This window comes from Gastrolobium bilobum, unplaced genomic scaffold, assembly GCF_033153095.1.
Source record: "Gastrolobium bilobum isolate Gb01-03AN ecotype WA unplaced genomic scaffold, APGP_CSIRO_Gbil_v1 utg14970, whole genome shotgun sequence".
NCBI lineage: Eukaryota > Viridiplantae > Streptophyta > Magnoliopsida > Fabales > Fabaceae > Gastrolobium > Gastrolobium bilobum.
In genome coordinates, this window is record NW_026899194.1 from 458,018 (window position 1) to 602,196 (window position 144,179).

General features: G+C 35.4%; 7 protein-coding genes across 9 annotated transcripts; 2 read left to right on the forward strand and 5 right to left on the reverse strand.

The window, feature by feature from the left end:
• Positions 1 to 3,253: 3,253 nt before the first annotated feature.
• Positions 3,254 to 10,091, reverse strand: LOC133288117 (autophagy-related protein 18f). The gene is given in 9 exon segments (XM_061485815.1): positions 3,254 to 3,511; positions 3,832 to 4,186; positions 4,437 to 4,600; positions 4,698 to 5,528; positions 5,644 to 5,877; positions 6,291 to 6,710; positions 6,789 to 7,253; positions 9,114 to 9,350; positions 9,352 to 10,091. Coding segments are annotated over 8 exon segments (2,724 nt in total). The 5' UTR covers positions 9,397 to 10,091; the 3' UTR covers positions 3,254 to 3,511; positions 3,832 to 3,858.
• A 26,850-nt stretch (positions 10,092 to 36,941) lies between these two features.
• LOC133288116 (uncharacterized) lies at positions 36,942 to 46,128 on the forward strand. 3 transcript variants are annotated; one of them, XM_061485813.1, is made up of 20 exons: positions 36,942 to 37,126; positions 37,213 to 37,301; positions 37,399 to 37,508; positions 37,596 to 37,650; positions 37,964 to 38,052; positions 38,336 to 38,402; positions 38,486 to 38,548; positions 38,767 to 38,937; positions 39,035 to 39,128; positions 39,208 to 39,287; positions 39,407 to 39,482; positions 39,624 to 39,667; positions 40,527 to 40,594; positions 41,027 to 41,112; positions 41,209 to 41,366; positions 41,458 to 42,812; positions 42,949 to 43,222; positions 44,458 to 44,664; positions 44,748 to 44,904; positions 45,636 to 46,128. In XM_061485813.1, exons 1-20 carry the CDS (start codon positions 37,015 to 37,017, stop codon positions 45,932 to 45,934), a joined length of 3,654 nt encoding a protein of 1,217 aa, XP_061341797.1. In that variant the 5' UTR covers positions 36,942 to 37,014; the 3' UTR covers positions 45,935 to 46,128. The 3 variants fall into 3 exon arrangements, with proteins under 3 accessions (XP_061341797.1, XP_061341796.1, XP_061341798.1); XM_061485812.1 differs by having other exon boundaries at positions 41,458 to 42,796; positions 42,936 to 43,222; XM_061485814.1 differs by lacking the exons at positions 36,942 to 37,126; positions 37,213 to 37,301; positions 37,399 to 37,508; positions 37,596 to 37,650 and having other exon boundaries at positions 37,666 to 38,052; positions 41,458 to 42,796; positions 42,936 to 43,222.
• Positions 46,129 to 46,288: 160 nt separating this feature from the next.
• Positions 46,289 to 50,100, reverse strand: LOC133288109 (polycomb group protein FIE1). Its single transcript, XM_061485804.1, has 13 exons — positions 49,889 to 50,100; positions 49,695 to 49,760; positions 49,466 to 49,588; positions 49,139 to 49,219; positions 48,967 to 49,059; positions 48,768 to 48,843; positions 48,231 to 48,310; positions 48,098 to 48,169; positions 47,357 to 47,416; positions 47,172 to 47,268; positions 46,888 to 46,951; positions 46,735 to 46,794; positions 46,289 to 46,628 (listed from the first exon to the last, which is right to left on the reverse strand). The coding sequence occupies exons 1-13, from the start codon at positions 50,066 to 50,068 to the stop codon at positions 46,559 to 46,561; spliced, it is 1,122 nt and encodes a 373-aa protein (XP_061341788.1). The 5' UTR covers positions 50,069 to 50,100; the 3' UTR covers positions 46,289 to 46,558.
• Positions 50,101 to 50,767: 667 nt separating this feature from the next.
• LOC133288127 (protein CHLORORESPIRATORY REDUCTION 41, chloroplastic) lies at positions 50,768 to 51,655 on the forward strand. The gene has a single exon (XM_061485826.1). It carries the CDS (start codon positions 50,803 to 50,805, stop codon positions 51,502 to 51,504), a length of 702 nt encoding a protein of 233 aa, XP_061341810.1. The 5' UTR covers positions 50,768 to 50,802; the 3' UTR covers positions 51,505 to 51,655.
• Positions 51,656 to 53,965: 2,310 nt separating this feature from the next.
• On the reverse strand, positions 53,966 to 76,293 carry LOC133288123 (pentatricopeptide repeat-containing protein At4g21880, mitochondrial-like). Its single transcript, XM_061485821.1, has 13 exons — positions 75,715 to 76,293; positions 74,982 to 75,152; positions 74,569 to 74,633; positions 73,647 to 73,754; positions 72,323 to 72,436; positions 71,111 to 71,206; positions 70,931 to 71,029; positions 64,174 to 64,293; positions 60,788 to 60,892; positions 59,652 to 59,816; positions 59,445 to 59,572; positions 54,518 to 54,596; positions 53,966 to 54,275 (listed from the first exon to the last, which is right to left on the reverse strand). Exons 1-13 carry the CDS (start codon positions 76,133 to 76,135, stop codon positions 54,114 to 54,116), a joined length of 1,833 nt encoding a protein of 610 aa, XP_061341805.1. The 5' UTR covers positions 76,136 to 76,293; the 3' UTR covers positions 53,966 to 54,113.
• A 6,979-nt stretch (positions 76,294 to 83,272) lies between these two features.
• On the reverse strand, positions 83,273 to 84,296 carry LOC133288125 (protein NDR1-like). The gene has a single exon (XM_061485824.1). It carries the CDS (start codon positions 84,141 to 84,143, stop codon positions 83,502 to 83,504), a length of 642 nt encoding a protein of 213 aa, XP_061341808.1. The 5' UTR covers positions 84,144 to 84,296; the 3' UTR covers positions 83,273 to 83,501.
• A 26,694-nt stretch (positions 84,297 to 110,990) lies between these two features.
• LOC133288130 (gibberellin 2-beta-dioxygenase 8-like) lies at positions 110,991 to 115,021 on the reverse strand. The gene is made up of 3 exons (XM_061485830.1): positions 114,565 to 115,021; positions 112,781 to 113,102; positions 110,991 to 111,542 (listed from the first exon to the last, which is right to left on the reverse strand). Exons 1-3 carry the CDS (start codon positions 115,017 to 115,019, stop codon positions 111,312 to 111,314), a joined length of 1,008 nt encoding a protein of 335 aa, XP_061341814.1. The 5' UTR covers positions 115,020 to 115,021; the 3' UTR covers positions 110,991 to 111,311.
• Between the last annotated feature and the right edge of the window lie 29,158 nt (positions 115,022 to 144,179).

Here is a 144,179-nt window from a genome sequence, read left to right on the forward strand (position 1 = left end):
AATATTATAAATGACAGATAGTACAAAAAAAATCAATAAATATGCATTAAAACACAATCATTTTATTTAAAATAATATAAAATTGTTATTTAAAATAATAAATATTTTTGTCAATATGGTTTACACTTTAATCCTATTTACTAATATAAGAATTGAGATATTATATGGGATAGGATCCGTTTACAAACTTTTTTTGTAATTACACTAATGTAGGATCGATCGTACACTGTGTGATTAATGTAGAACCGGTCCTACATAGTGTAGTTTGTAAGAGTTTGTAAACAAAAAAGTTTGTAAATATAACCTCCCCTATATTATATATTGTATGAAAAGCATTGTTGTATAAGAAATCAAATGCTGATTGACATTAATACGTTAACTTCAATGTGATGTGCTCAGTGCTCACTGATAATTGGCAATAACTGATAAATATGGATGGCTACTGACAAAAAGAAAATTACATCGAGAAAATGAAAATCCAATTTACAAGATACTTCATTATTGGTGTCAGAAGTGTTCGCGGTCTGGATTGGATCGGTTTTGAAAGCAAAAATTATCTGATGATCCAATCCCTTCGATTTGATCATGTAATCATCCATTTGTTTGAATTTTTTTTCAAATATGATCCAATCCAAATTTTTTCGGTTTGGATTGAATCGATTTTCGATTTTTTGAAAATCCAAAAATTTATTTAATGATTATTGTGCAAATAACATTTTTTGTATATATTGACTTTGTAAAAAAAAATTGAAATACAAAAGTATCAGTAAATGATAATATAGTTTTTTTTTTTTGGGACAATGAGATATGCAACTTTACATCGATGAAATTTTGTTGATCAGATGTAGTTAGACTTTTTATTGGGTTTAGTTGATGGGTTAATGGGTCTTGGGTTTAAAAAAATTTGAGCTATGATTAGGGAAAGACCCAAGTAAGTAAAGGGAAATTAATATATTGGATTAGTTTGGATTGGATCGGTTTTCATCAACCAATCCGAAAACTGATCCAATCCAATTAAAATTTGGATTTTTTTCGGTTTTCGATTTTTGATTTATTCCGTTAGCGATTTTTCAGTTTGGTCACCACGAATTGAATCGGTTTGGATCGGTTGATGAAGATCCCTAGATGTTACTTACACCCCTATAAATTAGCTTAATATATTTGGGATGTGATAAGTAGCCCTAGATCTATTTCTTGTCTATCTTTCATGTCGTGATTATGTTCCTACATACAAGTTTAGCATTTTTTCTTTTTTTGAAAAATTATTCTGATGTAATATAAGAATAGTTTTATCTCCAATAGACTCATCGAAAATTGTGATTTTTTCTTTTCTTTTTTTATAGATAGTGGGTCTCATCACATGTGTGTCTATAATATGAGAGATCTTTTATCATATAATAATAATATGAGATTAGATGATTTTTTTTTTTTTAAGGGGAAAAATAAGCAAAATGTAACATGGAACAATTGATGTATGACATGTAGCTAGACAAACGTATGAACATATATATAAATCAAAATTGATAAGCTACCCATGTAATGGATTAAAAAGTTGATAATCTTCAGTCACATAAAACACAGTTAAAAAGTTATTTCCTCATAGGCTTCGTATCCTATAATTTAAAATCGAGTCAAATTAAAAAATAAACAAGCAATATTTGAGGGTATTGTGAATTTATTAAGAAGCACATTTTAGGTGCAACGGAAGTAGGTACATCCTTACTAAAAATAAAATAAAAAAAAGATATAAAAAAAATAACCATAAAAATAAGAATAATATAAATATGTTATTTTTTTCATATTTGATAAATTATTTACCAAATCATACCAAAAATATTTTCTTTATTAAAGCCTTTGGACCTTATTATAATAGTTGGTTAACCTAAACAGGTAATGTGATATCAGTACATAGATGAGGCCTAGTCTACTGTGACTATTATTATAAGTCTGGTATATTGTTAGACTCAACAATAATAGTTTACTTGGTGTAATGGAGCTTAGTGATATGATATGGGGAAGAATTTCAATTCAATCCCCACCAAATACAATCTTGGGGAGAAGCATAAAATTTTAATTCTAGATTCCGAACTCTAAATTAGTCTAATAAATAACTCAAAAAATTGAATTCGTGAGAATACTAAAAGTTTCGATTCGCCTCAAAGAAAAGAAGCTAGCATTTTTTTTTATTATATCTGAAAGGAAAGGTTGAAGAGGGACACGCCACTATTTGAGGAGATACCTGAAGAATGACTTGCATTGGACGAAATACCAAGTTTAGGGTCTCTAGATTCATTTGAACACGACCAACAGTAGATTCATTGAAAACGTAGTACATGACAAAAATGACAAGAATAGTAATTCTTGTATTGCAGTAGATTCTTATTTAATTTTTTGTGTTGAAATTGAAACCACCATTACTTACAAGTTACTTTTTATTTTAAAAATAAACAAATTTATCTTCAGTTATTTCACAACTTTCATTTCATGTCTACTTTTAATGCATCAAAGATAATGCATGCTGACGCAACCAAGCACTTTTGTAGAAATTTAGAATGGTCATTATTCCTTCCATTTGTCTCTTCTTATTTTCTACCCTTGTCAACTTGAGTTATATTCTATTTATGCTCTTAAACTACGTTTTTATTTTCTATATTATTTTCATATCAGCTACTTTGAACTATCTTGATTGGTCACACTCACATCACACCTCATATTTTGCGTGACCCATTCATTGCCTTGTCAACTATCGATCTTCTTGTCCCCAATGATACACCTATTCAAAATTAAATACTATTTTAAAGGTTTGATATTCTTATTAAATTTGGGTGAAATGAGATTTAAGACAATGGGATATAATACTATGTTTTGTTAGGCACTTTTCAATTTACCAAATAAATAATCTCTAGTAGCATTGATTGGGACTTCAACTTTGCTTCTTTCTTTTCATATTCCATTTTTTAAATTACAAAAGTTTTGTCCTTCTTCATTGTTAAAGTATAGCAAAAGTTAGATGTTTTACCTTTGCACAAGTTGCAGGCAGCACACATTTTAGAAGAACCTATTGACTGAAATAATGAGTTTATAGAATTACAAGAATTTAGTACTTATGTTACATCTTTCTTTATTAATATACATTTTAATCTTTTGTCTTCCTACAAACTACTTTATCCAATCTACAAAACAATAATAACAGTAGTAATAATAACACATATAATAATAGTAGTAATAACAATACAGGAGGATGATACGGAAATCAATTTTAATTAATAGAATAAAAAAGGAAAGGAGAAGATACAAGGTGATGCTATTATTTACACATTAAAAACTAATTATTGATATACAAGTGTCTGTTATTTACATTGTCAACAGAAAAAGAAACCCAACGTAGTAGTATCCACAATTTTTTATGGGAGTCAAGCCCCTACTCCTCAAGCTTCTCTACCTCTCCAACCATATTATATTAACAGAGTTAATTAAGCCTCCAGTGCGAAATGAAAGAATATTTCCATGCCTGAATAAAAAAGAAAATCAAACACAAATACAAACATAGGCCAATTAGGAAGATTGATCAGTAAATATACATCAGAAAGTTTCACATACATGATTGATTGAGTAAAAAAAAAATAAGGGTTCAATTTTTCTGCAGCTGCGGCAGGAAAATTTATCTGCCACAGTCGTCGGATCCTGGTTTTTTTTTTTTAAATCCTGGTAAATATGTGTCTGTGACAAATAAATCTTTTTGTCGCAGCGGCTGAAATACTTTTGCCATAAAATAATTATCTCAAGAGACTTAACATTTGACAATTTCTAAATCAGAAATGAATATATTACCTTCAATCAAATTCATCTCCATTTCCTTCAAAATGATTCTTCATTGTCAGGCCTTGTGTCACTATTTACAAACATGAGTTGAGCCTCCTCCAAGTTTGAGTGCTCCCTCGTATTATTTACAATCTCAAGCTGAGTATTTGGTTTAAGGGTGTCATTGTTATTTACAAAGCCCATCATTTCAGAAGGCACCAAATGATTATCCCACTCAGTTCCTTCAATCCCACTTTTAAAATCAGTAACAGCATCACCAGAATTAGTCACACACTCAGGAGATCCAAGAACAATCCTGGGTGAAACCCTGCCATTACTGTGATGCAACAGTTGTTCATTTATCTTGCTATCCACCGTAGGAGTTCTGTAAGACAACCATAATTTTTATTTATCATGAATAAAACAAGCTATCTCCATGCATATAAGGGGAAAATTCAAGAGTATGAACAAGCTATTTCTTCATCAAACAAGGTAACCAACCCCATCAACTTTAGTATTCTCCAGCATTCATAAATTGAGGTGATGTTATTAATACAACATTAAGAAGCACAACACCCAATACCAAAGTCTATTAAGCTATCTAATATAGTTATCAAATTAATTTGTCATCAAACCTTTGTTGTAATTTTGGGGCCTGAGTATAGTCAAAAATTGGAACCAAGTGTTTTGGCCTAGCTTCAATCATGCGAGTTGGAATCCTTTCAATCTCAAATTCCCCTCCTGAAGCAGCTTCTTCATCCATTATGGTAGACTCTTTCAACATTGGATGAAAATATATCTGGTAGGGCAACATAATTATTATGTATTTAAATGTCAAACCAAAGGGCATAATATTGAATACTAAAAGCACAATTTCAAATTATAAGATAATGTACCTCTGGCTTTGCCCACAATGGAACCTGAGCTTGATGCATTTGCAGTTCAGCTTCTGAAATATACAAATGATGCTCTTCCTCAAGACTGGGATTCCCTTTCATGACTCCATTCTTGATTTTAGGGCTAACGATGTTCTCCTCCTGCACTTCTTCCGGATATATCTTATTGCTGTCTGAAATTCCATTCTCACCATATATGTCAACGTTATCTTCTCGCTCTCTCCGGCTATGACTCTGACATATATTCCATTTATGAATAGCCTCAACTACTAATCTTGTATCAGCCTGCGGAGCCGATTCATAAGCAGGAGTTAATCCAGAAACAACAGCTGAATCTTGACCAGTTAATGTCCGCAGTGCATATTGTATCATGGAACCAGTGGGTGAAAAGACCAATAAGTGATACTTTGGCTTTGAATAGTTCCCTTCAACATACAAGGCACCATTGCCTTTACAGTTACGGAAAGATGAAGCAATAGCCCCATAAAGAGAACCCTTCCTACCAGTCGCGGCCGCAGCAGCACCACTTACAGTGCCTCTCCAGCCATTAGTTCCATTCCTAATTCTGCTTACTACAGAAAGTGTGATTGGAGGGCCAGCGGCAAACAGGCTTTGTTGTTTAGGCATTTGTATGGCTGAACTATGAGACCAGCGAACTGGCTGATTAGCCGTAACGCCCAATCCGCTATTTTTTGCCGTAAAACTATCATCATTAGACTGAATATTTACATACCCTCCTTGAGGGTTTATGGCAAATAGATGGCTAGTGCCCCTTGAGGAACTAATCATTATCCATTTGCTGTCATCACTAAAACTGATATCTTGTATAACCTGAAAAGTCCAATACAGATTTATAAAGGTCCCACTTGCTTGTAGATATACATTGTGAAAAAGAAAATGATTTTGTATTAACCCAAAGGACAAGTGGGAATGAACTTGAACTTACCGCATTTGTAAAACCACGTTGCAGCCTGTACAAATGAACATAAGAAGGACCAGCATCAGATGCTGACAAATTCTCACGTCCAGGCATTATTTTAAAAACATTTATATTATGACCCTGAACAGAAGCAGTCACTAATATGGTTCCACTAGGATCAAAGCATAAGGCTGAAATGGGACTCTTGTGGGCCCGGAATTGGGCAACAACGTTTTTAGTGACGATATCTTTAACAATGACCTGAAAGAGAACAATAACTAAGTTATCCTACGTAAAATCATGGTATGAAATGCAACAATACCAGTTGCCTTTTTGTAGAAGTAGGGTAACATAGACCAAAATATATGAACATGATGATACTTGCAACCTGAGATAAAACAAATTGTAAGCCTCATGAGCAATTGCAAAATGGTAACAAACTTTTATGTCCAGAAAGATACTACTCTGTTCAAAACAAGATTTGAACCAACATGCAAGAAGACACTGGATGCAATTTTTGTAATGATATAATACTAAGTATTATCTCAAACCAGCCAAGTACAACCTAAGACAGGAACAATGTTATCATATCTACTTGAGCCAAAAAAATATTTAAGCACAATATATACAGATCTCAATATAAATAACACGAAATCAAGAAGAACAATATTCACCATTCCAATGTTATCTGCATCTGTGGAATGGCCATTAATAGTTCCATTGCCCTTTGCGCCAGAATTTACAGATTGTAATGAACCATTGCTATCAGAGTAGTATCGGGATAGTTTCTTATACCCCATATCTCCAAGGGTCACAATCCCAGAAGCAAGATGCTTGCTGGACTCTTTGGCATAGTGTGCAATAAAGCTTCCATTTGAAGAAAAACCAGGAAAGCTTGCAGAAGGTGTCAAATGTTGCGGGATGACATGTCCAGAAGTGGAGACTGCAACTGGACTTCCACTATAAGCCAGCCATCTTGGACCAACAGCAAGTGGTCCATAACCTATGCCTCCAGAACCAGGACAACTCATTACTATAGGATTGGTAAGTAAAGTATATTCCCTCTCTAATGTGGTAGCACCAAAACAGTGTATCTGCAAAAAAATGACTCACATTAAAATTCGAAAAAAGAAGGTACTAAAGGTGATTGGTATAGATATTACAAAGTATACCTGAGTGGATTGAGAAACAGCAATTATTCGAGAACTGCACCTTACAGAATAAACAACTGATCTAAACTTCAGTACATGAACGTATGATTGGGATTTCATAGAATAAAACTGAACAGTAGTTGGCAGATAGTTGCCATTCATTTGGTCATGGGAGTTTGAAGTGCTGCCATTGCAAGGGGCAATCAATCCATCCTGAACATTGCTGCCTCCTGCAAAGAACCCATCAGCACAAACTACCAACAATGGGCGACTGTTTGCAAACTTGTCTTCGGATGTATTTGATGCAATTGGATTTGGTATCATTTGCATAAAAGAAACAGGACCATCATGTCTGGAAACCAGGTCCCGGACATTATTTGATTCATCAACATGCCAAACCTGGAAGCCAGATCGATAGCCTAGAAGAAGTACTTGCTGAACAACTTCACCCTCACCCTCTAACTTGTCAAACCCAGCCCAGATAACCTATACAAAGTTAGAATTGATATAAGTCATCATTCCTAACAAAAAATTGGAAAGTATAAATTATTCAGTACGAAAAAAATGAAGTAACAAGAAAATCAGATCCAACTTTGCAAAGAAAAAGTTATATCAAGAACTTCATGCCTATGTAACTAATGAAAGCAATTCTCTACACACTCAAATGATGGCTCAAACTATCCAGATTTACAGTGCCTTTCCAAAAAATAACCCACTCCTTGATAGACAAATTCATCAAACAGACCGATTAACTCCAATAGCATAGTGAATTGCATTACCTAAACCTATTATTTATAAGTTTACACAAAAAAATCAGGATGTAATTTCACTATACTGTATATGCAAGTCTGCAAAAAAAAGAACCAACGCCACATCACATTTAATTTAATATATCACTTTTAATTACATTAACGTGAAAAAGAAACATAAAACACTCCAGCCTTCCAAATGGTTGTGACAATCAACTTTTAGCTTCATAGCAATTAAACGTAACCATCAAAATCACAAATGCAAATCTCTTTATCCCTCATTGTTCATATGAATTCCTGGTAAATTAAATGCATATGCACAACCTATACCAACCTGCAACACATGAGATGTTTGCAACCAAATATAGAAAAACATATGTTTCCATAAAAGACTTCATATACTTCTTTGACTACTTAACAAACACATGATTAATATTTCTGGCAAGAAACAAGAGAGCTAAACAAATTAAGTTAATGAAAATTAATAGGGACATCCATAATCATGTACAAGTAAAGTATAGCAATTTGGTGACCTTGAAGATATTTCGAACATTGTAAAACCCTATAATCTAGTGTGGACAAGCCAGATACAGATCCGACAAAATACGTTAGCTGTCCAACCAACAAAACCACACGTTCCTAATAGCTAAAAAGACAAAAAATATAAACATAAAAAACTTCTGACCAATATTCAACCCATAGCTTTAGACCATGTGGTAGACCCTGCTTGTATCCAACAAAAGTCATTATTCCTTAATACACGGCGTGCTCAAACCCAAGTAAGTCCATGTTTCTATCCAAAAGAATAAAATCTTAACGACAGCTAAAAACTTCCAAAAACATTAAACCATCAAAGAGAAGTAGACAAGTGGCAAAGAGATTTGCAGAAAATCATATTAAAAACCAAAAATAAACCACAACCACCAAATTTTCTAATATTGAAGTTGTCAATCAAGACACCTGTATATCCAAATTGCAAGAACGGATTACACTACTTTATCAAATACAGCCTGCATCTTAATGTTAGCATTTTCAAAGAATTCCGTTCCGCAAACCATCGTTGCATAATATACAAGTATGCTCAAGAACTTCACAAACTGGTAGCTGCAAACGTCACCCAGCAAGTGAGCTTTGCAGGCCAACTTGGCCAAACATTAACCCCAAAATAAATTGCACATAATATACTACAAATTGCATTAAAAAAAAATGCATCATACCTCCTTAATCTAAAACTTGCATGTAACAAATTCAAGCATAGAAAATACTGCTAAATTACCAATACCTAAAAGAACTGGAAAAACCAAAAACAGTAACCATGCCTCAAATACTGAGTATGAACTAACAGAGCAACAACAACTACACCGAATTTGACTTCTACAAACTATCCTCTAAAATAAGAAGAAGCCTAAACTGTTCAGTTGGATACGTAATCAGAGTTCATCTCTGTCATAAAAGCAAACAGTTAATTATACTTAAACCAGAAATAAACACCCAATGAATCTAAACCACTTAAGATCTTCAAAATCCAAATCAACATACATCACAAGTTTATCATGATGATCAAGCAAGCAACATAGGTAAAACTACTCACACATACCTGATCATGGTCAGCATCATCGTCCCTATCCACAATCGATGAAGCAACCGATGCAGCAGAGCGTGCAACGGTGGAAGCACCGGATGAAACGATCCTCAGGTAGCTGGATAGAGCCCTAAAGGAGCTCGGAATGAAGCCGTTAGTTTTGCCACCACCACCAACACCTTGATGAAGAAGCTGTTGTTTCTGTCCATCATTCCTCATCCCCATCACCAAAGAGACCAAAATAGCAACTACCCCACAATACAACGATCAACGATTCTTCAAATTCACCCTCAATCATAACCCCCCAAGTTCTCTTCACCCTCTTCCACTATGAACAACAACACCAACAACAACCTCAACCTCACACAAGTGTCTCCATCTCCAAATTGGCCTAGCCCAAAAGCTTCCAAATTTCAATCACACCCACCAAAAACACAACCACCCCAAATCGAAATTTTTCCTCTTTTTTTACAAATTTTCGTTTCAAAACACTAAAAAACAAAGAAAAACACCAAACGACAACAAAGAGGGGAAAAAACGTTTGGGATTTTTCTCCAAACAACAATCAATTAAATTTTTTTTTTTCCTCCTCTATCTTAACAATGATTCTGCTACTAATCACAAATGAAATAATAATGATTCAACTAATTACAAAAAAAAAAAAAAAAATTGAAACTTTATGTTTTTTAAATGTTATACATATTATGTACGATGAAGATATGAAAGAACAGAGAGGATTGGTAAACTGGGTATTATGGTTTTAGGGTTGAGGAACCAAAAACCGCTGAGGAATCGCCGGAGAACCGTGGGAGATGATCTGAGGAGAGAGAAAAAGTTAGAGAGAGAAAACAGTAAGAGGGAAGAGAGAGAAAGAAAGAGATTGGCTTTGATGATTAGATAACGAAGGAAGAAGAAAAATAAAATGGGAAAATAAAAAAGAGTTTTTTTTTATTTAAAAGTGTTTTTTTTTATTTTTTTTTGGGAGGGGTTTAGGTTTGGTTTGGTTTGAGATTGAGATTGAGATTGAGATTGTGTTTGTGTTGTTGTGTGTTGGAATTTCAAAGTTGTTCCTTCCAGTTCAACTAAAAACTAACCTCGTTCCCCTTAATCTCTCTCTCTCTCTCTGTTTAACTACACGTCTTGTCCATTGTCAAACACGGTCAAAACAGTTTTTTTTTTTTTTCTTTTATTTTTTCACCTCCTTCTCTCTCTCCCTCCTCCACTTTCTCTCTCTTTCTATGAAGCACATAGCATCACTTTTTATCTGACTAATAAATTATGTGGTTAGATTTTACATATCATTGATCAATTAAATTTGGACTGTTCCTGTCCTCATTACCTATACTCTGCATTTTGCAAGTTGTCTACTTCATTTTTGGAAAAATTATGATATTAAATAAGAATATAAATTTTATTTTAATCTAACGATAAGAAATTAATGTAACTGGTTGTAATAAAAAATATATAAATATAATGTATCTCTATACATACTCTACCAAAAAATTGCAAATAAATATATGTACACCTAATGTATAAGAAACTTTATCATTTATGTGATCAAATAATATATAAGTTAAACTTAAAAAAATCACCTACCATTGAACTTAATTATATGAATTCATCAATTCATTAAATTGGATAATTGAATGAAATTTGAGGAATCTAATAATTAAACTTGAAGGGGGGGGGATTTAAGGATGATTATTAAGAGGGGCAATGAGAAAAAAGGAAAAAAATATAATGTTTTTACAATTTTGTGTTAATCCTATAAGTTACATGTTAAAGAATGAAAATTATATTTGTTACTTATTTTTAATTATTTTGAAAAAAAAATAAAAACTTTTTAAATTCTTAAATACTGTATATTTTTATTCATTTTTAATTTCTTAACAGGTACATTTAATATGCATTTAAATTATTTTATTTTTAAGAAATATTTACTTTTATCTATTTTTTTTAAAAACTTTAAACAAATATTTTTTTTACAATTAAATTGAACTAAGCATACAATAAAAGCACACATTAACCAGACTCATGTTTTTATATTATTTTCCATTTTACTTTTAATTAAGTGGATAATATTTTTTCTATATACATATATATATTTTATTTTTCAGCTTCTCTTTAAACTTTCACATTAATTATGGGTACTTTTAGTTTACTAGTTTGCACTATGTTTTTTTTTTTAAAAAAAACAACGCTAATGTATTCTCTAATTATCTCCTCTTTGAATAATAAATAAGTGAAAAACAACTATGCTTAACCTTCTGGGATGGGATGTTTCCTGAAAAATAATAATAATGATAAATGCATTAGTTAAAAGGGGAAAGATCTGTTTACAAATTTTTTTGAAATTTTTTTACAAATTACATTATATTCTCCCAGTAGAAGATAGTGTAATTAGTGTTCTCCGAAAAAAAAAATAGTGTAATTTGTAAGAATTTGTAAACAAAAAAAATTTATAAATATAACATACACCTACTTGAAATTAGACAAACATGTGGTTTGGTCAAAAAAAAAAATTGAATGAAACACGTGAATTGAAGCAATGATCAACTATATATACGGGATCCTGTTACACGACTCGTACGTGTATGACTTTGCATCGTTAATTTACAAAGCAATAAATCTTCAACTATGCTATCAACATACATTGCACTTTTCCAACTACCTTAGTCCCCCTTTAAGCTCTTTTCTTCCTTTTAAGGATTGAAACAGATTAGTCAGCAACAAAGAAAATAAGCTAGGAATTTAACATACCCAAAATGGCAGAGAAAAATCTTCCATATGTTAGCATATTAGTTATGATATTTTATTATGAATATGTGTTATATATTAGTATGTTTTCCTTCCATGTTGTTTATCTAAACTTAGTTATTTCTTAATAAATATGTTCTCCTAAGTAAAATTAATCATCAAAAATTTCATTTCCCGTCCCCTAGAAAGGTGGGGGGGACCAAAAATTTTAGGCCACCCAATTAAGGGAATGGCCCATCACCTATATTGATCATAGGATATTCTATTAGTATCATACTGTTGTGATCCGTTTCCCAGCTCACATATGTGATACAAAGGTCAAAACAAAAACACACCTCTCGAATTTTCCATTCTTAGTGTTTTCAACTTTCATATAATGTGTAGCTATGCTTCCATCACTTGCCAAACATTCTATAGGTCACTTTTTTTATAAGGGCAGTTACAAATTAATCCATGTATATGCTTAATAAATAAATTCAAATGTACAACAGAACTTAGAAATTTTATTTATTTTGGAAGGAGAGAATGTTGGTTCAAAGTTCAAACCCACACACACATTGTCAACGGTTTGTTTCACAAGGCCCTGGTAAAGCTAACCTAAAGAAACAAGAAACCCCAAAGCCAACTTCACTTTAATTTTCTTGGGGTCAATGAATGTAATAAGAATGAATCATTTTGTGTAAAATTTTCACATCACTTTCATGTGAGGATAAATATATTATAAATACCAAAATCATAAAATATGGTCTCAAAATTTTTAACAAAATCTTATATATTTATGGGTAAAGTGTGTGTCATTTTAAAGGATATAAAGTTGTGTCATTTTAAGAGAGAGAAAGAGATAGATAAAAAAGGAAAGAGAGTTGACAAAAAACATAAAGGTGTGGGTCTCACCTCTTTGTCAGAGTGAAAAAATATAAGTTGTGTCATTTAAAAAGATAAACATTTTTTCCTATATTTATTGTCTTTATATACATTTTACATTTTATAAACTAAAAGAGCGAAAGTATCTACCGCATACCAAGTTTATCAGTTAAAAATATATAAAGAATAAATTGAATTTATTTATGGATTTGATTTCTCTTGTAGAAATAAAATTATCTTTGTACACACATAAAAATTTATGAAACCTATACAGGGTCATATGAAGAGAATGGAGAAAAAAAATATAGGTTCCACACATTTTTATGTGTGTAAGAAATAATTTTATCTTTTATATCTTAACATAGGAAAGGATCCGTTTATAATTTTTTTTACAAATTATACTATGTATGACCGGTCATACTTCAAGAGTGTATGACCGGTCATACTTAATGTAATTTATAAGAGTTTGTAAATAAAAAGTTTGTAAATATAATATTCCCCGTAACATATGAAGCACTAATTATTTATTCATGTACTTAGAATGAGTAAGATTTGACAAGCCTTATAAACTTCAACAAATAACAGCATTATCGGTCAACATAATACACATCCAAGATGACACACAAACCCCGGCCAACGTACTCACACCATATATAGTTGGAGAAGTAACAGACCATTTTGTGACTCCAAAAGGGTAAAGGCATGATTTGGTTATAGGTTCATGCCATTGATGACAAAGAAATATTCGTTAAGAGTAATCAAAGACATGAGCATTATTATTATTATAAAGAATAAAAAAGCATTAGAGTTCAATTAATATACAGTCTCATTTTAAAGGAAGTTTACATTAAAATATATTTTGACATGACATTCATTTTATTCTCTCGATAATTTAAATGAAGATAATAAACAATGATATATTAAAATATTAATGGATCTTTGTATGTATAACTTATCCTAGCACTGCATTATATATAATTATATTCAAAACATTAAAACCTTATAGTTTTCAAATTTTTATATTTATTCTTTATAACCACAAATATGAAATAATAGTTTAAATTCGATCAATGAAAATATCTTATGCTATAACTAAATACAAATTATCACATCATTATAATAATTAAACTCTAATATTATAGTAGAGACTTTTAAAAAATAAATATTATATTATCGACTGATTATAATAATATAAATTTCTTTTACGGGAAATTATTGAGATATATAGTCTCACATTGATTGGATAGGCAACTAATATGGCCTTTATAAGGCCTTGGGCACTCTCACCCCTTGAGCTAGCTTTTGGGGTGGTGTATCCCAAGGTTCTTAACATGGTATCAGAGCCTCACCGTCCCCCGCTTTAAAAAGTGGAATTAAAAAAAAAAAAGCACAAAAAAGGTAAACCAAAATTGAGCCTGTGCAATTTCCACGCTTCTAGCCTAAAGGGCTCTTGCGTGAGGGGGCGTGTTGAGATATATAGTCCCACATTGATTGGATGAACAACTAATATGGCCTTTATAAGGTCTTAAGCACTCTCACTCCTTGAGCTAGCTTTTGAAATGGTGTATCTCAAGATTCTTAACAGAAATATTTTTGTCTTCCCCTAGTAATCTCTCGGTATAAGTTTTTTCGAGTACAATTGTACAATATTTCAAAAGTTAACTCTCATACTTATTCAAAACAAAAGAAAATATGAGATGAAAAAGGAAATATGCTGGCTTGGAGTACAAGAAAGGAAGAGTTATTAAACAAGGTGACTTTTCGTTTCCGTTTTTAATTGCTTCTTTCTATAGGTTTCAAAATAGTTTTGAATGAGATCCAATCAAACTCCGCACTAACCATGAAGTCATTCTGCAATTTTAAGCCTCCAAAATATACATTTATTAATTTTCTCCCCTACAAAAAAATAATAATAATAAAAAATATTATTTTTTAATTAGCTTTCAGCAGGTGTTTTATCCTTATTAGTTTAGTTCTTTGATTACGCTTTGTCCTTCAAGTTTACATTAAAACAGAAACCAAACACTTACGTACAGAAAATGAAAATGCGAGTCCTAAATTAACGGATAGATAGATGCTTGAAGAGTACGAGTCGGCACCGTTCTTGTGCAGCTACACTTGTATTTTTTGCTTTTCTTTCCATCTTCATATTCGTCAGCGCCAGCTGTCCCTTCAATCTTGCAAAACAACGTATATATGCTTCTCATCAAATCCCAAATTTGTCTCCTGAATTGTTTCCTTTTCATATGTATTTTTTATACATCCTTTTCATATTTTCTTAACTACACTATGGTCATGGTATTGTTAAAGAAAATAAATATTGATAGCATAGACTATATATATGAACTTAGTCATATAAAACTCAAATACCATTATTGTAATTCATTAAAAAAAAATTTAATATAAAAGTTTAAGTGAGATTAGACATCGATATCCCACTAGGGTCAGAGAAGACCCCAAACCTTTTCAAGAATTTTCAAGAGGAATATTATAACTCATTAATAAATAACGGTTAATCAACACAAAACAATAATGACAGTGATAATATGTTCATTTTCAATTATTATTCTGAATCTTATTTTTGTTAATAAATTAATAAGTTTGATTACATTAATAATTGAATAGAATGTTAACTTTATTACATAATATTATTAAATGTAAGTTAACAATTTTTTCACTTTAGCATTGAATTAAAATTAAATTTTATTTATAGTTTTATTTAAACCGGATAATTTTAGGTGGAAAATCTAAGATTTTGATATTATATGAGCTATATTCCCTCCTATTATGTCCTATGGACAGAGATGTCTACTCAAGAGACTAGCAGATCACTGTGTATTAATAATAACGGTGATAGCCACAGAGGTGGTGTGTGCGCATAGTGACAGCAAAATAATAGAGAGAGAATATGTCATACATGCAGGTTTTATCTCTTATTTATAGAGTTTACTTGTGGGTAGTAGAATTTTAGATCTTGGGTAACTCTTATGAGGGGCCATGTCCAAGTTTGTTGCTGTCATATTAGGATTAGCATTCTTGATTGATGCTTTCATTTATTTGTATTAGTTTTCTCTTTGTGTTGATATACATTGGGCTTTCTAGAATAAGGGCCCTTTATATGGGTCTATAACAATTGTCCCCAAGCATGTAGTCTGGATGTCCGGACTTTCGAAGTGAGTGCATATTATGTTGTATTTGAAACCATGAAACTGGCTTTAGGATCCCGAATTAAATTGCACGTTATAGCTTGGACTAGCCAAGCATCCGTGTTTTGATTGCCTGCACTATGACATCACCTTTTTCATTTGGGCTCGGCCAATAATGGTGCTATATCGACCCTGTTGATTGTACTGTCAAGTGTTGGTTTTGGAAAATAACTTATTTGCCCCCCAACCTGGTGGTTTAGGAGTCTGAGCTGTTGGGATGAATATAATTGATATTTATTACGGATCTAATCTCCGTATTTCGAGCCAAGTGTCGTATTCTATCTTTTGCTAATCAAGATGGGCAAGTCTTTACTACAACTTATCGTCGCTTGCTCTTAGCCGAGCTTTGAACTCATTGCTTGAGGTTTGAAACTCAGCCATGTGCTTTACCTTGGATCATGATTCTATGTATTTCTCTTTGAAGCCATCTCAATTCCAAATTATAGATCCAAGGTCATGGTGTTATGCCTTTGCATTTTTGATGGACGATTGTTTCATTACATGTGTTTTGTTTTAGTTGGCAAGGTGTGCCTCGATATGCGGATATTGCCTTCGCGTTGTGTGCATAATGATGTCCTACTGCAACTGTCCTTTCAACTGCCTTGCCCCCACTTAAAAAAATCGTTCTATCCTTGACCTTTTGAGCTCCTGTGATGACTCATATTCGCTCCTAAATAGTTTATACGTTCATTTTTCACATTTCTCTCATTTCTTCTTCAAATCGTGATTATCTTTCACCAAGCGCCTCAATCTTTGGGTTTATGTATTCTCAAAGTTCACACATTTCTCACCAATATTTGCTTACAGAGCACTTTCCCTTCACCATTCTTCTACAAAGCTTTGCTGATTTTGCATGAAAGTTCCTATTGTTCGTTCTTTCTTCGAAGGTCTCAAATTCCTCATTCATCTTCACCAAGGTATCCTTCTGCAAACTTTTCTCTGCTTTACTTTGTGATACTTGATTTTTCCTTTCAGGTGACTGAAATTATGGCATTTTCTCTTGCTTGTTTGAGTAATCTCCGTGTGCCTTAGCATAACTTCGTATTTATGGGTAATGCTTCTTAGGTAACTTTTACCTTTCTAGGTAGTTACGTTATACAATTCTTTCCCAAAAAATTTCATACACGAGAGTGTTAGAGAGGATGAGTGGGAGAGGTCGAGGTGTCTCGATGTGCCCAAAGGGATTTGGCCGATGTGACGAGATAGAGGATGAGGATGCCAAGTTCCTACAGAACCTTTCTACTAGGCCAAAATATTGGTTCTGGGGGATTGATCGAATCGAAGAAGAGAAGCAGACATTAATGCTTCGAAGTTATCATGGCGGAGGTGGCAAGAAGAAGTCTGGTTCTCGTCCTCTAGCAAACCGCGAGGGAGGTCATTCTCGACCGTTTGGCCGGGGTAGAAATCATGCAAGTTCTTCATGAGCACATATTATGCGCCCTACAGATTCGATTGCCCAAATTTAATCGAAGTTAAACACGTCAAATATTTTTGAAGGGACGTCTTCTATTGCTCCTAATCCGAGATCTTCTGATTCAGATAAAGGGACCGAGATTGGACCTTGCTTTACTTGCATTTTTCTGAGTTCTAAGCTCGTTGAGCACGGTTTGGATTCTTCAACTAAATCTACTATGACTTGTTGCCCTCATCAAAAAGGTCTCCCGAAGCCAAATTTGGTTCCTGGAGACGTGATTCATCCTACTGCGATCTCGAACGAGATATCAAGCTCGTCCAACAGTAGTTCTTTTGATTCAGGTATGTTTGTCATTTTCTTTTATCTTAGCTTTCTTTGTTCTAGGTATTTATAGCATCACCTTCTACAGAGGTAGAAGCTGAAACTGCCTCTGTTGAGTCAGGGTATGAACCTCCTTGTGACAAAAAGTATCTCGATATCCCTGGGTTACTCATGAAGTTTTGAAAATTATGTCGGACATGAGTCCCGAAGACATAGCTGGGCTCCCCGTTGGTAATCCTGTCGATTATGATGTCTTTCTTCCTGCTGATGATGAGCCTGTATGCTTAAGGAAGAACCTCATTTCTTCTTCTTCTTTTTTTGTGATTTAATTACAAAGGTCGATCTTCGATTTTCATTTACCGAATTCTAAATAGACCTGTTAAACCATCTTCACCTAGCCCCATCCCATATTAATCTAAATGGTTGGGCCTATGTGAAGGGTTTGAAAGAGTTGTGCATGTTCCTGACATTACACAGTACGGTGCCACTCTTTCTTCACTTTTTTAGTGTATATACATCTCATACTGGGTTCGAACCACCTGAAAAGAAAGGTTGGAAAAATATTTGGGGTCGTTATAAAAGGTGACTTTTCACCATGTTTGCTGATTCCTTCAAAAAGTTTAAAAGATGACTTTTCACCATGTTTACTGATTCCTTTAAAAGTGACTTTTCAAGGTTGTTGCCAAAGTCGGATAAATACCCTGGTTCTTGTCATCCGAGGATGGGCTAGAGGGGAAATTCCCCCTTTACTAGTCCGAAGATCTTCACCAATTGTAATCATCTGATTTCCGCAAACTTTTTGCCGAGGAACGATCCACCTCTAAAGCGCTATTAGCTTATAAAAAATGGAGGTGGTGAAGTTGAGGAAGGAGGCCCGAGATCGAAGAATAGCCAAAGAAAAGCAGAAAACAAATCAAAATAAGTAGCCAACCTAGATGAATCTGGTCGAGAAGGCTTCAACTGGGATTATCCGAGGCAAGTACTGCCTGTTTCGGAACTCCCGCCGCACGGGAGTGGTGCCCCTATACGGCAGCTGCCGATACCGACGCTGGCTCCATACTCCCAAAGGGAGATTGGGAATGTGGTAAGTCACTGACTGTCATGCGATATCAATCAATATGGCCACATCCCTCACGACATGAGATTGAAAGATCCAAACCTTCCTCTTCGGAACGGAAATGGACGTGGCCAAAACATATAAAGATCGGCTCGCTCATAGGGATTTTTTTGGAGATTGAATGCAGTTACTAATTCATGATCTGACATGTACAGAATGAAAACTTCATTCTCGATTCTACGAGAATTTTGATGAGCCTCGAGACAGGAGATGACATAGTAATCATAAATGGGAAAGAAATTAGGAAAGGGATTCGTCAGGGAAGCCGGCTCATTGCATACAACAATTTCTTGTTTACTATAAAGCGGTAAAGCCCTGGTTTGCTCAATCGGATTAGCCAGAGGCAGGGGTTTCTCGGGAATTCTCCTTGTCACTATTGGGCACAAGCACAACAAAACTCAGGCCATTTTTCTATGGACTGCCTTACTAAGCAAGATGACTCCATCTTTTAAACTTTTAAAGGGCAGCTAATTTCCAAGCAACATTCCCTTTGTTCTTAACCATATCAGGTCAGTTTTCACTCTAATTCGTAGCTTTAAAGTCAAAGTATTTATAAGAGATAAAGATAAGACAGATGTTTTCCAAGGAGTTAGAGGCTTGAGGCCCTCGCCCCCGGGGGTTGTGTTGTGTGTCTTAAGGTGCCCGGGGGCTCGTATCTCATTACATACCTTAACTCAGAGGTATGGTTTTATCGGCTCATACGACAAAATATAGAGTATGGAATTTCTTCAATTGTTGATAGGTCCTGCGCAATAAATAGGTATAATACTATACCTATTTAAAGCGCAAGAGATAAAAAAGGCCTCACAGTCTTTCCTTTATGTGATTGCACTGCTCTTGCAGGTTTTTGAATGATCTCTTTCTCTGTGTTTTCTTCCTTCCTCTTGTGCTATTGTAAGTGGTGCATGCATTGGTGTCTGCAAGCGCTCGTTCTCGCGCTGCTACAGACAATAAAGAGAAACCCTTCTCTTTCACGCCACGAGTTAGGTAGGTCTCCCCCTATACTCTAAGGGTTGACTTTGCATGATTACAAATGGCCTATAATCCCGGGATTTCCTAAAACCATAGGCATCTGCTCCACGATTGTGTTAGTATAACATCTCGTATTTCTAAAATATATATTTATATATTAAATGTGAATTTAAGGGTAGGATTAGTGAAAATTCTGAAATTAGGGTTAAAATACAAAGGAAAGGTAAAACGGTAACTCATCAAACACGTAACCCTAGGAAAGTAAAATTGAGTAGGAGGTCTCAAATGGGAAAACTAACCCTGAAAATGGATTCAGAACGGAAAATTGAGTGGTTAGGCAAGTTTCTAAAAATTTGTAGAATAGTGTTTTTATCGGGTAAAAATACCGCAGTACAGTTGCACCGTAAAACGTGCCGAATAAATTTTGAGCTCTAGGTTTGGATATAAGTTATAAATGGTATATAGGCTTAGGAAATATGATTTCTGGTGAAAATTGATGGAAATTAGAGTGTTTGGGGAAGCGTGCCCACAGCGCGCATAACAGCTTAAAACTGCGATTTCTCTGAACTACCGAAAAACTCCGGATCCATCTGATCAAGGGCAATTAAAGGACAATGGTTAATGTTAAAAATTAGAGTTTCTAAATAGTTTAGAAAATTATGGACGTTTAAAGGAATAGGCGGGAGATTTGAATTAATTTGAATCGCGTGAGGTGGCGGTGGGACCCATCCCACTTAAGTGGCGGTGGAACCCACCCTACTTAAGTGGCCTTTAAACACATGTGCTGACACTATTCATCATCACTTCCATTCTCTTCTCTCTCTCTCCAAAACTGTGGGTTGCTCAAAGAAAGGGTGGAAGACTTGGTTTGATTCTTGATGATTTAGCCACCAAATCCATGAAAATTAGTCATCAAACTTCATGTAAACGACCATCCGGACACAACTGTACCATCCACAAGCCTTGAAACTCACTAAATTTGGAGAAATTCCCCATATTCAGCCGCGACCTAGGTGGAAGATGTAGAGTTTGAGTTGTGTGTTCAAGTCATTGCTTGGATATCACTTGGAGGAGTCTTGGGCCTAGCTTGTGGGTAAGTTTCTACACATTTTATTGGTTGAATCATGAATTTGTATTTTGGTGACCTAGAGCTAAATTGCATGGATTGATGTAGTTAGAGAGCTCAAATTGAAATTGTGTATTAGATGAAAGTGACTTAGAATGATATTTTAGAGTGATTGAAGTCATAAAAATTATTGATGAATTATTTAGTAACTTAGGCAATTTTGAGGTTGATGATTCATGACTTTGTAAATGACTTGGTTGTAGGATTGTGTAATTGAATAGTGGAGTATTTGTATGAGTTAATAATAGGATTGTATGATGTGTGAAAGTGTTAAATTGAATTGGATACCCTTTGGTTGGTGGGCTTGAATATTTCGACCATTGTAGGGTGTGTAGGGTGTGATGGTGTAAAAATTGTATAATTGATGTTGTGTGGTTGTGTATGGTAATTAAATGAGTTGGATGTCGGTTGGATGCAAGAGATTTGGGGGTGGAACCATTGGATAGGCATAAGTGTAGAAATTGGCCTAAAAGAGGATAATTGGAAAAATGGTGTTGTGATGGAGTTGGATGGAAAATGGGACTTGAAATGGTGTTGTGGTAACCTTAGAATGCTAATGAAAAATTAAAATAAAATTTAGAAAATTGTTTGGTAATTTAGGCCTTAGTGGCTGAAGCTATGCTTGTGGGAGGGGATGTTTTGGTGCTTTGTAATTTTGGTTAATTGCACCGTGTGTTGATGATGCTCGTGTGATCACTGTAGGTTGCCTCCCACGGAAGTGAACTTGGAGCTTTGAGCCTGGTGGGTTGCCTTTGGTCCTTGACCGAAGGAATTTTGGTAAGTTGTCATAATTATATGCATGGATATTAATTATAGGGAATCTTAGATTTATGCGGAAGTGGTTTAGGACCTAGTACATTGGTATGCTTACCGAATCATCCTTGTTTCACAATTACCTCTCGGTGCGCAGGTCTCGTGTAGAATCTTCCCTTGTAAGATTCCTCTTCACGAACAGCTCACCTCAGCGCTGCAGCACGAACAACCTCCTTGAAGCTGGATTGTGGCAGATCTTCCAAACTATCTCTCGAGGAGGAAGGGGAAGTGTGTGGGCACTGATTAGATTCTGAGCTTGCCTCTTTCTCACAAAAAAGACCTTCGAGGCTGATGACTTAAGAGGTACTATTTATATGGATTCCAAGAAACCCTAGCTCATTGGGCTCTAGGTTCCTTGGGCTCTTCTCATACTAATCACCCATTTGGGCTTTAGTAAAAGAGCAAACCCAACAATCTCCCACTTGCTCTTTTGGATACAAACTTGAGTCGTAAAACCCAAGATCATGTAACCCATAAGTCATCATCTATCCGAAAAATACCCCATCCCTTGTCTCAAGCTAGCTTGGGGATCTACCATCTGTTATTAATCAAGGCTCCTGATAATCAACGAATGATTATCTAATTCGGTGCTACTCCACTAAAAGCCCGAACTTGAACTCCAAGATTAACAACACTTATAACATGAATATGCATCGCCCCTTTGTAGAATGTCTATAATTGATTGACAAGTTTTCTGTAACTCAATCAATTATTTATTCCCTTGACTATGATAGTTTCTCTAATGGATTACATGCACTGGCCAGTGTCTTTAATATCCAAATACCGAAACATATCAAGGGGACATATCCTATAAATTCCATGTTGTTTATCTCATAAATACCAATAATCAAATAATCTCACTCCCAAAATACCGAGTTATTGGCCGTCAATAGATCGAACCTCACCCGTTGGTAAATCAAAGAATGAAAACTATTTGATTACCTATTTATAATAAACTCAGGATTAAGAGCAATCACATAACTATAGTTAACTGGAGATTTGATACCTTATGACAGAAAAACAACCTTAATCAAATCTCTCCTTGATCCTTTCAATGTGAATGTCAATTCACACCAATATTTTACAATGATTCGGACAAAATCATTTCATAAAATATTGCAGCCTGAATAAAGTGCCCAACTTTATTTAACGACTGTGATTCCATTCATCAATTGTGAGAACCTATGATCATGTCCTCCATGAACGTATCCATATGATCATATACTTCACAATTTGATCTGGACCTTGATGTTTGTAAATAGTGCGCAAAATAAATAAATAAAATCTTATTTATGAAATTCAGAAAATTATTTTATTGTTTCATCGTCTTACTCCAGGAGCACAATGAAACCAATAACTCTCACTTGCTTAATGCAAGTCTGGGATCCTCCTAAGACCCAAAGAAGTAACATGCCTCTCGAACACAAGTTCAGGCAAACTCTTAGTAACTGGGTCTGCAAGATCCACCTCTAATGCTATCTGAGTTTAGTGAAAAACTCATAGCTCGAGGTTGATTTTCTTGAGTCAATATCCACTTGAAATAACTGAATTTTTGAAAACTCAGCTTTTCAAGACTCCCACTAGAATATACCAGCATATAATCTCTCGTTCTCCAAAGATACTTGAGTACATGCTTAACAATAATCTAGTATTCCTCTAGGTTCAAAATGGTACTATCTCACTACTCCCACTGCGTGACAGATGTCTGGTTTAACGCCCAACATGATATGCGTGAGTCTACCTTTGCCAAAGCATAAGATAACTTGCTCATGCATTCTTCCTTCTTAGAAGTCTTTGGTCACTCCTTAGGAAGATGAATTCCACATCTGAGAATTATAATTCTTCTCTTAGATTTCTCATGTTGAATTTTGGCAAGAGTTTTGTCAATGTAAGTAGCCTGAGGTGATGCCAACAACTTATTCTTCCGGCCTCATAAGAGTTTTATACCAAGAATATAATTGGCTTCCCTAGTACTTCCATACCAAAACACTAACTTAGTCAACTCTTTATGCTTGATATTACCTCCACATTGTTTCTAATAAGGAGCATATCATCTACATAAAGTACCAGAAAAGCTACTGTCTTCCGTTGTATCCTTTACATACAAATACACATCATTCATCAAGGTTCTCTCAAAATCAAAATTTTGATAACCTGATCAAAACTGATGTTTCAAGACCTGGATGCTTGCTTAAGTCTATGAAATAGACTTTCACAACTTGCATACCGTGTGTTCCTACCCATTTGCTATAAACCATTTTGGTTGTTGTATGTAGATATCCTAACATTCAACTCCCAAAATGAAATCTCATAATTGAGACTTATAGCAACTAAGAGAATCTGGATAGACTCAAGCATGGCGTCTGGCAAAAATTGCCTCCAAGCTAGCTTTAAAGGTTTTCACCTTCCTGTCCATCCTCTCTTTGCCTTTTATGTCCACATGCACCTTGTGGGTTTTACCCCTCTTGGTGTCTTTACTAGGACCGAACAGAGTTGAAATACAAGTATTTCATCTCATTGTTCATAGCCTGAGCAACACTTGATCACCAACATCTTCTAGTGCATTATCGTAACTAGTAGGATCAATAACACTCAACAAGAGACAACTTGAGAGTTAACAAGGTTCTCTCCCACTACGAATGTACTGCACTAGACCTTGTGTATTTATAGGTAAAATAAGGAGTGGGTGAAATGATGGATCTTCAATTTCTTGAGGATCCGCTTATCCTTGATATTGTTCCTTTACATGTGATACTAATATTTCTACTAGTTTCACTTATATATTATCATGTTGAATTTCCAATCATGGTTCTCTTGTTTGTTCACTTAGAGATATATCTATCCCCTCTTGAACAATCAAGGGAACAGTGGATGAAGCTTCTAGAGATTCTTAAAATTCTTGATCTGAGATAAATCTCATCAAGAATAACCTAACTTAAGAGCTTATAATTTCTTATCTAGTCCTCCTTTAAGAAAATCATGTGAGTGCTCACTTAGATTATCTTGTCCTTAAGACTAAATAAGAAATCATCCCTAGTTCTCTTAGGGTAGCCAAAAGATATGCACTCTTCCATACAAGATTCCATCTCATTTGACTGCTGTTGTAGGACGTGTGTCGTAGCACCCTAAATCCAAATATGGTTTGATCTGGGCTTGCACCCTTTCCATAATTCTTTAGGTGTCTTTACAACAAACTTTGACGGAATCAAGTTAAGAAGGTACATTTCCTTCTCTTAGGCATCTCCCTTGAACAACATTGACAAAGATGAATAACTGAACATGATCTTCACCAAGTCTAGAAATGTTTGATTTTCACATACTGCAACTTCATTCAACTAACGCATTCTTAGAGTTGACAGTTACAAAAACTATCCCCTCTTAAATCAGGTAAGACCTGAACTTACCAGACAGGTAGCCAACACTTTAGTCAGACCAAAGTGTTTTTGATTTGAACACCTACATGCTTTTCTGCCTTAGACTTAAACCTCTTGGAAATTTCCAGAAGCTTTAGACTTATAGCGCACTTGGTTCATCTGTCCAAATCCAGAGTAAACATTCATATAATGAAGGACTCATCACCTCTTCTGTTCTGAACGCTAATTGGTCCACATACATTAGTATGTACCAGTTCTAGTTGAATAGTTGCGCAAACCTTTTTGGCCCTTGTAGGATTGCTGGGCCACTTTAACTTCCAAATAGGACTAACATGTAGCTGTTAGTTAAAAGATTCTTGAACTTTCAGTCTCTCTTTTAACTAAAACATATTCTCTACTTGAGATAATGTGACTCAATCACAAAAGCCAAAGTTATGTTTCATTTGAAACTTTTATTTCTTTGGTGAAAATCCTTGTTCATCATCCTTTCCATTCAACACAAAAATTTAGGGGGGTATAGGACAAAGGTAATAAAGACTATTTAAACAATGTACCAGAACAAGCAAGACGAAGATGAACTTCGAAATGTAACTGAGGAATCAATTGCATTGTCAACCATGTTTTAACCAAAACAACTAACAAAATTGAATTCCTCTTGAAATCCGGAACAAATAAACAGTCACTCAAAACCATAGTCGTATAAATAAATTGTCCTACTGCAAATGCATACACAAGTTTCCATTTTCAAGCTTAAAATATCTATGTCCATTGCTGACAGGTATGCCATGTTTGAACTACTACAAAGAGTAACAAACATAATCAGTGATTCCTGAATCAATAATTCATTCACTGATCAGGCCTTGATATGCCCATGTCTGGTTCTTTTCATCACCTCTGGGCAATTTTTCTGTCAGTGTCCCTTTAGTCTGCACTTGAAGAACTTGCCTTGCGGCTTCTTCATAGCAACTGGTTTGACAACTGATAGACAAGTCATTTTGTTCTTGTTACCACCCTTGGGTTTCCCTTTGGATTTAACAAGACTCTTAGCAAAACCTGCACCGACTGCATTCTGTCTAGCAGAGCTGCTAGACGCAGCAAATATGTCATTAAAAGTCTGAAGCATTTCTACTCCACTCTTAATCATGTACACTTGCTTCTGCAAGTATTTGGAAAGACTGACAATAATATAGCAGCGAACTACCATATTTGCCATTTCCTAATCTGAGAAATGCATCTTAGTTTCCTTAGACGCATCCTCTGCAGGTTGCTATGACCCTCGCATTGTCAGGACAAATTTTAGCTTCCACGTTTTAGAACAATATCAAAAAAAAAATTTGTTTTTCACTTATTCATAGTTGGTACCATCTAGAGGTTTTTGACTCAAAATCATTTCTAAGATATTTTCTGAAAAACATATAAAGCACACAATTACAAACAAATAATGCAATAAACAAACGAAGTGCGAGTAGATTCTCATAACTACTCTTGTTTATTGTTAACAATCCTTCAGTTTATCTTTACAAGGCTTACGATGGGCAAGTCACTTGTAAAAACCAAAATTGTTATTTGGACCTTCAGTGCTATTGCCAGAGCCTCGATGGGAGGGTTAACAATTTTACCAAAGTTGAATGTAATTAACCATTGTTTAATTCCAAAATTATCCTCAGTGTCTAAGCATTGCCGACGATGGGCCGTACAATACTTTACTAAAATTTTGAAATTATTAAGATTTAATCTAGTAAAATCTGATTATCCTTATCCGATGGGGCTTCAGCGATAACCATTTCACTAATAAACCCACAAATGGAGCCCGCAGGTTTTAAAATTAATTAATTTTTAAAACCTTCATCCATTCAACATTTTTGTTTGAGAATTTTCATAAGCCCAGTTGAATTCATTGTTTAATTTCAAAATTATCTTTAATAATTTAGTATTATCGACGATGGGTCGTACAATACTTTATTAAAATTTTGAAATTATTAAGGCCCAATAAAATCCATTCATGCTTATCCGTTGGGGCCTCACATGATTATTTTATTGATAGGCCCACAATGCGTCTGGAGGTTAAATTAATTTCTTAATTTAAATCTCCTCTCATAGATATTTAAGTCCAATCTAATAAAATCCAATCATGCTTATTCGATGGGACTTCACATGATTATTTTATTAATGGTCCTATAATGCGCTTGAAGGTTAAATTAATCTCTTAATTTAAATCTCCTTCCATTCAACATAAGCAACATTTTCTAATTCTCTTAGTAAATTTTCTCTAATTATTTTTCTAGATTTAAATCATCCAAATAGCTGACTTAATTATTAATCTAGATTGCAACAATCATAATAATTATCATTTATGAGGAAAATTTGAAATCAAAATAATTTCCATAACGATTATTTGTCTTGATGTTAATTATCCAAAATTAATTAATTCAATTATTAATCTAGATTTTTAATAAAAATCATAATAATTATTAATTAATTTCTTAGGATGATTTAAAATCAAAATAATCCCATAAATCATACTAGTCGCTGAAGACATAATAGCTATTATGCTCATGCAATCATACAAGTTATGTAACAATATGGCACCACCTATTCTATATGGCATGTTATCGCAATAAAGCATGTTATCAATCATATAATTTATACCAATCAATAAAAGCATTAAATAATAAATCATAATTACTTTAATCCATGGCCTTCCTATTTTAAAGAAAATAAAACAAATGTTACAACTTTGGAATTCAACTTTCGCCTAGCCCATAGTATCTGTCTCAAGCCCCTTTAGGGTTTCCATGGGCCCAAAAGCCCAAAGACCCAAAGACCCAATCCTTTGGCGAGAAACCCTAGGACGCGAAAGAGAAACCCTAGCCGTCAGGTCTGCCGCGCCGTCACCCGAAGTCAAATCAGGCTGAAACTCCAGGGGAAGGACCACCACGTAGAGACGAGAGCACCGCCGCCGGAACCACCCAAAAAGGTGGCCGGACGCTCCCTCACTCTCCCATTATTTTCCGGAGAGTGGCGGCCACTCTCAGCCTCTTGTGGAGGCGCGTGGAGGAGCGTGAAGGCTCCAATGGCGGCGATTCACCCACCGTTGCGTTCGTCTTTCCGTCCTCTTTCCAAACATATATAGATCGCCCCATTCCGAGATCGGTAAGTCCTCGAAAAGTCTCCGACAGTGCTGACTGCGCATCTTCCTCGCGATTTCTCGATCTTGAACTTTTACAAAATATTGAAAAAAATACACAGAAATTCCAAAAATAAACAAAAACAGCAAGGAGGAAACCTAATCATATGGGATTAGCCTCCTTCTTACAAATCGAGAAATACACGAGAGACCGTAACCATGGATTAAAGCATTTTTACCGATTAAAATTTAAACTTTTATGAAAATGAATTATAAAATACACATACTAGATTCATACCATAATCCTAGAACCCTAGGTGCCACATTTCAAGAAGCAAAACTAATTACATGAATAGTGAAACTAGATTCACATACCAATGTACAGCCAAGGCTCTGATACCAATTGAAGGAAATCTTAGATTTATGCGGAAGCGGTTTAGGACCTAGTACATTGGTATGCTTACCGAATCATCCTTGTTTCACAATTACCTCTCGGTGCGCAGGTCTCGTGTAGAATCTTCCCTTGTAGGATTCCTCTTCACGAACAGCTCACCTCAGCGCTGCAGCACGAACAACCTCCTTGAAGCTGGACTGTGGCAGATCTTCCAAACTATCTCTCGAGGAGGAAGGGGAAGTGTGTGAGCACTGATTAGATTCTGAGCTTGCCTCTTTCTCACAAAAAAGACCTTTGAGGCTGATGACTTAAGAGGTACTATTTATATGGGTTCCAAGAAACCCTAGCTCATTGGGCTCTAGGTTCCTTGGGCTCTTCTCATACTAATCACCCATTTGGGCTTTAGTAAAAGAGCAAACCCAACAATATTTAATGAGCATGTATATGTTATTGGTTGGTTAAAATTGTAATGGGAAGTTCCTATGTGTAAGCATTTCTTGTGGTACCAAGCTCGGTGACGAATTAAATTGGAATTATCAAGTGAAGGAGATTAATCAGGTAATCCCTTGGTACTGGGATTTGATCCCCGCGTGTGCTCCACCATGCCCCTTGAGGGTAGTGGTTGGAGGTGTATGTTGGTAATATAGTATAATATGTTCATGCATTATTGTATGTTTAGTGGTACATAGGATGTACCGTGTCTCTGGCCAGTAGACTGTTGCCTTCGGACGTTTACGGACTTCCACTGGATAGGTTTTCATGAGGGAGTTCCAGTTGACCTGGGATCATGGTGTGTCATCCGTTGAAGAGCACACTAGGAAAGTCTCGAGTGTATATGGATGGAGTGTACCTTGGTTGATGTTCTGGGAACACTTCCTTGGATGAGAACCTGTAGGCTATATGCCGAGGTCAATAGGCCGGATGTTGCATTGTATTGGCATCGACCATTCCAGCTTCATCGTATTTTATTCCCTGTACTTTCCTATTTCACTAAATCCTTTGCTTTATCCCGTTTTTGAATGTTGTAGTATATTATTAATATGCATCTGTGTGAGCCATTGGGCGGAGTAATCTCCAAAATCTCTGGGTTACTGAGATATATTCGTATATCTCACCCTGTTTTGGGGACTTTATTTCAGGTAGTGGCAGTGATACCGAAGTGGCGGGCAAGAGGCCCGTAGGATGAGCTTGGACATAGAGTCTATTTTGCATTTTGTGGCCATTGGGCCTAGACTAGACTTAGGACATGAGCATTGCATGTGATCTAGGATTTATTATTTTCATCTTTGTTCATGTCTCATTTTTCCTAAGTTTAGTCATTATTGCTCATGATTTATTTTGAGGACTCATTATGTATATTTGAAGGATTATTGTCATTGTTGTAAAGAAGCATTGTAATTTGTATATTGAGACCTTGTGTAATATTTAAGCATGCTATATGATGAAAGGGCAATAGGTCTATTCTAGGATATGATTTATGTTTTATGTCAAAAGAATGCATGCAAAGGAATTAATGTGATTGAAATGGTTTAAGATTTGATAATTAAATTGATGAGTTGTAAAGTAAGCTATTTGATATAAATTGTGAAGGGTTGTAAGAGCATCAAGGCATTGCTGGTCCTTGAGTGCCACCCATGTTTATTAGGTACCATTTGAGGTTAGGTAACACACTTTGAAAAGTGGGATATGTTGGAAAAACAAAGGAGACTCTAGCAAATTTTTTATAAAATGACAGATTTTGAGTGAATTTTGAGATTATGCTCCCTTCACAAAAGTCCAATAGGAACGTTCCATACACCATTGTAAAGCTTGAGATGTTAACTACCTTGTTTCAAAATTTGAGAATCATAGGAGTAGCACGCTGCCCTGTAGAAGCCGTGGAACACAGACTGCCCAAAATCCCCTGCACTTGGGGGCTGTCACTGTCGGTTTTTAGGAAAATTATTTCCGCTTCATGTCTTGGTCAAATAAGGTGTATGATATGTCAAATTGAATCTTGAGGTGTCTAGTTTTCTGTATAAAAATTTGAGAGAAATTGGTGGAGTGATTTGTCCGGAATCGTTCAAAGAGTGAGGGCTATTTGGAGCCCTGTTTGAGGTTAGCTGGCAGATTTGCTTGTCCAACTTCAAACGTGATATCCGGAGAAAACGAGAACTTTTTGGAGTTTGTGATAGCTTGTTGAAAAGATAATTAAGTCTAGAATAACATACTAAAAGATGAGAGGTTCGCGACATGCAGATTTTCTGCAGTAATTAAAATACCAAATCATGTTCGGATAGGTAAAAATCGTAAAAGTGAGAATTATGCTAAGTGGATTTATGGGAACCCCTTAGTGACTTGAGAGAAGCAGTTTAAGATATTTAGGCACTTGTTTTAATTATTCCGCAATTAGTTTCAGTTACGGTCACAACTTTTATTTATTACGCTTTATTATTGTTTTAAATTCTCGCGTAATAAAAAGAAAAAAGTTTACTCACATCTTTATAAATGAATTGCTGTGATTGTAACTGAACTTAATATCATAATCAATGTTAACAATACCGGTGTACAACTTGGCCTCGCTTGCGCTTAAATCTCCAGCCGAGTTAGATGAAGAATTGAGTATGCTCTTCACGTTTGCCCTTTGAATTGAGATTTGGAATTTAAGGTAGATGACCTCTATTTATTTTTTACTACGTTTTCTAACTTTTTCTCTTAGTCTTTTGTAGCTCCACAAATGACTGGTCTGAGCTATTTGACGGCGTTAAACAAAGGTAAGTCAGCTTCGGGTTCTGACCCTAAGACTAAGAAACGCAAAGTTTCAGATCCCAAAGCCAGTGCGCAGGGTTCCGTCGAGGCAAAATCTAAAAGAACATTTGCTCTTCAACTCGACGCTACCATTCAAGGTGGGACTTATGTGGATTCAGCCATCATCCTAGATAAAAGGACCTTGTCCCAATTCGAGCTCCCTTCCGGTCTCAAAAAGGGCGCTCTTTGGGAGGCTAGGGTGTCGAATAATCTCCGAGGCACATTCGACTTCCTCACCAATTTTCTAAACCCAAACCTCTTTCGACAGCCGAGATAAAAGATCTCCATGACATATAATTAAATTCTTTTGAAAGCTTCTTCCTTGCTTAAAACTTGATTATGCCAAATTACATTCTAAATATACGAGTCGAGGGGGAGTTGAAAAAAGCTGCTGCCAACTTAGAGTCGATTACGAATTTGCTGGCTTGCAAGGAGGATTAGGAGTCCTAAGGACATAGATGTCCAATCAAGAGACTAGTATGTTTATCTTGGATCTAAGTACTCTCTCAGATATCTATAGATTATATATATTTGAGTATAACAGATTATTGTGCATTGATAACATAACAATAGAAAAAGAATATGTGACAAGATACATGTAGGCTTTACCTTTTATTTATAGAGTTTACCTGTGACTAGTATAATTCTAAATCTGGGATAACTATTCTAAGGGTCCATGTCCAGATTTGTTGCTATCCAATTAAAATTAACATCCTTGATTGACACTTTTCTTTATGAGAAAAATGTTTATCCTTTTAAATGACACAATTTATATCTTTTCACTCTCACAAAGAAGTGAGACCCACACTTTTATATTTTTTTATCCACTCTTTCTCCTCCTTTATCTATCTCTTTCTCTCACTTAAAATGACACAACTTTTTTTTTTTGAAATATAAGGAAAAAACTAAATACGATTACACATTCTTGGGTAAGCTAAAATGACACAACTTCACATCCTTCCCTTTTTTTTATTTATATTAATTTTCTCTTTGTGTTACTGGATCTTGTAAAATAAGAGCCCCTTGTAAGATCCATAACACCTCCCATTGTTTTGTGGAAAACACGGAAGTAGAACAACTGGCAATTTTGGAAACAAATTTGAAACCTCAATTTCCGCATTAAAGTAAGAAATTGACAAGAAAAAAGAGGAATATATATTTAGACCTACATTTTTCTTGTCAATCTGTCACTTCTCACTTCTCACTTCGTCCCATTTAGCTGTATATCATTTGGAAAGGGAATAAAGTAGCAAAGTTGTCTAGGATATGGTTTAAAAGGAAAACAAAGAAAAATATTTGTGGGCCATTAACCTAAAAAAATACGAGCTATTTAGGGGGCGTTTGGTTGAGGAGAAATTTTTTGAATACTAGGGAAATGTAATTGATAGGGAAATGGTTGGAAAGTGAGTTTGGTAGGAAAATGTAAAAAAAGTTGTTTGGTTGGACAAAATTTAACCGGGCAAATTAGGTAAGATTTATAAAGTCTATGTTTGGTTTGAGGTAAAATATAAATGGGAAAATAAGTGGCAATTACGAAAATGTCCCTGTTTTTAAAATAACTGTAAATTACGGTCCTTAACGCACTGGCTTGAGGTTTTCAATTTCCAGCTTAACGTACTGGCTCTGGAAGCATCATTTGTGGCCTTTGCTCCTCCTAGAAATGAATTCATTCCCAAGTATTTAATACATTTACAATGTGTAAGGTTTTAGGAAGCATCATTACTTGGATAGAGTTATTTATTTCTTTTCCCCTATAAATATTTATGACTTATTGTTGGAAATAAATGTGTTTCAAATATTTAGCCGTGTCGTGGCAGGAAGAAGATGCTGATATAGACGAAGCACGGCGATCGTAGTGCTTTATCTATCTTAACTTCAATGTTCTACTTGAGTTAGAACCTCATTTATTTGTGAATTGTGACTCATTGCCATGTTATATTTGAAATGTAACCGTGAAGATTAATGGTTGGTTTTCCGTACTGAAAATGTATTCATGAACCCACTGGCCACTGCCCTCAAAAATAAAAGAAAGAAAAGGTGGGTATCGTATTCGATAATAAGGTTGGAAATCACCAGCAAAAAGAAATTAAATATAACAAACATATCGAACTAGATTAATTGATATATTTGCATTCACTCCAATCCTTTATTGCCTTCTGCACTATCTGAATTTCACTCGTAGTCGTGGTGCACCACAATAACGTACTGGCCACATTTGTTGTCCTTTGGAGTATATGTTGGAAGACAATAATCAGCAACTTTTGGCAGCAATATTGTCAAACATTCCAACCTGATGCAACGATCATTACCCATGACTTCGAATCTGAATAAATACTGTCAAACAATCGAATCTGAAGCAAGTTAAATTCTTCCCCATATGGCAGTAGACAATGTAATAATGAAGACCATGGTGACAGAATAAATACTGAACATGATAACTATAGGAACAAATGAGTACATTCCAATTCATATTCAGTAAAACAAGCAACGATACAATCATACCAATCATTATCTTCATATCATCGATCAAAACTCATTTAAATAATTATATGAGGATGCATAAAAGGCATATATGATCAATGCTAGTACTCATACAATTTTTTTTTTTTGTAACCTGTATCGGTTAAGGCTCATACAAAAAATCAGATTTCAGAGTCAGTATACGTATTTGCTAGCACAAAATGGGATAGAAAACAGAATAAAATAAATTATTATCTTATTGGTAATGCGTGCATGCTTATGAATTTTGGGTATAACCAAAGCTTAACTCTCTGTCATAAATACAAGATGGCCAACCATATTATAGGATGTTACTTTCCATGTCCACACTTACAGAAAATATAATTCATGTATCACAAAAAGGAATAGCAACTGAAATGTCATGAAGAACGCATAATTGTATACACATGGAGAGAAAAGAACCATGATACGAAGCTTTTGCTAAATTAATTGGCAGAAGTTAATTCCAATCTACATCTTTAAGAAAATGTGCGATCAAGCAAATTTAAAGGTTCTCAAACTTCATAGACCAAGCTTTGACAAAACAGGGGCTACCAATAACAACAATGGGCATCAAATCTACTTTGTATAACCCTTTAAGGAATTGAACCAATTGAGTATTTGTTATTGTGTGTACAATACTAGAACAAATACAACTAAATTTCTAATTCGAAAGACAAGAACAATTTCAAAAGTTTGCAAATATTTCTTCAAAAGGATAATCTAAACATAAAATTTGAGATAGAAACCTTTAAAAAATTTCAATACAACTTAGTAGCTTATTCAACACTAATATTTCAAGCCAAAAAATTATGCTAAAGCTAACATTTTTCCATAAAGACTCCATCCATTGCTTAAACTGGAACTATATAACATTAATATACTGGAGGAATTAGAACAAATGACCAAAGAATGGATAAAAATTTTACCTTCTTGAATGAAAACGGACAAGCCAAAATCTGTTGCCTTCAGAAGTGCATTTTCGTCCTTACTAGATAACAAGAAATTCTCTGGCTTCAGATCCCTATGCATCACACCCATGAAATGGCAGATATGAACAACATTGACAATTTGTCTGCATATTGATGCAGCAACCCTTTCACTGTAATGACCCTTGGCAATAATCCTATCAAAAAGTTCACCACCAGCAATATCATACTCATCTTTAAACCAAACAAATATTATATAAACGTCCTCCCAGCTGAAGCCAACTTGTATGTTATATTTTAACTAAACCAAAAAGTACGTCTTTGCTAAAAATTATTAGTTAATCCGTGAGTTTGTTTTGCCACAAGGCTATCTCCGAATTGCCACAAACCCCAAAATGTTACCTTTTTCTGAAACCCCACGAATCACCAATATTTCTCAACCTCTTCTCGACCACTTCAGATCAACAACCATCATTCACCATATCCTACCTCACAAACAATTGTGGTTTGTCACTTGAAACTGCTCTCAAAGCATACAAGCGCGTTCGTTTCGACACATCCCTGAAGCCCGATTCAGTCATCGCCTTCTTCACAAACCATGATTTCTCCATCTCCCAAATACACAACATCATTGGTAGGGTACCTGAGCTACTTGCATGCGACCCCAACAAAAGGGTTTTGCCCAAGTTTGAATTTTTAGCCTCTTCTTCCTCTGACATCGTTCTCATGGTCACTAATAATTAAAATATAAACTTTGTGTGGACAAAACCCAAAAACATAGACGAAAATAAACTTTGTTCCACCGAGAAACCTCCCAAAGTAGCCAACCTTCATGAATCCGTGTTCGTCTGTGCAAGTCTATGGTCGAAAGTGACAACTAACAACTCTGCAATTTGGTACGACATTTTTCAGTTTCGCGCGCTTAATAGAGGGTACGCTGGTCATCTGCAAGAAAGACAATGTGAGCAAATGGATAGCAAAGACGTAATACCACATCTGAAGTGGGATTATTTGGCCGGCTAAATCGATTTGGATACATATGCAAATGGCTTACCTATCATTCGAATTTACCCAGACAAGTTTGAAAGCGGTTCAACCAAACGTGGTTGCCTTACAATCCCACTTCTAATTTCTCCATCTATTTCATCAAAATCCTCCAACCAAACACCCCCTTAGTCACATCCTAAATTACCTCCCCAGATCCAATCTTGTTTCTTTTTACCTCCATAAATTCTTACAACTCTTTGACCACCTATTTTCATGTAAAAGACCACACCCTAGCAGATTTGTTTGGACTACATTTTGATTTTTAAGGTGCATCTTTACCCTAAACATGTCACAACCTTAAACATGTTTTGGTAACTAAGATTTGAGAAGCGTTTCGTCATACCTTTCTGTTTATTGGCGTAACCGCAACATGTTACGTGCATAGGTTGATGTCGCATTGATGCCAATACAAATAATTAAAATGCTTGTACCAAAAAAAATAATTAAAATGCTATATTCGATTTTCGAGTATTTTATGTAATACAGCTCACAAAATAATATATTAACAATAATACCCATCAGAATATATTAATAATAATAAAAGAAAAAAATTTACCAAAAAAAGAAAAAGAAAAAAAAGCATGTCACATAGGAATAAATCTTTGATACTACTGTTGTACAAAAGATTCAGTACATTCCATCAATGAAAATATTACATGTCAGTTAAGATACATTTTTTCTGTCAAATTTTTTTTCTCTCATCTGATGTGTAAAGCTCTTATTTATAAAATGCACTGAATCTAGCTACAGCAGTAGTACCAAAAATTTATTCGTCACGGTTTCTATCATGAAATCCAATCCCGAGGCACATGTTCCATACTTATTTATTTATTATTTATTTTTCATGTCAGTATATAACTATATATTGTGTGATTTTCTAGTTTTTAATATATTGAAAGATACTATAGGTATGGAATTTAAACTAATTTAAAATGAAAGAGTCTGCGAAAAAAAAAAGTAAGATGAATTATGTCAGTATTTAATTATAGAAATTAGATTGAAGGCTATCTCGCACGTGCCGCACGTGCTCTCGCCGCGACCCTGAGTCCATTTTCATTCCTCTGTCTTTCTCTGGGATCGGAGCATAAGAAGAAGAACAAACACAGAAAAAAAGCTTCACTTCACAGAAGAGGGGGAAAACCCGACCCGAATCTCACGATCCAAACCCGATGGAGTCGATACTGGGTCGGGCTCTGGAGTACACTCTCAAGTACTGGCTCAAATCCTTCTCCCGAGAACAGTTCAAGTTGCAAGGCCGCACCGTTCACCTCTCCAACTTAGGTTAGCCTCAAATCCAAATTCAAATTAAAATTCGAATTCGAATTTCATTCCGTTTTCATTTGACTGAGTTCGAATCTTGCTCTCAGATATCGACGGCGACGCTTTGCATTCAAGTGTCGGATTGCCGCCGGCGCTGAACGTCGCCACCGCCAGAGTTGGCAAGTTGGAGATAACAGTTGAGTAATCAGTTTCAGTTATAACTAACCGTAACCGACTCTGTTCACTTCTCTGCTGCTGTTGCATTATCGATTTCATTTATTTATTTATTGTAGCTTCCGTCGGTGAGTAATGTGCAAATAGAACCGATCGTTGTGAATATTGATAGCCTCGATCTTGTTCTTGAGGAGAATTCTGATTTTGATGCATCTCTTAGTCCAAATAGGTAAACATGAAGCTAGTGATGCTTATTGATCTTGCTGTTGATTTTGTTATTTCATTTTCTTGGTTACTTTACACCGTTAATGTGCAGTGCCACGCCGTCGGCTGCCTCCGCCAAGGGTAGCGGATATGGTTTTGCTGATAAGGTTTGAGTTTGAATCTATCTTCTCTAAGCCTAATTTGATATGCATGATATTCTAATTTGCGCTAGTGGTTATAAAGATGTTGGCGAAGATAATTTGTTGACTATATGGAGAGGTTAATAAATTTTAGAAAATTATAGAGCAGAATAGGAAGTTAAGGATTCAGTGGAAGGTTGGTTCATTGCTATGCAGTTCAACTTAACTCAATCCTTTCTTTTATGGTTTGGTAGTTCCTAGCAATGCAAATCACTTTTTCACAAATACGACTATCTTATTTGAATGTTAGTTGTTCACACTGATTGTGATTAATCATCAGATTGCAGATGGCATGACTATAAAAATTCAGACAGTTAATTTATTACTTGAAACTCGCGGTGGTTCTCGTCGCCAAGGGGGAGCAACATGGTGAGTTCTTGTTACAAGTGCTCTGAATTCAATGTGTTGTTTGGTTTGTTTATGCCGTACAAACACTACCAAGTGTTTAGGGTTGATGCAGTATCTTGTTCTCTGCTGGGGTTGATGCAGTATCTAAACTACATTTCGTGCAGTGGAGTTAAAATATAGTAGGTGGTCTCTGTGGGGGAGCTTTAAGCATAAACCTGATGAATTTTAATCTATGTTTGGGTCAAAAACTATGTTCGAAGTTTTACCTGAAATCTATTTATCTCATTTACGTCTCTGGTTGCAGGGCCCCACCTATGGCAGCTATCACCATACGCAACCTTTTGCTGTATACCACAAATGAAACCTGGCAGGTAATTACTTCGAAACTCAGGCTTACAATAATTCATGAATCTTCTTGCATATAGCATTTTATTGAAGAGTTTTTCCTTTTCAGGTTGTAAATCTCAAGGAAGCACGGGAATTCTCAAGTAACAAGAAGTACATATATGTCTTCAAAGTAATATATCCCCCTTCACTAGTTTTAATATGTGTGTGTGTGTGTGTATAATCTGTATTGGTATGATTTTCTTTCTCTTCTATATTATGGCTCTCCTTTTGCTATAAGATTAGCATCCTTTCATGAAAATTATTTTCTGCTATATTCTCATTGTTGAGGTACTATGTTGCTTATGTCTGTGTTACCTAATGATAATTCTCACATCTTGTCCTGTCCAGAAACTGGAATGGGAATCTTTGTCTGTTGATCTTTTGCCTCATCCTGACATGTTCGCGGATGCTGCGTTAGGCTGCTCCCAAGAGGGATCAAACCTGAGGGACGATGATGGCGCAAAGCGAGTATTCTTTGGAGGGGAGCGTTTTATAGAAGGAATATCTGGAGAAGCATATGTAATGAATACAGTTCCTCCAATTTATTTTATAAATATTCTGTTTTATTATAGAATTTCATGAGTCATGAAGTGTAGCTTGACTTTATAACTACCAGATCACAGTTCAGAGAACAGAGTTGAACAGTCCTCTTGGGCTTGAGGTTCAATTGCATATCAATGCAGCTGTTTGCCCTGCATTAAGCGAACCAGGTGACTAAAAGGGCACATTTTAGGTTCCTATTATCCAATTGTATAAATGGCATGAGATTGATACTTTGTATATGAGCAGGACTTCGTGCACTTCTCCGCTTTATGACAGGATTATATGTTTGTCTAAACAGGGGTGATGTTGATTTCAAGGCTCAGAAGGTTTCATATTGTCTTAACTTTTCCCTTCTTTGAGCACACCGATCTTAGTAGTTTGTTATGCACAAAATCTTGTTTCATTTTGGCTTTCTTTGAGTCTGTTTGTAATTGACTTGTAACAGCAATCCACTGAAGCAGCTGGGCGTTCTCTAGTCTCAATTGTCATAGATCATATATTTCTTTGCGTCAAAGATACTGGTTTGACTTTAGCTTGTGCATAGTTTTTTTATATGAATTTTGATTTGAATCTCCTTTAATTATTATTAAGTATCATAGGGATAATAGTTTTACGTACAACATCGCATGCAAAATGATCCAACTATTTGCATTAACTTGCAGAGTTCCAGCTTGAGCTTTTGATGCAGTCCCTCTTTTTTTCTCGGGTAAGTTCTTTGATGGTTAGATATTTGTTTCCTGACATCATCTAATGTTCTTGCACTCATTCTTTCTTTATTGGGTACTTGTCCATATTAATCTTAATATTGGTATTTGTAATACGTAGAATAGAACTGACCATATCTTAAGCCAAAATTAGAAAATAGTACATAACCTTATATTTGCCTTTAAGAATTTTTTGGGGGCTTTAGAAGACTTCTACATATAGTTTTTTTCTCTTTTGGGTCCATTGGAGGCTTATTGGTCAACAAGATGGGAGGTAACCCTCTCTTATATCTGTGTGCATATGTTTTACATATTTCTAGAATTGATATGAATGATTCTGAAATAAGAGAAAAAGGAAAATAAAATTGTATACATTACATTTATGTGATCGATGTGATTTTGCCATGATAAATTGATTTCTTTAAAACTAACCATTTGAAAAGTTTAAGCTATTAGATGAAGGCACATTAATGTTTTTACATCTAAACGTTTCTTTACACAAGAACCCTTTGAGCATAAAGCGTGGACAATGCATAGGACCTTAAGCTGAAATTTAATTTGTAACTTTTATTTAGAAGAATAGAGGCAACAAGGATCGAACTCTTGACCATGTGGTTATGGAGGCTCTAATTCTTTGTCATGAACCAACCATCCCAAAAATTCAAGTTGTTGGATGAAAACACATGAATGATTTATTTCTAACACAAAAAAAGCCAAAAGATGGAAAGCTCCCCCTCCTCTCAAAAAATAAAATAAAATTACTTCTCGCCCCATATTGCCATGTTGGTAATCCCTGCTATGCAATGTTATAAGCCTTTCAGTGGAAGTAGATTTATACTCTTTAATTAACTATCCTTGTAGGCCAGTCTTTCTGAAGGAGACAATGACAATAACTTGACCAGGATTACAATTGGTGGATTATTTTTGAGGTTTGTGTCTTTGTGCCCTCTCTGAATAACAACTATTAAAAAAATTAAATGAGATCTGTGTGGGTGTATGGGGTGCAGGTGTCTGTGTCAATGTAATCTGTGCTCCTAGGGTTTTAATGGAAACTAAGAACCTTCTAATCCGAATATATTGGCAATGGGTTGCGGCCTATGTATAGAACCAAAACTCTTGTGGTTTGACATCTTGGGTTGAATCATGAGAAGTTAATGCAATCGAAAAGGAGAAAAAGAAAAGAAAAGAATAAGAATTTCTTATATTCTTAAGGAGTAGCAATATTCCCTACTTGATTAATCACTTTGGTGCTCTTGATAGTTGAAATGACACAATCATTATTATTTATTTAACTTTTTTAGTTGACTGTACTAATTGTTACAACGAAACTAAAATTGTTGTTTGTGATTATTGGAATGCAGGGACACCTTCTCTTCCCCTCCATGTACCTTAGTGCAACCATCAATGCAAGCTGTCTCAAGAGATGCCTTCCTTGTGCCAGAATTCGGTATTAAGTTATTAACACATTCTTGAAAAGAAGATATCACTTAAGCAATGCATATATTGTTTGTTTATTTATTTTTCCCATCCTTTCTTTGGGCAGCCAGAAGCTTTTGCCCTCCAATATATCCTCTACAAGAACAGCAGTGGCAGTTGATTGAGGGAACCCCTCTAATATGCCTCCATGCTCTTCAGATCATGCCTTCTCCACTTCCACCATCCTTTGCTTCTCAAACAGTTATTGACTGTCAGCCTCTAATGGTATGGGCAGGTTCTTTCGATAAATGGCCTGCTATAGAAATATAGTGCATCTATTGTTATTTATTTTTGATGATCTATCTGTATTTTTTAGATTCATCTCCAGGAAGAATCATGCCTGAGGATATCATCTTTATTAGCTGATGGTATTGTTGTCAATCCTGGTGACATTTTACCGGATTTCTCAGTGAAATCTTTTATTTTCACTCTCAAGGGTCTGGATCTTACAGTTCCTTTTAACAAGGCCAAACTGGATATTTCTAGAAGTGACATGGACAATACAGTCCAGACCTCCTTTGCGGGAGCAAGGCTTCATATTGAAAACCTTTTCTTTTTAGATTCACCCTCATTGAAACTAAGAATGCTGAACTTGGAGAAGGATCCTGCTTGCTTCTGTCTTTGGGAAGGTCAACCAATTGATGCTAGCCAGAAGAAGTGGACTGCGAGAGCATCCCAGCTTACTTTATCTCTGGAAGCATGCACTGACACAACTGGAGGTCAAAATTCCTTTGGACAGACTGAAGGATTGTGGAGATGTGTTGATCTGAAAGATGCTTGCATTGAAGTAGCTATGGCAACTGCTGACGGCAGTCCATTGTTAAAAGTTCCTCCTCCTGGGGGTATTGTCAGGGTTGGAGTTGCTTGTGAACAATATCTATCCAATACTTCTGTTGAACAGTTATTTTTTGTCCTGGATCTCTATGGTTATTTTGGGAGAGTTGGTGAGGAAATAGCAATGGCTGGAAAAAGGAAACAATCCGAGGACATTAGGGACAAATCTTTTAGTGGAAAGCTTATGGACAAGGTTCCTAGTGATACTGCTGTGAGTTTAGCAGTGAAAGAGCTCCGACTTCAATTTCTGGAGTCTTCTTCAGTGAATGTTGAGGGAATGCCTTTAGTACAGTTTGTTGGAGATGATTTGTTTACTAGTGCCAGTCATAGAACCCTTGGTGGGGCTATTGTTGTTTCATCTACTTTACTTTGGGAGAGTGTTGAGATAGGTTGTGTGGATGCTGAGGGGCACTTGGCATGTGTAAATGGCTCATTCTTGAGTTCTAGTGAAAATGCTCCCTCACCTAGTGATAATGGATATCCTCAACTAAGAGCTGTTTTCTGGGTGCATAAGAATGAGAAACATCTATTGAATGGAAACGCTCATTCAGTCCCTTTTCTGGACATAAGCATGGTGCATGTCATACCATTACATGAACAAGATTTGGAGTCTCATAGTTTGAATGTCTCAGCTTCTGTATCTGGCGTTCGTCTTGGTGGAGGAATGAACTATGCTGAAGCCCTCCTGCATAGATTTGGAATACTTGGGCCTGATGGTGCTCCTGGGGTGGGTCTTCGTAAAGGGTTGGAAAACTTACAGAAAGGACCATTGTCAAAAATTTTTAACACAACTCCTCTCATTGTTGATAATTCAGAAGATGGTATGAAACAAACACTGTCATTTGATTTTCTGTAGCTGGTTTATATACTTCATACGTAATAAATTTGTTCTTTGTTCATCTTCCTTGTGTTCATTTGTTACGTTTAAATTTACTTTTCTTACTTACCTATTTTCACCAGTGGAAAGCATGAGGGAAGGGAAAGAAACCAGTTTTCCACACTTGAAGAAGCCAGATGATGTGGATGTAACTATAGAATTGAGAGATTGGTTATTTGCTCTTGAAGGTGCGCAAGAGATGACTGAAAGATGGTGGTTCTACAGCCATGGAGATGAAGGCAGAGAAGAGAGGTGTTGGCACACATCTTTCCATGCTTTACGAGTCAATGCAAAAAGTAGCCCAAAGAATATTCCTGATGGAAAAGCACGATTGTGTAGAATACAACAACATCCAGTAGAACTGGTTACGGTAAAGAGATGCTTCTTTCTGATTTTTCAAGATTTAATGGAGTTTGTATGTATAAAATATTCTTTATACTTTCAAGAATGAAGTTTTATTTATTGGTTCACACGGTAAAAGGAGATAAAACAAGATTAAAACTTATGTAGAAAATAGCTCGGCTTCTGCCAGGCATATCATATCCAGCAGGAATTGCAAAACATGATATGCCACATTTATACTTCCATTCCGTCAAGGATGAAATGGCTTCTCCGGCATATATCTAAAAACCTGGCAAACTAATTTGCAACCTATGGCCTTAATCAGTCAAAAACTACTAGAATTAGACTGAAAAGGATCACAGATCTTTCAGGGAGGAGGGGGAGGGGGTGGAGAGAGCTTAAATGGATCATTAGACCTGCTTCACTTTTTTCTATTGATTAGTAACTACTACTATGTCAAAATAGAAATAACTCATTATGAAAACTAACCAAACATCTGTTTGAGGACAGATGTAAACTCTTGATTTTAATAAGATATCATGTGAAGCTTCTTCATTTTCATGCGCAAAGCTGATCATTTTTCAGTATATAATTTATTTTTTTTCTCTTTTCTGAATTACCCTACCTAATTCATTTTTATTTTGAGGTAGTAAGACTTCTATTTGATTTTGTTAGTTTCAGTATCGGGTAATTATGATTTGTTGAAAATACATACATACGGACTTAAAATCTGTGTCCCACATGAAAGAGCTAAATGGACAAACGTTTTAAATTGGATCTTTGGGGAATGGTCCGAATATATGCAGTAACTTCTCTTGTCAGCTCATTTAGCATTCCAATTTCGATTTTTAAGGTGGTCTACATCTCAATTAAGTACCTGATAGCTTACCCTTACACAACCTTTAACTGATGGAATTTGCTGTTTGCTGCTGGTCATTCATTGTTCTCAAAGTCAGAAGAGAAGGTTTTCTTACTTGGGTTAATTGGACAAACATGAGGCTAGAAGTCTTTCTTGTCAAATTTGTTATGATGGTTAAGCATAAAGAGTTTACACATAATGATAAAACACAGTTAGTATATACTTACCCCAGAAATGTTAAATATCATCTATTCTGGGTTATTTCTGATTCATATACTTTTGGTTTAAATATAGTAAAAATCAATATCCTTAATTGATTTTATTTGTGTATCTTTTCATTTCTGTTTCTTGTCTTATAAGACATGTCCGCCCCTTAAAGCATTGAGACTGCACTTGCGTTGCAGGTTGGAGTTCAAGGACTGCGAATCTTGAAGCCTCACACCCAGAAAGACATTCCTTCATCAATTCTAATTGCTAACGGGGTTAAAGAGTTTACTGACACAGTTGGAGGAATTGGTCTTGAAGTTCGCTTGATATTATGTGAGGATAATGTTGCTGAAGAAACGACTAATTGGGAAGTGGAAAACCTAAAATTCTCTGTTAAACAACCGGTAATGAGCATTTCATATTAAAGTATGGGTCTTTGTCTCTCTTTTATAAGAAGGTTGTGTATGATGATGGTTTTTCCATGCAGATTGAGGCAGTTGTAACCAAGGATGAGCTTCAGCACTTAACTTTTCTGTGCAAATCTGAAATTGATTCAATTGGCCGGATAACTGCTGGGGTTATACGGCTGCTCAAGTTAGAAGGTTCTGTTGGTCAGTCTGTAATAGATCAACTTGGCAACCTAGGTATGTCGTTAAAGTTAAGAGCATTGAATTCATTTTCATTAGATATAAACTCTTATTCTTTTAAGTGATATTGGTGGAACCTTAAGCCTTACTCAAAGTTAGGAAGTGATGGGATTGTTTTTTCTTTAGAAAACTGCATTTTTATGTAGGGCAGAAAATGGATTTAAGATTTGAGGTCTAGCATTCTTAACTGGGGGTGGTACATTGTTGAAAGGAGGGAGGCGGTGCACAAGACTAGTAGGACAAGGATTCTGTCAGTGTTATTTTTTCAAAAGAAATTTTTTTTAATAGGAAATAGATAACGTTTCAAAACAAGGTGTCTCGGATCCAAGTGACTGGTAAATCGATGACAAACTCAGCTGGTTGCCATATATGACAATACTTTAAATAGTCTCTGTAAACCCTCGAAGATCAGAACGAATTGGGCAATTCTAAAAGTCTTAAGAGTTGAAGACTTAATTGATTGTGTCAATTGAACAAATTTGTGAAAATGGTGAGTATAGACTGTACTAATTTTGGATTGGTAGATAGAAAAGCACAATGAAGTGATATAAGTAATACTAGTTGCCTGGTGTTTCTCATGAATTGGAGACTTATTTGTGATTAACTGTATTTTTGAGCCCATCATAAGTCCTGCCTAAGCTATTATTGTTCCTAGGAGTTTGCTTGATGATGCATTCTAATTTATTCCTTTTGTCATCATCTTCTAATAATGGTATGATGACTTGCAGGAAGCGAGGGCATTGACAAGATTTTCTCTTCTGAAAAGCTTAGTAGGGACGGTACTGTTGGTAGTAGAGGACTTTCTCCATTACCAAACTTGATAAACGAAGAATCCCACAAAACTATGGAACAGACATTGACTTTGCTTGAGGAAGCGGTTGTGGATACACAGGCTAAACTCAATGATTTAGTCAGTGATATTGGTACTTCAGAGTCTTCTTCAGTTCAACACCTTACCATCATCAAACTGAGTCAAAAGATTGATACTATGCAGGGGTTATTGATTCAATTACGGAATCAAATTTAAGGGGATTCGGCCATTTTTTATGTATAATTATATTCAAAAGATTATCAATTATATAGGTTACAAATCTTGTGTATATAGGATACAAATCCTTGTTGGGTGTTGTACAACTTGGGTAGATGCTGAGGCTCCACATTGTTGTAACAGAAATTTTGTTCCCTCGAGCAAAAATTGCAATCTGAAGAGTTTTTTTTTCATGTTCTTAGGCAGTTTAATGGTGTAAAGGGGGGAAAATTATGACTACAACTTTGGTCGATCATTTTGGCATTACATAGCGACAAAGGGCCAAAAAATAAAAACAAAAAAAACAAACAAACAAACAAACGAAAGAAAGACTTGGCACTAAACGCTGAATGACTTCTTTTAACAAAAAACAATCTAATAATACTGAACGCATGTTTGGTTTTACTTCATTTTTTTAAAAGCTTCTAAACACAAGTTCTCACTTGAACATTTTCATTATAAACTTTTTTTAACACAATAAACTAATACTAATACACACAATATACTTGGTGAAGGAAATAAATCAGGTTCCTGGTGTTCATGACTAGTTAAGCCAATAGACCAGAACTGCTCCACGTTGGACTGCATATCGTGCACATCAGCTTGGTATTGCACGGAGAAGAGTTAGACTGGGGAGATTGTAACATCATCCCAGCGCCATATTGTTCCATCCTCACAGCAACTCAAAATAGTACTACAACATAACAGAAGAAAGGACTACAGTTAAAAAAAAAGAAAGAAATGAAAATATTGCATCAAAATTATGAGCAGCAACATGAAAATATGCAAGCAAAAATTACCTTCCATCATAGGACATAGCAGTCTGCCTGATTGGAGATTTTGATTGAGCATGGGACAACCTGAACAAGGTGAAAGAGCATAAAAATTTGATAAAATAGAAATACATTGATGTACTAAAAAAAAAAACATTGAAATGTAATTGATAAACGAACCTTGCAATGAGAACAGGGGGGCTTGACTGCAATTCCCAAACAAAAATCTTCCCTTCTCTGTTCCCTGGCAGACCCAGAAAAGAAAAGAAAAAAAGCAAGTCAATACTGTATATAAAAAAACACTTGAAATTACAAACTTGCACACAGATGAACTAGTTAAAATTGTGTCAGAAATCTGTAACAAACAAAATGTGTTATACTTAGTTCCTGTCACTGTAGGACTAAAGCTACACTTACTACAAAAAATACTATATGAAAAAGAAATTGTAACTAGTTATTCTTACCTATTGCAGCTGCATTGTAATGGAAATCACAAGAAAACTTGATGAACCAGATATCACACTCCGGAACAGGGTATTTCTGAAGGACGTCAACTACACCCTGAACAACCAAAAAAGAAGAAGCTGAAACTGATAAAAACTTACACATTAAAAAATAAAAAATGCAACCGATGATAATTCTAACTAACCTCCCCTGGAGTTTGTTCCTTCACTTTAGGCTCCCACAAGACAATTTCATTGTCAACACTCTGGAAATGTGACATAATGCATTACTTTAAGAATTGATATAATCTTATGAAATCTGAGAAATTCAAAACACTATACTTATGACTCACAATCAAGTTCCCAAAATGGAGGAGTTGCCTAAAAACCTTTAAAACTTTTCTATCCCAATTATTAAACTTATTTTTTATAAAAAAAGAAATTTTAGTAGAAGTGAAAAAGGATTACAAAGAAAAGATATGATTTCCCACTTAAGCCAAACAACAAGGAAAAATATATAGACATATCAATACAAAAAGCTACCTCTGCATATCTACCAAAGTAACTCCTTAAATTCCCATGCACTGAGCACCAAAGTGATACCATAAAAATTTTCCACAACTAATTTATTGTTTTCATAATAGCATTAGAAGCTGCTGATTTTACAACAGATCCATTGGAGCATAGCATTTCAAAACTCTAACCCAATCCGGTTTCAATTGAGAACCCAGTTTTCCAGTAAAGTATGGGGAGCTCTTTCTCAGAAAATGGTTAAACTTTTTAGAAGAATTCCTTGTTTTCTTCTTTCCTTTCACTGTTTGTATTTGGTATCAGGAAGGTTTTATCATAAACAGTAGTAGTGGAAGTCACATAAATTTCAGCTAGGGAACAGTTTTTCCCTACAGCAAACCTAACTTTTGATTTCCTCCAGCAAGTAGACTACTCACCTTTGAGAGGATAAAATCACCCAGCCACCTATTACAGTCAACGTAATTTGAATGAACTGAGGCATTGAATACCTGAAATTAGGTATTATTAGAAAAGATCCATGATGTGTACCTAAAACAAACTGTTACTTACAGGAAACTGCACATATTTTGTGGGAAACTTAGAAGGAAGATCTGTCCATGTGAATGATTTTTCTACATAGGACCAGAACTCTGCGGCAGCATAAAGGATATATAGATTAAAATGAGTACACTAAATAAAATTTCACATGCATAGATGAGAGATTCTTACACACATCATGTACATTCTGGCTTGCGCACAGGACACTATACTGCATGGTGGAATCCAACTTTAAAATCGTCATCTTAACTACCCATTTGCATTGATTCAGTGCATGAAACTAATTTTGAAACAGTTCTCAGTAGCAGTGAGTAATTGCATTATTATACAATTTTTTATTTTCTGAGTCTGATAATCAAATAGGGTTTTCATGGCAAACAAAAACAGTCATAAATATTCTGTATTTTTCACTGGTTTAGGATTTTAATCTTTTTAGAGACTATAGAATCATCATTATGAGAAAAACAGTGAAATTTGACAGGATAGTATCAAGATAAACAAAAGCAACTAATGATATAATAGCAACACATATAAAATTAAATACTTTACCCTTCATAGACCATATTTTTACTGTATTATCCATGCCACAACTGGCAATTCGATATATATCTGATGGATGAAAATCCTACAATAAGCAACATAAAGTCAGTCGGGCTAATCTCTAAAACCCGAAACTTCTATTATCACTAAGAGTTGGTAATTAAGCAAGAAGGAATGGGGAAATACATTAGATGCAGAATATACTTACAACACTTAAGACTTCATTACGATGTCCTCCAGCTCCAGCAAATATCAAAACGCATATACCGGTATGAACATTCCATAACCGGACAGATTCATCCTGGTCAACCTTAGATGTCATTGAATGAAAAACAAGTGATTCTTTAATAAGTGAAACTGCAAATAGAGGCACCATTTACTTTGCTTGCAGAAATCACAAGTGATGGCTTTAACGTTTGAGTCCTGATTTCATTTATGGAGTCCCCATGGCCAAGAAAACTCTGGAGAGAGAAAGGCATCATGTCAGGGAGCAACAGGAAGTACATAATGAATACATTTCTTTCCAACATCATTGAATAAGGGGAAAAAAAAAAGGTTACTTCAAGACATTGAGCTTTCCAATGCTTCCCACAAAACTCTAAACTAACAACCAACACTAAATATTATATATATACAATCATCAGGTTCCTCAGCTTCAAGTAGATTGATTAACAGCTATCATTATTGTTACCATCAAGGGTTCATACCTTGTGAATCTTCTCATTGCCTGCATCAATGACTCGGATTATGCCATTGATTCCTCCAGCCACTACAAATGGGGACCCATCAACATTGCATGCCCAGCTCACTGTGTAAAAAGATTCATCCTTCTGGTCTACAAAAAAACAGATAAAAATTAAAACAGTTTTCTACATATATTTCATACATTAAAAAAAAAAAAACCCTCAGAGACAAGAATGTATAGTGATCACTTACATCTTCATCTACATATGATTGTAAAACAGCAATAACTCCTCCTTCAAGACATTGATAAACAGTAACCTAATGCATTGAGAAGATGAACCATTTAAAATGAATCAAATTTTTGGAGGAAAAAAGTGAAAAGTTTCAAACTTTAGGGGTGTAAAGAAAAAGGGGGGTTTTTTTTGGAAGAGGAAAAGAAAGGGTACCCTATTGCCACCAACAGTGGCGAAAACGTTGAGGTAGCGAGAGTCGATGAAGTTGAAAACGACGGCGTATAAAGGGCGTTTACCCTCTTGAAGACGATTGGTGACTCTGTACTCTCTCTTCTTCGAAGGAGTTAAGGAACCCACCACTGGTTCACATCCCAAACCAAACAACTTCGCCATAATTCAAAGCAACTTCAATACCCTTCTTCTTCTTCTTCTACTACTACTTGTGAAACCTCAAAATATAGACTAATTAGTTTACGATTAAAAAAATGGTTTATATTTTTGTTTTATTTCTTATTTTTTTTGGTAATCATATTTTTGTTTATTTAACCATTGGTGGAAACGTATTATACATTAATTTTAAAAACAATTCAATGGAATATAAATCTTAAATTAATATAAAAAATTAATAAGTAGTTTTAATTGTTAATATCACTTTCTTCGTTCAACATCAATATCAACATCAACAATATCTTTATTCCAAATTAATTGGAGTGAGTGATAGATGAACCCAAATAAAAGATAAAAAAAAATATCACTTTCTTCGTTAAAATCATATTTTATTGTTCTCTTTATTAATGTGTAAGCTTATTATTTTCTTAGCATTTTGATTCAAGGATTATGCTGTTATTAAGGCTTTAAGCTTATTAATGTGTAAGCTTATTATTAATATCACATTCTTTCGCTAAAATCAAATTTTGTATCAACTTCTTCCACCTTTTTTTATATGACTTTTGTGAAAATTCTTAGCATTTTGATTCAAGGATTATGCTGTTCTACACATTATAACAGGTTACCATCCTCACCAAATAAATCCAACTTCAACTCTTCCTAACAAGATATTTTTAGATATTATTTGCTTATTGAACAATTATTTAACTTTTTTCTATCTGAAAATTGAGGCCTATGCTATGCATACACCAAGCCTTATCCTTCCTTATTCACTTTGCTACCAAACTAGCATGGCTTCTCCAATCCTCTCATACCTTGCTCCTCATAATCTACAACACCATGTCTATCCAACTAAAACATCACCAATTCCATTAGAGCTTTCCATTCACAGCCAACACAGAAAGCACTTTTCCATCAGAAGCACTTCTTTGAATTCCACTCCTGAGCCTGAATTACCAACCCCAGATTCTACAACTAGTACACTCAACAGTCCAGAGACTTTTCCCATTGAGAAGAGAAGAAGATCAGAGATAATCAGAGAAAGAAGGCCAAAAACTGGCCTAGTAAAACCAGAACCACCAAACTTTGAAATTGGTTGGAAGAGGACCAAAGAGATTAATCTAGAGAAGCCAATAGGGTATGTCATAGCTGATTTCTTGGAGAAGCTTGAGAGTCTTATTGGAAAGGAATTTGGTTCAACAGAACTTCTTGCAAAGGCTGGGGAAATTGTTGCTGAAAGGGCAAGAGAGGAGGCAGAGATTTTGAGAGATGAAGGAAAAGTAGAGGAGAGAATGGTCACAGAATTGTTTAGAGTTTTGAGGTTGATGGAAATGGATTTGGAAATGGTGAAGGCTTCAGTGAAGGAAGAAACATTGGGTGAGAGACTTGAACAAGCCAAAGCAAGGTGCAGGCAAGCCATACTTGTTGCTTATTCCTTCTGAACTCTTTCATGGGAATGTGAAATTAGGGATATAATGTAATAAGAACTTGAAATTATTGGTAAATATTATGCAGTGCCTGATTGACATTTTAATAATCATCACATTATTATTTTCTTACCTAAGAAAAGCCATCAGATTCTGACTAAAAGAAACAGTATAATATTCATGGAGAAGTGGTTCATTAGTGTATGCTAAGCACTTTGAGAAGCAGAAGATTCTTGAAAATCTTAATGGGAACTATGAATTTATGCATAAGATAGCAGGATTTCATCCCTTCCTCACTCTTTGACATATTTTTCATTATCTGATAGTGATTTTATTCATGTTAGATTTTAGAAGAAGTATATAAGACTTTTCTATTGCATCTTATAAGGTTAACTTATAAGATGAGTTGTTCCCTATAGTTCAACTCATAATTCAATTTAGTACATATAGTTTTCAAACAACATAAATTAGTTCCTATTAGTTGGATTTGTTCCCTTTTAGAGTAAAATTATAAGAACCAAATAAGGGCTATTTTACATTGTTTGAAAATTATAAAAATTGTTATAAAGGATTTTGATTAAAACTATGGGGTTTGAATGAGTAATATAACTAAATAGTAAGAAATCATTCACAATGTCCATGATATATTTGGAATTTCATAAGGGTGCTTACAGGTTCATTCAGAAAACAACAGTGTTAGCTGCAATGGAAAAAAATCACAAAATCTGCACGGCCTTTAAATCAATTGATGAAATTTGTTTGTTCAGTCACCATTTCATACACACCCACAAAACTTAAAGCCATTAATTTCAACTTCTGTATGTGTTTTGTGCACAATTTTTTGTTCAACTATCTTTTTTATTTAGAACTTTTTTTTCCCAAGATTTTTATCTAAAAAGAAGTTGCTTAATATTTAGGTTAGGAAACTCAATACTTGAGAGGTCGTCGTTAAAAAATTATGCGAGAAACAATAATAATAAGAACACATTTTAACTCAAAATCAATATATTAGATTCGTAGAATCTTCATCTTATATAATTCCACATTATCTATTCTTTCTTAATGTAAAACAACTTTTCACTCACACTAAATTCTTAATCCTTAAATAACGCCTAAACATTAAGGATCTCCTTAACTATCAAGTGAGACTACTAGTCCAAACTGAGATTCAAACTAGTACAGAAAGGGAATGCAAGATAGGAAGTGCAAAGTCATATCATGGTAAGTGGCATATATTTTGTTTAATTTAATTTAATTTAATGTAATCCTTAGTTTCATAATATTCATATTTTATGAAATTTGTTATTTTTTATACTATTTTTTTTTTTGGTAATCTATTTTTTATACTATTTTTTTATCATAACATATATTGTACCGACAATATCATATAAATAATGTTATAGTCATTAACAATTTTTGGTAAATTTACAGTAATTTAATATTTGTACATCTATTTTTTTAATAGTTATTTAATGTTTAACAATTGTTTCTTCATTAACAATTGCATTTGTAATTTATTAATACATTATGTATCAATATTTTTTATTATTGTATGCGGAGGATTTTATTCAATTCTTTATATATACGAGTAATTTAATAAAATAAAGATAGACTAGGAGCAACTAAAATAGAAAATCAATTTATTTATGACAAAAGTTTTTTATGGGCACGTTACAATAGTGATGCTTGCTTAATAAATTATTATATTTATTGGTTTATTGTTTTATAGGGTGTATATGTGGGAATCCTTCCAAAGATAAAATGACCATACCATTTGACTGGCATAAAACTGGTTGAAACAGTTGAACTGTGAACTGCTAGCATCGTCAATTTGATATCCAAATTTATTTTTAAAACACTATAAAGTAACAATATCGTCAAATCATTTGTTGCTATCTATGAAGCACCTACACTTCAAAATTCCTGACGTGTCGTGTTTGACACTTTTCGATACTCACCGACACTCCAATACTTATTGCAGAGACTCAAAAAAGGGCCAAAGATTACGTTACATTGCATTTTGAATTCCAACTATTAGATTCGTTGAATTACAATTACTATTTTGTTGAGTTTTTTTTTTTTTGGTAAATAATTATTTTATTGAGTTTAATATAAACATTTGGAATATCTTATGTTTTTTTTGCAAAATTGATGGATATTATAAATTTATCTTTATTTTTTTATTAAATATTGAATATTAAATATAATATACACAACATAAATTAAAAATATTATATAATATCATAAAGTGTCCTAACGTGTCAAAATTTAGCATTTTTTAGAATTAACGTGTCAAAGTATCGTATCGTATCTCGTTTCCCGTTTCGGTGCAACATAAGTTGCTACATCATTAAAAGGGCTTGATTAAAAAAAAAAAAAATTGTTGCAGTGACATTTTCATGATTTTATAATAATATTTATAATCATTGAGTCAAAATATCGTATTGTCTTCTTTTCTTATTAACAAAATGTTGTGAGTGCAATTCTAAATGTTTTGGGGGGCAAATGGTTATATAGTACAATTCATAGAAATTTGTTAGCGGGGTCAATTTGTATGTACATCAGCCCCTATTAGAAGCAAACTTGGTGAAGAGCACTACACATACCCCTCTTATTAAGGAGCCTCATTCAGCATTATATAAATTAGTGGCATTGGCACGAGCACTTAGCAGAGAATCATAACATTTCTTTGAAGGCAAAAGGCCAAGCTTATCCTTGATTTCAGAAAGCAACTCGAGGCAAGTTTGCAAATGATTGGAATCTGACTCTTCAATCAGAGAAAACACCTATACACACATACAGACAAAATTGTTGTCAATATGATATGTGGGCTAATGGAACAAACATCACATAATGAAGGTGGAAAACCCTGAAATTTTTCCAGAACCCATTTAACAACATTTTATGATCCATGCAGTTTAAAAGAGTTTTAGACTTGCACAAATTACAATAATAACACAACATAGCCATGCTGACAACATTGAATTGTAGTTGATACAAATTAAGTGAAAAGGAAACCAGAGCCAACCTTATCAAAGAGAACTTCCATGACTAGTTCGTCATTTTGGTACTTCTCCTTGAGGAGCTCACACAAGTCAATAGCAGAACTGACCCAAAATACAATGAACGTAAGTAAATTGCAGAATACAATTTTATTGCAAAGAAATTCAATAAAGTGAAAAAAAATAAAATAAAATAACTATTGTAAATATTTGTTATTTTATTATTATTAGTATTTGTTGTATTGAGGTCAAGTATTAAGGTTTTCATTCTCTATAAATAGAGGCCTCTTTGTACAGATTATTTACACAATTCAATAATATTTCAAATACCCTTTTATTTCAAGTTGGTATCAGAGCTCTCGATCCTGAGGGCTCTGCTTCCGCGCCTACGAAACCTTTTTATTCTTTTTTACGTCTCTCGCTGCCATCAGCCGCCACCGGAATTTTTTTTTTTCGGGGACCTCTTGGACCGAGAAGACCATTGCTTCACTGTTCCTCTTTCTTTTTCTTGTCTATTACACAACAAGAAACAAACGTTCACAGAATCAACGTACAGAACTTAGAACCACCGTACAAAACCTGTTCATCGCGATTGGACCCTTTTTCCGGTGGATTCTTCACTCCGAACAGCCACAGAAACCATCGCGCTCGCCGGACGACCTTTGCCTGAAAAACCCAGCACCATTGGAGGTCAGACGCGCCTCCACGCGCCGCCCTTGTCTCTGCGCGTGAATCCCACGCGCCGCCAGCTTCACCGGCGCGTGACGGTGGTTATCGGCCGCGGACCACCACAGTTCTGATCGTCTCTCCAAGCCGGCTCTGGATCTGTGCTCTCCACTTTGATCGGACATCGTTTGGTATCTTTTTCGAATTTCTTGGCTTCTTGGAGTTTGTTCTTTTACCAATTTCTTGCCTCCGACCAGATCTGACGTTGTTTGGTATTTGTTCCGGCCACTGTGTTACTGTTTCGGCCGCTGTGTTACTGTTCCGGTCAGATCTGACGTTGTTTAGTATTTGTTTGTGATTTTTTGGCTTCTTGGTGCTATTCTTTGACAAGTTTTGTGCAGTATGGCCTCTTCTCAAAGGAGTTCCTTTACAAAGTTTTCTGATGGTGCAACTTCTGAACCTAAGAGAGATGATCGATGGTGTTCTTATTGTAAAAGAACAGGTCATATCAAGGATCTATGCTTTCGCCTCCATGGAAAGCAAACTGTCTTAGAAAAGATGAATAGGATGCATGGTCAACAACATTTTACTTCCTCTAAAATAAATTCTGCATTTCGTCCAGATGAGTTGGAACGGCTCCGAACCCTCCTTGATTCTTTGAGTAAGCCATCTGATACTAGTACTTTGACTATGACTGGTATGAGCTCCAAAACTTATTCTTTCATTTCTTCATGTAATGATTTTAAACATTCTTGGGTTGTTGATTCTGGTGCTACTGATCATATGGCTTGTTGTGCTGACTCCTTTACTTCTTATCATCCTACCATTGGAACTCATACAATAGTCGTAGCTGATGGCTCTCATACATCAGTTGCGGGTTCTGGTGACATAAACTTACAGCAGTCCTTACATCTTAAGGATGTTCTTCATGTTCCTAAACTCTCCACGAATCTTCTTTCGATTCATAAAATTACAAAAGATTTGAATTGTACTGTAACCTTCTATCCTACCCATTGTGTTTTTCAGGATCTCGCCACGGGGAAGACGATTGGTAGTGCTAAAGAGCAAGGTGGGCTGTACTATCTGGTGTCACAATCTCCTGCAAATAAAGTAACAGATCACATCTTGATGTCTCATGGTCAATCAACTGCTGATTCTTTGATTTGGCTTCATCATAAGCGCTTAGGTCATCCTCCATTTAGTTTACTCAAATCTTTATTTCCGTCATTGTTTTTGTCTAAGTCTGTTGAGTCTTTTCATTGTGATGTTTGTGAATTTGCTAAGCATCATCGTGTGTCTTTTCCTTCTAGTATTACTAAGAGTGTTGAACCTTTTGATCTTATTCATTCTGATGTTTGGGGTCCCTCTAAAGTCCCTCATGCTTCTGGAAATAGATGGTTTGTTTCTTTTATTGATGATTGCACTCGTGTAACTTGGGTGTACTTAATGCATGAAAAGTCTGAGGTACCACAACTGTTCTTTCAATTTTATAAAATGGTTGAGACCCAGTTTGGTAAAAAAATCAAGAGACTAAGAACAGATAATGGTACTGAATATGTTAATCACAGTTTTTCCCAATTTATAAGAAATAACGGTATGATTCATGAACTTACTTGTGTTGACACCCCCCAACAGAATGGGGTTGCTGAAAGAAAAAATCGCCACCTTCTTGAAGTGGCTCGTGCATTAATGTTTCAGACACATGTACCCAAATACTATTGGGGAGATGCTATTCTTACTGCAGCATTCTTGATCAACCGTTTACCCACTCGGGTACTTGACCATGTAAGTCTTATTCACTCTATGACTTCTTTTTTCCCTTCTATTCCAATTATGAGTCTTCCTCCACGTGTGTTTGGGTGTGTTGCTTTTGTTCATGTTCATAAACATCATCGCAGTAAGTTGGACCCTAGGGCTATCAAATGTGTTTTTCTTGGTTATGCTCCTGATAAGAAGGGCTACAAGTGCTATCACCCTAGTAGTAGGAAATTTTTTGTTTCTATGGATGTTACATTTCAGGAATCTGAGTCTTTTTTCCAAGGTCCTCATCTTCAGGGGGAGAATCCTTCACCAGAAATCTCATCACCTCCCTTCTTTGAGTTTGAATCTTCAGTGTCTACTCCTTTACCTGTGTCAGTGTATCCTCCTCTTGGTCCTGTTCCTCCTGTGTCTGTTCCTCCTATGTCTGATCCTCCTGTGAGTAATCCTCCTGTGACTGATTCTCCTGTGATTGATACATCAAGTACACCAGAGATACGGAAGATTATGACACCTGAGTTGGTATATCAAAGAAGGAAACAGCCCACATTGCCTCAGCAGCAACCTCAATCGTCTACCACTGGTAAGTCTTGAATCTCATATTTCTGATCATGATGTTAATACTTCTGATGACTTACCCATTACTACTGATTCTGATGATTTACCCATTGCTCTTAGAAAAGGAAAAAGAGCTTGTCCCAAGAAATCTTGTCCCTCTTGTACTGAATACCCTATCTCCCATTTTGTTTCCTCTGCTAATCTTTCTGTGCAGCACAAAAGCTTTGTTTCAGCACTAGACTCTATTGCAATCTCAAAATCAGTACATGAAGCCTTGAAAGATGGGAATTGGGCTCAAGCCATGCAAGAGGAAATGAATGCGTTGGAGAAAAATAAAACATGGGAGGTTATTGATAGACCTAATGGAAAGAAAGCAGTAGGGTGCAGATGGGTTTATGCCCTGAAATATAATTCTAATGGAACTCTTGAGAGATACAAGGCTCGATTAGTTGCCAAAGGTTACACTCAAACCTATGGCATTGATTATGAAGAAACATTTGCTCCAGTTGCAAAGATGAATACGGTGAGAGTCTTGTTATCCCTTGCTGCCCATTACAATTGGGATATAAATCAATTTGATGTGAAAAATGCTTTCCTCAATGGTGAGTTAGAAGAAGAAGTCTACATGGAAATCCCGCCTGGTTTTGATTCTGTGAAGGGAGAAAATAAAGTTTGTAGATTAAAAAAGGCCTTGTATGGATTGAAGCAGTCACCTCGTGCCTGGTTTGGAAGGTTTACTAAGGTTATGATGACCTTAGGATACAGACAGAGTCAAGGAGACCACACTCTTTTCTTCAAGCACTCTCATAATGGGAAGCTTACTGTGCTCCTTGTATATGTTGATGATATTATTATCACAGGTGATGATTTTGTAGAAAAACAGATTCTGCAAACACAGCTTGCCTCTGAGTTTGAAGTCAAAGACCTTGGGAAACTGAAATATTTCCTAGGGATAGAAGTAGCTCATTCAAGGAAAGCAATTTTTATTAGCCAGATGAAATATGTTCTTGATCTTCTCAAAGAAGCAGGAAAGCTCAGGTGTAAACCCTCTAATACTCCTATTGAGCAGAATCACAAGATAGGCTATGAAGAAGAGAGTCCTCCAGTTGATAAAGGACAATATCAACGGCTAGTTGGGAAATTGATATATTTGGCTCATACTAGACCAGATCTAGCTTATGCTGTTAGTGTTGTCAGTCAGTTTATGCACGATCCAAAGGAGAAACACATGCAGGCAGTAGAGAGAATTCTGCAGTATCTTAAAGCTACTCCTGGTAAAGGATTGTTATTCCGACGTGATGGCAATCTCTCTTTAGAAGTTTACACTGATGCTGATTATGCTGGATCCGTGACTGACCGTCGTTCTACCACTGGTTACTGCATGTTTCTTTGCGGTAACTTGGTGACATGGAGAAGTAAGAAACAAGATGTGGTCGCCAGATCAAGTGCAGAAGCTGAATTTCGAGCTATGGCTCAAGGCATTTGTGAGTTACTGTGGCTGAAAATTATACTTGATGATCTCAAAATAAAATGTGAGGGACCTATGAAGCTGCTATGTGACAATAAGTCCGCTATTTGTATAGCTCATAATCCGGTTCAACATGATCGACTAAACATATTGAGGTCGACCGCCATTTCATCAAAGAGAAACTTGATAGCGGGTTGATTACCACTCCATACATTCCCACTGGGCGTCAATTAGCTGATCTATTGACAAAGGGACTTCCTTCAGACAGATTTCAAGAACTTACTAGCAAGCTGGGAATGATAAATATCTATTCCTCAGCTTGAGGGGGAGTGTTGTAAATATTTGTTATTTTATTATTATTAGTATTTGTTGTATTGGGCCAAGCCCATTAGGTCAAGTATTAGGGTTTTCATTCTCTATAAATAGAGACCTCTTTGTACAGATTATTTACACAATTCAATAATATTTCAAATACCATTTTCTTTCGAGTCAAACAAACAAACCTTAGATGGTTATTCCAAATACAATACAAGATGATTCTGCAGCAAGCATCATTCCAATAATTTGAATCATTCAATTCCTCAAGTAGCAGAAGCAAAGTATCCAACTCTCCGTCGGAATGAGTGTGCTCCTATGAATGTCCAATGGGTTGATTATGAATGTTTGTAAGTTAAAAATTATAAAAATTACTGACAAAGTCAAAACCTTACAATGAGACTCATAACATCTTTTGGCTCCAGATGGTGTCCAGCTTGCTTGATTTCCTCGTAAATAAGAAGAGCCTCAGACAATTGCCCGTGTGATGCAAGAACTGAGACAAGAACACTCTTGATTTGGTTCAAGCTCTTCGCCGGTATCAATGGATCTAAGACTACCTGCAATGTGAAGGATTAATGAGATGATCATAAAGGTTACTTAGTGCTTTAAGCAAATAATTAGATGGCTCTAGTCTAAGTATATATTATTTCAAAAAGATTGGTATAAGAAATCTAATACTGTTATACATTCCAAAGATTCACTGAAATTGTAGTATCAAGGAACTAAAGAAAGAGGAAGATACACTACGTGGTGCAAAATACCATGACGCATTCACAAATTCAAGAGAAAGGGAGTGATTTAGGCTGAAAGTATTTACAGTAAATATTCAATTGTGGCAGTAGATAACCTATTCATGCTCATATTCACAATTCGTATTACTAAAGCCAACTTAGGTTTCGAAGAGGAGATTGAAGTGACCCATGAATAAGTAAATTTAGGTCTGGATTAGCCACATTAAATAGAGAACGACATAAAACAAAAATAGAGAATTTTGATTAAAAAGGTAAAAAATTCACTCTCCAAGAAGAAAGCTCGTCATTTAACGTGAGAGGATCCAAATCTCTCAAAAATAGATGTTTACAATATATAGAAGAGAAGGAGGAGAAATCACTTCTTGTATCTGCATTTGGCACTTTGAAATTTTTATTGATGAAACCATTTTGCAACTTGAAAAATTAAAACAGAATAGGTATTGTTGGCTAAATCAGCAGAGCCAAAACCCCCAAAACTGATCTCCACACTTCAACCCTTGAAAGATTTTTAAAACCAATCGTTCAGAAAGTAAATATGATTATAGATTTGTAATATCAATTTGTTCAGTGAAAAGCTTACAGCCAAGCAACTGTATAAACATGAAATAGATCTACATGCTATTATTCATCAATATACAGGTTTAACTACTTACCACAAAAAAGATATATACAGGTTCATCCAGTCAGATATTTTGGGCTTGCAAAATGCATCTATATTCCTTTTGAACCCAGAGAATGTAGTTCAAGGCTGCAGCATTTGCTGCTTGGACCCATACCTGTTTTGCTTTCTCCAACTGTCCACAAGCAGCATAAGCATTTATAAGTGCCATGAAAATTTGCTTTGTAGCTTTGATTCCGGATTGCTTCAGTTCTTCATAATACTACAAGCATGATGTCGAAACATAAAATCTTAAGCTTTGAACAGATCCGTGGACAGCATATTTAATTACATACTTCAGTTTAATATATTTACAAAGCTATAAGAATGGAGGCATCAATATGAACACAACATCATTATTTTTAACAGTATCAATGTTTGAATGTAGAAATCAAATTGAACCCCCAGTAATAAGTTTTTTTAATTAAAAAAATCCAAGTATGTTTTAAAGGAATTGAAAAACAAATAATCATCCCCATGCATAGGAACTTGATCTATGGATATGCACATGCTCTGTAGCAGGGATGTTATGGAATGTAAACTAAAAGGGAGAACTTTAACAGGGTGCTATGGACCCAGGCTCCAAATTCCAAACATATAAAACGAGTAGAACATGCGATGGAGACCCCCTGATATGTATAGAGACAAAATGGCACATTTGCACATAGAGACAAAACTTTCACACACCCCCCCAAAAAAAAAAGTTGAAGATGCTCCTAGAGTGAGGAGGCTATTCTATCTCCAATCATAAAATTGAACCTTGGACACTGTCTTTCTGCCACTCAGTAATAGCATTAATTTACAAATATTTATTAATAATAAAATTTAAGCCTTTAAATATATATATAAGCACTGCTAAAAGAAATTATTAAGATTGGTATTATAGCTTTTTACTACGAATTGCTGCATACTAATAATGGTGAATACTCTTTTGCCAGGGTCATTAAAAAAAAATAGAAAAATTCAAAAAAGAACAATTAAAAACACATTAATATAAGAAAAGGAAAAAAGAAGACCCAATTCCCACTAACCCAAAGTCCATCTTGGCCAAATTTTAAGAGATAAATTGGCTTTTTTTTTTAAAAAAAAAAAAGGAAGAAAGAAAGAGAGAAAAGAAATCATGCACCGCAACATGTCTACCAAGACTTTCTTGAGGAGCTGCCATGCAAGCAGAGTTTGATACACTATCGGATAACAAGACTTGGTCTTTAGCTCCTCTACCTTTTAACAGAACCGCAATTGCCATAAATGGGTCTTTCGGGTTAAGGAAAACCCAGAAGGCTCTGTCCAAAAATACAAAGCCCATCTAGTGGCTAAAGGATTTTTCCACCAATAGGCTGGATTTGACTACACCAAGACCTTCTCTCCAATGGTCAAAACGGTGACAATTCAGGTAATTCTCACTCTTAACTCTTACAAATGGCTGGAGTATTCAGCAATTGAAGTGAATTATGCCTTCCTTAATAACTTTCTTGAGGAGGAGAATTATACGCAACAACTCCTAGGGTTTGAAGATTCCAACAAGAGACTAGTTTGTAAATTGCATAAAGCAATCTATGGTTTAAAGAAGGCTCCACGTGCCTGGTTTGAGAGGTTGACTAAGAACCTGCTCAGTTTTGATTGTTTCCAGCAAGTGTGACAGTCTTTGTGTCTGCATAACAACTCATTGTCTTTGTGTTTAGATTTATGTCAATGACATTGTCATTATTGGAAGCTCTACGGCACTTTTACAGCAGTAAATCACCAAACTAAATAATGTTTTTGCACTGAAGCAGCTGGATTATTTGATTATTTTCTTGGTATTGAGGTCAAGCACCTCTCCACTGGTTGTCTTCTCCTTTCTCAAGCCAAATATGTCAAAGACTTTCTACCCCTATGACTGGGGGCTGTAAGCTTATAAGCTAGAAAGTGACTACACGCCTCAACCTCACTTGAATGGGTCTATAATTGGGGGGCACTGCAATTTGAAACCATCGCCAAACCATAGATCAGCTATAGTGTCAACAAAGTGTGTCAATTTATGTCTCAACCACCGGACACTCATTAGAAAGTCTAACTGGATATTGGTCTTCTTAAACTTGCCAAGAGTCAGTAACCTGTTCCTCTCCAAGCCTTTTGTAATGTCAACTGGGCTTCTGACCCAGATGAATGCAGGTCCACCACAGGTTCTTGCATCTATTTGGAATCTAAACCTTGTCTCTCAGTGGTCCAAAACACAGTCCTTGGTAACTCATTCCCACATTGAGGCTGAATACAAAAGCCTAACTACTACCGTAGCAGAAATTATATGGACCCAGTCTCTACTCACTGAGCTATAACTTCACACATCCACCCCTAGTATTTACTGCGACAACCTAAGCATAGTATATCTCTCTCTCATAATCCTGTTCTTCATGCTTGCCCGAGCATATGGAACTTGAAATCTTCGTTCGTGAGAAGGTTCTCAACAAGAACCTAATTGTTGCTTATGTTCCAGCCTAGGACCAAGTTGCGGATGTTCTCACCAAGGCTCTCTCCAAACTCAGATTTTGTTCTCTTAGAGACAAACTCAGGTTTCTCAAGCAGTTACATCCTCCCTGAGTTTGCAGGGGGAATGTTAGAGATATACATGACATGTATCTATCTCAGTACTGCAGTTACAGAAACTATTAGCTTCTGTTGCAACTTGCAACTGTTAGCTGTTAGTTCAGAGTTTGTTAGTTAGCTGTTGTAAGTTATAACAGCTGTGTCCAACTGTTCAACAGACTCCATAAAGTTAACAACTCAACACTGAGTTATATCAAGTACGCTCTCTGGTTTTACTCACTCTCACTTTCTCTCAGTTACCCATACTTTCCTTCATTTTCTCGCACATGCTCAAACTCTATTACCTAAGAAAGTTACAATAGCCACTAGAGATGGGAAAACAACTTACCCAATTCCCCCAACAGAATTAAGTAAAATCCTTCTCAAGGCATGAGAGAATCCTCACTGTTGTTGCAATCAGATTATTAACATTTTTAAATCAACTTTACAGGAAAGGAAAAACTATTAAAAGTAGTATTGTTATCCCTAAGGTCATTACTATATAACCCCGTAAACCAAAGAATAATAAAATACAGCATCACAATGTTAGCATTAATAAACATAAAAAGGGGACAACCATATACTTAGTGGAACAGAGCATGATAACATTGAAAAAATTAACTAGGGAGCTCATAAACATTAATTAGAAACATAGTTAAGAAAAGATCAACAAAAAGATGCAATTTCTCTTAAACAATATTTGGTTCTTCTGAAAGGAGGCTATGATGAATAGAACACTTATTTTTTGCAAAGAAAGTAATCTTAAAGTCTATATAACTGTGTTAACATTAGAAGGAAGAATATAAGAAATAAGAAAAACCATTGGACACAAACACTAGATTAAAGATTACAAAATGACCAAGAGATAAGAGATGAGTTTAATTCTTGATTCAGCTGGATATGCAAGAAACTATTATCCAGCCATTAATCCCAACTTACCTTCACTATATCCTCTTCAGTTTCAGAGCTGTTAATCAGGTAGCAGAAAGTCTGTGAATCAGGTTTTATATCAGCACATTGCATGTGCTCAAGGACCTTCACCCCATCACTAATGTTTTTCTGCAAAATTTCAGCAAAAAGGTGAGTAAAGGAATGCATTATTTGAAGTCGGTGACAGGTTGATATAAACACAGGTCATGCTTGAAACTTGTTATATAATCATAATGACAAAAACTATCTCTATTATCAACAGTCATATTCCAATCAAAGAACACATCATCAAGAGAAATCATTAGCAGGTTTTATATTGAAAGCAATGGATTCCCCATATAACCTTGCCTAATATCCAAAAATACAAGGATTAAGGTCCAGAAATGGCACCCAAGAGTTATTGGTCCAGGGGCGACTCAGCTAGATCCTAGGACTTGATCTACCCAAAGGGTAGTGGGTTCGAATCTTGAGAGTCTCAATTCTCGGGATTAGTCAGGTCCATTAGGATTTTGGACACCGGTGGGTATCTACCAAAAAGTAAAAGGTCCAAAAGTGCTATTAATTTCCAGACAGGGCCAGTTTGGTGAAAACTCCCTTTGGCTAAAGCCTAGGAATGACCTAGTTCAAGGATTCGCATCACATCTATAATCTATAACTATATAAAAAGAGCCACGAAACAAAAATACGGCCACTAAGAATAGCCCCAGCAATTTCAGGAAGCGGCTACAAGTTTGGCCACCACAAAATAGATTTCAAAGAGATCAAGAATAAACAGCCAAAATCCGGTTGCAATGAATTCAAGTGTCTTGGCCAGTTTAGCTGTAGTTCAATTGATTTTGGGTCAGTTCACTAACAAAAAGTTTTCAGAGTAGTGACTGGAGCAGTTCTCTGGTTTTCCAGTTAAACCAGTGGTCTAGTGCATTTTTTAAAACTACGTTGAGAAAAAGACTTTCCTCAAATACCAATTAAAATAAAATTGGAACAAAAAAATAGTCAGATTAAATCCTGAAGAAAATATTACAAAAAAATTCATACATCTATTAATTTTAATTGTCATATTAAATTTCTTTTCTTTATCAATACTTTCTAATTAGTTTTTACATCTTAATATATTTAATTTAAAGACTTTATCTATATGTCCATATCATGATCTAATTTAAATTAAAATGATAATATATTTCAATAATTGGTTCTTATTTTAATTAAATTAAGTTTAAAATTAATAAAAAAAAGTTATTCTTATATATTTGTGTAAACCATTCCATGCATTGCATGGGTAACATGCTATTTTGGTATAATAACAGAATTTAGGCCTCTTAAAACCTAAATCTAATTTTTATAAATCCATCTACATGTTTAACTTCTATGGATATGAGACAAATCGCCAAGCAATATTCTTTTTGAACCATCAAGACATGCATGTCCGGAGTCCAATTGTTCTTTTTGTCAGAACCCGCAAAAATTGCCACAAATCATATTTTAAGTTTAAGCAAACCACTCCAATCTCATTGGAGAGATAGTAAAAAGTCTATAAGGGTGTGTTTGGTTAAAGGTTTTTGGGGAGAATGATAGACAAATGTGAAGTGGGATTATGGGGTGCCCATGTTTGGTTGAGAGAGGTTTCAAATATAGCTACATAAATGAGTATGGTAGCAAACAAGTTTGTCTATCATTTTGTATCCAAATTGCCTGCCAAAAAAACCATTTTGATATGTGGTATTTTTCGTTACCTATGTATTTGGTTTAGGGTGTGGTTTAAGCAAAGACGAGCGTACCCTTGACGCCATGGTCGTTTAAATTCTGTACTGGTGAGTGTGACTACAAATGGTCCACTATATTGATTCTCATAGTTCAGGTTGCTGCAGTAGGAGTGGGTACTATTGGTCCTGCAGGTAGATGGTTCATTGCCATAACTTATAGGTGCCCACTAGTGAGGAATAAGAGCCGCAAAAGAAGATTCGAATTAGAAGGCTACTGGATTGAGAAGTTGGTGCTAATAAAAGAAAGCCCTCTTGGTTTTCGAATTCATAATCAGCAATACAGAAAATTGCCCCATGATGCAAAAATACTTGTATTGAGTTTCTGTATTAAACTTCAGATAGGGATTGTGCTAACGAGTAAAGCAACACAATACGTTTCAGTATTTTTCATGTGCTATATCTTTGCATGTTGCGATTATTGCAAGAAGTTGAGATCCAAAGACAGAGTTTGTCCTTTTTTTTTGTACATATGGTCGTTCACAACACACACGTTTTGCTTTGGGAAAGGGCAGCAAGGCTGATTAAACATTTTTTAAAAACAAGGTTATTTTTGTAATATCACATTTTTTCCCCATCTATATTTTACCAAAAGCCAAACATAGACTTTACAAAAGTCACCTAATTTTCCCAATAAAATTCTTCCTACCAAACAACTTTTTTTACATTTTCCTACCAAACTCACTTCCCAATCATTTCCCTACTAATCACATTTTCTTATTGTAGAAAATCAGAATTCAAACATGTTTCCGTTTTTATTTCCTATTAATTAGGATTGATTATGATTGATTAGGATTGATTGTGATTGATTAGAATTGATTGTGATTAGGATTGATTAGTCATCGCTTAGTCATTCTTAGCGATTCTTTCTTGTATAAATACTCACTCATGTAAATTATTCAATATCAATATATACAAAAACTTCTTTTCAATATGGTATCAGAGCGGGTTTGTTCCTACCCTAATTCAAATCTGAAATAACCATCCAAACACTTCCATCACCGTCAAACACCTCCTAAACACCTCCTTGAATCTGTCCAACACAGAAACCTAGTCTACTGACCTCCGATCAAGAAAGTGAGGTGACCATTCGACTCAGAAGGATCCGACGAGTCGACCGCCGCTGGACCCATCGCCGTCAAACGCCGCACGCGCCGCCACGCGCTGTCACACGCGCGGCCAGTCTCCGGCGCGTGAGCTCCACGTGCCGCCTTCCCAACGTCTTTTTCCGCCGCGACTTGCACAGACCTTCTCGCCGGCTTCTCCCCTTCCTGTTCCAGTGGTCAGATCAAAAATTTACAAAACTTGATTTTTCATCTACGGTCAACCCTTCTCTTTCTATTCATGGCTTCCTCAAAACACTCTTTCGCCTCCTCATCTTCCGCCTCCTCATCACCCCTTCCTAAGGCCACTAGTCATGTGGTCCAGCAAGGTACAACTTTCTATGTTGATAGTCAAAATTATTGGATCCTTGATTCTGGAGCCTCTGATCATATGACAGGTAATCTTGGCTTGTTTTGTTCATACACTCCATATTCTGAACCTTCTCGGGTCAAGATCGCCGATGGCAGTTTTTCCCAGATTGCGGGACACGGAACCATTAAACTTTCTGAGCTGATTACTTTGACATCAGTTCTTTATGTTCCTTCTCTGACTTGTAATCTCATTTCCATTAGCAAGCTCACCTCTGAGTTGCATTGCTTTGCTAAATTCTTCCCACATGGTTGTGTTTTTCAGGAACAGGACTCGGAGAGGATGATTGGCAGTGCTAGAGAGGATGGTGGACTTTACTACTTTGAGGAGGATGTGACTCATGAAGCTGTTTTCGTAGAAAAAAACTCTATGTTTCCTTTTGATTCATGTAATGATGTTCTGCTGTGGCATCGTAGGCTAGGCCATCCAAATTTTATTTATCTTCAGAAGTTGTTGCCAAACTTATTTATTAATAAAAGTCCAAGTTTGTTTTCTTGTGATATTTGTCAACTTGCCAAGCATACTCGTGCTCATTATCCTTCTAAAGTTCACCATGACTCTTCCCCATTTTCCTTAATTCATAGTGACATATGGGGTCCAGCTCGTGTTAAAAATATTTCAGGTACTCGATAGTTCATTACCTTCATTGATGACCATTCTCGAGTCTGTTGGGTGTATCTTCTAAAGGATAAGTCTGATGCTGCATCCGTGTTTAAAAAATTTCATGCCATGGTTCAAACCCAATTCCAAGTTGCTATACAAATTCTTCGTACAGATAATGGCAAAGAGTATTTTAACTCTATTCTTGGAGAATATCTTTCCCAACATGGCATCCTTCACCAAAGCTCGTGTCCTGACACACCCCAACAAAACGGAGTTGCGGAAAGAAAAAACCGACATCTCCTTGAAGTTGCTCGGGCTCTTATGTTTACCATGAATGTTCCTAAACATCTTTGGGGAGAGGCAGTTCTCACTGCCTCGTATCTGATAAATCGAATGTCATCTCGCATTCTGAAATTTCAGTCTCCTCTTTCTAGTCTTGTTCGTATCTTCCCTTCCTTCCGAGGTGTCTCCTCCTTACCTCTCAAGTTATTTGGTTGCGTTGTATTTGTCCATATTCCCTCCCATCAACAGTCTAAGCTTGATCCTAAGTCTCTTCAGTGTGTCTTTATTGGTTATTCTCCTACTCAACATGCTATAAATGTTATTCACCCTCTCTTCGTAAGGTCTTTGTCTCTATGGATGTCACTTTTTCTGAGAATGACCCTTTCTTCCCCTCGACTTCTCTTCAGGGGGAGTCTATAGGAGTAGATGAAGATCAGTCATGGGAACCTACTGATGCCACGGTATTACCTCTACTTTTGGAAACAGGGGGAGCTACAGAATCCTCACCATCAAGAGCCTCCTCAAAATGGGGACAAGTTTATAGCAGGCGAAAGCCTCCTCAAAGTGTGAATAACCCAGAGCCTCTACACTGCCAGGATTCTGAACCATGTTCTAGTTCCAGCACCCCAATACTTGAGTGTCATGGTGAAAATGATCTACACTTGCCCATTGCTCTCAGAAAAGGTACTCGATCTTGTACTACTCATCCTATTTCTAATCATATTTCATATGGAAAGTTGTCCCCAGGGTTTCGTGCTTTCAATACTATGTTGGATAGTACAAAGATACCGAGAAATATACATGAGGCTCTCAATGATCAAAAATGGAGGGATGCTGTCTTTGAAGAAATGAATGCTTTAGAAAGAAATGGAACTTGGGAGATAGTGACCCTACCCAAAGGAAAACAAGCAGTAGGATGCAAATGGGTGTTTACAATAAAATTCAATGCAGATAATAGCATCAACAGATACAAGGCAAGATTGGTTGCAAAGGGTTTCACTCAGACTCATGGGATAGATTATCATGAGACTTTTGCTCCGGTTGCTAAAGTCAATACCATCCGAGTTCTCTTATCTCTTGCTGCCAATCTAGATTGGCCTCTGCAACAGTTAGATGTGAAGAATGCATTCCTAAATGGTGACTTACATGAAAAAGTCTATATGGATCCTCCACCTGGTTTTGAAAAGGGAAATGGATCAGTGTGTAAACTAAAAAGGTCTCTATATGGATTGAAAAATCTCCCAGAGAATGGTTCGACAAATTCACACAAGCAGTCAAAAGAAGAGGCTTCATTCAAGCACAGACTGATCATACTCTCTTCCACAAACACTCTAAGGATGGTAAAATTGCTATTCTTATTGTATATGTAGATGATATAATTCTTACAGGTGATGATATTGAGGAATTGAACACCTTGAAGAAATTTCTAGCAGCTCAATTTGAACTCAAAGACCTTGGCACTCTCAAATATTTCCTTGGTATGGAAGTTGCTAGGAGCAAAACAGGCATCACTCTAACACAAAAGAAATATGTTCTAGATCTTTTGTTGGAAACAGGAATGTTAGGGTGTAAACCTGCTGAGACACCTGTGGAACCTAATACCAAGTTAGGTATTGAAGATGGGAATGAGGTGGATAAAGAACAATATCAGCGATTGGTTGGTAAACTAATCTACTTATCTCATACGCGTCCTGACATTGCCTTTGCGGTGAGTATGATTAGTCAATTCATGCACTCACCCAAGGAGAAGCATCTTAGTGCAGTCTATAGGGTGCTTAGATACCTCAAGAATACTCCAGGAAGAGGATTATTCTTTAAAAAGGGGTATAAAAGGACAATTGAAATCTACACTGATGCAGATTGGGCAGGCTCATCAGTAGACATGAGATCTACCTCAGGCTATTGCACCTATGTGTGGGGAAATCTTGTTACTTGGAGAAGCAAAAAGCAAACAGTGGTTGCAAGAAGTAGTGCTGAAGCAGAATTTCGAGCTTTAGCTCATGGAGTTTGTGAAGGAATCTGGTTGAGAAGACTTCTTCAAGAGTTGAAGATTTCATATTCCCTACCAATAAAACTATATTGCAACAACAAGACAGCTGTTAGCATTGCTCAAAATCCTGTGCATCATGATCGAACAAAGCACGTGGAAGTTGATCGTCACTTCATCAAAGAAAAATTAGATGATGGAAGTGTGCGTTTGATATATGTTCCAACCAAAGAGCAAACGGCAGATATCCTTACCAAGGGCCTACACCGTCCAGCATTCGAAGACTTGATTGGCAAGTTGGGAATGATCAATATTTACCTCCCAACTTGAGGGGGAGTGTAGAAAATCAGAATTCAAACATGTTTCCGTTTTTATTTCCTATTAATTAGGATTGATTATGATTGATTAGGATTGATTGTGATTGATTAGAATTGATTGTGACTAGGATTGATTAGTCATCGCTTAGTCATTCTTAGCGATTCTTTCTTGTATAAATACTCACTCATGTAAATTATTTAATATCAATATATACAAAAACTTCTTTTCAATACTTATGATTCATAAAAATTTCTCCTCAACCAAACGCCCCCTAAGAGCACTGTACTAAAAAAAGAAAGATTATAAGAGCAAAAGCAGAGGCATACTGAGTAACCAGAAACATCACCTCCCGAAAACATTCTGCCATTATCGCATTGTACATGCCTGCTGTTGGTTTCAAATTTATTTCCTCCAACTCATCAAGCATCTTGTATGCACCTTCAAGCTGTATTACAAAACCAAATAAAAAATAAGTTTGATGAAGACTGATGAACACAAGCATGTAAATGAAATTGGTACAACTTACATCTTTCATCTTCAAGAACAAGTCTTTCATACATCTGAATGTTTCATCATTTGATTCCAAATTGTAGCGACGTATGGTAGAGAAGATCCGATGGACCTTTATTTAAGAATATACCAAAGAAGAAAACAAACATTACTTATCAGAACAGTAAGCTATGCTAGATGATACAGAAGGCTTCAAACAATTAACACAGCCCATTTCAGCATAAACTCGCATGAAATGTTTAGTTAAAATTCTTCCAGTATTACTTGTCTTTTATGTTTGCAATATCATGAAAAAATTGAAAATATACAAATGGAAAAAGGAAACATAAATCCCACTATGTAATCCTCCGTGAATAACAGGCTTCTCTTGCCCTCCAAAAAAATTTAATATCACCTTTTTCCTTGAAGGTAAAGGCAGGTGTATAAGTACCAAGGCTTGAATCTTAGACAAAAGTCATCCAAAAGACCAGTTGGTCAATTCTAAGCAACCTCACTGCACCAGAACAAAGATCAAATTTAAGAAATAGGGCACTAAATAATGCTGTAGAAGGAACCATATATTTCTTTCCTTCTAACTGAGCTTTTGGCTAAAGGGAAAACACCGGTGCACAAGGCTCCTCAACTTGCAAGTGTAGGGGTGAGAGTCGATTATATGCAACCTTACCCTTACATTTTTGCAAAGAGGCTATTTCCCAGACTTGAACCTGTGACCTTCCAGTTACAAAGAGTACTCTTACCACTGCTCCAAAGCTCGCCCTCAACAGAGCTTTTGGCTAGTTAGAGATAAAACTATTCTTGGACCTTCACATTATATCTTAAGCTTTTAGGTTCATTGATCCATTGACAGGACATCAGGCCCTTGTGACCAAGAGGTTAGGATCTCAACTAATGTTAAATTAATTTAGCACAAGTTAACAACAGGCCTATACTTCATTTTCCTTCAAGAACAAAGGGCTTTTCATTTGAGCAGTGTCTGAGATAAAATCATTCTTTTTATTTATTTTCTTTTTAAAAATAATAAGATCATTCTTGGATCTTCACCTAATAGTAACACCATAAGCTTTCAAGTCAAAAAGTTCATTGATATCACACACACTAGTTACTTCAAGATCATAAGCTTAAAGGGCAAAAGTTTATGATATCTGTGATGAGAAGAGATGAACACATTAACAATAGGTCATGACCAATGAAGAAACAAGGGAGTGATTGTATGATAGATTGCTCGTACCAAATTATATTCAGATGCTTCGTCACAAGTTTGTAATATGGAGTGTAACACCTCAGTTGATAGAGTCAAGCCTGCTTCACACATTTCATCGACAATATCAAGAGCTACATGTGGCTGTATTACAAACAAAAAAGAAATCATCTTAAATTCATTCTCTAAGCTTTCCATGGAGTGACTGCATTTCTCCAAAAAAATTAAAAAATAAAAGATTATAATATCTGAGAAATAAAAAATAACTTGAACATCAAAAAATGAATTTACAATAATGTATATTGACTATTGAAGTCCATTGCTAACTCTTGACAACAGATGCTCTCTCTCCTCCTGTCATCAATCCAAATCAGCTATCTGGCTCTTCTAAGTGTAAGTGACTTCCCAGTGCTGGATGTGTAAGATTAGTAAATGATCACTTATAAAGGAATTGTCATTTTATAGGTGAGTTTCTCTAAAGTGCAGGCCACAGGCAACAATTGTGAGAAGGATATGGATAGGCAAGGATGACAGATACTTTGTTTTGTAGTTGGTGAAAGAAGACCAGTGAAAATTTCGGTGCAAACCAAGAAGTAATTTATGCAAGCAGAGAGTACAACGGTTTCAGTATGTTTATATAGCTAGTGGGCTGGTGTATCATTATGAAGAAAAATCCAAATGGCAAGAAAGCTAGGTCTAGGAGCATTCACAAAGCTAGCCTGCAGAAGATTTTGAAGAAAGCAGAACCCCTATTGAAGCAAAGTAGTCTGGGTAAAGGTTAAATGGAAAAACAGGGCATTAGATAAGATCATGAAATTTTTTCATCAATGAGAAAAGGAGTAATGCGGCAGAGGAAAGAACCAGTGAAGTCATTATGGTGGCAAATAACATAATGGAGCTATTCAGTAAATGGTTAGTGTTGAAATTATAGGGATTTGGGTAGGGAAGGAAGAAAAGAGATAATAAAGACTGAATAATATGAAATTGATATTTATTTGATATGTTATGATGCGATGCAAACTGCAAAGCACTAATCCCTATTTATTTTATACTAATATTAGACTCCAAATTCTAATCAAATAAGGAAATAAATCATGAAATATAAAGAAACACTATTCCTAAGAGATCATACAAGAGACTAAAAAATATTATAAAATACAATCAAGATATTATAAGATATTTTGCATATAGTCTAATAGTAAGGAAATTCATGGTGCACTTTCAATGTTTGTTATATTTCTGTAGGGGACAGTTATCTTATTTTTCATTTTCCTTCTGGATTTACTTTTCTTCTTATAGACAAGTTCTGGCAGTCACTTAGTAATCATAAAAATGCAGACAGAAAAGGTTGTACCTTGAGCAATGCACAGCTATGTAAAATGAGCTTCTCGTATGATGAGGATGAAGGTGTAACTTCTAGATTTTGGTGCAAATCCTTGAATTTTTCGATGGCATCCTCAACCTTCAAGAATACCAACAATACATGTGACGAGAAACACACACATACACGCACAGATTTTTTCTTTTTCCATAATAGATAAGTACTGTAGACAATTATTATGCCAAAGAATGTGTATGAATTAAAATACCATGTGGTCAAAAGTTCATACGCAATTATGCACTTTTTAGCATACAAGCACAATGAAGTAACACCTCACTGAAGTTAAGAGGATTAAGTAGTTTCTGTTTAACAAAAGCCAACAAAAATATTCAGCTTTGAATGTTTCCAACATAAATCTACAGCACAAGCCACTTTGAAGAACCTTATGCTATCCACCTAATCTGCTTTAGGTTACCTAAAATGAAATAAAATATTTACAAGAATGAAAGAAAAAAGATAAAGAACTGAGTCTAGAGAAGTAGATAATGAGTTATAATTACTGATTTATTATAAACATTATATGGCTTCTAACCACAATAGAGGTGTGAGTTTCAACCATTGTTTTAGATAGAACTGGACCACAGTTCATAGACTTACCAATTCCATCAGTGCCCGAGAATTGACCTCAGTACACTGTAGATGATAACCTACAAATGCCTCTGCTTGGTTCAACTTATATTGAGAAATCAAAATCAATTATCACTGAAGTATGCTAAATAGAAACTAGCAAACTGGGTTTGGTACAACATTAATCATAGACTAAAGTCTGATGTAACATAAAAATGTGAAACCGATGATATAGTTATAGGATGAAGCAAACTGCAAAAAGCAGAAGTGCTTAATAGTATCAAGTCCTAAAGGAAGTTATCAGCACCATTCATGAGAATTTTCTTACCAATAAATTTGGAATGCTAACAGCATAACTAGCAATGAAGTTTGTAATATTATCTGCTTCATGATCTGCAAAATGTAAGAAAATCTCAGTAAAATATATATAAGGGACAAATTTTTAGAGGAATGCAATGCCTAATCCCTGTATACAATCATAATACTGCTTTAGATAGATACACATTGGTAGATCCTTAGAAAAATCCTTAATTCGAAACTTTTGCAATTATTACCAAAAAAAAATCCTTGCAGACATAATTTATGTCAGCTAATACATATAACATATAGGAGTAACAGAATTCAAGAGATACAAAGGCTCATATAGCATATGCAAATTGTTTTTCTTCTTTCCAAACAGAACTTAGTACATTGTGAGCATCATCCACACAGATGACAAGAAGATAAATATCATATTCATACCACTTGTTCTGAAGTCCAAAAGGAACTTCTCCGCAACAGGTTCCAATAGTAACCTTCCTAATGCCTGAAATATCTTTTCAACAGACGAAAGCTTTGTTATGTCTACGATTTCCAACAGCTCCAAAATCTCCTCCTTCCGTTCACTCTCACAAAGAGCCAATAAATAACTTTCTGCAACATAAGTTGAATCAAGTAAGTTTCTAAAGTGCTACATGAAACAAAATTTTCTGTTGTATTGGACATCAATGTGCAGAAAAAACAGTATCATGTTAATAGTTATGATTCCTTACTAGATAGCAGATGCATGATTTTGAAACATGCATGCTTGGCATGAACACTTCTTATAATTAGCTGCATAACAGCAATGTATTTGGAATATAATTTAGTATAAATTCTATTCTCTCAACATATTTCTGATAGAGCACAGATGTGAATTCAGATAAATATGTTAATTGCAATAAAATAGCATCAAACATTCATATCTGAATAATCTGACGCAACTAACTACACAGACCATGCCACTTAGTATTCAAACTCCATGGGCCAAACAGTGTCACTTCAAATGATTCAAAAAAATCATAAAAGACATCGATTATGTCTCTGTGTAATGCAAAAACCCCGATGAACTTCTGAACATCTGTTACAGTTAAAATCCAAAGCTAGATATTTGATCATAGATTCAGTGGAACAAACTATGGCAAAACAATGCATGTGGAAAAAAAGAGTCACCCACCTCGTAAATCAGAGGTGTCTTCACCGTCATTCTCTGCAATATAGTTACAAAGATCCTGGATCTTTTCTTCATTATTAACCCTTAACCACAGCAACATTTCATAGTAACCCAGTCTCGTAGTTGAATTGGGATTCCCATCTTTGATAACATGACAGAAAAATTGAAACTCTTCAACCATTCGCATGTCAATTATATACAAAAGAAGTGGGCGATATGTTTGCTCTTCTGGCTGTAAACCTTGTTCCCTCATAGATTTAAAAAGGTGAAAAACCTTCCCCATTTCTTCTATTACAATGTCTTCATCATCAGTTCCCCTGGCCTTAGCTATACATATTTCTACCAATGCATTGTATCCTTTCATGCCCGGTTCTCGCCCCACTTTACCAAACAACTCAAGGGTGGCCTCTGTTCCTAACATCATTGCACATAGTTTAATTAACCTATCAAAGCGATTTCCTTGTGAAAATTCAAACACATATTTCTTTTTCTTTTCACGAGAATGATCTTTCTGTCGCAGTTTTATATTGCTTTGACATATGTTTGGTAACCAGGATGTTTCACACTCCTTTGCATCATCAATTTCCTCGGAATCAGGTCTCTTGTCTGACTGACCACCTAAAATAAGAAGCAATACACCGATATAATTAGCCTTTTAGACAAAGAGAAGACCAACTCAGGAAATGAGTTCTTTCTATTACACCCCCAAACCACCAAAAAAAAAAAAAGGTGAAAAGAAATGTCAATGAGAGTGGAAATTATGAGTTAAACTACAAAAGTAGAATTGCTTCCAGCTTCCTCAGTTTTCCTCGTTATCCCAGAGAAAAAAGATAACATATATTTACAACAGACATTTTAACAAACACTTACCGTGGAAAATAGAAGTAATCTGCTTAAACACCGCATTAGACGAATCATCTGCACCAAAATATCCACACAAAAAATATTAAAAAAATGAGATTTTTCTACTCAAATTGTCCAACAACACAGCATCCTCCAACAAAACAATACCCATTAACATAATGAGTCCGATTCTAAAATACCCAGAAACCATTTCGCTCGCTCATTGTTCGTTTACTAGCACACTTGTGGTTTATATAGTGAAAAGGGTAAGCGTTACGTGAAGTACCTGAATAAGAGGGTTGCTGAAGCTGGAGGCTTGAGAGCGTAAAACGTGAACGGAAGCCAGTGCTTAGATTTCTAACTAAAAAGAAGCGCATTTGCATTTATGAACAACTTGAAACACAAAACAATCTCTGAAATGTGGAAATGGAACCGTGCATTTGCTTCCTTTAGCTCTATGCCAAATGAGTCGAAGATGGAATCAATGGGCACTCACACACACCTAAACATGAAATTGAATGGAACTATAAAAATTAAAATTGAAAAAGAGGAAGACCACTTTCAGAAGACTTTTTTTGGCAAGTTCAATTAATTTTACATTAGGAGGCATGAGTTAAATCGGGTTTGATTAATTGTAAAGATTAATAAATTATCAGTCGAATCCAAGCCTCTAGGAGGCACGAGTTAATCCACTTGCCCAAGTATTTTTCTTCTCTTTTTGGGATAGATTTTTTATGCCATTTTAAAAGATCGTTAGATCAAAATCTAATCTAAAGACGAGAGATAAAAATAAATGTTAATTAAAATTATGATCTAATAGTCTTTTAAAATAGTAGACAAACATAGACAAAAAAAAAGTAAATAGAATAACCTATCTTTTTTTTTTAAAAACAAATTATAATAATTCATTTTTTATTGGTTGATCAATTATTCGAGTATAAAGTAACACTCTTATGAACTAGAATAATATATTAAGGCCCACAATTAAAGCCTTCACTAGTGTATCTTCAAGATGATATCATAGTCAATAGGGTTGGCTTCTAATACAGCTCCTTTGCAAAATGATCTCAAGCCACTTACATAAAAACCAATTTAAAGATGTTATTGTCTCTTTGGTCATCCCCCATTATACGAGAAATATTTCTATAGTCCATGTCGATAGAATTTATAAATGCTCCCTCTCACATGTGGAGGGTAAAAAAGGAAAAGAAAAGAAAAAGTAGAGATAAAATAGTCAAAAAAAAATTTTGATTATGAGTGGGACCAGGAGAAAATTACATGGGCCGGGATCGTGTAAAAAATTTCCCCATTATACATACAAGTATCTTACCCAAAGGTACATATTTTATTCAACATGAATAAATATGCTTACATAAAATTTGACTTAAGAGTTGAAGTGTATTGCAAATAGAGATGACAAAGTGGGTGGCCCGTCCCACTCGATTATCAATCCATCAAAAAATAAATCAGCCCGCCATGCCCCGTTTGGCGGGTTGGCCCGCCAGTCCGAACTAATTTTACACTGATCCACCTCAGTTTGCCTATGCCCGCCATCAGCTCGTCAAAAAAACAAGTCCGCCCCGCCTCGCTTTTGAGATAGGTTAAAAACTCAGCTCGCCTCGCCTCGTTTAGCGCTTAGGGTGGGTCGGCCTGCCGAGCCGTGCCCATTTTGTTGGCTCTAATTGTAAATACACCTCTCACCTATTTCCAGTGAAGATCTATGCATTAAAGCTGCATCAAATCACTTGTAAAAAAAAGTTTCATCATGATGAACAAGGTAAAACTCTTCGGATAATTTCCGTGACAATTTTTTAATATAATTGCATATTCACATTCAATACTACGAGTTCAGTTAGAGAATAATGTGTTAGTTGATTCACTTGATTATTGGTAATGGTTTAATTGTTTAATTATTGTAAAAAGAAAAAGAAAATATTTAATTATGCAAGTTAAAGGTTATTTAAAGTAATCAGAAAATTTACAGCAACACTTACTTCCACTAGGATTCGGTTTCGTATCTTGAATTTTTTTATTTTTTTTTAATTTCAAGATCCGACTCCGTATCTTATGTAAATATATTTGCTGCAAGTTTTTCTATCAGCAGTGACAGCAGAAATGAAGAACACTTAAAATAATTGTTCTAAAAGGAAATAATGATTTTTAAAGGCACCTAATGACCAACGTGCTACATGGGCTGCAGAGAGGATGGATGCTTCATGCTGGGCCGGGCTGTTTTTTGGTACCTTGAGTAATGTTTGCAATGTATAATACTCTAGGACTTGGTTAGAAACTTGTTCGGTTAGACCTTGTGTGGTGGCATGCAGTATAGAATGAAGTCCAAGAGAGCAATTGAAAGATGGAAATAGGATATGGCCCAGCTTATTGTACTTGGTCATTTTGTAATCTAGGCTGGGCCACAAATCACAGTGAGTTCGGACTTAGAATTTCTAAATCTGTAATTTTTGTCAAACAAGTTAGTTTATTTCTCACTACTTTAATACACCTAATATTTTACTACAGGCGTGTTTGGTATAAGAATTTTTTTGAAATTTTTGAAAAAATGATGGTGGTAATTTTATTTATTCATGTTCGATATAAGATTTTAAAAAAAAAAATCGGAATTTTATTTTGTGTATAATTTTTTTTTTTAAATACAACCCATTTGGTGGTATTCTTGGAATCTCAGGTGTTGAAAAAAATGTACACATTTTTTTGGATGAAATTTCAGTTATATTTTGGACTATCAAATAATATTTTAGTAACATTTTTAGAAAAATGAATTTCGCACCATAATCCTGAAAATCATGATTGTAAAAAAAAAAATCTTATACCAAAAGTCACATAGGTGTTTCCCTACAAAAACAATGTACAATTGTACATATTATAAATATACTACATGTACACACTTATTTATAAATTTATTCTTTTTTAGGGAATAGGTTATACTTATCACTTTTTTTCTTATCATTTTTTATTATCGTTGGATTAAAATCAAATCAACGGATCAAACAATAACAAATTAATATTAAAAAATGGCAAGAAAAAATAATGGTAAATATAACCTATATTTGTTTTAGGCAAATATTACTCACCTTTCACATGAGATATCATCTCTCATTTTCTCTCACTTCGATTTTCGTACCCCACCTTTTTCTTTTTTTCCTTTTTTCTTGTAATGATAGGATCCACCTATTTTCTCTCTATAACATAAGATAATTATCTTATGTTAAGTGAGACTAATAAAACCCTTTGTTTTAATACTATAATTTGTTTTTCTAGATACAAGATTTTGTAAATATCAGCAACACAATCCCAAAAAGTAAACGGTATAATTTAAATTTTAAACAACGAAAATCAGGAAAAAAAATTGATATGTTGTTTTTTAAATAAAAAATTATGAATTTATGAGAGTTTTGGAAATAATTACACATTTATTGCACAATATCACGTTCAATTTGGGCGTCACCAATCACGCCTAAATTGGGTGTAACATCCCAAGAGCTGGCAAGGGCAGGGAGTGATCGCCGGTGCGAAAGGGCACGAACAATGAGCGGCTCATGCCAAATCTTGCAGCTTGGGGGTTCATGAATGAATCGAATCAACACCCGAAATAGAGGAATTCCAGAGACTGTGCTGGTATGGGACGATACAATTAGGAATGACTTCTAAGAATTAATTAGTACCACCTATACTAACAAGATGCATATACTTTTCGGTAGCCCAAGACGGAAGAACTCCATAGTTAAGCGTGCTTGACTTGGAGCAATTCTGGGATGGGTGACTTTCTGGGAAGTTTTCCCGAGAAGTGTGCGAGTGAGGACAAAGCACGCTGAAAAGTCTCGTGTTAGCGTGTGGGGACAGTCGTTGATCCTTGCAAGTTGTCAGGCGTTACATTGGGCATCACTCAAGAGTCAATCACGCCGAATTTAGGTGTCACTCATCAGGTGTTGACACGTGTCACAATTTTTTTTCCAAAAAAAAAAATTAACAATTTAATCGTGAAACTTCTTAAGGTCATAACTTTTGACTCAGGTATCCAAATCAGGTAATTCTTTTTTTGATTTCACATAACTTTTCGAGATCTACGCAATGACATCTCATTTGACATATTTTATTTCTCACAAACACAATTTAAATTTGCAAAAATAATATTATAAGAGCGGTTAAACCCAGACGCCTCTGAGTTCCGAGTTTGTGATTTAATATAAAAAAATAAATAAAAATTTGATTTGTGATTTAAACTCAAAAATCAATTTGAAAAATATGTATTAATAAAGGAAATAATTAAATAAATATTCTAAATTTCTAATGAAGAAGGATTTTATTTTTGAAATTAATGATTAATGCTATAAGCTTCTGAGTTATAATTCGTGGTCTGAAATTAATGATAGCTTATGAATATTCTTCAAAAATAAAATCCTTCTTCATTAGAGATTTAGAATATTTATTTAATTATTTCCTTTATTAATACAGATTTTTCAAATTAATTTTTGAGTTTAAATCACAAATCAAATCTTTATTTTGTTTTTCTTTTTAATAATAATTTTTATTTTTATTTTTAATTTAAATCACAAACCAAATCTTTATTTATTTTTTTATATTAAATCATAAACCTAGAACTCAGAGGCTTCTGGGTTTAACTGTCTTATAATACCATTCTTGCAAATTTAAATTGTGTTTGTGAGAAATAAAATATGTCAAATCAAATCTTATTGCGTGAATCTCGAAAAGTTATGTGGAATCAAAAAAAGAATTATCTAATTTAAATACCTGAGTCAAAAATTATAATTTTGGACAGGGCAGAGTTCCACATTAACTTAGATAAGATTGGAGAATTAAGCTACGGGTTGATTGAATGATTTGAAAAATGAAAGGCAGTCTGATTTCCCCTAGAGGGAGAAAGCCAATAAAGAACACCGTTCTAAGCTTAGGTTTTCGTGCCAATCCAATAAGATCCGGAATCAGAAATTTTACGATTAAATTGTTAACTTATTTTTGAAAAAAAAAATATGACACGTGTCAACACCTGATGAGTAACACTTAAATTAGGCGTGCCTCTTGAGTGAGGTCTAATTTAGGCGTGATTGGTGACGCCCAAATTGAACATGATATTGTGCAATAAATATGTAATTATTTTCAAAATAACCATAAATTCGTAATTTTTTATTTAAAAAGCAACAAATTAATTTTTTTTCACACGGAAATCAAGATATTGTTTTAACCATGGTTATCAAAATCGCGAGTTAACTCGTAAAATCGTACGATTTTACGAGTTTACTTTGTTTGGCGAGTTAAATCGGTAGTAAAATCGAAATTCTGAGTAAACTCGTTAAAATCGCGATTTTACTGTGCAAAATCGCAAACTCGTACGATTTGGGACAAGTTAGCGATTCATGGGCAGTGATGGCAAAAAAAAAAAATTGGACAAAAAATCGATTTGGCCCAACCCAGTTTACTCAATAGCTATTTTCTATCAAAAATAAACCCTAATCCCCATCGCGCGTTTGCAAGAGAAAGGGCAAACAATCATCTTCCTTCCCCCACCATCACACGACACTGCCACCTGCAACGGCTGAAGATCGACGACCCGACCGGCGACTGGAGCACCGTGGAGGTGCTGTTTTTTTTATGTGGCGTGGTTCTGTTTTTTTATCTTGTTATTTCTCTTTTGCTATTAGTAATGGTGGTAGTGGCATGGTTCTGTTTTTTTATCATTTTGACATGGTGCTGTTTTTTCTCTTTTGCTATTGCAATTGCTTGGACTTTCTTTTGATGTTAATGTTATTGATTCATGGTGGTGTTGGACTGTTGGTGCTGCTTTTTTTTTTTTTTTTGCTTGAATGATATTTTTTTCATCAAATTATCAGTTAATGGCTTCAAGTGGTGCTGCCGGTGTTAGTAGTTCAGCTAGTGTTGTGTCTGCACCTATTACTAGGAAACAAAAGGCTAAAAATGCTCCTGGAAATCGGAGTGATACAGGGTGGAAATAAGGCATGCCATTAAATGAATTGGAGTGCCTTTGAAAGGGTAAGATCTTATAAATACTGAATTTTTAAATTCTGAAATGCATGTTAATTTAAAAATTAGAATTTTCTAATAATTGCTTTTTATTTGTTTAGGTTCACACAAAGAGAAGAAACCGACTGACCACGAAAAAATTGAATGATGTTGTTTTTGTGATGGTTAATAGAAAATTGGCCAAGAAGAAAAATAATAGAAAACCTCTTATCCATGATCTTGAGGATCTTCCATCGGATGAAGATTGGGTTGTTGAAGATGAAAATGAAACTAACATGGAAGGAGACTTGGGTTTGGATGAAGAACAAGAGGAAAACTTGGATTTAGAAACTCAAATTGAAGAAAACATGGTGGGAATCCAAAGTGGAGAAAACATGGTTGTAAACTTGGAAGTAGAAGAAATGGTTGAAGAACAAGGACAAGTTGCCGTGGGAGATGACGACGACGATGCTAACTTTGAGAATTTGATGAACTTTGTACTCTAAGCACTTAGTCTCTAAATTTTTTGTTATGAGTTTGTGTCTTTTTATTTATAATGTTAGTTGGATATTATTATATTTATTATATATTTTTAAAAGTAAAAACTTACGATTCGTGGCGATTTTACGATTTACGATTTTACTATCCCCTCACGATTTTACGTAAAATCGCGAGTTTGACAACCTTGGTTTTAACAAAGAAAAAGCAACCTCCAATTGAATAAATAATAATAATTAAAAGGGAAAATATTATCTTATGATGTAGGAGAGTATTTTTCCTCCTACACATACATCGACTTTCGTGTTGTTTTTTTTTTTCTTTAAGTGAGTGGATTCCACTCGTAACTATCTCTATGATATAAGAGAGCTTCTCTTATGTCACATGAGCTCTCTTATGTCACATGAGATTAATAAAGCCCTAATTAAAAATACAAGAATACACTGGTAAAGTCAAGTAAACCCATGAGCATTAAGCACGAGTAAGACAGCGACGAAAAATGGAAGAAGCGCACGATAGCGTCCACAGAGTTTGGGTGCGCCGGACTCGATCCTTTCTGGGAAGTTCCCGAGCCTGATGGGTTTTCGGTGCACACCAGAATTGTCAATTTCCACATTTGCCCCTCCCCATAAACGGTGCCGTTTCGTGTACCACACCAGGATCTTATACTTCACCGCCGTAGCAAAATCCACCCGGAAGTACACCTTCCCGTCCACCGTCGACGTCAAGTTTCCGGCGGCGAGGAGGGAACTGGGCTTTGAGGCCTTTTTCTGGTGGCCCTGGTAGAACTCCGGGACGGTGGCGTTGCCGACGTAGCGGGTGGTGTTGGAATCGAGGAAGATCTTGAAGCGGAGGAGAACGGCGTCGTATTTGATGCCCTTGTCCTTGTTGCCGTTGACGAGCTTGAGGGTGAAGAGGAGGGTAGAGTTTTGAGGGGAATTGAGGGTTTTGTTGAGGGCAGGAACGTAAATGTAGTCGATGTAGCATTTGGGCTCGTCCACTCGCATGCTCAGCCACAAGAATAGGGCCGTGAGGCCCATCGTGATTATGAACCCGAAACAGCACGAGCAGCAGTTCTCTGATTCCGCCGCCATCTACGGTGGCCGTGTAAATATACAAAGTGAGAAAGTGAGTTACGGTTTGAGTTGCTATTTATGCTCTCTAAATTCTTTGTTTGTTTTATTTTTTGTTTTGGGAAGTTTCCATGTTTTTTACGTGTAACTTACTCGAAGGAGCATATATTGAGTGAAATTGGGGTTGGACCTTCTATTTTTTTAACTCAATTTATTATATATTATATGGGAAAAATATATCTTATTTTAAAGGATGTAAAATTGTGTTATTTTAAGTGAGAGAAAAAGATAAATTATGAGAGAGAGTAGGGATGTGCATGGGTCGAACCGAACTGGATTTTTTAAAAAACTGAACTGAATTGGTTTAAAGGGAAGGATATTGTAACAACTAAGTTGTGTTACTACCATGTTACTATCAATCAATCTCACCGTTAGACCGATTATGTTGATCCAACGGTTATATTTATTTTCATCTTTGTATGGTCATGATTTTTCAAATTTAATACTTTATATTTATTTTCACCTTTGTATGGTTATTATTTATCATATTTAATGCTTTCACTTTAAATTTGGGAAATCATAACCATACAAAGATGGAAATAAATATAACCGTTAGATCAACATAATCGATCTAACAGTGAGATTGATTGATAGTAACATGGTAGTAACACAACTTGATTGTTACAATATCCTTCCCCTTGGTTTAAATGGTTCGGTTCCGTTGGAAACGGTTCGGTTCTGTTCGGAAATGGTTCGGGTCGATCCTCTTGTGAAAAGAAAAAAATTAAAAAATAAAGTTATAAAATCAATTTGGTTCGGTTTGAAAACAGTTCGGTTCGGAAATGGTTCGGTTCAAAATGGTTCGGTTCTTAAACTGGTTCTAAAAACCGGTTCGGTTCATGAACTGGTTCTTTAAAACCGGTTAGGTTCATAAATTGGTTTTTAAAAATCGATTATTTTAAGGGCGGTTCGGTTCGGTTCAGTTTTTTGGTTATTTTACACGTCCCTAGGAGAGAATGGACAAAAAAAAATTGTTACGTCACAAACACTTTTTCCATATTATAACTAGGGAAAAATATTTATCCTTTTAGATGACACAACTTATACCCTTTCACTTTCACAAAGAGGTGAGACCCACACTTTTATTCTTTTTGTCAACTCTCTTTCCTCTTTTATCTATTTTTTTCTCTCTTAAAATGACACAATTTTATATCTTTTAAAATGACACATATTTTTTCCTTATAACAACTGCAGAGAAAAATTTCTCACTAGATTATAAAAAATGTAAAAATAAAAAATAAAACTATACTTTACACCCAGTAACTCTTTATGATGCATATAGTAACTGCTAGTATCTTAAAATAAATAAATAATAATAATAGTAATTAATTGTGCATGTGAATCTCACGGGTTTTATGCTTCTTTTTATGATCGTTAACTTTTTGTCATGTGTGTTTTTTCCCATTATCTATTTATGCTTAGAATATAGTTTTTTAATCTATGTACTTTTGTATTCTGTATCTATGATAAATTTTCTTTTTATTACAGAATATGCATTTTAAGACAGATATTTTTAAAAAAGCATTAAAAAATAATAAAACAAGTTTTTTAGAAGAAAACTTTTGGCCATCGATTTTTGAACGCGGAGGAGTATCCACGGTTGGAAGAGGGTTCTAGTAGGTCGTTTGTTTAAACTTTTAAAAAAAGTAATTTTTATCATGGCCCAAGTATACGCGTCGCGTGGGAAAGAAAGATGCTTGGTTGGTCTATTTTCTTATTCACTTGCCAAACCAAACACACAGAGTACGGTGTTCACTGCTCCGTGTCCTTTTAATGTTATTTTATCATATAGGGACCACAAAGTTTATATGTCGTGGGGTGACATCGAAAAAATTCATTAGAATAAATTCTTTATGCTTTAAGTTTTGATGTATATTTAAGGGATGTTTGGTAATATAAATTTTTTTATTGATCCAAAAAATAAATATTACTGGAATGTAGTGAAAAATATATTTTTGTTTGAATGTTATTAAAAGGTGTTTGGTAGGATTAAATTTTTCTGAGAAATTATGATTAAATTTACTGAGTGTGTGTTTAGTTGGTTGAGAAATATTTGTGAGAATCTAATGTTATTTCACGAGGGTTGGTGTGATTACTGGAAACCCTCGTATATTGCAAAAGTTTGTGACGGAAGCTCGCAATGGAAAATATTTACGACGGAAGTTCCCTCGCAAACCCTAGGAGCAAAAATTGCGACTGAAATTTCATAATTTCCTTGGCAATTTGCGTCGAAATTTGCTACGATTTTATTTGCGAAGGAATACATTCCCTCACAAAATTCAAAAATAACATATAAGTCAAATTTAAAAGGGAAAAAAGCATAAATTGGGAAGATGTCATTATAGGTAGGAGAAGACTATATAGAAGATATGCAATATGTGTATGAGAAAAAGTCATTGAATGCGTCGCCACATCCTTTATGGCAAACATTGAGTGCGTGTAGTGATAGTAGTGCCTATGTCAACTAATCTTAGGAGATATAAAACTGTGGAAATTTAAGGTGTGTGTACAAATGAATAAAAAGTGAGAAGCAGAGAAAAACGTCTGAAAGAGACACGTTCCAGCCATCCTCATCACCATCAATGTACAAATGAATGAAAAGTGACACATGCTTCCGGTGCCACTAGAAAAGGCACTGGTCTTGGTAGTTGGTGTTAGTATATGGATGTCCTAGAGACAATCTTTTGATTAGATTAGGACATATGTGGACCTTTTTATATTGTCGCAAATAAATAATAAGCACTCTTTATCCTGTTTCATATTTTGTCTCAATATTATTGTTAATATATTATATGAGTAACTGGATAAACCCCTTGGAATAAAATAGGTATCTCTTGAGTATCTGTGATGAGATCACGATCATGAGGATTTAAGGATACCAGATGTTTATTCCTAATTTTATGTTCCTAGTCTAGAGACACTGAGAATGAGGATCAGTAATCTCAGGTAAGACTAGCACGACTTATCTACTTGTATTCGGATACAAGGTAAAGACCTCATGAGCTACAGATATGGAGATGTCTTAGCTAAAGTCGTGGGTGGACCTATAAGGGTATAGCTCTCATTGAACAGACCCACAAAGAGACTCTATAAGGAAATCTTACAAAAGTATCATTAGAGCAGTCTCTTAATATTTGGGTATGTCTTTCCTTAGACCATAAGTTGTCACCTAGACTGTGTTCTAGAAGGCATGTTTTGATTGTATACCTCGTCTGCCTGAAACATGGAGACTCATAGGTATACTTTTTGGCATGTCCTGAAAGAGCACATGCCTAGGGTGATAAGCTGAAGGAATTCGTCAAATCTCTGTAAGGGATTAGGTTATCTGTAAATCGGAAAAATCGAGATGACATTTACAGGACTCAGGAATCTATGCATAGTAAAAGAGATCATGAGATGATCTGCCTTTAGAGTTAGTAAATTGAAGATTCCTTATTTCGAATTAAAGCTTACCTTAGGTTTAAAGGGAAGGTAACAGAGACGAAAGGAAATACATACAGTAACCAAATATATGTAATAGGATGATCATGTCATTAACCTAACTAGCTCTGGGGCAACAAAGCATTGCTAGTGCTCTGTGTTGTCATTAAATGGGTTGTGGGCTTGTTGGGCCCAAGCCCATTTATGTCAGTGGCTATGTTGGGCCTAATGAGTCACACACTAACACCTTATTGTCTTGATGATATAGCATTAAAGGTATTGGGCCTAATAAAGGTTGTTAGCCTACGAAGAAGTTTGAAAGCCCACCTAAGAGGGAAAGGGCGCATGGTAATTGTACTGGGCTTGGATGGTCCAAGACATTATTAATTAATTTAATTAGTTAAATTAATTATCAAATACTTAAATTGAGAATTTAAATTTAGAATTTGAATTTTGAATTTAAATGTTTGAACGTTTGAATTTAAATGTTTGAATTCGAATTTGAATTGGCTATGAAAAGTTGTTTCATAACAAAAGGATAAGATAAGATATTGTTGGAACAAATCCCTAGTATCAAGAGGAGATATTTGAGTATCATCCAAGGTTGTTTGGGGAGCTGATTTGGGTTGTTATGAGTGTCATTTAGTCAACCAAATAAGCTCCAAATCAGATTTGGTTGGTTGAGAGAATAAGTGAGTAAGTTGGTTCAAAATTGAATGCAACTACTCAATGTATTTGCACTGCATTGTGGACCAAAGGGGCGCACCATATGGCTGGCCATATGATGGTCATTAGGTCAGAATTTTGACAAGGTTTAGACCTAGTCTCATGAGGATTAAAAGATAGGTTGTTGGGAAAATTTGAATTGCAACAACTCCACCTTTTTCTCCCTTGGTGTGCGCCATTTTGATCAGATTTTTAAGAGAAAAATCTGACTTGAATGCTTAGACTTTCTCATCTCCTTTGGTCATCCTTTTGTTAGGTTTTTCTTAAGAGAGTTTTGAAGAATATCCTAGCCACTTCTCATCAATTCCATGCGCCACTTTTGTGAAGTTTTAAGCTGAAAATTTCACTCATCTAAACACATTAACCTTGCCTCCTCCTTCTTCTATTGAACGCCTAGCCAGCCTTCTTTGTGGTGTTTAATTGGTGGCTTTTCAAGAAGGGTTCTTGCATCTTGACGTAGGGTGGTGTGGATCAATATTAGAGGGTTTGAACCCTTTCAAACCTTACATTGATCACCTTGGAGTTTTAATCACGAACAAGGTATATCATTACGTCCTAAAGTACATATCTTGATTGGCATGTGTGTTTCCGCTTTTGAAAAAAAAAAATTTCATCCTCACATGTCTACGACCTTCAAGGCCATTTTATTTCAGTTGGGCTTTAACCACTTAATTAAAAGTCAAGTCCAGTCCAATAAGGAAAGTTAGGGTTCCCAATTCAAGATGTTCAGCAGCCATTTTGAATATGTTTGAGTTGAATTTTGAAGACAAGGGAGTGTGGAAATCAGTCACCACAAGAGAAAGTAGAGAGAGAACAATTTCAGAAAATTCACAGGAGAATAGAGGAATGAGCAATCTTTGATCATTCTTCAATATCTCCTTCATCTACCGTCTGATCGAGCTGAGATTTTTTTGGTATATTCCTAACTCATCATTCTTCATATCCAACGGTGGCTTTTCTGGTTGGAGATCTATAACATCGAAGTGGTTTGTGTGCAGGACTTTGTTGTAGGCAGCGATCTTGAGAGAAGGTTTTCTCTTAAGTCCATCGTTGGATAATGCCAAAAAACTTTAAGTAAGGGTTACACTCATTATACTATATATCTAACTGACAGTTTGTTGATTAGAGCTCTCAAGAGGGATTCGTGCAATTACAAACGGAGGTTGTCAGTATTCCTGCTCTTTTTCGGGTAGTGAGGTTCAAAGGGAATATATTTTTCCTTAACCGTTGGATTGTCCTCAAAATTAGTCAGTGTCCTCCTAAAAAACTTCTTTATCAGGCATTTATAAACAGTAAAATCCCTCTCAATTGTGAACGATTTCAATGATTTTTAGAATTTTCAAAATATGAAATTTATATATATAGGCACACTTTTGCGAGGAAAATTTAAAATCCCTCAAAATTGTGAACAATTTTGCTAGGGAAATGTAAAATCCCTTGCAATTGCGAATGATTTTAATGATTTTGAGAATTTTGAAAATATGAAATATAAATATGTAGGTGAACTTTTGCGAGGGAAACGTAAAATCCCTCGCAATTGTGAACGGTTTTGTGATTGAATCATCATTAATGGTTATTAATGAGTGCCCTACAAGGGGAAAAATGTAAACTCCCTCGCAAATATGAAACGACATTGCTTCAAATTCTGCGACGGGTTTGGATTATTTTTCGGCGCAAGTTTGGTGTTAGGTTAAAAAAGTGGTTCTTTCATTTTTACTTTCACCTCATCCCTTTCACCAGCTCTCACTTCCTCCTTTTCATCGCTCTCAGTCTCACTTTCACCGACGAACCATCAACATTGGTACCTCTGTCTGTCCGTCTTCATTACCCACGTCCATCCTTCCCTTCGACGTCTTTGTTACCCGTCGCCGGACACCGTCATTTGGGTGAAGCTTTCATTGAAGTTGCCTTTTCTCGGACAAACCACCAGACTGCCACCGTTACCCACCATTTTTGTCAAGGTACCATTTTTTGCTTTCATTCCTCTCTCTCTCTCTTTTATGTTGGGACCATTTTGGTTACCCTTTTTTGTTTTGTCTTTCAGTTAGTTTACATTTTGAGGACCCATTCTTTGCACTGTTGGTGACACATTTAGGTCCCATTAGAACGAGGTTTGTCGCTCCACCATTTTGGTACAATCCGAATACTTTGTTGTGTTATGATGTTGTCAATATACACAAATTTTTGGCTTTATTAATTTCAATTATAATTCACGGGGATTGCAAATTGGTGTCTGTGGTTACAGATATTTGACCAGATAGATAGCAAGCATAACAAAGTTGGGTTCTTTTTTGTTCTTGTAAATGATCCATTCCTATGCTTTCTTTTGGGGTGAGACCAATGTTTATCTTTTTTTTGGGTTTTATGTTTTTTGTTTGCCCTTTGTTTTTTCCTATTTAAATCTTGAAACTTTGTGTATGGATGTCAATTCTTAAGAATTTTGTGAATTCTCGGTCACAGGGTTTAATAATCTACCATATCTTGTGAAGGAACAACCATCAGTTTTAGTATTCGCTCCCTCCATTTGAAGTATTGGATTGGAGTTTCCTCGACAAGTCATAAGAGGTACTTCTTGGAGCTCAAAATCTCTATCTATACTTGTAGTCCATTGCAAAATTCTTTTGATTTCTATTTATATTATTATTAGATGTAGATTATTTGGTCTCTGATTCAGAAGTCATTTACATCACTCTACTTATTATAGAACTTACCCTCAATATTCCCAAAAACCCAACTACAGGTTGATCTGCAACGAGGAAAAGCAAGCACGGTTGAAGTGGATTTAGAGTGCATTCAGGATCACAAATCACAAGCCTAACTGCATAGCTTCTTTTGTACCAGTAAGCCAAACTCTAATCATAACCTTTCAATTATCTCAAAGGATGTGTATTGGTAAAAAAAAAAGTATTGGTACTTTTCCCATATGGAAAGTTTTTAAGTTGTGAATTTAATGTCCCCAACATTTGAAATGTAATAATTATCTGTAAGTTCTCTAAAATATTAATAATCTACCATACCTTGTGAAAGAACAAACACTAGTTTTAGTATTCACTCCTTCTATTTGAAGTATTGGATTGGAGTTTCCTCACAAGTCACAAGAGGTACCTCTTTGAGATCAAAATCTCTATCTATGCTTGTAGTCCATTGCAAAATTCTTTTGATTTCTATTTCTATTTATATTATTATTAGATGTAGATTATTTGGTCTCTGATTCAAAAGTCATTTACATCACTCTATTTATTATAGAACTTACCCTCAATATTCCCAAAAACCCAACTACAGGTTGATCTGCAGCGAGGAAAAGCAATCACAGTTGAAGTGGATTGAGAGTGCATTCAAGACCACAAATCACAAGCCTAGCATAGCTTCTTTTGTACCAGTAAGCCAAACTCTAATCATAACCTTTCAATTATCTCAAAAGATGTGTGTTGGTAAAAAAAAAAGTATTGGTACTTTTCCCATATGGTAAGTTTTTAAGTTGAGAATTTAATGTCCCCAACATTTGAAATGTAATAATTATCTGTAAGTTCTCTAAAATATTAATAATCTAACATGCCTTGTGAAAGAACATACACTAGTTTTAGTATTCACTCTTTTCATTTGAAGTATTGGATTGGAGTTTCCTCACAAGTCACAAGAGGTACCTCTTAGAGATCAAAATCTTTATCTATGCTTATAGTCCATTGCAAAGTTCTTTTGATTTATATTTATATTTATATTTACAGTATTATTAGATTCAGATTATTTGGTCTCTGATTCAGAAGACATTTACATCACTCTATTTATTATAGAACTTACCCTCAATATTTCCAAAAACCTAACTACAGGTTGATCTGTAGCGAGGAAAAACAGGCACAATTGAAGTGGATTGAGAGTGCATTCAGGACCACAAATCATAAGCCTAACTGCATAGCTTCTTTTGTACCAGTAAGCCAAACTCTAATCATTACCATTCAATTATCTCAAATGATGTGTATTGGTAAAGAAAAAGTATTGGTACTTTTCCCGTATGGAAAGTTTTTAAGCTATGAATTTAATGTCCCCAACATTTGAATTGTAATAATTATCTGTAAGTTCTCTAAAATATTAATAATCTACCATACCTTGTGAAGGAACAACCATCAGTTTTAGTATTCACTCCCTCTATTTGAAGTATTGGATTGGAGTTTCCTCAATAAGTCACAAAAGGTACCTCTTGGAGTTCAAAATCTCTATCTATGCTTGCAGTCCATTGCAAAATTCCTTTGATTTATATTTATATTATTATATGCAGATTATTTGGTCTCTGATTCAGAAGTCATTTACATCACTCTATTTATTATAGAACTTTCCTTTAATATTCCCAAAAATCCAACTACAGGTTGATCTGCAGCGAGGTAAAGCAAGCACAGTTGAAGTGGATTGAGAGTGCATTCTGGACCACAAATCACAAACCTAACTGCATAGCTATTTTTGTACCAATAAGCCAAACTCTAATCATAACCTTTCAATTATCTCAAAGGATGTGTATTGGTAAAAAAAAAAAGTATTAGTACTTTCGACATAAGGGAAGTTTTTAAGCTGTGAATTTAATGTCCCCAACATTTGAATTGTAATAATTATTTGTAAGTTCTCTAAAATAATTACTAATAACTTATCACCTTAAAATTTGTAGATAATTATTTATCCGTGTAGTATCTTGTAGTAAGTTGGACTGTTGAATCTCCTGTAACATACTTGTAACTACCCTAGGATTCTGTTAGAATTCAGTGAAGACAGTTATCTCTAACTGTTTTAACTAACTCTATAAATATGTAAACTGAACCCAGAACTTATGGAGATGAATAATAATTCACTTCAGTTAAGAGATTACTCTCAGTATCTCACTACATCTTATCAATTATTAGTTTGATTCACATTCATTTTCCTTCCTTTTCTTGTCTCAATACAAAACTGATATAACTGAACCTTGGCATAGTAATACGTGTTTGTAACAATCTTTATTTTCCTTAATCCAATGGAGAAGTTCTACATGTTCATATATGAGATTGATTTATCTTACTGTCTACTTTATTTGTTTCATACTTCTTTCATTTTGTCATGCTTTCCTCCAAGATTTTCGACGATTAATGGGATCATGATTATATTAATGGTGTTCTACTCTTAATTAGAATTTCAGTTGCTATTTTCTGTTTGCTTTATTGTTTATTCAAATTATGGATAGAATAATGGCCAATAAAGTACGTAAGCAAGCCTAATATAACAGCTAAACAATATAATTTTGTAGTATAGTACTCTTGGATTCCTAAATGCACATAGACATATAGCCAACTTCTTAAAGATAAATTTAGACTATCATTGGTAAAGTGTTGAACGAAACTTTTTTCTATTTGGATTACTAAGAATAATCAATTGGACCACACAAAAAATGATTTTCCTGCATATGGGATGTTAAGCGGATGTTAGACATCGGGGAAGCTTGCATGTCCGGTTTGTTTAGAATAAAATGTGGGTTTTAGCTTGCAACAAAATCGCAAGGTCTCTTGGTTTGACACTCATCGGTGATTCTTGCCACTTGATCACTAGTATAGGGAAAATAAAAAAAGACTTCACGAGAGGTGTTGTCGAAAGGTTGCACACACCTCGTCGGTTAAATGGCCAAGAAATATGGGAGAGGGTGAGGTACATTCCAAGTGTTGAAGAGAGGCCTGCTTTCAGTGACACTGAGGGATATGACGTTGATTACCATTGGAACATACACAACATCTTTTGGGATCTACCTCACTGGAAAGATCAATTGTTAACACATAACCTTGATGTTATACAAATAGAGAGGAATATGTTTTGCAATATTTTATATACTGTGATGGACACCAAGGGAAAGATGAAGGACGCTCTAAACGCAAGACTGGACATGCAAGCGATTTGCAGAAGGGCTGGTTTGCATTTGGTTACAACCCCAACTGGGCGGACCTTCAAACCTCAGAAGTCGTACACACTGAATAAAGACTAGAAATTAGAATTGTTGTGTTGGATTAAGGATCTTAAATTCTCATATGGTTATGCATCGAAGTTGTCTGGGTGTGTTGACATGAACGAAGCAAATTTATACGGGATGAAGAGTTACGATTGTCACATTTTCTTTCAAAGATTTTTGCTGCGAGCCTTTAAAGAATTATCGAAGAAAATGTGGAATATATTGACCGAACTTTCATTATTCTTTAAAGAAATTTGTGCTTCTCAACTTAATGCTGAAAGGTTACGGTATCTGGAGGCGAGCGTGCCAATAATGCTATGCAAGTTAGATATGGTGTTTCCTCCGACCTTTTTTTAACTCAATGGAACTTTTTCCTGTTCACTTGGCCTACAAAGCAAGAGTTGGAGGTCTGCAACAATATAGATGGATGTATCCGTTTGAGAGGTTAGTTTTTTATCTGAACATTTAATTGTGTCACATGTTGCAACAAAATATAAATACCTTATATTCTGGTCACGGGTTTGTACGCACACTGAAGATAAAGGTCAGTTCTTGAGACATGTTGAAGGATCTATCGCCGAAGCATATCTCGTCAAAGAGACTGGTAATTTGCATCATACTATTATCCTCCTAGATTTATATCAAGATGGAGAGTGTTAGTTGGAAATTTTCCTTAGTTTAGCGATGTAATTCTTATTGGAAATAAGCTGAATATAACTGAAAATACAGGTAAAAATGACCCAAATTGCAAAGAATGGGCCCAATAAGGCATTTGGGTTGATAATGACATATTTGTAATTTTTACGATATTTTCTCTCCGCTATTTGAACCAGGATGGCACAATTGTAATAAAGGAGCTGAGATGGCAAAGTGAGAATCATTGGATGCTCTTTTGATCTAATGGACGAAAACGCTTGGAGCTTTAGTTTAAGTCAGAGTCTCTATTTGTAATAAAACTTAGAAAATTTTGTTGTGAGTTTTGAATACTTTTTAGCGCTTCAGTTTTCGTTGAAAAGTTCTTGGAGATACATGCACAAGGAAGGACATTATTCTTGAAGTGATTCAGGAGGATGGATTTTCGCGTGCATGCTTTTGGATTTGCAGTACTGTGGTTAAGCTTTTCTTAGTTTTAGCAATTTGGATTTGAAGAACCAAATTGGTCTGTTACCTATAACTCTGCACTATTTCTAATCTTTGCGAATGAAAAACACGATTTCTGTTATGCTAATTTTCATTTTTGCTTTAATCTTCAACATGCATTGCCAATTTATTTTTCTACATTTCTGATGAAGATGACAAGTACCCAGTAATTGATTCAAACTTCTATGCATGTTCTTGATGTTTGATTAGTGAAACTTTCTTGGTTTTAGTTCCATGGGAATGGACTTAACATTTCTTGCATGAACCTATATTGGGAAATTTGAGTTTATGAATTTTCATTAAATCAAGATTCTAAGTTTAGAAATAATCTAGGAAAGAATTTGATTATAAATTATAACTGATTGATTCAAGATTAAGAGATTAGTATGAATCAATTTCAGAACTGAATTTGAGAAAGTTTAGTTAAGTTCTACAAAAATCAAATTCCATCAAGATAGTTGCTACAATAGTTAAAATGCAGACATGCAATTTTTAAAGGGAAGTCATTGAAATCAAAATTCTAGAATTTTAATCTTGATTTTTATTCATTTGAATGTGTTCTAACCACTCTTGGTTTAGTTTACATTTTAGAAATTACAATTTTCAACGAAAAAGCAATCACATTCACCTTCAAGAAAACTGAAAAAGAATAAATAAAAGAGATTGAATATCCCATTCCCTGTGAACGATACTTGAATTCTTTTTGGATTATATACTTTTACAGTACTAACAGAGAGGAGTCCATTGAAATGATGATGGCAGTGATACGAGTGGTCAGATATCACTATTTAATTATCCAGGTCGATTCGTGGGAAGGCAAAGGATGTCAGTTCTAGAAGGAAGGGATAAGAACGTTGCAGAGTGGTACATAGAGTAAGATTTCATTTGTGAACATAGAGATAATGTTTCCATTACACGACTGTATTTGGTTTAGGGGTAATCATCCTCATAAGTTTTATAATATTTTTTCCTTACAATTTCTTTTCCAAATGAATATGTTCGAATAATCTTTCGTAGTCATATTCTGAAGTTGATCAATTCATTACGTCTCAATTTCCTCATTGGTTTAAGGAGTACTTCATGCAAAACCAATTAGTTGTCCATGATGTTGTTTGGATTTTATTAGGTGGAGCTGCGAGATTTGACACCTGATTTTTAGAAAATATATAGTCAACGGGTATAGGTTTGCAACAGTAAAAGCGAATCAAAATATGTCATGTTGTAATTATGATGTATGTTGTCGAGGTGGGCAAGTCGACGGTGCTGAGGGCGATTACTATGAGAATTTAGTTGATATCATTCAGTTGGATACAAGTTGCGCAAGTCGGTTACTCTGTTTAAATGCAATTGGTTTGATGACAGCTCACGTCGGACAAAAGTTGACCAATATAGAAATGTTGAGGTCAATTGGTCAAGGAGTTATACACTAGGTTTCAAACCCTTTATACTTGCTCAACAGCTGGAACAAGTTATTTACTAGGGGTGTTCATCAACCGATCCAGACCGCGGTGACTAAACAGAAAAATCGAAAACTGAAAAATCAAAACAAAAAAAAACCATAAAATTTAATTGGATTGGATCAGATTTTGGATGGTTGGGGAAAATCGATCCAATTATTCCCCAACCTTACCATCTACCTAGGGTGTAAATGGGCAAGGCAGCCTGTCAGGGGCCTCTGGCCTGGCCTGGCTTGGCCTGTTTAACAAATAAAACAATCTTGAGCTTATTATAAAGCCTCTTTTAAAATCAAGCCACAGTCCTATTTTGCAAAGCCTGTCCCATAAGCCTCCAGGCTGGCCTGTATTTTTAAACAATTTTTTTTAATAAAATTTATTTTCTCTATTAGGGTAATTCCCTTAACTATTTTAGTCATTTCCCATTCTCACTGCAAACATATTTGTTTCTCCTTTACCCTATCGAACAATCGTACTACCCACAAACTTCCCTGTGACCGTGAGGCTGTGAGATTGCTGATCTTTTCTTCCCCTTTGCTACTATAGCTTTCGGTCCACATAAGTTGTGCTGTAGTTCCCCATATCGAACTACGTTCCTCATCGACAGCTGCGCTATTGTTCATCAGCCTCCATTTCGGTCAATGCTAGAGGGACACACCACGCTGTCAACTGTTGTCGAGCTCATCTTCTCTGCTACGTCAAATCGGTCACTACATATTGGTTTAGTCTGATTTTGACTTTGGGTCTGGATTTTTTTTTTTGAAACCCTTACTCTATTTTGTTTTGGATTTCCTTTTCCCCCTTGATTGATAAATGATGTTGTTTCCTATTATTGTCTGCATGTTGTTTCAGGTTACTTTTCTTTGAGCATTTGTTCAATAGTTTCCCTCATTTGCCCTATCCCTAACCTCACCATTGAGTAGGGGTGGCAATACGGGTCAACCCGACACGACACGTTTTTGACCCGTACACTATTTGACACGACCCTGACACGACCTGTTTGTAAACGGGTCGTAAAACACAAACCCTGACACGACCCGTTACGGGTCACAGGTCGACACGACACGACCCGCAAAATTTAAAATTTAAAAAAAAAAGTGGAATTTTTTGAAAAATAAATAAATTAAAAACAATAAAAAATAAAAATAAAAATAAAAAAAGATTAGCTTCTATTTTTTGAGATTTTTAGTTCCTTATATTCTTTTCTATACTAAACAATGACTATATATATCAATATACAAATGAATAAAAATAATAATATAATAAAATATTTAATAAAAAAATAAAAAAATGACACTGTGCGGGTTGACACGCAAACCCGCGGGTTGACACGCAAACCCGCGGGTTGACACGCAAACCCGCGGGTTGACACGTGACCCGACACGAAAATAAACGGGTCATATTTACACAACCCTGACACGACCCGTCCTGACCCGCGAGTTGACACGACACGTGATTTGGCGGGTCGGGTCACGGGTCAACCCGCGGGTCAATACCTGTATTGCCACCCCTACCATTGAGTAGATTAAAAATGTGACAACTTTGTCTAAAACCCATTTATTTACTTGATTACCCATTTCATAAAACATTGTTTAAGGTTCTAGAATTATCTCTGTCAGGATTGATAGCTGAAGTGAAAAAGGCTTCGCGAAGTAGGGGTGTATTGAGAGAAGACTTCAATCCTGTAAGACTGTCTTAATTTCCTATATCATTTTTACAGCTAGAATTGTTATCTTTATACTTGCAATATTTCTGAAGTTGTTATTGATGTCATGCGGGAAATTTTTTAGTTAATTCCAACTTGCGGGCACTCTTTTGTATCTTGTTGGTTAGAGACTTAGAGTTATTAGACTATTCAACTAATTTTATTATTTGGCTTCCCTGAATCTACTTCTTACACCATAAGTGCTTGGTCTGAGTCATGTTTGCAGAGGTAGGTCTCTATTTAATTTATGAAAATACTTTATAATATAAATAAAATAATTGATCGACTAAATATATTTTCCACATGATAAATATTATTAATATGTTTGTATGAAATTTGTTGTGGTCCATTTATAAATTTTAAATTTAAGATCTTTAATTAGTTATTATGATGATGGCAAGATCCTTCCACAAGACTTTTTTTATTTATTTATATTGTATAAAAAATCATATGAGATTATTATAGTTAGCAAGACCTTATTAAAATGTTTCATATTATCATTTTAAATTAAAAAATAACTCTGGGACTATATTTACAGAAGTATATATCATCTTTTTTAGAACAAGTATCAATATTGGTTTAGCATATAGTTCTTTCATACATTTCATTTTGATTAAACGAATATTATTTATTCCACATTTTTTTTGGTACTTAGATTCCCCCTGTATATGTTATTATTACTTTCCCTCGTTATGATTCAAATGTCAATTTCTTTTGGTGATATTCAAGCTAGCTAATATTTATAATAAGATGCAGTAGATTTTATCCAAGAAACTCACTTTATAATTTGACAATTGACACCATGCAAGTACACACCACATATATGAAACTCAATCTCCCACCCATCCCCGCTTCCACCAAATAAATGCTACTACATAAACAAAGCATGCTATACTGCAACATAACTTAATAGTTAACAAGTAATCATAATTATTATTGTATAAGTGTCAAAATGGAATTTATCCCATTATGCCTTGTATCGAAAGGTACTTTTTCTTTTTGTAGAATAACTAAAATAGTTACCAAGTAATAATTTATGTGACTGTTTTCAAAAGTGAACGTTTTCTTTCCTCCAATTAATTTGTGAAATATATTAAGTTGTTGAAAAAAAAAGTTCAAAAAGATTTTCTTTTTAGGATATCATTTTCTTTTGAAGAGGTGACGATAGGGATTCTAGAAATTGAGAATGAATTGGTTACATTACGTTTTCTTATTCATCTTTTTCCCATTCTCATTTTTCATTCACACTAATCTTCATTTTTGTTCTATATACTTATTATAAAAATGAAGATAGTATAGATGCTGCTCTGCTTTTATGATATTTAAGTTTCTAGAAATAAGTTTATAATTAAAATATTTTTAATAATTAATCAGGACAAGCTCGAATTGTCTTCAAACTACATTTACAATTCACTATATTTGTTCTCTAAATTTGTAAGGCTTTTTTGATTAAGCTTCTGCCATGAGCCTTTGAAGCATTTTCTTTCTACTTCTTTTTTCTCTTGCATACCATAATGTTATGTACTTTCCTAGTAATATAGACATGTTCTTTCTCTTTGCTTAAGCTATTGCCTTTCTTTCTCTTTGAAGCATATTATAATACTACGTTATGTTATGTATCTAATATTATATTATGTTATGTCATGTTGTTATATGCTAGAGGAATGGACTCTAATCCAAGTGGAAGTGATGAGGTTAGGGTACCAAGTGACTCCAGTCAAGTTCAAGTAAGAGATGAACAAGTAAGAGAACAAGTAAGAGATGGTGGAGAATCAATGACAGCAAAAAAGAAGAGGAAAACATCACTTGTTTGGAATGACTTTCATGAAGTTGAACTCCTTGAGGTTGGGCGAAAAGCAATTTGCAACTATTGCAAATGTAGATTTGCTACTGGTGGGAATGGAGGTAGCACTAGCCATTTGAGGAGGCATTCACAAAATTGCTTGCAAAGGAAATTAGACCAAGCACGACATAAGCAATCCACTCTAGCATTTCAACCGACAAATTCTTCCTTGAACCCTTTCCTTACACCTGGAGGTAAGTATTCTAATGAAAAGATGAGAGAAATTATTGCTACTGCTATTATGGTTCATGAGTATCCTTTTAGCATTGCGGATGATACAATTTGGATGTGGGGCTTTAAGTTTGCTAATAATGAATTTGAGAAAGTCTCGCGTCAGCCAACAAAAATTGATTGCATGAAAATATATGAGGTAGAAAAAAAAGTTCTTAAGGCTTTACTGATGAGTATGAATAAGATCAGTTTAACCACTGATATATGGAGATCTAGTCACCAAGTAGCTGAATATATGGTCATCACTTGTCACTTTGTTGATTCAGAATGGAATTTACAAAAAAAAGTTTTGAGTTTTGTTAAAGTGCCACCTCCAAGGCGTGGAGTTGATATTTCTGATGCAATTTTTAAATGTTTGCAATTATGAGGTATTGAAAGTAAAGTATTTTCAGTGTCGGTTGATAATGCTACTTATAATGATGTTTGCATAAGAAACCTCAAAGGCAATTTATCAAGAAACAATAACTTAGTACTTAGTGGAAAGTTATTTCATGTGCGATGTTGTGCACATATATTGAATTTATTGGTACAACATGGTCTTGGTTAGATAAAGGATATCATTGAAAATGTTCATGAAAGTGTTAAATATGTTAATCAATCTGACTCAAGGTTGAAGACATTTAGCGATATTGTTATGCAAATGGAGATAAAAGAAAGGAAGTTAGTTATTGATTGTCCCACTAGATGGAATTCAACATATGAAATGTTATTTATTGCTTCCAAATTCAAAGATGCTTCCAAACACAAAGAGAGGGAGCCACACTATAATTACTTGCCATCTAATGAGGATTGGGAAAAGGTTGAAAAAGTTTGTAATCTCTTAGAAGTTTTGTCTTGCTACTAATGTCATATCCAGGAAGTGATTACCCCACAACCAATCTATATCTTCCCGAAGTTTATAGGATTAAAGAAGTGATTGATGCTGCAGTTGAAGATATTGATGATTTTATGAGAGGAATGGCAAAGCCAATAAAAGAAAAATTTGACAAATATTGGGGGAATGCAATTTTTTGATGGCTATAGCAAGTGTTTTGGACCCACGATGTAAATTTCATGTTGTAAATATTTGTTTCCCACTAATATACAAATCAGAAAATGAGGCAAATTATAATGTGGAAAAGGTGAATCAAGTTTTAGAGGATTTATACAATGAGTATTTGGCTCTAAGTTTGCAAGAGTCATCCTCTAATAATGAGGTGGAAGCTAGTATGAATCAATCATCATCTTCCACACGTCCACCTCAAGTTTCACTTGGCTCTGGTTTTGCTAAAATCATGAACTTGGTGCGAGAAAAGAAAGCTATCCCCCCAATAAAATCAGAGTTAAAATGTTATCTTGAAGAGGATGTTTATATATGTGATGAAAAATCTCATATTTCCTTCAATGCCTTGGAATGGTGGAAGAATAATAGTTCAAAGTACAGAATTTTATCAAAGATGGCAAGAGACATACTCGTTGTTCCAATCTCTACAGTAGCATCAGAGTTCACATTTAGTGCTGGAGGAAGAGTTATTGACGCATATCGTGCTAGCCTAGCTGAAGACACCATTCAAGCTTTAATTTGTGGTGGAGATTGGCTACGCAGCAAGTATAGTTTGAAAAAAAGCAAAAGGTATCAACTTAAGTAATTAAATTTGTTTTACAATTTTATTGTATATGATTTTAATTTCAATAGGAATCTAATTTAATTATTTTTAATGTAGGATGAGCCAACATCAAATGATATCAGATTGTTTGTGTGAAGGTGCCTCGATTGAACAGGACTTGCAATTATAATCGTCAAACTCACTCAGTCACTCCTTTTTAAATCGTGTGGAACTTTTACATTATAGATATTTATGATTATTTATATTATAATCATTTGCTCCCTTGAATAAGTTTTTTTCTTCTGATTTTTTGCTATTGTATTCAGGTGGTATAAAGAATGGTCACTGCTCCTTATTTTATACGTTGTTGGTATAAAGAATGATCATATTGCTGGTGAAGATCTCTTTGGTCTCATTGGGATGAAGATCTTGCTGCATTGGGTTGTGGAGAATTTTGAATTGAACGTGGGAACTTAGTTTCTCTATCTTTTTTTGTTGTATTGTTTTGAGTTACATGCATTGCTTAGACTATTATTACTGGGTTCAAGTGTTATTTTCTCAATTTTTGTGGCGTGTACTCTGATCACCTAACTCCAGCATTTTGTTTTGAGTATTTTTAGACTTTCGTTATTGGTTTCAATTGTTTTTCTCTCTATTGAATATTATATTTAATCCTTTTGATAATTGAGTAGAATCGAACAAATTTATGTCTGTCAATTTAGATGTTATCCTTTGCTTGAAATTTAACATTAGACCATTTTATTTCTTTTTTTTTGTTTGCTGAGTTCTGCCTATAAATCATCTGAAGGAGTAATACTACTGCTACAAAACATTTGGCATTGATGCAAATGATTGTTTCTCTTAGTGTATATCCTCGCTCGAAGTTGTACATTCTCGGTAGTTATAGTCAGTTCTCAAATGTGGTTGGGTGTATTTCTCGTTGTTGAATCACTATGTTTGTATAGATCTTGCATCACTCGCTTTTTATATTTTAGGATTTGTATATGTAAATCATTTTATTAGTCTCACTTACTTTAAATTTAAATCTCAATTAAAATTCACCAACTGTGATAAATTTGAATAATTTGCACTATTACAAAAAAATATGAAAATATCTTATAAAAATATAGAATATTTGCAATGTTTATCTCTTAATAGGTTTAAAAGGCCAGGCCAGACCTTGTTTTTAAAAATAGGCCAGGCCAATGTATTAGCTTGTGGCAGGTTTAGAGGCTGGGTCAGGCTTAAAATATTTTATACAGGCTTAGCCTATTTACGCTAAAGCCCGACTTGGCCTGACCCATTTACACCCCTACATCTACCTACTTGGGGTTTTCCCCAATCATAGCCCAAAAACCATATAGCAAAATTATAAATCCAAGATCCATTAACCCATCATGTTGGAGAAAGTGGGCTATGCTTGATCTATGTTATGTTTTTTTTTGTAAGATACATAATATATTTTTATTACATAGGTTATTGTTGTACAACAGCTCCTTTATAGGATGAAAATTTGGGTTACTTCGTATCTCAGGCAACCATATTATAAATTTTTTGTTGAAAGTAAAAGATGATAATTTAACTTTTTGTTGTACAATACTTCTAAATTGCACAATAATCATCATACAAACTTTACAAAGCCGATACATATAAAAGATATATTATTTTCCAAATAATCAGCATACAAATCTTAGGTTTTTCACAAAATCAAAAACCGATCCAATTCAAACTGAATAAAATTAGATTGGATCGGATCGGATTTGAAAAAAAATTCAAAGCGAATGAATGATTACAAGATTAAACCGAAAGAATTGGATCAAATGATTTTTGCTTCTAAAACTGATCCAATCCAGACCGCGAACACCCCTATTATTTACACATTATACCCTACTTCCCAACAAGGGTGGAGAGGAGTTATCAAAACCAAAGCCAGGAATATTATCCCCAAGTCCATCGAGCCAGACTCAAATGACGTGACTATTCCATTTCAAGATGAAGGGGAACATGAACTTCCCGTAAATATTGTAGAGGATGATGTGTCAAGCAATCTCTTTGATTCCGCTGCGGAGTTATAGATAATTTCTATTGAATTGGGCAATGAGGAATAAGACGATGAAGAACCAAAGATTTATTCATATGGAGAGCCTGAATTCGACGATTATGAGATGCCAGAGGAAGGTGGGCAAGAAGAATTCGAAGATCAGGAATCGTCCAACTAATTTGAGTTATTCTTTCTTTAAGCTCATTTGTTGTACTAAATACACAATCTTTATTCGCAGGCCATATGTTATATATATATTATATGATTATGTTGTATGTTTTAATTGCACAACAATATATGTATGGTGTATGCATATTAGTGGCAAATGGATGGGCATAGTCGTAGACGTCGTATTGCATACTTCTTATATTTATACATATTTTTGCATTATGTTTATAAGTTTTCACAGATGGATCGTACGCATGGGCATCCTAGTAATGATGGTAATACTGGTCGAGGTTGAGTTACAGGCCATGGTGGTAGAGGAGGTAGGACGACATCATCTACCCCCTATGGTGGAGGCCGTACAACTTCCTCATACCTCCCTCCACTCTGGATAGGATCGTTACCATCTATCACCGACTCTGATATGGGCAGTGCGGGTATTCCTCACACTTCCACTAACCTGATGGGGTCGACACAGCAGGTTAAGCAAACATCATTTTTTGATTTAGATATATATTAATGTTTCTTTTAAGCATCTTTGTGCTAACTTTTTTAATGGTTAATATTTTTTCTTTTTGTAGGATGCATCCCCTGCAAGAGAGGTAGGAGATGATGCTTCGGCACTTCAACCAGAGTGGGGGAGTCGTGATCCAGAGATCGAACTTATATGGGTTTATCCTTTAGGCATCACGAAGTAAGTTGTAATTGTTACTAATGATGTACTAATGTGACTTCTAGCATTCCTCAATTGCTATAATAAAATAAAGTGATTTAATGTTGTCAGGTTTGCGCCTTATGATGACATCAAGAAATTCACGCACAATCAAATATTACATAATTTTAATCACCTATGGAGCACATGGAAAGACATTACTCAGCCCATTTGTACTGGTTGGTTGAATGAATTCCTGGTAAGTTATGTATATCTCGTTATTGCTAATGTTTTATTACAAAAATGTATACTAACTACACATTTGTCACCAATTTGTGCGCTAATCAAAAAAATTGACAATTTACATGAAAGTTATAGGTGGCTGCCCGAAGATCGCCATAACTTAGCGAGAGCTTGGCATTCCAAAGCCACCACATGGTTCGCAGATAAAATGTACAAAGTAAGATATGACATCAACAAAAATGATTGGTGTGGTGAAAATTTAAAAACACAATTGAAAGAAAAATACAAGAACTGCCCTGAGTTTCAAAAGATATCTACTCAAAATAAGCAAAATAGGGCCCAACAGGGAGCACTCATATTTGCTGGAGCGTCAATCACAATCAACAAGCATAGTAAAAAGATAGTAAGTATAGATTGTTTTCTAGTTCGATATTCAACAATTCGTACTTGCAACTAATGAATTAATGATTCTCATTTGTATTTCCAAGAGGCTTTTGGGGAAGTGCCTCTGGAAAAAGTTGAATGGGCTAACTTCTAGCGAACGCATTCCCAACAGTCTGCAGTTGGCCAGGGGCGGTGGTTAAACCCAAGAGCAGAGAAAAGAACGGTTTGATCATTTATTATTTGACATTTGTTTTCCCTATGACAGTTTATGTCATGTTTTTTTTTTTTTGATAACAAGTTTATGTCATGTTTTACATGTCCACACGTGTGCTGGTTTTTCTTTATTTGCAAGAAAACTATAAAAAGCTTGAAGAGGATAGGTTCACACATGCGCCGACAGACGGTCAATCCAGCTCCTCCTATTTCGATAATGGGAGCATGTTGGTTACAACTGTAGGTGGATTCAACAAGAAAGCAAGCGTGGTTGGGCTAGAAGGATATATGAGCCGGCTGAAGCATAGTAAGCGACCCTCTACCCTGGCTGACAGTGTTTCTGCAGGTAAACTCAAGGCATAATTAATTCTTTTGTGTTTTCAATCTCTATTCTATTAATATTAAGGATAAACATTTAACTTACTATTTTATAATAATGTATTTGCAGATGAGCTTAAAAGGATGAGGGTGTCCCAGTCCCAGCTTGAGGAGAAACTGCATGCAACGACAGAACAACTGACTCAGCAAGAAGACATTACGAAGCAAATGCAGGAACAACTCTGACTTTTAATGTAGAAGAAGAAAGAAACCTGCAAGAAGATGAAAGACGTCAGATGATGACCCTGATTATGATGATGACCTTGCTAGGAATTTAGAGGCATACTACTTGTTTTTGTATGTTTTATTTTGTTTAAGAGTTTAGAGACATTTCATTTGTATTTTTGAGGATTGCTGTTGTTCACTTTTGTTGATATACCCTTTGATTTTAATTTGGTTATTTATATAGTATATTTTATGATTTCTATTGCTCAATTTATATATTTTGTGTTCATTTGGAACCCTTGTTGTTTACAGGAAAATACTGGAAAATTAAAAAAAAGTTTAGTACATTTTTTAATTTTAATTTTTTTTAATTCCAGAATCTGCAACGAAAATTTCAACATTTCGTCGCAAAATTCGCAGCATATTGCGAGGCAATTTGTGAAATTCCCTCGCAAATGTTGCGATGAAAAATCAAAATATTCCCTCGCAACTTGTGCGACGAAACTTAATGCATTCCCTCGCAAATTTTGCAACGAAAATTTAACAGATTCTCTCGCAATTTCTGTTATGGAAATTTTACACATTCCCTCGCAAATTCTGTGACGAATTTATTTTGTATTCAGTCGCAAATTTTACGATGACAGTCAGATATTTTTTGGTCGCTAATTTGCGAGGGAAGTTACACCCACAATTTCTGTCGCAGTCTGTGATGGAAAAACACTGAAGTTGGATATGTTGTCTGCGACGAAAATTTAGTTTATTGTATGGTAAAATTTTCGTAGCAATTTGCGAGGGATTTTTCCTATGACAAATTTTCGTAGCAATTTGCGAGAGATTTTGCGTATGACAAATTTCCCTCGCAAAGAGGGTTTTAGCGATGCACCGTGTTCCCTCGAAAATTTTGTTACAGACCGTTTTTGCTATTTTACGATGAAATCTTTCCCTCACTGATTGTGCATTTTTTAGTAGGTAGTCGTGTTCTCCGACACCATCATGTCGAGGAACAAGAAGAGTTTTGGTGTGGCGACGTGTTCTTGAACATTAGAAACAAACTAATTTCACTTGCCAACAAAGAGAACTTTGGCAAAGCCTCCAAATGAACCTGGTAATTCCTCACAAAAAATCTTCAACTGGAGTATGGAGTATGACTATCAAAGACTCTTCTAGAAGAAGAAGAAAAAAAAACAGAAATCCCGAAAGTTTTTTCTAATAGAAAAAATGGGAAAAAGAAAGTTCCTAGACCAATTTTCTCTTACTTTATCCAAAGAAAAAAAAGTAAGGCTTTTTGTTCATCTCCCAAAAAGTTCTTCTAGACACTTTAGACCAACCCCATTTTCAAATCAAGCGCTCATCAACAATGCCAAGCAGATTCAGACATTCTTAAATATGAGTAAAGGTCACAACTTTTTATCCCAACATCTAGCACCCTCCACCTTAATTTTTTATTATAATTTTTGCCGACAAGAATGGGCAGAGTATGAATATTTTATTTTTATTGGGAAAGTAATAAGGTGAGCTTTTTCTCTTTCTCAAAGATTGTGCAGTTGTGGTGGATTTTAACTTAAGAAATTTATTTTTCTTTTCTCCTTTAGTTTTTTTTCTAGCATAATCGATTAAGTTGAATATTGTAATCAGTTATTTTATCAAAATGGTATTTAATTGGTTACATGAATTATATAATCGATTATATTAATAAGTCAATGGTCAAACAAGGGCAGATTTGTGTATAATTTTGGGATTAGGGCAAACATGTAATTTTTTAATATGGGGAAAAATGATCAATCACACGTGAATAATATGCAAACTTATTTTTTAAATTTTATCTTGTTCTATTTTTAACTTTTTTTTTTAACATTATTAGAAAATGAGGCGATGAGATTCGAACACATGGCGATTGATCACAAGCTGATATCATGTAAAGTAATAAATTTAACCCAACAACTCAAATTAATAAGTAACGAGTCTAATTACCACATTAATAATTTTGTATTCATATCTCTAAGATATGTTTATAGGTTTTAAGTTTTTCCAAACAATCAAATATGCCATCTTAAGTATGCTTTAAAAAAAAGTAAGCTTGAGTTAGCAAGTTAATAATTCTTTGGGCACTAATACAAGAGTGCTTAATGTGAAATGGTGAACAAAAACTTTAGAAGTGGAGATATATCATTTCCAATAAGATATAATAGATTTCATCATAATTGGCGCAGCGTGGTGGTCACAATACATAGGAGAGAGAGCTCACAATACATAGGAGGGAGAGCACGAAGCCCAAACATATACCTACTTTTAAAGGGCCGAAAACGACCGATCCCCAACCTTGGGATACACCACCCCAAAAGCGAGCTCAAAGGGTGGGAGTGCCCAAGGCCTTATAAATTCCACATTAGTTGCACATCTAACCAATGTGGGACTATATATCTCAACACGCCTCCTCACGCAAGAGCCCTTTGGGCTAGAAGCGTGGAATTGTACAGACCCAATTTTTGGTTTACCTTTTTGTGCTTTTTTATTTTAATTCCACTTTAAAGTGGGGGACGGTGATGATTGAACTTGTGCTCTGATACCATGTTAATTCCACACTTCTAGCCCAAAGGGCTCTTGCGTGAGGGGGCGTGTTGAGATAAATAGTCCCACATTGATTATGTGGGCAACTAATGTGGCCTTTATAAGGCCTTGGGCACTCCTACCCCTTGAGCTAGCTTCTGGGGTGGTGTATCCCAAGGTTCTTTACATGGTATCAGAGCTTGAGGTTCGATCCTCACCGCCCCCCACTTTAAAGTGGAAGCACAAAAAGGTAAAACAAAGATTGGGCCTGTTGCATAATCCACGCTTCAAGCCAAGAGGGCTCTTGCGTGAGGGGGCGTGTTGAGATATATAGTTCCATATTGATTGAAGAGTAACTAATGTGGAGTTTATAAGGCCTTGGACATCTCCACCCTTTGAGCTAGCTTTTAGAGTGGTATATTCCAAGATTCTTTAACAGGAGGCATTAATTCGTTTTCAGAGGCAATCATTTCAACGCATTTTTCATCTTCACATGGCATGTTTCCAACAAGATAAAAATAAAACTAATGTTTTGTCTTTGGAAGAGACGATTGTAGTGACTGGACATTAATTATTTTGTCCTTTCCATTATGAATTAATTTTGTACTCTGATCGGTAACAAGACATCACCAAATGAGGTTCCATTGCTTTACATTTGTGTGATGAACACGATAAGTCCATAACTAAAACATCACCGAATGGAAGGATCCCACGCATCATTGAAGATATAATATGTCTCCTTAGTCCTTACTGATAGGAAAATAAATATCTAAAGACAAATAGAGGTTGGAATTAATTGTAACTCAAGTTCTAGTCTCAGTATTTGATTAGTTTAGCAATGTTTTCATACGCTTACATTTTTTGGATTCACCACTCTCTGGCCGTGGGGAAATAAATGATTGGATGGTGACTGTGTTGACAAGTGCTTTGTGGGGTTCATAAGGTTTTTAATTGCTTTTATCTTTAAGTACTTTGTCATGATGATCTTTCATTTCCAGATACCACATGGCGCAATTTAAAGTGTTAGGTTTAAACATATTTTCAATTGTGACTTGTACTTAATATGAAAATAACATTTACCAAAAAGAACAGAATATGTTATTTGGGTATTTAATTTGCATTTTAGTTTCACAGTTTGAATGATTCGGTATAAATAATAAAAGAAAAATAAAATTACCAAGTCATCTGAAGAAAACTTCATGCATATATATGGGTAATGGGTGTACAAAAGTCAATTGATTTTATTTGTTTTCCTTGTGATTTAATTATGCCGAGCAAATGATGCTAAATACAATGTGAGGTTGTAAGGAGCTTTCGATCATTATTTAAACTCAAAATAGATTAGTGGATCAACATGCTAGAATAAAAAATATAACATAAATAAAGTTATAGTATTGTTCTTTGTTAAAGTAATTATAGTATTTCTTTATGAGCTTTTATCTTTGATGTAAGATTTTGTTTGTATATGTATATTTTCTTACATTTTGCTCCACCAAGCAAGTTGAATAATGTGTTCATACTTCGTATCTAGTGATAGTGGTTACAAAAAATGAAATTCTACTACGCGCTTTTGTGAGTTTTCCTATATATGCATGCAAATTTTATTTAGAAAAATAGAATATACATTTTAATTGAAAGTACAAATGAGTCCAAATCACTTCATATGTAATTATGTTCCCGTCAAAGTTATATTATACTCTCTCTCTTTTTTGGTACAAGATATTATACTCCTTTTATTTCACTGCTGAATAAGCTCAACTCTCTAATTGAAAGTAATAAATTATAATAATTTGATTGGCGTTAAAAAATTGAGCAGTCGCAGATAAAAAAGAAAAATATTCAAATTAAAAATAATAACAAAATGATAAACTGATTAAAATATTAAAAAAAAAAAAAACTCTCGAAGCGAAAGTAGAATTCAAAGCTCAAATTTCATGATTGAACATATAGATAAGGAGAAACACTTGTCTAATTATGATTGGGAGAGGACAACTTTTCTCCCCTGCTGTGTGGTCCTGATTCCGTAATCTATAATCAAATTGATGTGACTGACTCGTTGGGTGGAATAAATCTTTGGTATTACTGCTGTATTTACTTAGATTCAGTGCATTCCACAGAAAAATTTTGACAGAAAAAAAAAAAATTTAGTTGACATATAATATTTTCATTAACGAAATGTACTGAATCTTTAATACTACAATAATACCAAAGATTTATTCGCGTGTCATTATTAGCTTTGCTCATTTTTTCGGGGGTTTGTCATTAACAATATGTATATTTCTACAAGAGAAACCTTGAAAGCCCCACTTTATCCCCAGTTTCCTTAACATCTTTCAGTGTCTGCTCTCTGTACTCTCGAAAAGTAAATTTCCTGTACACTGGCGGCGTGACATAGCTCTGTATCACTGCATCAATGGAGGGCTTATAGAAATATGCCACAGAGAATCTCTCCACCTTCTCAGCAGCCACCACTCGGTGTTTTACGCTTTTGTAAATGCCATTGCTCAGTGCCTGCATAAAATGATAGCCACTAATAAAATATAATTCAAATTACCTATGCGTCTAGGATCTAAGCAAATTAGTCATGCAATTTCTCAATTTTGTTGAGGCAGTTAGCACTAGATTACTTAGATTCTAGCGAGTGAGTTCATGTCATAAACATCAAGATTATGATATGCAAGAATTATTAGGAGTTCATTATTATTAAATAAATTATTCTTCTACATTTTTTTTTTGTCCTACACCACTTCTCTTGCTTATAGATTGGTACGTACATGCATATATAGGATCGACATTTATGGTTTATATTTTCTGTACGAATTGAACCTATCCCTGTGAAGGAATTAGTGATGTAAATTTTGCGTCACATTGATGTGCAAATATAAGGGTTTTCCGACATTATAATAGACCGATATTTTGCACACTAATAATTTTTATATCATTTCAAGTCTGATACAATTCCTTTATATATAAGAATTCACTGTGTGTGTTGGCCCAGTTAAACCCTGAGCTTAATCTCTTACACTGTAAAGTTGTGTGAAAGGTGATAAAAGAAAAAGTAAAAAGAAGAATTATTTTCATACTATTATATATAGATATACTTATATATATGCCTTGGGAAATAATAGTCCTTTTGAAAATATACTTTGCCCGTACACCATTACGTTACTATCTCCAACATACAAGTTATTTTAAGGGCATAACAAAATATCAACACAAATATTATAAGGATAGCCTGGTTGGCCATAATTGATTAAGGATCATATTTGCAATATGAAAACTTAAGCTGTTAAGTAAAGGTTCATCAATGGTTTATATATTTTTCTAATACGCCCCACACGAAAGCGTACTGAGCATAAAAGGTGGATAATGCATAAGGCCCAGCCTATCTGTATTAAGAAATTTCACAAGAGAAAATTGGGGGTGAGAATCGAACCCGTGACACCGAGACTCTGATATCATATAAATAACTAATTCTACCCAAAAACTTAAGTTGTTAAGTGAAGGCCCATCAATGATTTATATATTTCTCTAACAATATTCATATCCTATAAGAATGTGAGTTCGAACACCATTGACTGATGTAAGAATTTCGTTGATGGTATAATCCGTAATCTCTCTTATAGATCCTTAAAGAGGTTATGAGTTTGTCGTGACCCATTTCGACATATAACCCCACTTAAACTTTTATGCTAAAAAAAAAAAAATATTATAAGAATATTGCATTGCAAGAGTGCTGATATCTTTACCTGGAATAAATCACCAATATTAACAATGAGAGCTTCTTGGTTAGGTTTGACATCAACCCAATTTCCATCCTTCATTAATTGCAAGCCCCCAATCTGGTACTGGTGTACTATAGTGAGGAAACTAGAGTCACTGTGAGGTACAAGACCGAACACCATTGAAGGGAATGGACATGGTGGATATCTGTTCAGCCGAAGTGAGCAAGTGTTTGCCGAACAGTGCTCTTGGAAATAGCTGAATTTGATGTTCAGTTTCTGAGCTAGAATTTGCACCAAGCTTTCTGCCAGTGGGGCAACTACTGTTGCATAAACTTCAATGGTTGATCTAAATTTGGAAAAGCAATTGTTTGGTATTATAGGAAGTAAAGAACCGATTTGTTGTTATAAAAAAGAAAAAAGAAAAAAAAGAACCGATTTGTAAATTAAGAGAAACAGTAAAAGGAATTATATGGTCCTCAATTGTCGGAAAGAGGAATACTGTACACTGTCATCCACTGAAGAAAAAGTTTATGTATACAGAAACTTTAGGTCATCTTTGTTACCTTAAAAACATGCAAACACTACTATATAAAAAGGCGGCTATCATTTTCTTCAGAAAAAAAAAAAAAAAACTTTATTACTGTTATATATCTACAATAATTTATGAGAAAAACTATTTTCATGTTACATGAGGTAAGTTTTTCTTCCTATATAATTGTGCAACTTTTTTTTTTCTATTTTTTAGATGATGGGCCCCACAATTATGTGTCTATGATAAGATTTTTTCTCTCATGCAATATGAGACTACATAAGCCCACAATTTATTGTACGAGTCATGCATGATGTTAGATATCAGCAGAATGGAAATGAACAAAGAAAGCTCAGTGGATGAACCTTACATGTGTATGAATTGAGTCACAAATTCAATTCTATGCCTAAGGATGTGCTTGACAAATTTTTTCTCTATATTTATTCTTGAAAACAGAAATAATTAAAAACTGCGTTTGACAAAATTAATTTATTTTCTTTATTTTCAAAGAATCAGTAGCTAGGAATAAAAATTGAAATAAAAATAAACAATTTTTTTAACTATTTTTTCTCTCCCTAAAAACCGGACTAAAGAATAGAATTGTTGTCATGTATATAATTAACTAATAAAGTTGTGAACAAATTTTTACATTGAAGTAGAAGTAATTGAAGAATAAGGGTTTAAACTTTTAAATCAAATCTTATTTAATTTAGCCTAATAAGATGATCTCTTGCTGTTTGCAATTTTTGTTACATGTTGTGCCCCTAAAACTCACATGTAGCGGTTTCCCACCAAGAATTTGAAAAGAGATGACGATAACATTAATGGATATATAAAAAATAAAGAAGTACGCGGAATGATCCGTTTATAAATTTTTTTTGAAAATTTTTATAAATTACACTATATTTTCTCGGGAGAACATATTGTGATGAGTGTTCTCCCGAGAGAAGATAATGTAGTTTGTAAACAAAAAATTTTTGTAAATATAACTTGTCCCAAGAAGTATACCCAATTAATATAGCTCATATGGTAACACAAACTGAGTAGATTGAAAGAAAATTTGAATTCAATTCTCACGAAATATATCTTTGCAGAGAGACTGTAACTAAGCCTCGACTCAGAATTAATTTCATAGACAGCTCAAAAAATTAAGGTTGCCCCAAGAAGCCAACTCTCGTCAAAGTTATAGTTAGGGTTGCTGTTAGAAATATTAGATTTGTGTCTTTTTATTTTACAGTTGCTATATTAAAAAAATAAAAATAAATAAAGAGATGTATACCTCATACTTTTGTGCTGGTTCATCCTTGCTATATCTGGAAGAAGCATATGGAAGGCTTCTGACCATGAGAGTTGCTTCATATTAGTAGCAGATAGATTGCCCCAATTGTAACTTCTGGCGGTTAAGTTCAAAAAATTATCTTGGGACTTATTTGCAAAAGGCCTGTGGAACACTTCCATTAGCTCAAACTGCAGGCTCTTCAGCATCTCTTGTGAAACCCCATGATTCACGACCTGAAAAAAACCCCATTTTCTAGCTGCTTCACTGATTTCTTTCATGCACTCCTCCCTCTCAAGTTGGTCAAGATTTAACCGGCCGAGATCAATTAGAGGTAGCTCATACCTCTCCACCACAGAGGATGTGTCATTTCTTATGTCACTAATACCAACACCAATACCAAGCGAGCTTGCCAAGAGGGTCTTGTACGTCTCTAAAAAAGGAGGTTCATAATCCATTTGGAGCAATAGTGGGTTATCCAAGTACCTGAGGTTGTCTTTTCAACCCTGCAATATATATATATATATAGGAGTAAATATTTCCGTGACCACTTTAGATAATCTTATCTACAGCTACCTTTTATAACTATGTTCTCCCGGGAGAACATAGTTGTAACATTAAAAGTTGCTTTTTTTTTTCTCTCTCCTCATTTACTTTTCAGAATCTGTCTATTGACGTGGAGAGAACGAAAAAAACAACTTTAATGTTATAACTATGTTCTCCCAGAAGAACATAGTTATAAATGGCTAGTTGTAGATGAGCTTATCTAAAGTGGCTGTAGAAATATTGTTTCACACACACACACACACATATATATATATATATGAGAAGATTATATTTACAAATTTTTTGTTTACAAAGTCTTACAAACTACATTATGTTCTCCCGAGAGAGCATTATGTTACATTATGTTCTCTCGGGGTACATAGTGTAATTTGCAAAAATTTATAAAAAAAATTTGTAACGGATCTTTATATATATATATATATATGTGTGTGTATATATATACATATATATATATATATATATATATATATATATATATATATATTGTATCATTTTAAATGATATAAAAAAGTGTGTCATTTTAAATGATATAAAAAAAGTGTGTCATTTTATAGATATAAAGAGTTGAGATCTACATCTTTATTTTTTAGCAGGACCTACACTTTTTGATGTCTTTAAAATAATATAACTTGTGTTATTTAAAATGACACAAACTTTTCATACACACATACACATATATAGAGGAAGGTCATACTCACTACTTTTGTTTATAATCTTTTATAATCATATCTTAACCGTTGATTTTCGTTAATCAATGGTTATCATTTATTGCGAATTAATAATTAATTAATGAGTTTAATTGGCGAAAATAATAACCGTTGATTGACAGAAATTAACGGTTAAGATATGATTATAAATAAAATAGGTTATTAATATAACATTCCTTATATATATATTGCTTAGAAAAAAGTGTGAAATATAAGAACCCGCACCGTTAATTAAGGAAGTTAATTAATTAATTATGAGAAATTAGGAAATAATTCCATAATTCACCCTAATAATTATTATGAGGCTTAAATAATTATGGTAAGTGAGTAATAATGCTGAAGGTCGCTTTTCTGACGAAAAGTGCAGATACCGGTTCTTCTACTCGGTATAAATGCGTACCGGTGAAGTATCCCGGAAAATTATGAAAAGTGTGTATATGTAACTATAATAATATATAGGACTTGTAAAACGAGTTTCAAGTTAGAATAATGAGAACTGGTGCTAGAACTGATACTGGCTATGGAAAAGAGCCTATCGGAAAGGTGCTGCGAAAAAATAAAATAAAAATATGACAAATCTTAGAAAAATGGCTAGGTTCAGAATCCCAAGTTTGAGATTAAAAAGATAAGCGTAGCTATTAACGCTAATACTGCGCGATTAAACTTAAGCGCGCCTATAAATACCCAAGGGCACATGATCCTTGGTCAGCCTTTCATCTTCTACGTAGCATTTTCTGAACCTAGGGAGGCAGCCACCTTCTCCCACCTTCTCTCCTCCATTGAAGCTCCAAGAGAGCACCTTTCCACTTAGTTCCTTCACCAAAGTTGCTTATAAGAGTGTGCTCTAGCCTTGAGTGGGTGAAAGTCGAGCCATTTCTGAGTTGTGGGTGTTGTGTTGAGTGAGGGAGTTGCTGTCTTGGAGGTTGTGAGGTGTAGGAGCCATCTCTATGCCATTTTGAGCTTCATGGTGCCATTTTGATGAAGAAAGGTCCAACATTGTGATACATTTTCGTGGCTTTGTTGAACCTGAGTTTTGGGTCAGTTTGGAGAGCTCCAAGAGCCTACTTTTCTGCTGAGTTTGAAGCTCCATAGGTATACCTTGAACATTCTCTTTGAAATTCCATAAAAATAGCTTGTTTGTGTCATGAAATGAGATAACTTTAATCATTCAAGCTTAAAGTTGTTAATCTAGGTGTTCAATCATGCTCATGCCGTCCTTGTATTCCAGCTTCACAAGTCGACGAACCAAGTGTGCTTTATTCTTGGGAGTCTTCTTCTGAATCATAGACTCCAGTTTCGTCCACAACTCGTACGCGTTCGTGAACTCGGACACGTGCTCAAAGAGGCTTTTGTCAATGTATTTCCTTATTGTAGTTACCGCCTTACGACTCAGGATCTCTCACTCCTTATCTATTTTTCCTACCGGCCTCTCATCAAGGATAATGGGCTCATGTAAATCTTTACAGTAGAGATGATCTTCCATCATCGGTCTCAGATAGGTGAAATTGTCTGCGGTCAGCTTGAACATATCTCCATCATGAGTTATACCACTGGTCTCCATCTCGTCTCCCTCAGAACTCGTTGAACCCGGGCTCTGATACCACTGTTGGCAACTCGGTCCCCTCAACTCGGCTCAGAGGCCTCTTTGCGGAAGTCAATCAACAAGATCCTGGATCTCGGATCTCGGTAATCTTACCCTGGCCTGAACTTCACCAGGTCAGGCAGTGCAGCGGAAAAAAAAATATAAAGGGGAGAGAGAGAAAGAGAACACAAGCAGATTTTAACGTGGGAAAACATTCTCCAATGAAGAAGTAAAAACCCAAGGGACCTATTCCAGTTCAAACATCCACTATGAAAATAATGGGTACAAAGAATCAAGATTCACCAAAGTGGTAGTTAACATAACCTCTCCAACAATGGTGATAATCAAACTTCCCTAGAGGTGTTTCACTCAAACTCTCTCTAGAGTTCTCTCAAATACAAAGCTCAAAGTTTTGCTCACAAATCTCTCAAATAGTTTTCTCTCTTTTTTCTCTGACATAGCTTCCACCCACAACTAATGAATATATAGAGGAGATGAAATCTAGGGTTAGGGTTTTTAGGAAACCCCTAAATGGGCTTGGGCTTAGCATTAAAGGAAGAAGCCCAACAATTATAAGTTTAAGCTCAATGCCACCTTTGTATTAAAAGAGAAAATTATTTCAACGTATAATCTAATGGGCTTGTAATTTTATTTTATTTTATTTTTGTAACAATGGGCTTGTAATTAGCACGAGAGAACTTGCTAGAGTGAGCTAGAATAGTCTAAGGCTAATCAAAAGATGATTTTTTTTTTTTTTGAGAACGTCGGAGAAGATGATTAAGTTGCCTACAATAACATTTTTTTTAGTAGATAACCTGGAGGTATCTCCACACAACCTCTTTCAGTATATGAATACCAATTTCAACACGGTGTTTTCGATACGTTCCCGATACGGGACGTCGATACGATACAATGCGTTTACGATACGCGTATTAGATATGTTTGGGAAATTTTTTTCTAAGTATCGGTGTTTCATGGCTTCCAATCGCCTTGTTCTGGGAGTACGGTCCCTAAGACTAGCTTCTCGTTGAAACAGAGGATGCATTAGACATATAATGACACTTTTATGTCTAAGTGAACGATGAATCATAGTTATAAAAGTATGAGAGTAAAGAAAGAGAATATAATCACAACAACCACCTCGTACGTGGATTTATTAATAAGGGTTTCGAGTTGGAATCACGAATAAGTTATTATATTAAAAATTTATAAGAAATTCGTGTATATATATATATATATATATATAACAAGAAGAGATCTTTGTATTAGATACATCAAGAATAAATTTTCTCATATTAGGATATGTAAATTGATAATAATCGAGACCAATACGCACATCTTTTATGACGTAACAAAATGTCACTTATTGAACCCAATTAAAGGATTTTAGGCGTGCCAAAGAGAAAATAGTTTTTCAAGTGTGATATTTTGACAATTTTTTTTTTTTTTTACCAAAAGGTAACATTTTGGTTATTGTCCCTATTAAATACTACATCCCCTCCTCAATGACGAGCTTGTCGATGATTGAATATTCCTATTAGCCTACTGAGGCACCACGTGTAGAGAAAAAAATCCCTTGAAATCAAGGAGTGCTTTTGTGTGCATGGTATCACGATCCATGCTGGGTACCCCTTGGGACTTGGTGGTGGACTTTCAAGCAGATGTGTGGACCCAAATGGATAAGGGTCCGGACATCAGATGGATCGGATAAGGCCTAATATATTGCAAATTGATATCAAATGTTAGTCCGATACATATGGAAGATGCGGGGACAGATTTCTTAACAAGAAGACAGTCAGGTTTAATAGACACTAACCTCATAGAAAATCAATGTAATTATCCCTATTAAAAAAATAAATTACTCAATTGATGTAACTCAGTTGGTAATACAGGCTGAATATAGTGGAAAAAGAACCTGAATTTTGATGATTTTCACACTAAAAAGTAGGGAATTTGTTAAGCTTTTTCTAAAAAAAATTGTATCTTAAAAAGTCTGTTTAATTTAAGGAGAGAATTTCTCTATCTTCCTTCCCTAACTTTTGAAACTTTAAAATAATGTAACCCAATATATGAGCAAAATTCACCCCATTCTCTCGTTACAAGAAAATTAAGATTTTATCTTTGATATTCGATTTTCACAATTTCATGATAATTTTATTACATTCGCTCTTTCACAGTTCATCTAGTATTAAATTGAGCAATAAGTTTCAAAAACTCAAGAAATTATTAAATGATTTGGTCTTACTTATTTCTTATCATCAAAATTAAACAAGATGTATGGAATCTAATTAACAGTCAAGTGATGGTATAAATAAGAGATCAATGTATATACCCATGAGGGCTTATACCTCGATATTTATAGAGTTAGGAATGAGTTGTTTTGGTAGAGAGCCTAGCTAAAGTAATGTGGCATTGCATGTCGCATATCAATTAATCAGAACCTAAACTTATCACTTCATTTATGGGTACTGGTAATCATGTCAAAGTCTAAATCTCGAGTTTAATTGAGGATTTAAACCCCCTTACCAAAAAATAAAAATAATAATAATAAAGATGAAAGTGGCTTTGTGATGGGAACTGCTGAACTAAAAAACCACTGATAGTTTGAGTGGCAGTTCTTTGCTGAAACATTTCCATAGCCATTCGATGTGACGGACCTCTCCATTATTAAGAATTGTACTTCATGTTGGGACATTAAACTATCACGTGGTGAACTCTGCCGACTGTACCTTACAAATTCAAAGCATAATATGGACAAACACTAGAGTTAAATTGTATCTGCTTAAACACGCTCAACTCATCTCCTCCAAAAAATTTGGTCGCGTAGGACCAAAACTTGATATAAATAGTAATATTATAAAAAAAAAAAATTCTCTTTGGGGTAAAATTAGACTCCTATGATTTACGCTTGCATGTATGTATTAGATGTGTTGTAATTAGGTAGTTTTATTCGAGGGTACATTTCTTCATTAATTTGAGATAAAATTATCTCCATCAATTTTAAAACTACATCGATTTAGGAATCGGGAAAATTAGTTAATGATATTTTGGTGAAATTCATATACAACAATAAATTAACAAATTTTTTAAAATACCCTCCATTAATTTCTCCAATACCTAATACGATATAGTTTTGGACAGTGATGAACTTATGGTTTTTTATAATAGATGGCAAAAATAAAATTTTAAAATTATAAGTATTATTAAGACTAATAAGAGATACTAACTATTATAAATATTTTGAAGGGAGGAGCTAACTATCCATACTAATAGCCAATTATTATTAAAAATATTATTTTATACATAAAATAATAAAAAAATAAAAATTTAGGGAGAGACGGCTGCTAATGGTAGCCTCTCCCCCAGTCTGTCCCTAGTTTTGGGATTAATGGAGATAATTTTTGAAATGCTGACTCTAGTTATCTCTTTAAGGTGAATTGATTTCTCAGTATTCCCACAAACTTTAACTTTTTGATCGAGTCGGTTATGAGACTAATCCCGAATTGGGGTTTAGTCAAGTTAAATCTTCTTACCTCTCCTCAAAAATGTATTTGGTGAGAATCGAAAACAGGTTCTCTGCTCACTCTACTTAGCCTGTATTGCCAACTAAGTTATACTCACTAAGTAATGGATATAACTTTATATCAAATTGATGGAGAAACGATAAACTCTATAATTCAAATACTTACAAAAGAACTTCTACTTATATTAAGAATTTTATAGTTTTCGTTATAAGCAGGGTTTCATACATATATATATATATATATATATATATATATATATATATATATATATGGGTAAAATATTTCTCCTTTAACAGGAGAAGTGATATCTCATGTGACTGAAACATAATTTATGGGTCCCACCAGTTTTGAAAAAATATATAAAAATATAAAAATTTGGCACGAGATTTGATGTTAGTGTAGGAATGATTCTATTCTCCCGGAGAAACTTAAATCCATATATATATATATATATATATATATATATAGCAAGATATTTTTACACTGGTGTAAAAGTTAGAAGTCTACACTCAATCTTGACCATTGATCCACTTGTATCCAATGGCTCACATTACTAAAAAATTTGAGCCCTTAGATATAAATAGGATCAGTGGACAAGATTAAGAGTGTAACTTACACTGGTGTAAAATGATCCTAACTCTATATATATATATATATATATATATATATATATATATATATATATATATATATATATATATATATATATAGTCAGAACTTATTCAGGGTCTGTTTTTATACATGTTATTTTCTGTTCTTTTGTGCCCTTTCTTTGGGATATTTCTTGCATATGGGAAGATCTAAAACTAGTGTATTCATTCTGTGCACGCTTGCTAGGGAAAAAAAGGAAGAAAAATAAAAACCTCCGGTCCTTTGTTTTCTGTAACTATTTTCCTTAAACTTGTTTCCTAAATATCCTCGTTGCTTGAAAATTGATTATGACGCATGCATTTTCACAAATATCCTCGCGCGTGCACAGCCTGCACAAGTGATGTTGCGTCATCCTCCACTACTTATTTTGCCTTTTTTATTTATTTATTTATTTGGTAAGAGATTTTGCCTTTTATTTTTTAACTTCTACCTACTAAAAACCTATTTAAAATATTTTGTTAACATTCTCCGAAAAAAATATTTTGTAAACTTTAGTTCAATGTTTCCACTTTTAATCAGGTGCTGAATAAAGCAGCATTATACATGATGAACAATATTGAGAAATTATATTAAGTAATAATTTTTTACATATAATTAAGTAATCAATACGTGATTCATAAAATTGAGATAATAAATATTTAATAATTTTTTTTTTTAAAAATCTTATATATTTTAATGTTATGGACAAGAAGGTTAGGACAATGATGTGACATCTCGGTATAGTTTAAATACATAAAGACATTACGATTCTGAGTACATTTATAGATGAGTGCTTATTTAGAAAATGGCAAACTGCTTGATCTAACGTGCACACAGCTATTAACGATTTGGATTATTTATATTTTGTTCATCTTCACAAATAATGTATATTAATAGTATCAAGGAAGTGAATTTTTGATAAATTTATTTTGAAGTTAGGAATTTGAACATTTTTCCAGAGAAAATTATTTTTTTCTTTAAAATAAACTATAAAAACATACTCTAAATGTATGTTTGTATTAGTTTACTTTTAAAGAAATATTTATGTTTTAAATATTCTTTAAAAAATTGAAAAAAAATATTATTTATTTATATTAAACTAATCTGAACAATTAACATATTTTGAAATTAAATTTCATTCAAAAACTTCTTAAATCGTTTTTAGCTCGATAGGGCGCGCAACACACTTAACTTTAGGCATACCAAAACAAGGTTGAGTGTCTGCAGCCAATAGAACTTACGTAGATAGGAAGCATAATTTGACTCTCGAACTTACCAAGTAAAGGTAGGGTTGGCAAAACCGAGCCAATCTGTCGAATTGGCTCGTAATCCGTCAAAAATTAGCTGGATTGAGTTGACAAAAATGAGCTGTCAACCCGTCCCGAGCTAACCCGTGAAAAAACGAGTCAACCCGCGGGTCAAACGAGCCAGCTATCGGGTTGAGTTTTTTTTTTATAAAAAAATAAAAAATATAATATACAAAAATGGACGAAACTCATACATGTTGTCATCATTTTTCTTCCTTCTCTAAACCTAAGTCCCTAATCTTCTCACATCCCTACCATTTTTGTATTGTTAGTCTGTGTTGGATCTGTTTGGTTCAAATATCTTACCCACTTGGTAGCAAGTGGTGTTGGGCTTTCTTCTTCAATGCTAAGCCCAAACCCATTGAGGGGTTTCCCAAAAACCCTAAACTTTAAACCCTAGATTTCACCTCTTCTATATATTCATTAGTTGTGGGTGGAGACTAGGTTAGATGAAGAAAAATATTTGAGAGACTCTTGAGTGATACTTGAGAGATTTGAGAGCAAAACTTTAAGCTTTGTATTTGAGAGATCTCTAGAGAGAGTTTGAGTGAAACATCTCTAGGGTAGTTTGATTTTCACCATTGTTGGAGAGGTTGAGTTAACCACCACATTGGTGTATTTTGATTCTTTGTATCCATTATTTTCATAGTGGACGTTTGATCTGGACTAGGTCCCGTGGGTTTTTACTTCTTCATTGGAGAAGGTTTTCCAATGTTAAGATTTGTTTGTGTTCTTCTTCTCTCTCTCCTATTTGCGTTTTTTGATTTTCCGCTGCGCTGCCCGACCTGGTGAAGTTCAGGCCGAGGTAATTGTCGATATCCGATATCCAAGATTTTGTTGATTGACTTCCGCAAAAAGGCTGCTTAGCCGAGCTTGAGGGAACTAAGTTCCCAACAGTGGTATCAGAGCCCGAGTTCGACGGGTTCTGAGGGAGACGAGATGGAGACCAGTGGCATAACTCATGATGGAGATATGTTCAAGCTGACCGCAAAAAAATTCACGTATTGGAGACCGATGATGGAAGATCATCTCTATTGCAAAGATTTACATGAGCTCATTATCCGTGATGAAAGATCGGCAGGCAAGATCGATAAGGAGTGGGAGATTCAGAGTAGTAAGGTGGTAGCTACAATTAGAAAATACATAGACAAGATCCTCTTTGAGCACGTGTCCGAGTTCACGAACGCGTATGAGTTGTGGATGAAGGTGGAGTCCATGATTCAAAAGAAGACTCTCGGAAACAAAGCACACCTGGTTCGCCGACTTGTGAAGCTGGAATACAAGGACGACATGAGCATGATTGAGCACCTCAACACCTACAGAGGTATTATGAATCACACGGAGGAACTGGTTGTGGAATCACACGGAGACATCACCACTCGCTTAGCACAACAATCAATCATCACACAGTTCTTGGACAACCAATCCATGCCAAGAATGATCTCCAAATTAGCCATCGGCAATCCAATCAAATCTACCGAAAAATCACGGCCATCCCACTGAAACACGACATCTCGATGTACAGTGGAGGTATCACACTTTTCTCCGGTGGCGGTAGTCACCCGCAACGGTGGAGAAAGCACATCACTGGGCAGCTCAAGCCCCACAGCAATCAGGGTTGCAATAAAGGAATGCGTAGCCCCAGAATCAAACAAGACATCAACAGTCGAATCACCAATGGAAACAGTACCTCTGACAAGGTTCGGAGCTCTATCCGACTATTGCCGATCCAAAGTGTACACACGACCAGTGGTAGGTGGCACTGCAGGTGCCGTTGTAGGTGGTAGGGGAACCATCTGAAGTGGAACTGCCTGAACCGCTGCAGCTCTCGCCGTCGACGACGGACAATCTCTGGAGTAGTGGCCCACCTGGCCACACTGAAAGCAGATCAACTGACTGGTAGCACACGGCCCCACATGGAACTTCCCACATCCCGAGCATCTGGGAGTATGAGGTCTAAATGAACTCCCCTGCGTCGAAGTCATCTTGAACTGACTAGGCGCCTGCCTAGCAGCCAACTGCTTTCCCTTTCCCTTACCAGCAAACTTCCTGTCCTTCCAGAAAGTGGAACTACCAGTTCCCTTTACCTCAGCAACTTTGGCCCGCTTGGCCTTGCTTACAATGCAAACATCCTCGATGTCCCGACACTGCTGTACCAGTGTCCCAAAGTCTCTTGATGCAACTCTAGCAATGCGATCATCTATCTCCTCTTTAAGTCCTGTTACGGAACTTAGAAGCCAAGAATGTCAGAGTAGGCATAGCGATCCTGAAATGTGCAAACTTGACCAGTTCATTGAACTTAGCCAAGTACTCGTCAACAGATAACGAGCCCTGCACCAATCTGTCAAACTCCCCTTGCTTCCTCTCCTGAGCATCATAAGGAAAATATCTGCCCAAAAAGCAATCCTCAAAGAACGACCATGTCATGAGACCCTGCATCTCATAAGCTTGAGAGGTGTTCGTCCACCACTCATGTGCATCGCCCTCCAGCATATACGTTGCAAACATCAACTTTTGCGAATCTGTGCGTTGCATGACTTTAAAGATCTTATCCAAAGCCTGAAGCCATCTCGCGGTAGCAATAGGATCATAAGATCCATCAAAAGAAGGAGGCTTATGCTTGCGAAAAGCATTAAGCCAGCGGTCAATCGCGTCACGGTCCTCAACAAGCTCCTGGTAGGGTTGCATCATCCCAGTAAGATGATTGGCACCCTCAGTGTGACTCTGACTCTCGTCATGAAGACTAGGTGGAGGCGGTGGAGGTAGTGGTGGAGGAAATTGATCCTCATTGCAGCCAACCCTCATTTCCTCCAACATGACCCTCATCATGGTCATGTTCGCCAACCTGTTCGCCTCAAGGACATCTTCCGTGGCTTTTCGGTTCGCCTCTCGAACGACATCCATCATCGCCTGGTTGGCCAATCTAGCGGCCTCCTGATCGGCTAGCCTAACCGCCTGCATCTCATCTAATGCAGTCAGGACCGGGTCGGGTTGACCCTCAGTCGTCTCACGGTTCCTCCGCGGTAATACCATGACTCTGCACAAGTTACACAATAAATGAGTTAATCAGGCCCACAAAATGTGGTCACCTATGCATCATCATAATAAAACCTAAACGAGGAACACATAAGAAAAGACACACAACAAAACATCCTAAGTTATTGCAATACATACAAGCTTTTCCCTAGAAAGTGCTCTGATACCATAAATTGTAACACCCTGTGTATACCCGGTTTGTTATCATATCATCGTATTAAGCCACGCTTAATAAAAATGCGGAATAACTTTTTCTTTTCAATTATGACGTCATTAAAATTACCAAGTTGATTACTTAATCCTTTTCATAAAACATCGCCTGTATGTAAATTGCAAAAAAGCTAAATACACTGAATAACCTCAATATATAAATAAAAGTGAGTATCTAAGTCACGGTACTACAACACGTAGTCCAGACCATAATCCTGATACATTAATACAACTAGAAACTAAAATAAGACATAGTCAATCAATGTGGCATGGACAACCCTCATGCTCACCAAATAAGGCAACATAGCCCAACAAAGTCTCACATCAAATAACAAGATAATAAATATAAGCAAGTCATCAACCAAGCACATCATCATAAATAGCAGATATCTAACTCAACTTCGACCTCCTGCCGCTCGAGGTCTCAACCCCCGAGTTACCTGAACCTGAAATATGTGCCCCAAACGTGGGGTGAGATCTCTAAACAGAAATCTCAGTAAGACAAGGGGTCCTCAAGGATTTCTCCACCCCAAGCTCACTTACATGTGCAATATAAGTTCTAAAAGCAGTAATATAATATAAGCTCCAAAATCAGTGCAATGCAGCAGAATAATCATGTCATGTGTGTCATCTATTCTACTGGCCAGAAAAATGCAGGATTTACATACGTCTATTACCTACATTCAATGCAAGTACTACTTACACCCACCCACAGAATCACCCTATAACATGTCTACTACATACACAGGCTTACCGTCTAGGTGGAATAACACATGCATATTATAAGGCATTAGCACATAACAGCTCAACAGCATTTCAAATCAATACATGAAAACACGTCATGCATATAAACCATCCCTCTATGGGGTTTGGTGGAACAAAAAATGGCTTATCCGAGGACACGAAAGCTTACCTCGCAAGCTAAGTGTCTAACACAAGAGTCCAACAAGCTCAAGTCCACAAACAGTAGAATCACAATCTGTTTTAGACAAGCAATCATATCAACAATCATAATCTACAAGCATATGACATAAAGACCACGTTTTCCTTTTACGTTTAATGTCTTTAGGCTTCTTACAAAGCCATAAACCCTTAATCACTTTTATTCTGACTTAGTTTAATTATTACAGATGTTCACTTAACCAATCATGGGTCCATAAACCCAAAAATACAGTTCTGTACGCACAGAACCGTCACTGTCTCGTAATTCTCAGAATATCCGGATATCATATCCGGATATCCATATCCGGCTATCACCAGCCCCATATCCGGATATGGATATTCGGATATCATATCCGGATATTTCTTGACAAAATGTAGTTTTGCATTTTCGTGAAGATATCACACAAAGGTTCGACTTTTGACCCATTATTACGTCCAAGCATGCATTTTTATACCCTTTTAGGTTCATGATCATGTTAGTTACTTAAAAAACTCATTAACAAGGCAAGACTCAACCTTTAAGCAATGAAAACTCATGATCAAGGTAAGGAACATACCCAAGGCTTCAAAACAGAAGCTAGAGGTGCTCTTGGAGCTCTCTAAGATGCCTCAACAATCTCACTTTACCAAGTCACGAAAATGGTGAGCAAAAAGGATCTTTCTCCACAAAGTTAGCTTCATGAAGTTCAAAATGTCATGACAAGAGCTCCCTCAACATGCCTCATGAACTCAACCCCTATACACTCCCTAGACAGTGCTCACAACTCAGAAAGCAAGAGTCTCTCACACACTCAAGTCTTCTCCACATCCAACAATGGTGTTTTGATTAAGGAAAGGTGAAGAAATGTAGTCACTTTGGTTCAAAATGAGGGAGAAGGAAGGTTGGTCAGCTTGGAGAGAAACACAGCAGCCACTCTCACGAAGGAAAACACCAGAAATGACCTAGGATCATGTGTCAAGGCCTTATATAGGCCACTTAAGTTTTAATCGCACTGTGTTAGCGCTAATAGCTACTCTTAGCACTTTAATCCCAAACTTAGAATTCTGAACCTAGCCATTTTTCTAAGATTTTTCATATTTTTATTTTATTTTTCGCAGCACCTTTCCGGTACGCGCTTTTACTTAGCCAGTATCAGTTCTGACACCAGTTCTCATTATTTTGACTCCAAACTTGTTATACTAGTCCTATATATTATTCTAGTGACATATACATACTTTTCATAATTTTTCGGGATACTTCATCGGTACGCATTTATGCCGTGAGGCAAAATCGGTATTTGCACTTTTTGTCAGAAAAACGGCTTTCAACGTTATTAATTACTTACCATAATTATTTAAGTCTTCTCATAATTATTAGGGTCACTGATGGAATTATCTCATTAATCTCGTAATTAATTGATTAATTTCCTAATTTAACGGTGCAAGTTTACACTCCTTCAATGCTAAGCCCAAGCCCATTGAGGGGTTTCCTAAAAACCCTAATCCTAGATTTCACCTCCTCTATATATTCATTAGTTGTGGGTGGTGACTATGTCACAGAAAAAAGAGAGAAAATTATTTGAGAGATTTGTGAGCAAAGTTTTGAGCTTTGTACTTGAGAGACCTCTAGAGAGAGTTTAAGTGAAACACCTTTAGGAAAGTTTGATTATCACCATTGTTGGAGAGGTTATGTTAACCACAACTTTGGTGAATCTGTTGTGCAAAGGAGTCAATCTCCTCTTTAGCCCTATTGGCTTTAGATGATGGAAAGTATTTTCTCAAAAATTTGAATTCCATGTCCTCGCATGTGGAGATGCTTCGTCGAAGTTGAGACTTCAACCACGTATTAACTTTACCTTTCAGAAAGAAGGGAAACAAATGGACTTTAATGGAGTCTTCAATGCGTCCTTCTATTGTTATGCCATTGCAGAAATTCTGAAACTGATATATCAGGCGTGAGGATCTTCTGCGTGTTCACCCCTAAATTTTTTTCACATTTAATGCCAAACAATTCTTCCTCCAAATCTGGTGGAATTTCAAATTGATCAACCATGATGTTTGTAAGAACCCGCACCGTTAAATTAGAAATTTAAATAATTAAATTATGAGTTTAAGAGAATAATTTCATAATTGACCTGGAATGAATATGGTAAGACTTAATTAATAACGCTGAAATTCGCTTTTCTGACGAAAAGTGCAGATACCGGTTCTGCTTCACAGTATAAGTGCGTACTGGTGAAGTATCCCGAAAAATTATAAAGAGTATGTATATATTCCTAGAATGATATCTAGGACTGGAATATCAAATTTGGAGTCGGAATAATGAGAACTGACGTCAGAACTGATATCGGCTACGTAAAAATGCGTACCGGCAAAGTGCTGCGAAAATTATAATAAAAATAAGACAAATCCTAAAAAAATGGTTAGGTTCAGAATATGAAGTTTGAGATTAAAATGATAAGTGGAGCTATTAGTGCTAATACCGACGATTAAAACTTAATGTCCCTATATATACTAATTGCACAAAACCCTAAGCCATATTTCTGATGCTACGTGAGACTCCTTTGGTTGCTGATCAACCTCTTCACTATTCCATTATCTCCTTCTCATGAAAACCCACCAAGTGACCACCTTTCTCTTTGGTTTTCTTCCTCAATCTTGTAAACACACAGTAGCATGTCTTGTGTGAGGGAGATGCTCTTGTTTTCTGTATGAGGCTACTGTTTGGTGAGGGGTTGAAGGCTGACTCTATTAGTGGTAGTGTTGAGGCCATTTTTTTTACACTTGTTGTTTCAAGAAGCCATTTTTATTGATAAAGGACCAAGCTTGATAGCCATTTTCGTGGCCTTCTGAAGTCAGATCATTGGAGCTGCATAGAGAGCTCCAAGAGCACCCTTTGTTTCTGTTTTAAGCCTTTAGGTAAGCATTACTACCTTTACTCTTGAGTTTCTAGAGAAAGAATGAACCTTGATGCATGTAATAAGTGGAACTTGATAACTTAAGGGTTGGTGAGGTATAACACACCTAAAAACGCATGATTGAACGTCTGGAACCCTTAAAATTGGAACCTTGGAAGGATATCATCATGAAATACAAAACAACATTCTGTCGCGAAATATCCAGATATGATATCCAGATATACCCCCGTGAAATATCCGATATTCTGAGAATTGCGAGTCGTGCACTGTTCTGTCCGAACAGAAGTTTGGATTGGGTTTCTGGTCCCATGATTGGTTAGTATGAACCTCTGTAATAAGTTAACTAAGTCAGAATCACTTAGATTAAAGGCTTACGGCTTTGGGAGAAGCCTAAAGGCATGAAACAAAAAAGGAAACGTTGTCATAATGTAATGAACTCCTAGATTTTGAATGTTGATGAGATTTCTGGTCTAAACATATTGTAATTGTGTTGTTTGGTGACTTTGGGCTGTTGTGGACTCTTGACTTGGGATTGGTAGCTTGCGAGTTAAGCTTTCGTGTCCTCGATTTTGCCCATTATTGGTTCCACCATACCTCATGGAGGGGTGGTTATATGCATGTTGTGTTTTTATGAAAATAAATGATGATTATTGACATGCTATTGAGTTGTTTTACTGAGTGCAATTGCCATATGATATGTATATGGTGTACCACCTAGACGGTAACCCCTGAGTATGTGGAGACATACAAGACGGTAACCCCGTGGGTGAGGTGCAAGCGATGTACCTTGTACTATAGGTTATAGACATATGTAATTCCTATCTTTTATTCTCTGGCCAGTAGGATGCATACACACATGACATGGATATATGCTGCATTGCACAGATTTTGGAAATGATATTGTTATACTGTTTTGGAACTTATATTGCACATGTAAGTGAGCTTGGGGTGGAGAGATCCTTGAGAACCCCTTATCTTACTGAGATTTCTTTTTAGAGATCTCACCCCGTGTTGGGGCACATTTCAGGTACAGGTACCTCGGAGGTTGATACCTCTAGCAGTAGAAGGCCGGAGTTGAGTTGATTGTGCATGCTGATTGCTGACATGTCTGGATACTTATCTTTTTTTACTTTCAGTATATTGTTATCTAATTTGAGACTTGGTTGGCTTTGTTGCCTTATTTGGTGAGCCTGGGAGTTGTCTATGCCACATGGATTTCAGTTATGTTTGAGTTTATTCGAGTTGTATAATGTATCAGGATATTGTCCGATCTACATGTTGCAGTTCCGTGACTAGATACATATTTATTAAATGAGGTTATTCAATTAGTCTTTTTTTGCAATTTATATACAGACGATATTTTGAAAAGGAATAAGTAATCCAATTGGTTAATGATTAATGATGTCATAATTGGAAAGAAAAAGTTAGCTTCCGCATTTAATTAGCTGCACCATTACCATCTGTATGTTTAATACACCGGGTGCATACATGGTGTTACAATGTTGATGGTATCTCTTAGAGAACCAAATCTTTTTATTTTATTTTATTTTTACACTTCCTAACTCTGGTTTGTACTGTAAGACACTGAGGTTAATAGTGTCTCGCAGTTGCATATACAAGAAAAACTAAGAAAAGTGGGTCCAACTAACAGATACCACTAATCTAACAAAAAGATAAAAGTAAAAATAACAATAAAAAAATCTACATTAAAAATAAAACAAAATAAATCAAATAAAAAATGATCCAATCTATGATTTAATAGATACATTAATGTGAATCAATCCTCGGTAATTGCACCAAAAACTTGTTACGATCACGACAAGTGTAACAGTTGTACAAGTAATATAGTGAAAAAGCGTGGGTTTGTCGTTCCCACAAGAATTGATGTACCAAGCACTAACTTATCTACACAATCAAAGTTGGATCGATCTTTAAGGTCTTTGAGAATATATTTTTAAATTAATAAACACAAAATTTTAAAATTAACAATTAATAATTAAAGATCAAGCACAATAATCAAGAATGCAAAAACATAATCAATAACAGTTAAAATCAATTAAAAACAAGCGTAGCTAGGGTGTTGATTTCCCCAATTTCATTGTAATGAATCTACCCTTTCCTATAACCAATATTCAAGAACATGTTATTGACGATTCTTTTTAAATTAATTAAACCTCAATCCCTTGTTAATTTAATTCTTTACTCTATTCAAAACCCTAATCCCTTGGTGATCTTTCCTAGAGCAAGCATTAAGAGCAAGAATCACACGTCGTAGAATTCGTAAGCCTATGACTAGATCATACAAACCCTAGTAATTAATCAATCGAAATCAAGACACCAAATTCCTATTGTCATGCAAGATTCATGTGTTTATGTATAAGTGATCAGTTTATAAACAAAGCTAGTAATGGGGAAACATATTAATTGCATAACATTGAAACCGAATATCAAATTATAAGAAAGGAATAAATATCATTAGGAATCCATTGGTTCCATCTAACCCTAACCACATAAAAGAACCTAGCCTAGCATTGTCAAGGAAACTAAGAAAAGGGATTAAAAGAAACTAAAAAAAAGCATAAAGAGCGAGGTAACCAATCTCCACGACGAAGCCTTGACCATTCCTCTTCCATCTCTGCTTCAAAACAGAGCTCCTGTCGCCAAGAATTAATAGAAAACCTTAAAGTGTGTCTTTTATAATTGAAAGTCCATGGGATTTTCATTGGTTATAGCTCACTAGAACGAGCTTCTTAGCGAGCAAATATGATCTTCCCGCTGAGGCGAGCTTGAGAGCGAGAGAAATCGACGTCCTCGCTGGCTCGCTTGAGCGAGCAGACCAGCGAGCAAAGGCTGAATTAGGGTTCTTTTAGGCAAGCTCTCTGGACTTGCTCATTCCAGCGAGCATACAATAATGATGTTTGGTCTTCATTTAACATGATCTTTGTCTCTTCCAACTTCCTTGATCAATCAATATTGTGATTTATCATTTTAAACCTAAAATCAATATAATTTGAAGTTAGAATCATGTACAAACATTAAAACACTCAATTCTTTTACATTTAATTATATGCACTATGTTCTTGACCATATTTATCATCATTTAATTAATTTTTGATCCTAGAAATATAATGTCTTTGACACTTATCAGCTGGTTGCCTATGATAAACTCTCATTCTTATTCTTGCAAAATCGAAAAGCTTTATCTAACAGGATTTTCTTTTATTCCCAAAAATTTAAGAAAAATATTTACAAAATCTCAATAAATATATGATTAATTATTTCTCAAGATCATATTACAAAAATCTAATAAATATATATTCAAGGATTATTCTTACTCTTATCCTCACAAATCGTCGAGATTAATGATAATGGTTTTAATATTACATTTAATATATATACTTATAATGAGAAATATTTTTTCCTTCATATATATATATATATATGTGTGGGAAAAACATCAATCATTTTAAAGGATATAAGCTTATATATATATATATATATATATATATATATATATATATATATATACATGGGAAAAACATCAATCATTTTAAAGGATATAAGCTTATATCCTTTTAGATCCTAACGTTGATTTTCGTCCATCAACGGTTATAATTTATTGGATTAAAATTATTAATTAATTAATAATAAATTTGACTCATTAAGTTTGACCCAATAGATTATAACCGTTGATGGACGGAAATCTACGATTAGGATCTAAAATGATATAAACTTATATCCTTTAAAATGACAGATGTTATTCTGTATATATATGGCGAAGGATCCTTTGACACCGTACCGTAGTTACACTCTCAATCTTGATCGTTGATCCTATTTATATCTAATAGTTTTGATTTATTAAATATTTGAGCAATTATATGCAAGCAAATCAATGATCAAGATTTGGTATATGACTTCTTATTCTTACACCGATATAAGAATAATCTTCCCAAATTACATATATATATATATATATCTATATATATATATATATAGTTAGAATCATTTTATACCGATTTAAGTTAACTCTCAATCTGGGCCCTTAATCCTATTTATATCCAACGACTCTTATTTATTAGATCTGAGCTGTTAGATCCAAACAAATCAATTATTAAAATTTGGTGTGATACTCCTTATTCTTACACCGATGTAGGAATAGCTTGAATAACTATACACGCACGCACACACACACACACACATATTGAAAAAAGTGTGTATCATTTTAAATGAGATAAGTTGTGTTATTTCATAAACATAAAGAGGTGTGCCCCACATCCTTTTTTCGTCATTATTTTTTCAATGGAACCCACACCTTTTTGTGTCTATGAATGATACAACTTAATTGTGTCATTTAAAATGTCACGCTTTTCCTATATATATATATATATACATATAAGGAAAATTATACCCATAACCTATTTTTGTTTACAACCATATCTTAACCGTTGATTATTGTCAATCAACGGTTATTATTTTCACAAATTAAACTCATTAATTAATTATTATCAATCAACCGTTGATGAATGTAAAAAGTTGTTAACAAAGATAGGTTGTAAGTATAACATTTCTCTCTCTCTCTCTCTCTCTCTATATATATATATATATATATATATATAGAGGTAGGATCCTTTGACACCGGTGTCAAATTTGAAGTTTGACACCTCAGCTGAGAGTCGTTAGATCAAAAAAGATCAATGGTGTCACATGTTCACAAATCAGAGTCGTTGATCTTTTTTGATCTAACAACTCTCAGATCAGGTGTCAAACTTCAATTTTGACACCGGTGTCAAAGGATCCTGCCTCATATATATATATATATATATATATATATATATATATATATATACACACACACACACATATATATATATTGGGATAGGATCCTTTGACACCGGTGTCAAACTCTGAATTTTGACACCTAATCCTTACTGATAATTTTCGCCAATCAATAGTTATCATTTATTGGGAATTAATAATTAATTAATAAGCTTGATTCCCAATAAATGATAGTCTTTGATTGGCGACAATTAACGGTAATGATTTGGTGTCAAATTTCAAAGTTTGACATCAGTGTCAAAAGATCCTGGCCCATATATTAATATATATAGGAGATATTCTTATTATCAAAAAATTCACTACCAACCCACTACCTATCTAATCACTATTGGATCAATGAGAGAGAGAATTCTAAAAAGTTTCTGAAGAAAGAGAAAATGTTGATCATCCATGAAGGTTGAGTATCGGGCTCTTGGCACATTGACTTGTGAAGTTCAGTGGCTTCATATTATTCTTAAGGATCTTCATGTTTCTCACGACAAATATGCTTCCATCTACTGTGACAATAGGTCTACAATTTACCTTACTCGAAACCCTGCGTTTCAAGAATGATCTAAAAACATAAAGATCGATTGTCACATCATGCGTGAGAAAATTCAAGTTGGGCTGATGCACTTGCTTCCCATTGACTCTTCGAACTGGTTGGCTGATGTCTTCACTAAGGCCCTTCATCCCACTCCTTTCCTTTCTATCACTTGCAAGCTTGAAGTTTTAGACATCCATAGTCTAGCTTGTAAGAGAGGTATTGGAGTTATCTTCGACCCAAACTACAGCCCAAGCTATAGCGGCCCAAGTTCACATATCAGCATTAAATAATGATCTTGTATCAGTAAATGAACCCACATGACAAAATAGAAAGTTGATACTCAGTTAGATTTATGTTTTGTATTCTATTGTACAGTTAGGAGGTTAGGGGTTCAGTTATTTATCTATTGAGGCTAGTAGAGCTAGCTTATATATTCTTGTATGTAGCTTATACTCATTCGTTCTTTGATTAATGGAATTCAATTCAGTCCTTTCTGATAAGAACTATAGAAATAGTTTCCATATATATATATATATATATATATATATTTTTTTTTTTACACCGGTATAAGAATAATAAATCTTACACTCAATCTTAACTGTTGATTTTCATAAATCTGACAGTTGAAATTTATTGGGAATTAATAATTAATTAATGAGAATAATCTAATCAATTACTACCATTTAATTGACGAAAATCAACAGATAAGATTGAATGTAAGATTTATTATTCTTACACTGGTGTAAAATAATCCTGATTTATATATATATAGAGGTAGGATCCTTTGACACCAATGTCAAATTTGAAATTTGACACCTCACTTGAGAGCCATTAGATTAAAAAAGATCAATGATTTCACATGCTTACAAATCAGAGTCGTTGATCGTTTTTGATCTAACGGCTCTCAGATGAGATGTCAAACTTCAAATTTGACACCGGTGTCAAAGGATCTAACCTTATATATATATATATATATATATATATATATATATATATATATATATGACACACATATATATATATATGTGTGTGTGTGTGTGTGTGTGTGTGAGGTTCATTTTACACCAATGTAAGTTACTGTAACACCATGTGTATACCCGGATTGTTATCATATTATAGTATTAAGCGCAGCTCAATTAAAAGCTGAAACTACTTTTTCTTTTCAATTATGACGCCATCATTATTAACCAAGTTAATTACTTAATCCTTTTACAAAATATTGCCTGTATGTAAATTTCAATAAAGAACTAACTGAATAATCTCATGATATAAATGTGTACCTAGTCACAACACTACAATACATAGACCAGACAAAATCATGGTACATTATACAACTCAAGTCTAAAAACATGACAGAAATCAATGTGGCATGGACAACCCCCATACTCACCAAATCAGGCAACAAAAGCCAACAAAGTCTCAAACCAAATAATCATAAACTGAAATATAAGAATAATCTCAAAATCGTTGAACCTTTATATTCTTTTCGTAGAGTGCATTGGTTCCACAATCTCCCCCTTTTTGATGATGACAAACTCAAATTGAGAAAAAGGATTAGTGTAGCATGTATTAGACAAGTGTAGTATTGGAACTCCCTCTTAAGATATGATTGGTATAAATGGTGAAAAAATTAGATTTCATGTAATCTCCCTTTTATATTTGAATTTCATTCTCCCCCTCTTTACCTTAATATATGCCTATGGTTTTCTCAATTTTCGTATCTTTCTCCCCCTTTGGCAACATTAAAAAGTACGAGTGTATATGTAGAAACCGTAAAATAAACCATGCAAAAAACTAGAAGGAAAGCACAATAATCCATAAAAGTGCATAATAGTCCATAATCTAACCAATCATAGTCCATAAAGTTAGAATCCTAGAGATGCAAAATATCCAAAGTAGCATAGCAAAATATAAGCATAATATAAGTCCAAAAGCATAAAAAATAAAGATCAGGGACTAAAAGTCATCAGAGCCAGGTGGAGGCGGTGGTGGTAGAGATGGAATGGGAGGAATGTGAAGATAATCCGCAATGCGCTTCAGACGTAACTCCATGTTAGCATGCCTGGAGTGAACTGTAGAGAATTGAGAGTTCATAGAAGCAAAGCTTGATTCCACATTGGTGTTTAATCGATTAAGTGAAGTGAGAATGGAAGCCAAAGTGTGATTTGTGGAGGAAGAAGAGTCAGCAGGAGGATCAGTAGCCGGAGGATCATGTGGAGGATGGTCCTCAGCAATATCAGCAGGGGTTGTTCCGGCTCCAGGAGGGGCAGTCACTTTACGCCATATACCATCATTTTTTTTAATTTGCATTTGTACCAGCAAGTTTATTCCAAAGCTGTGCAAGTTATCTGACAGAACCTCACCATCATCAAAAATTTGCTGATGACGCAGAATCTCAATAATCGCAGTGGCATAGGAAGAGCACCAAAAGAAGTTTTAGACTTGATCATCTGAGAGCAAATGTAGTAAGGCCAATTGAAGTTAATGCCATGACGTATAACCCACATAAGAAAGATATCATTATCAAGCACGCGAGAAGAATTAGAGGCCCGTGGTGATAGCATGTGAGTAACCACGTAATGCAGGATCCTGTTGTTCATACTCAATGAAGAGACACTAAACTTGGATTGAGTGACTATGATCCCTGGTTCCACAATTGACTGCGCAAAGGTGTATTTGTCATATTCAGGAAATTCAAACTCAGCATACTTGTGTCCGACATAAGCATGACCAAATATACAAGGCCATTCACTAGGTGGTACAGAAATGGACTTGCCCTTGATGTCGGCCTTCAAGATGTCATTTGCAAAGCTTACAGTGCAGTAGAAGGCCTGTAAGAACCTGCACCGTTAATTAAGGAAATTAATTAATTATATATGAGAATTAAGAAATAATTCCATAATTGACCCTAATAATTATTATGAGGCTTAAATAAATATAGAAAGTGGTTGATAATGCTGAAAGTCGCTTTTCTGACGAAAAGTGCAGATACCGGTTCTGCTAGTCGGTATAAAAGCGTACCTAAAAAGTATCCCGAAAAATTATAATAAGTGCATGATAATTCCTAGAATAATATATAGGACTTGTAAAACGAGTTTCAAGTTAAAATAATGAGAACTGGTGCCAGAAACTGATACTGGCTATGAAAAGCGCGTACCGGAAAGGTGCTCCGAAAAATAAAATAAAAATATGTTAATTCTTGTAAAATTGAGTAGGTTAAGAATTCTGAGTTTGGGATTAAAATACTAAGAGTAGAAATTAAAGTAATACTGTGTGTTTATTTCCTAAGTGGCTATATATACTTAGTGGCACATGATCCTAGGGCATATTTGTGCCTTCTACGTGAACCTTGCTGAAGCCTTATGACCAGCCACCTTGCTACTCCTCTTCTTCTCCATTTTCTCACCAAAGACACCACCTTTGATCATTGTTTCTCTTCTTGATCAAGTAAACACTTGAGTGTGAGCATGGGAGAGTGCTAAGGGTGCCTTTTCTGAGTTGTGAGGGCTGCCTTGTGAGGTGTTGAGGGGCTGAGTTCTTGGGTTGCGTTGTGTGGGTTGTCTTCTTGGCTTGTGGAGCTTCAAGAAGCCTTCTTTGTGAAGAAAGAGCAAATCTTGGTTGTCTTTTTCGTTTTTGGCAAAGTCAGAACTGTTAGGAGCCATTGTTGAGCTCCAAGAGAACTCCTTTCCTCTGTTTTAGCCTTGGGGTGAGTTGCCTAACCTTGATCATGAGTTTAATGAGTTAAAGTTGATGTCTTGGCATGTTTATTGAGTTAAACAAGTAAGCCACTGGTTTGTGAACCTAAAACAGAATTAAAATGCATGCTTTGACGTTTTGAAGTGTTAAAAATGAAACCTTTGAAGGATATCTTCACGAAATGCAGAACTGCATTCTGTCGTGAAATATCCAGATATAGATATCCGGATATTGGTATCCGAATATGATATCCGGATATTGATATCCGGATATGGGGTCTTTAGATATCCAAATATGGATATCCGATATGATATCTGGATATGCATATCCGGATATTGATATCCGGATATATCCCCGACAAATATCCGGATATTCTGGGTTTGCGAGGAACACTAGCTTACTGTTCATCCAGAACTGATGTTTGGGGTTTGTGGACCCTAGTTTGAGGAAGTTGAACTTCTGTAATAATTGAACTAAGTCAGAATCAAGTGATTAAGGGCTTGTGGCTTGTGTGAAGCCTTAAGACGTAAAACGTAAGAAAAGGCGTTGTCTTTTGTTGAATGCTTGTAGAGTATGATTTTGATATATTATTGGTGCATAACAAATTGTGATACTGCTGTGTTTGGACTTTGAGATTGTGTGGACTCTTGGCTGGGATAGCTAGCTTGCAAGGTAAGCTTTCGTGTCCTCGGTTTGGCCATGTTGTGGTTCCACCATGTCCTATGGGGGTATGGTTATATGCATGTTGTGTTACATGCTTTTGATGTTTTGGAAATGCTATTGAGCTGTTATATGCTAGTGCCTTTATGATATGCATGTGGTGTTCCACATATACGGTAAGCCTGAGTATGTAGTACATACAATATGGTGAGGCTGTGGGTGAGGTGCCAGCGGTGTTCCTTGTACTGTCTGTAGGTAATAGACGTATTCCTGCATTTCTCTGGCCAGTAGAATAGTTAAACACACATGTCATGAATATCTGTTGCACTTCATAGTTTTGGAACTTATACCGAGTTACAGCGTTTAGAACTTATATTGCACATGTAAGTGAGCTTGGGGTGGAAGATCCTTGAGGACCCCTTGTCTTACTGAGATTTCTGGTTTAGAGATCTCACCTCACGTTTGGGGAATGCTTATTTCAGGTTCAGGTAATGCAGGGGTTGAGGCCTCTAGTGGCAGGAGGCCAGAGCTTAGCTGATAGATGATACATGTTTATGCTGCTTTGCTGATATGCTGTTATGATTGGATGTTGGATCCTGTTTACTGTCTTATGCTTTTAGCTTCAGTTTATGGATTATTATGTTAAGACTTTGTTGGTTATGCTGTTGATCTGGTGAGCATGGGGATTGTCCAAGCCACATAGACTTGATTATGTCTTGCTTTATTAGGAGTTGTAGTAATGTATCAAGATATTGTCCGGACTACGTGTTGTAGATCCGTGATTTTAGATACTCACTTTATCTATATTATGAGGTATTTTAGTTAGATGTTTATTTGCAATTTACATACAGGCGATATTTTATGAAATTGATTAAGTAATCAACTTGGCTAAGTATAATGACGTCATAATTGAAAAGAAAAAGATATTCCGTATTTTAATTAAGCGCAGCTTAATACGATGAAATGTTAACAAACCGGGTATACACGAGGTGTTACATTTTATGGTATCAGAGCGACGGTTCAAGGGAAAAGCCTGTATGTATTGCAATGATTAGGATGTTTGATTGTGTCTGTCTTGTGTGTTAGCTCCGTTGGTTTTTATTATGATGATGCATACGTGATCACATTGAGTGGGCCTGATCAACTCATAATTTGTGTAACTTGTGCAGAGTCATGGTAGGATCCAGGAGAACACGTGAAACTGCTGAGGGTCAACCCGACCCAATCATGACTACATTGGCTGAGATGCAGGAGGCCACTAGAGTGGCCAACGTGGCAATGATGGACGATGTTAGAGAAGCGAACCAGAAGGCCACGAAGGATGCTCTTGAGGTGAACAGGTTGGCGAACATGACAATGATAAGGGTCATGTTAGAGGAGATGAGAGCTGGTCCTGTTGTTGGTCAGTTCCCACCGCCACCACCTCCATCGCCACCACCACCGCCACCTCCACCTAGTGTTCAGGATGAGACCCTGAGTCACATTGGTAGTGCTACTCATGTCACTGGGGTGTTGGAACCCTTTGTGGAGCCTGTTGAGGACCGAGATGCGATTGATCGCCGGCTGAATGCTTTCCGTAAGCATAAGCCACCTACCTTTGATGGGTCTTATGACCATATTGCTGCGGCGCGATGGCTAAAGGCGCTTGACAAGATCTTCCGAGTCATGCAGTGTACGGATCTGCAGAAGCTTATGTTCGCTACTTATATGCTGGAGGGCGATGCCCATGAGTGGTGGACAAACACTTCTCATGTTTACGAGATGCAGGGCCATGTGATGATGTGGCCATTCTTCGAGGATTGTTTTCAGTACTTCCCTTATGACGTACATGAGAGGAAGCAGGGGGAGTTTGACAGGTTGGTTCAGGGCTCGTTGTCTGTTGACGGGTACTTGGCCCAGTTTAATCAGCTGGTGAAGTTTGCACACTTCCGGATGGCGAGGCCTACTCCGACATTCTTGGCTGCTAAGTTCCGCAGGAGACTTAGTGAGCATATTGCTGGTTACCTTGCTGGTTCGGCTTCTAGAGACTTTGGGACACTGGTACAGCAGTGTCGGGATATCGAGGACTTCTACAGCTCGAGTAAGGCCAAGAGGGCCAAGGTTGCTGAGGCGACGAAGGTAGCTGGTAGTTCCACTTCTTGGAGAGACAGGAAGTTTGGGAACAAGGGCAAGGGAAAGCAGATGGCAGCTCGACAAGCGTCGAATTAGTTTAAGAGGACTTTTACTCAGGGGAGTGCAGCGAGACCTCCTACTCCCAAGTGTTCGGGATGCGGGAAGACTCATTTTGGGCCGTGTTCTACCGGCCAGATGATTTGTTTCCAGTGTGGCAAGGAGGGCCACTTCTCCAGAGACTGTCCGTCGACGACGGCGAGAGCTATTGCAGTTCAGGCAGTGCCACTTCAGATGGTTCCCCTTCCACCTACTTCGGCACCGGCAGTGCCACTCTCTACTGGGCGTGTTTATACCCTAGATCGTCAGCAGTTGGACCGAGCTCCGAACCTTGTCAGAGGTACTATTACTATTGGTGCATCATCTGTCGATGTCTTGTTTGACTCCGGGGCTATGCATTCTTTTGTTGCAACCCTGATTGTTGTGGGGCTTGAGTTGCCCATGTCTGTGCTTTCTCCACCGTTGCGGGTGACCACCGCCACCGGAGAAAGGTGTGATTCTACCATTGTTCATCGCGATGTGGCATTTCAGTGGGATGGTCGTGACTTCTCGGTGGATCTAATAGGATTGCCGATGGCCAACTTGGAGATTATTCTGGGCATGGATTGGTTGTCCAGGATCTATGCATTGATTGATTATTGTGCCAAGCGTGTGGTGATGTCTCCGTGTGATTCCACAGCCAGTTCCTCGCCGTATATTTCTTTGTTGCAGGCTAGGAGAGCCTTGAGAGCTGGGGCATTTGGATATGTCATATTGGGTGGTTTGGTGAGTGGGACACAGGAGGATATCACTGGCATTCCTGTGGTGAAGGAATTCCTCGAGGTTTTTCCTGAGAAGATTCCTGAGTTTCCGCCACAGAGGGAGATAGAGTTCTCCATAGATCTGTTGCCTGGTGTGGGGTCTATTTCATTAGCTCCATACCAGATGTCACCACCGGAGCTGGCAGAGCTGAAGAAGCATATTGAGGATCTTTCAGCGAAAGATTTCATTCGACCGAGTGTGTCTCCTTGGGGAGCACCGATCATCTTTGTGAAGAAGAAGGACGGGATAATGCGATTTTGCATCGACTACGGGCAGCTGAACAAGGTGACGATCAAGAACAAGTATCCCCTTCCTCGGATTGATGATCTGTTTGATCAGCTCAGGGGTGCTTGCGTGTATTCTAAGATTGATCTCCGGTTCTGATAGCATCAGATTCGGGTGAAATCAGATGATGTCCCTAAGATTGCATTTCGCTCGTGATACGGTCACTTTAAGTATTTGGTGATTCCGTTTGGACTCACCAATGCACCTGCAGTGTTCATGGATTACATGAACCGGATCTTCCAGCCGTACCTGGATCAGTTTGTGATCGTCTTGATTGACGATATCTTGATTTACTCCAAGACGGAGGAGGAGCATGTAGAGCATCTGAGGATTGTTCTGCAAGTGCTGAAGGAGAAAAAGTTGTATGCAAAACCTTCAAAGTGTGAGTTTTGGCTCAAGTCTGTGAAGTTTCTTAGGCATGTTATTTCTGCTGAAGGAGTTGCAGTGGATCCGAACAAGATCGAGGCCGTGCTAGATTGGGAGAGGCCCAAGACGATTACTGAAGTGAGGAGTTTCTTGGGCTATGAAGGTTACTATCGGAGGTTCATTAAGGGATTCTCCACCATGGTGCTGCCATTGACTCGCCTTAATCGAAAGGAGACTCCGTTTGTGTGGACTCACGAGTGTGAGGTTTGTTTTCAGGAGTTGAAGGAGAGACTGACTACTGCACTTGTGTTGGTCCTTCCTGATCCTGCGCTTGAGATTGAGCTTTACACCGACGCCTCCGGGAAGGGGCTAGGTTGTGTGTTGATGCAGTTGGGCAAAGTGATTGCCTATGCTTCGAGGCAGCTGAAGCCTCATGAGGACAACTACCTTACTCATGACTTGGAGTTGGCTGCTATTGTGTTTGCTTTCAAGATTTGGAGACATTATCTTTTTGGTTTGAAGTTTGTGGTGTTCAGTGACCACAAGAGTTTGAAGTTTCTTTTTGACTAGAAGGAGCTGAACATGAAGCAGAGGAGATGGATGGAGTTCCTAAAGAATTACGACTTCGAGTTGAAGTACCATCTTGGCATGGCCAATGTGGTAGCTGATGCTTTGAGCCGGAAACCCGGGAGCTCATCCAGTTTGTTACTTTGTAATTTTGATGTGGTTGAGAAGTTCTGAAACCTGGCAGTGACCGCTCCGTGCGGAAGTGCACTTCTCGAGATGGAAGCAGTAGATGTTGTTAACGAGCTGTTAGAAAAGATCAAAGAGGCACAAATGCAGAGAGAGTGTCTGGATTACGTAAAGAACCAAGACG

Excerpts from the sequence above, each read along its gene's own strand:
- LOC133288116 (XM_061485813.1), top strand. The coding sequence starts at position 37,015 with ATGGAGTCGATACTGGGTCGGGCTCTGGAGTACACTCTCAAGTACTGG. Across the intron at positions 38,053-38,335 it reads CGCCAAGGGGGAGCAACATG|GGCCCCACCTATGGCAGCTA; the intron begins GTGAGTTCTTGT and ends CTCTGGTTGCAG. Across the intron at positions 39,483-39,623 it reads TCTTTGCGTCAAAGATACTG|AGTTCCAGCTTGAGCTTTTG; the intron begins GTTTGACTTTAG and ends ATTAACTTGCAG.
- LOC133288109 (XM_061485804.1), bottom strand. The coding sequence starts at position 50,068 with ATGGCGAAGTTGTTTGGTTTGGGATGTGAACCAGTGGTGGGTTCCTTA. Across the intron at positions 49,060-49,138 it reads TTGTGATTTCTGCAAGCAAA|GATGAATCTGTCCGGTTATG; the intron begins GTAAATGGTGCC and ends AAGGTTGACCAG. Across the intron at positions 46,795-46,887 it reads CCCCCTGTTCTCATTGCAAG|GTTGTCCCATGCTCAATCAA; the intron begins GTTCGTTTATCA and ends CACCTTGTTCAG.
- LOC133288127 (XM_061485826.1), top strand. The coding sequence starts at position 50,803 with ATGCATACACCAAGCCTTATCCTTCCTTATTCACTTTGCTACCAAACT.
- LOC133288123 (XM_061485821.1), bottom strand. The coding sequence starts at position 76,135 with ATGATGTTAGGAACAGAGGCCACCCTTGAGTTGTTTGGTAAAGTGGGG. Across the intron at positions 60,893-64,173 it reads CTGAAGAGGATATAGTGAAG|TATTATGAAGAACTGAAGCA; the intron begins GTAAGTTGGGAT and ends TCATGCTTGTAG. Across the intron at positions 59,817-60,787 it reads AGTTGGAGAAAGCAAAACAG|GTAGTCTTAGATCCATTGAT; the intron begins GTATGGGTCCAA and ends TTCACATTGCAG.
- LOC133288125 (XM_061485824.1), bottom strand. The coding sequence starts at position 84,143 with ATGGCGGCGGAATCAGAGAACTGCTGCTCGTGCTGTTTCGGGTTCATA.
- LOC133288130 (XM_061485830.1), bottom strand. The coding sequence starts at position 115,019 with ATGGATTATGAACCTCCTTTTTTAGAGACGTACAAGACCCTCTTGGCA. Across the intron at positions 113,103-114,564 it reads AACCAGCACAAAAGTATGAG|ATCAACCATTGAAGTTTATG; the intron begins GTATACATCTCT and ends TTCCAAATTTAG. Across the intron at positions 111,543-112,780 it reads ATATTGGTGATTTATTCCAG|GCACTGAGCAATGGCATTTA; the intron begins GTAAAGATATCA and ends CATTTTATGCAG.